The sequence below is a fragment of the Lepidochelys kempii genome, chromosome 3, assembly GCF_965140265.1.
Source record: "Lepidochelys kempii isolate rLepKem1 chromosome 3, rLepKem1.hap2, whole genome shotgun sequence".
Classification (NCBI taxonomy): domain Eukaryota; kingdom Metazoa; phylum Chordata; order Testudines; family Cheloniidae; genus Lepidochelys; species Lepidochelys kempii.
Window position 1 is genome coordinate 119290767 of NC_133258.1, and position 102444 is coordinate 119393210.

General features: G+C 40.4%; 1 protein-coding gene across 6 annotated transcripts; it reads left to right on the forward strand.

Annotated features, from left to right (window-relative positions):
• The first annotated feature begins 2934 nt into the window (after positions 1 to 2934).
• Positions 2935 to 101688, forward strand: SNX9 (sorting nexin 9). 6 transcript variants are annotated; one of them, XM_073337768.1, is made up of 20 exons: positions 2935 to 3121; positions 23469 to 23572; positions 37309 to 37395; positions 41174 to 41248; positions 42132 to 42254; positions 52698 to 52781; positions 57169 to 57343; positions 60013 to 60166; positions 64669 to 64753; positions 66511 to 66636; positions 67038 to 67155; positions 69889 to 70019; positions 71712 to 71815; positions 75267 to 75370; positions 78179 to 78256; positions 85897 to 85973; positions 87849 to 87938; positions 89166 to 89280; positions 90603 to 90694; positions 99785 to 101688. In XM_073337768.1, exons 2-20 carry the CDS (start codon positions 23570 to 23572, stop codon positions 99830 to 99832), a joined length of 1869 nt encoding a protein of 622 aa, XP_073193869.1. In that variant the 5' UTR covers positions 2935 to 3121; positions 23469 to 23569; the 3' UTR covers positions 99833 to 101688. The 6 variants fall into 6 exon arrangements, with proteins under 6 accessions (XP_073193869.1, XP_073193867.1, XP_073193868.1 ...); XM_073337766.1 differs by lacking the exon at positions 23469 to 23572 and having other exon boundaries at positions 2938 to 3121; XM_073337767.1 differs by lacking the exon at positions 23469 to 23572 and having other exon boundaries at positions 2938 to 3121; positions 60016 to 60166.
• Positions 101689 to 102444: the final 756 nt, after the last annotated feature.

Sequence of the window (102444 nt, forward strand, 5' to 3'; positions counted from 1 at the left end):
CTCACCTATGCAAAGGGTTTTAGAAATCACTTTAGGTGTCTCCCCTTGGCAGTCCGTTTGTGCTAAGGCTTTTGTGTTAGCTTATAATGAAGGTTTCAGCTAGGAAGAGAAATGTGATCTGGCAAGGATGTAGAAATAAGCAGCTGTAAGGATGTTCCTATCCACCTGTAAACTTCTCCAGTAAACCTTCTTGTTAGGATCAGCCTGTGGAGGAACATTGTCTAGAAGATCAGAGATTTTAGATGTGTAAAGAGGCCTTCAAATCATTACTTTGTTTCTATGTCTAAGACAGACAAATGTTGTTTAAGTGGCCATCAGTCCTAGAGTATGAAGCCCTTCCTGGTAGTTTTCAGAAGGCAAGATGTTGAGAACAAAGTGGAGAAAGATTGAAGCATTAGGAGGAAAGGTGTGTGTATGAGAGGTTCACTCTCAAGACATGGTCTAAAGAATGAAACAACTAGAATAAACACACCATAGCACATTTGTTTGGATTGTAAAACTAATTGAAAAACCACATCAAAATGGAGTTTGAATGTTTTTCAAATTAATCAGTCCTGACCGTTGTTACAGCAAAAAAATGGTGTGGTTGCTGCTAAACAGCTGCTTTTCAGCTCTGCAGCAGCCACATATATTTTTTATTGCTCCTGTTCAAGATGATAGCTAGAAAACTGCCCAGATATTTCACTTGTTCTACATAAAAGGCGGGGAAAGTTGCAACTTCATTTTCAAGTTAAAAGACTTGTGGGTATGCTGTTTTTCTGTTTTATTAAAGTTGTCTGGCTCAGCAGAAAGAGTTACCAATAGCAAAAGAAGCTTGTAAGCACTTCAGATACGGAAATATGCATGTAAGGCATTATGTTGCTTCATAATATTATACATGATTTTTAGGAATAATAATGTTTGGCTCATTGACAATTTGTACAATTACACTACCTTTTTAAAAACTGGGATTGAAGGTGAGACCTTGCTTGCTACTGATCAAAAACCAAACAAAATACACCCTCAAATAGCTATATTTGCAAACTATGCACATAGATAGTCTATGCAAAATATGTTTGCATTACAGTCATTGTATTCTGTCCCCCTCCATTTGTTTCCCCCTTTTACCTAAGACTGTAAATTGATTGGGATAAGAATTGTCTTTTACTATAAATTTGTATGATGAGACCACAAGCCATGATGTTGACCAGTATTGTCCCTTTGATTTCTTGTCCTTCTGCTTCTGTCTGTATCTTTCTGTGGTGTCTTGTCTTATACTTAGGGTATGTCTACACAAAAAAGCTACAGTGGCAGTTGCAGCTACGCCACTGTAGTGTCATAGAGTAGATACTACAGCGATGGAAGGGGATTTTCCATTGCTGCAGTAAATCAATTGCTCTGAAAGATGGTAGCTAGGTTGACGGAAGAATTCTTCCGTTGACCTAGAGGTATCTGTACTAGGGCTTAGGTCTGCTTGCCTGTGTCTCTCAGGGGCTTGAATTTTCTGCACCCAAGCAACGTAGCTAGGTCAACCTACATTTTAGGTGTAGACCAGATCTTAGTCCCCGCCCCAAAGAGGGTAGTCTGTCTTTTTTGTTCTTAATTTGTACAGCACGTAGCACAATGGGGTCCTAGTCCATGACTGAGATACTGGGGGTATATCCAGACAGCCTGTGGCAGCGAGACACCCAACCTGGGTCAAAAGACTTAGGCTCACACTACCACGCTCAAAATAGCTGTGTAGACATTGTGGCTTGGGTTCTGAAGTCCATCTCCCTCCCTCGGCTTCAGAGCCAGAACTGCAGCTCTAACATCTACACAGCTATTTTTAATGTGCTTTCTGCAACCCCAAGTCTGTGGACCTGGGCAGGGAGGCTTGCTGCCGAGGGCTATGGAGATGTACCTCTAAGCACTAAGGTCTTTTGCGTGTAACTGTAATACTATCAGCTTGCTGAGGCCCAGATGACACACAGATCACAAATGAATTACACATCAAAAGACAGTAATAGAGGAAACTTGATGTGATAGTAGATTCATTTCCTTGAGGTCCAATTTTCTGAAATTACTGTTCCAAGACTGCATGGAAAATACTTTCATAGAAAAAGCAACCCCCCCCCAAAAAAAAACAAACAAAAAACCCCAACAACACACAGACAGTCAAATGTTGTTTTGTCTGCATTTTAAAGAAATATCTGGCAGTGGGAATGGTTGATTACAAATGCATTCACTTTTGCATTAGTGGTATTTTTTTGGTAGGAAGGTAAATATGCCAGTAGCTTCAAGTGAATCTACCAGTGGAGATTCCTCCAGTACATTAATGGCTGAAGCAAAAATAAGTTGAATGAGGATGCTGACCCCTCCTCCCCAAAAAGCGAGATTTCAGATGGCTAGAGAGATTGTACAAACTGCCTAAGAATGTTATTTGCCACTGAATGCATCGGATGAAGTGAGCTGTAGCTCACGAAAACTTATGCATTGGTTACTCTCTAAGGTGCCACAAGTACTCCTTTTCTTTTTGCGAATACAGACTAACACAGCTGCTACTCTGAAACCTAAGAATGTTAATAACCCAAAGGACCTAGTCTTCCAGCAAATGGGCGAGGCGAGCTGAAGCAAGTCTGAATATTCAGGGCTAGATTCTGTCATCAAGTATGCCAGTGTAAATCCGGAGTCACTCCGAATTTACACCTATGTAAGTGAGCAAAATGCGGCTCACCGCCTTTCTGATTCCAATAATCTATCCTCACAAAGAAACAAGGGCTAAACAGTGCAAACAACAGTGTGTGTGCCGGGGGGGTGGTGCGGGGTAGCTGGGGGAAGAAATGTGGGCCGCGGACGAAGCGGGGGTGGGCGAGAAGGGGAAGCGAGCAGGAGGAGAGGAAGGAGAGGAGCGAGCGGGGAGGGGCCGGGACACAGCCTGGCCGCTGCCCGGGTGCTACATTAGCTCCGGCCCGCCCAGCGCGGCGGGTTTCTGCTGAGCAGCCAAACAGCCCCGGCAGCCGGAGGGGGCGGTGGCGGGACTTGTGACTGGGCGGCTCGGAGCAGCCGCGGCCCAGCAGCGGCAGCGGCAGAGCCGGGCCCGTCGCGGGGCAGGGGAGGCGCGCGGCGGGAACCCCGCGCCAGCAGCACCATGGCCACCAAGGTGAGGGGCCGCCGCGGGGCCCGGCCCGGCCCGGGCTAGTGCCCGGAGCCGCGGGGAGGGGAGCGGGGTCGGCCTCCCCCGCCCCCCCCCCGTCGGGGGCGAGTCCCAGGAGACCCGCGGTTGGGGTGGGGGGAGGCTGGTGTTTCTCTGCCCCCGGGCCAGGCCCAGGGGCCGGCGAGGAAGGGGCTGGGGCAGCCCCCGGGGCGTTGTGGGGATGAACCCCCGCCACTTCGGGGCTGGGCTCGGCGGCCGCCCCCCCCCCCCCCCGTGTAACCGCCAGGGCCGGGGGATCCCGGAGACCCTCACCCCCGGGGCCCGTGTGATTGTGCCTCGCTTGGGCCCTGGACCCACCCTCGGGCCAGGCAGGAGGGGAAAGGCGTTTCCAGCGTCACAAAGTTTTACAGTCGTCCCCCCCCCCCCCCCCCGCTCTTCGTGGTGTTTCGCCTGACCCCACATGCTGCAGGATGGTCTCAGCCGCCCCCAACGTCAGGCCAGGGGCACAGTGCCCGGGGTGACTTGTAACCCGCAGATCAGAGGGGACCCCCTGAGTTACAAAACCCAGTGGCACCTCGTTTAAACACCCTCCCCGCCGGATACGCTCAACCGCAGCTTCCGAATCTGTGCTGCTAATAATAGCTGGAAGAATTAAAATGTGTGTCGCTATTTATCATGTGGGCATGGGCATTTTACCCTGTCCGGACGGGGATGATAGATTGGTCAGTTTCACTTTTGCGTCTTGTTTCTCTTTGGTTCTCCCGAGTCCTGATATGGGCAAGAGTGGCATGATTTAGTTGGGAACATTGTGCTTGGATTTAAAAACACTCCCCCTAATGTTCATTGAAATTTCAAAGCAGTGGCATGGACACATTTCTGTTCATGTTAGGTTTTGTAAAACAAAGAAATAAATGTTTGGGGGCTGAAGTACCTTAGGTTGTCCCTTTAATTTCACAGCTGTGCAAGCAAAAAACCTGGGCCTTGGCTTTTCAGAGTTGCTGAACTCCTTGCTGCTCTTGTTGACTTTAGTGGCAGTTGTGACTGACTGGTCAGCGCCCTTGAAAAAGTCCTTACGGAACCAAACTCTAGACATTTCAATGTCATTCAACTTTGCGTTTTGTTCTGTGTTTTTCTATACAGTACTCAGCATTCAAGCAGGAAGGAAAATGACTGTGTTGTTAGGTCTGGCCTACACTTGAGATTTAAGTCTAGCTACATTACTCGGGGTGAGACCCCGAGAGAGACATAGTTAAGGTGACCTAAGACTTGGTTTAGACAAGAAGCACTGCAGTGGTGCAGCTGCAGCACCTTAAGTGTAGACATAGCCTTAGTATTTGATACAATGACTTACATTACAAAAAGATCAGACCCAAGACTCAGTTGCTCAATGGAACTCTGCCTTGTCTGTGGTTATGTATATTTGCCTGGAAGTATTGCTTGTTTTCTGTATATAGCATAGTAGGTTTATACACCTGATAATGGCCAAGTATAGAAGGTGTCTTTTCCGGTCAGTTTGATTGCAGTGGGATAAATTCATTTATTCTCTTCTAGTGATGCATGTGTGTGTGTTCCACTTTATAAAACAAGACTACCACTAATAGATTGGAAAAGGCCACATGTATTCCACAGTTGCTCTTCAAAGAACTGATGCATATTTGTTTTATATAATCTTCTGAATAATGTTCTGTTTTTTGTAGCTCATATTAAAAAACTGTTTTCCTGCTGCCATGTGATTTTTGTAGCATGTGAATTAGCAGTGTTAGGAGTTCTACGGTCTGATTTTGATTTGTAGTAGTGTATTTGGTTTCTAAAAAGTATGAGACTAAATTATTTTGCTTTGTTTCTGAACATTATTAGAAAACTAATGTAGTAATTGGACTTTGCATATCTGAAACCAGTCTAAGTAATCTACAGTATTTATTTGCTAACTTAGCTGAATATAAAAGATTATGCTGTTTTCATTAAAAGGTGTGTTGTCTGACTAGTAGTTTTTTATTTTCTTAACTTTTTAAAGGCCAAACGTACTTATTGTGACGTGTCACAATATTGGAAACAATGCTTTTGGGATACAACTGGTTCCATAAACTAGTTCTGCAGCTTAAAAAGTTCCATTTTGTTACTAGTAGACCCTATCCATAGAGAATAGTGATAGTATATGATTCTGGATGACTTAATATTTGACAAATTCTGTATCTTGTATATATCCAATTTAGTGCATTAATAGTATTGTATAAATAGATGCACATTACTCTTTAGATAAGAAGCCTAAATCCCAAGTCAGATAGGTGCTTTAAAAATTTTACTGTTACACCTAAAATTGGAGTGTATATGCATCAGAGGTTTAGAATGTTGATGTTGGATTTGGCTTGGTTTTAATATTGTTAGTTTGAACTAATTTGCGATAAATGTGTATGCGTGTATGTGTGTGTGTGTGTGCACGGACACACCAGAACACTTCTATTACTTGTGGTAGTTAGAAGGAAAACTGCATTACTTTTGGCATATATGTACTTCTGCAATTGCGGTAATCACTTCAAATGGTGCCTATTTCAATGTGGAATAGGACCTGCACTGTATTGAAAGGAGGATATGAAGGACTACTGTTGATTCTGTGCCTGGAAAGAAGAGTAATTTAATTGTATAAATGTGGAGACTTAAACACTCTGTTTTTCTTTAAATAGCTCCCCAGTTTATAACTTCTTCAGAAACTAAAGACAGATTATGCTATCCCTGATTTAGCTAAAATTATATTGTGGGTAGAAGAGCAGCAATTATTTTTCCTTCTTTATTTCTTAATTTTTGGGGAAAACTGTTGCATATTACTTCCTGATTTTAACCTTCAGTATTTGCAAATTAAAGACTTGTTTTTTTTGTTTTGCTATACTGGTAAGTTAAGTTTCTATTAGAGTGGTGCCAAACTATTAAGTTTTTGTTGTATGGCATGCATATGAGATACAGCTATTTAGGGTTAAATTTGGTAAACTTGTTTAATTGTCAGCTGTGATCCTTGTAGAAGCAAAAAGAAAAGGAGTACTTGTGGCACCTTAGAGACTAACAAATGTAGAAGCAATTGACCTATTATATTTTTCTTTTTAATGGTTGGTGCAAGAAGACTGTTTGAATTTCAATACCCAGTGTTCAGAAAGTTAGCTAAATAATAATTTACCATATAAATGAAATAGGATTGTATTTATTATTTTTAATCCCAACCCTTCTGAAATAGCTGACTCCAATGAGAAACATGCCAAATGTTGGAAATACACATGCAAAAATCTGCAGAACATAATCCTAGAGTAGGGTTGTTGACCTTGGATATTTATTTGTCCTAGTTTAATAACATTTTAACCACTGTATACATAGATTCAAAGGCCAGAAGGGACCATTGTGATCAGCTAGTTTGACCTCCTGCATAACACAGGCAACAGGACTTCCCTGAATTAATTCTTGTTTGAGTTAGAGCATATCTTTTAGAAAAACATCCAATATTGATTTAAAGATTTCCAGTGACGGAAAATCGACCACAAACCTTGAAGTTATTCTAATGGATAAGTACCCTCACTCTTAAAAAATTTGAGTCTGAATTGTCTAGCTTTAACTTCCAACCATTAGATCTTGTTATACCGTAGTCTGCTAGATCGAGGAGCCCTGTATTACCAAATTTCTTTTTCCCTGTGGGTACTTAAACTGTGATCGAATTATCCCTTGACGTTGTCTTTGATATGCGAAATATACTGTATGGAGCTCCTTGAGTCTTTCTCGATAAGGCTTGTTTTCCAATCCATTTATCATTTTTGTGGCTCTCCTCTGAGCCCCCTCAGGCAATTGTCAGCTTCCTACTGAAATAATAGGAAATACAGGAGGAGAGTAAAAAAATCCACATTTTGTGGCTGTGACCTTTTAAGCATCCTTACAAACTGAGTAACCTGTTTAAAGGGAGGAGCTATGGCCCAGGGTTGGGATGCAATACTGATAGAGGACTGGGGTATTCCTGACTCAGCTGTGGATTTTCTTTCTGACTTCGGGCAAGTCATATAGGCCAACATTTTCAGAATTGTTCACTGATTTTTGGGTTCCCCAGTTTTTGGATGCTTAACTTGAGATCAGTAGATCCTGATTTCCATTAAGTTCTGAGGGCCAGCACCTTTCATTGACTTAAATGGAACGGATGGTTACTTAGCACCTCTGAAAATCAGGCTCCTAGGTATATCAGAGCGGGTACTTAACATCTGAGGCATCCAAAATTAGTGGACATTTTAGAAAATGTTGATAACTTCTCTGTTCCTCAGTTCTATGTATAAATGGGGGAGAACACTTCCCTAATTCACAGATGTGCAGGGAGGCTAAATTAATACTTGTAAAGTTTATTTCTATACAAGAGAAAAACACTAGGTTTGCTTCTGTGGTACCCTTTCAGAAAAGACACTTTAGATCAGAGGTGGGCAAACTACATGTTGCGGGCCACATCCAGGGAACTGGCCCCTGAGCTCCTGGCTCGGAAGGCTAGCCCCCAGCCCCTCTCCTGCTTTCCCCCGGCCCCTGCAGCCTCCGCCCACTGCGCCACTGGCACAATGCTCTGGGTGGCCTGACCCAGCGCTCTGTGCTGCGCGGTGGCGTCGCTGGCTCCAGCCGGGCGGCGCGGCTGCCTGTCCTGGTGCTCTGGGTAGCACGGCTGTAGCGCCGCCAGCCACCGGTACTCCAGACAGCGCAGTAAGGGGGCAGGAAGCGGGGGGGTTGGATAGAGGGCAGGGGAGTTTGGGGTGGTGGTCAGGGGGCGAGGGTGTGAGTAGGGTTCAGGGTGGTCAGAGGGCGGGGAACAGGGGGTTGAATGAGGGCAGGAGTCCCGGGGGGGGGCAGTCAGGAAGGAGAGGGGGCATTGGATGGGGCAGGGATTCTGGGCGGGACAGGGAGAAGGGGTGGTTGGATGGGGCAGGGGTTCCAGGGGGACAGTCAGGAATGAAAGGAGGGGTTGGATGGGGCGGTGGTGGGTCTGGGGGCGGTCAGGGCACAGGGAGCGGGGCGGGCGGTGGATGGGGCAGGAGTCCCAGGGGGGTCTTCAGGGGACAGGGGGATTGGATGAGGAAGGAGTCCCAGGGGGGCCGTCAGGGGGCGAGAAGCGGGGGGGTCGGATGGGGGTGGGGGCCAAGCCACACCTGTCTGTTTTGGGAGGCACAGCCTCCCCTAACCGGTCCTCCATACAATTTCAGAAACCCAATATGGTCCTTAGGCCAAAAAGTTTGCCCGCCCCGAGTTAGATTCTTTCTGCATTTGCCTACTTGATTTCTTGGAGGTAATTGACCCAACCATTTTTCTCGTTATTTGCAATGTTGTAATTTCACTTTTATTATGTCATTTGTCACATTTAAGCTTCATTCAGTTGTGGGGTGCTGGAAACACCAAGGAGCTGTATGCTGACTTCTCAAGAATGTGATCTCAGGCTCAACATATTTTTAGAGACATATGTTATTTAATAGATAATTCCTTTCCTTGGGAGGTCTAGTTTGGAATTTGCTAAGTCACTCTTCCAGCAGGAAAAATAAAGACTATAATAAGAGGATCCAGTATGTCAAGTACACTGTGCTTTTGTGGTACTAATGTAAGATCTGGATTTTAACTTGAAATCAATCAGCCTGACTGATTCTCTTGGTCCCATTGGAGTCAATGGGTAAATGGCACTACTTGCGTGAGCAAAGACACTTGTTTTGCAGGATCAGATCCTTAGTTGCCAGTTTTGGGCCCTATTCCTCAGGGAGATCTATACAGGCAGATCTTTACCCAGCATGGAGTCCCATTTTAGTCAATGGGACTCTGTGGGCTAAGGTTCCACATGTGTGGATCTGTTTGCAGGATTGGGCCTTTTTTTCATATGTTGAGGTGTTTTAGGAAGAAACTTTTTAGGACACAGAGTACACTTTGGTTCTTAGAAAAAAGTGTTAACTGGCATATTTTTAATACTTGCAAACAAATAAATGCACTTTTAAGGAGGACAGAGAGAGGATCTCCAAAATTTAGAAGTAAAGCTTTATGCTCCCTATCTGCACCCTTATTTTTTAAAAATTTTAATTCCTTAATTTCCTTTCAGTTTTAGTCTTTTTCACTGTTAGGTTTGCTGAAATGGGTAAGTTTTGAAGTGTTCTCAGCTGTATTCTTAGTGACAAACCAAAGTAGAACTAGTTCTCTTCGCTGTCTTGTGTGCAGAAGTGAACTCCCCTTTGGGTTTGTTGAGATTAATTCAAACCAAAACTGAGAGGCATCTCTAACAAATGAACTAAATTAAGTGTTCTAAAACTGTCTACTCCTTTGTGCAGAAAAAATTAAACCTTTTAAAGACCATCTTAGCTATTGAAATTGATTTCTTATGGAGGAGTATTTAACAAAATATGAATTGTGTCTTAATAGCATTGTTAGGTGGAAGGGAGTTATACAAACCATTTCCTGCTTCTTTCAGCACTCTCCACCCTTTGGGAGTTCAGTGAAGCAACACGTAATACAAGAAATGAGATCACTATGCTGTAAACTGTATTTACAAACAAAGAGCTTGCTCCTGTGCACCCTTATTCAACAAGTAGTCAATTGAAATCAGTGGGTTTACTAATGTGAGTAAGGATTTGCAGGATTAGGCCAAAAGAAAACAAATGCCAAGATGTTAACAGCAATAAAAATGTCAAGCAGGAAGAAGATTTATTGGGTAAGAATGCTTGGTAATGCAAATTTACCCTAAAAAACCACAATCCACCCATAGAATGAGAAAAACAAATGTGGACTTAAACAGGGCCATATAAAAATAAGTTAGTTTGGTGTCATGCCTCAAGTGCATGACCCACTGCTTTCTTAATTTATTTCTAGCTGTTTTTGTTTATAATCTTCATAAACTTCCTGCAGTCAATGGATACGTGGTTTCCCTCACATTTTGGCGATTGCCAACATGAGTTTGTTTTCCTTGTTGCTTTTGTTTTTTAATGGACCTGATCTTATTGTCATTGAAGTCATTAGCAAAACTCCAGTTGACGTACATGGAAGAAAAGATTGGGTCCTGTATGATGATTTGCTCAGATGCTGCTGCTGCCTATATGACTCAGTATTTCTAGGTTATTTTTACCATCTAGAGATTGAGTCATCAGAACATCATTTCCCCAGAGCATATCATTATTTAAAAAATCTCCTGTTTACGATAGCTAAAGGGGAGGAGAAGTCTTACCTATGCAGATTTCATCTTGTTTGAAAACTTGATTCTTAACATTATTAAATGTTTGTAACCAGATAAAATTCATTTCTAGTCTCTCCATATACTGATTTAATTTCTGGAAAAAATAAATAAAAGCCCTTTTAACTTGTGCCTTTGTTTTTGCTTTACCAATTACATGGCTTACCTCAAGACCATTGTGGTTTTTTAAGACGAATTGTAGTACATCTTATGAGTTGTTCAATAGATTTCTATCTGTGAATTTTCAGAGTAGTAGCCGTGTTAGTCTGTATCCGCAAAAAGAAAAGGAGTATTTGTGGCACCTTAAAGACTAACAAATTTATTTGAGCATAAGCTTTCGTGGCATGCATCCGATGAAGCGAGCTGTAGCTCACGAAAGCTTATGCTCAAATAAATTTGTTAGTCTCTAAGGTGCCACAAGTACTCCTTTTCTATCTGTGAATTGTCTGCCAGTCTGTTAAAACATCTAATTTAATGGTCTTTTGAAAATCTTATTTAAAATTACAAGATATGCATAGGTATATTTCTTTTGTTTACGTGACTTTTATCTGACCAGAAACAATTTTGTTGTGACAGGAAGTTGTGTAATTGATCTTAATTACAAAGGGATAGAAGCCATCACCTCTGAAATTTGTCAAACTACTGTGAGAACTGTATTGTTAAATATGCTGGTTCCTTCGTGTCTTATTTTTATAAGCTATTCCAACTTTAGTACTATTGGAATTGTCACCTCATGAACAGGTGACATAATAGGTTTCAGTGTTGTAAAGCAATGGGACTATCTTGTTGCTTTGAACAGCTTTCCACAATATAAAATACCATGAAATTTAGAGAACTAGAACTGTTTAATCAAATTATTTGACTAGTTGTGAATATTTAGTGTCACAGTTAAAAATAAAACTGCTCATTTTACAAGTATATTCCAAAACATAGATGGTAAGATTGCTTTGGACTATTGAGGCACTAAGCTTCATAATTTAAAAAAATACTTCTTTCATTTTGTAAGTGGCAGAAATCTTGGCTCATGTGTTTCTATCTTCGGGTATTAAACCCTGCCAACATAAACAAAATAAAATGTGTATACAGTACCCCAACAAATAAAGCTAATGTGCTACTGGAGAAAAACAGATGTTTTTAACACACTAAATATATGCTTACTCTATATTAGAACCTAAGTTAGACTTGCCCATATTCTTGCCTCACCAGTTCCAAAAGCAGTCTCCCTGTGTTTGGGCTTTGTAAATAATAAATTTCCCCAGTATAGGAAGCAGGCATTAACACCAGAGTCCTCTTCCACTTTGAAGTCCAGCCCAAAGTAATGGATTGTTATGGCTTGCCTGTGATGGGGGGGGTGGGGTGTCCATGATTTATAAGCACCAAGAATGAAACTCCCTATAGAAAGAGTTGAAGTTTCCATATTGTAATTGCACCCAAAAGCAGTGGTGGATTTAGAGTTAGTGGGGCCCTGTGCGCAGCTTCATTTTCGCCATGGCCACCCCCCTTTCCCCCCGATCAGCCAAGAAAAAGAACATTCGCACTTATCTCTCCCCCCCCCCCCGCTTTTCATTCTTTTTTTCTTCCTCCTCCTCCTCCTCCTATATTATAAGAAATGGGAAGTAAATGAAAATAAAGTGAGGTACCTTGATTGGGGCAGGGGTGCAGGAGGGGTTGGGGGGGGGCTTTGTGAGGAAGTTTGGGTGCGGGCTCTGGGCTGGGGAAGGGGGTCGGGGGCAGTGCTTACCTTGGGTGGCACGCCTCCCACAGCGACTGGCACACCCCACCCTCCGGCAGCGGATCCTAGGCGGCGGAGGGAGGGGCCCAGAGGATCTCCCTGCACTGCTGCCCGCAGGCACTGCCCCGCAGCTCCCATTGACCTCAGTTCCCAGCCAATGGGAGCTGCGGAGCCTGCGCTTGGGGCAGGCATAGTGTGTGGAGGCACCCTCCGGAGCTACAGGGACATGCCGGCCGCTTCTGGGAGCAAAGCGGAGCATAGGGAGGGAGGCAGAGCGGGCAGGGAGCGTCCAGAGATGTGCCAGCAGCCAGCTGCTTTCGGGAGTGGCGTGGGGCCACTGGCCATGGCATGCAGACAGCCTGCCTGCTTGAGCCCTGCTGCGCTGCTGGGCGGGTCTTGGGGAAAGGTTGTCAGATATTTGTTCTGTGTTTTGGGGCCTCCCTGTCATTGGGGGCCACTGTGGTTGCTTTCATGGTAAATCTGCTCCTGATCCAAAGAGTCATTATTGTGTGAGTTGAAGAGCTTTCCTTTGTCTGGCAGGTTCATTGATTCGTAGGCCAGTACTCTGGCGCTCCAGCTGGGGCGCTGGGTTGGTCCTGCTCCAGCCGGGGCGCAGGGTCGGGGGCCACACCGCGTGGCTCGGCCCTGCTCTGGCACTCCAGCCAGGGCGCAGGGTCGGGGACCGCTCCATGCGGCTCCCGGAAGCTGCGGCATGGCCCTGCTCTGGCTCCTACGCACTCCAATGGCCCCCTCCAGCACTCCAATGGGAGCTGCAGGGGCGGTACCTGCAGGGACAATATCTGCAGATGGGGCAGTGTGCAGAGCTGCCTAGTCGCGCCTCAGTGTAGGAGCTGGAGAAGGGACATGCCACTTCTTCTGGGAGCTGCTTGAGGTAAGTGCTGCTTGGAGCTTGCACCCCGGAACCTCTCCCCATGCCCCAACCCACTGCCCCAGCCCTCATCCCCCTCCGACCCCCTCGGTCCCATCCCAGAGCACCCTCCTACATCCCAAACTCCTCATCCCCAGCCCCACCTCAGAGCCTGCACCCCCAACCCGAGCCCTTACCCCCTCCCACATACCAACCCCAATTTTGTGAGCATTCATGGCCCACCATACAATTTCTATTCCCGGATGTGGCCCTCAGGCCAAAAAGTTTGCCCACCCATGATTTAGACCATCCTTACAGTTTAAAATCTCCAATGATGGAGATTCCACAACCTCTGTAAGCAATTTATTCCAGTGCTTAACTAGCCTGACAGGAAGTTTTTCCTAATGTCCAACCTAAACTTCCCTTGCTGCAATTTAAGACCATTGCTTCTTGTTGTATCCTCATGTTAAGGAGAACAATTTTTCTCCCTCCTCTCTGTAACAACCTTTTATGTACTTGGAAAAGGTTATCATGTCCCCTCTCAGTCTCCAGTCTAAACAAACCCAATTTTTTCAATATTCCCTCAGAGGTCATGTTTTCTAAACCTTTAATCATTTTTGTTGCTCTTCTATGGACTTCCTCCAATTTGTCCAGATCTTCCCTGAAATGTGGCGCCCAAAACTGTTCCAGTTGAGGCCTAATCAATGTGGAGTAGAGCAGAAGAATTGCTTCTCGTGTCTTGCTTACAACACTCCTGCAAATACATCCCAGAATGTTTGCTTTTTTTGCACCAGTGTTACACTGTTCACTCATATTTAGCTTGTGATCCACTATGACCCCCAGATCCCTTTCTGCAGTACGCTTTCCTAGGCAGTCATTTCCCATTGTTCCTTCATAAGTGGAGTACTTTGCATTTGTCCTTATTGAATTTTGTCCTGTTTACTTCAGACCATTTCTCCAGTTTGTCCAGATCATTTTGAATTTTAATCTAATCCTCCAAAGCACTTGCAACCTCTCCCAGCTTCGTATCATCCGCAAACTTTATAAGTGTACTCTCTATGCCATTATCTGGTTATACAATAACCACTAACAGCTTTTGGTGTAGAATTTGAGTCTTGCTTGCGTAAGAACCAGAGATCTTCATAATAGTCACTAAAAAAAAAAAAAGTGTACCTGTGCAAGGATTAAGCAGTGAGCCACATTATTCTTAGGCTATATGTGTGTGGCTCAGGTGTGCTGAGGATTGATGCCAGTCCTTCAGCCACTGAAGATGTGTCCCAGTTGCTCAGAAATGAACATACTGCTATTCTGATATGTTACCTTAAATTTTAAATGTCACTTAAAAAAAAAATCCTTTAAAAAATCCTTTGAAAGAGTTCAGTATTTAAGTAACAGTTGACGTTTCAAGAAGTCCAGCCACTCCTGAAATATTTTGAGAACGGCTGACTGCAACAGGTGAAAAGTAGCATTTCCCTTTGAAATTGGTCCACCAGCTTAGTTCCCACCTGCCTTCTGAAGCTGTTTTTGCTTGAAAAGGCACATCTGTTCATTCTACTGTCTTAAACTAGTAAATTGTTTTGTCCTAACTTTTAAGTAAAGGATAGCACAGGTATAGCAGTATGCTTTGCCAGATGCAGTGGTTAAAAATTGCTAATATTTTCTATTAGCTGCTGTTAACATATACAAGACAGACTGAATTCTCAATTGCTATGACTACAAGAGCAGGCCTTCAAAGTGAAATGAAATACTAGTTTAAGCCTGTTGGCTTTTGCCAAGTAATGATGTAATAAAACCACAACATTTGAGTACGTTATCTGAAATGAGGCTTTGTTACTTGACTAGTATAAGTTGGATGACTTGATATTTAATAGTAAAAAAAAAAATTGTATTTATTTACAGTTCTTTGCTATTAAAGCGACTACTAGGAGCAGTGCACGATATTTAGTTCTATTCAATATAATCCTAGATCTATATGTATGTGACCTTTTTGAAGTTTTCGCTATCCTTTATTTTATTACTTTGTCTTTATGGACCAACGTCAGCCATTTATCCATGAGCTTGAATTACTCTGTCATTTCTTTGTCTTCAATTTATTTAATACAAATTTTGCACACCTACTTATTCTTTTTTCCAAATGATTAAGCCAGAGAGAGTACAACTGGAGGGTGTGATCCAAGGATCCCTTGGTGCCAATTGACAAAAGGCACAAGGAGTGCATGGGGCTTTACCGGAATCACCTGGATCAGATATATGCGTGATAGTTCACCGAAAGTTGTCATGTGAGGGCTCTACTGAGAGCCAGTAGCCCACTGGTGGTCTTAGTCATTGCGACATATATGGAAGGATAATCTTTAAGGAGTTGTGAATCTATACTGAAAATTGTGTTCTTGTCGCCTTGGCATTAAGGCAGATCTCCAGGTGGTGACATACTTAGGGTGACCAAATGTCCCGATTTTATAGGGACAGTACTGATTTTTGGGTCTTTTTCTTATATAGGCTCTTATTACCCTCCACCCCCTGTCCTGATTTTTCACATTTGCTGTCTGGTCACCCTAGACATACTCCTTGCCTGAAAGGAATATTTCCAAGGTAACAGACGCCTATCTCTGTGTCTGGTTATTTTGCGTATCATTTGCCTCACAAGGTATGCCTGTTTGCATGAGCCACTGGCAAAATAAGAGATTGCAAAATCTACAAGAAAGGAAATCTATAGGATGAAACAAACAATGGGGAGGGGTGTGTGTGTTGGTCCCTGTTTATGAATAAAGACAAAAGATTCTTTTTGTATATCTTGGGGTAACAAGCAACACACGGGCTCTTTCACTGAGGAGAGAAACAGCATGTTTCTCATGAAAAAAGGGTCACAGCGAAACTAGCTGTAAAATGCTTCAGGATTTTGCATGAGGAGTACTTGGTTAGACAGGATAGTATCTTGTTAATTAAGTCTAGACTTTAGAAAGCATGTTATGATTTTATTTTACATTTTAACATTTGTTTCCAATACTTTTACTTGAATCTCTATTCCTTGTTAAATAAACTGACACTTGATTTCACTGTAAACATACCTGTAAGAACAGTGATCTGTGGTAGACCTGGTGAGCTGGGTTATACTGTTTCTCTGGAAGGAGTGAATTTCTGGATAATGTGAGTGTGCAGGGGACCAGTGGCTGTATATTACAGGTTGAAGCTTGGTGGGTTCGAGGCTTGGAGTGTGCCTATTGCTAACCTGTAGAATATCAAAACATGTGTTCCATGTAAGAGTAACTGATTTATTAAATAAATTACATGAATTGAGCTGATTGTTTCTAGTCACTGTGTCCTTCAGGATTTTAGAGTTAGCCAGATCTCCTCTCACACCTCAGTTTTATTCATAGCTTGGAGAGAAAAACAAGGCTTCCTTCTTTTTCAACTCCCAGTTAATTTCTCAGTTTTGAATGAAATGAAATAGTCTTTGAAATGAACTAGTTCAATAGACTGAAATGAAGAAAGTATTTTCTCTGCACCTGCAGAAGAAGCTTACTGCTGTCAAAAGCTGGTTTAGCACTTCAGCAAACACTGGCTCCGGGTGCTTAGCCAGGGACTTCCACCAATTCAGTGGTTGAACTTTCTTTAAAATTTGACAGCAAACATGTACTGATTAAATTAGAAAGTAATATTGAATTGTTTTAATTGATTATAAAATTTATATAGATTAATATTATTAATAATTTAGATTAATAGGCCTTAATATAGATTGTCTTAATAGAAAAATTAGTTTTAATAGGTTGATTTTTGAAATAAAAATATTTAATTTAAATAAAATATTTGATTTAAATAAATTTTAATTTTTTTTCAATCAAGTTTTTTTAATCCACCCAGATTCGTGGGTAAGTTCCTAATCAAGCCCTCAGGCTAAACACTTCCAATTATAAATGGCAAAGTGTGTGTTGAAGTTGGCTTTTGGCAATTGCTACTTTGTACCTGATATTCACTACAAGAAAATAATTGTAGGTTAGGTTCAAGAACTCTACCTGCTGTATACCAGAAGCTAATGTAAACTGAGATTGGTTGCACTATGGTTACAGAAGTCTCCAGTCTTCTCTAGTGCCCTTTGAAATAATTTGACAATTTCTTACAACTAGAGAACAGCTATCCTTGTCTCTGTTTATAGGGGTTATTGTCAAGTACATTGCCATCAGCTTTTTATATCGAATTGTACCCTCTACCATCCCCACACTCGATTCTGGTATCTCAACAAATGAGCTTATACCAAGAACTCTCTAATTAATATTCGCTAGCAGTTCAGTTTTGTGGAGGAATGGAATTTCATCTCCTTTCCTTTCAGTCCTGCAGGTGGGGGGTGTATTCAGAGGCTTCCTTGAAGTGGCTGGAGGCTAGCTTGTAATCACAAATACAGTTTTTTACTTCTTGAACAAATATTAACTTTAAAAGTGTCACTGCAGAGCATTTAAAATAAAGTCCTTCTTTAGGCAGCCTGCTACATCAAAGAGCTGAATATCAACTTGGAGAGTTTTTCCAAAGGAAAGTGAGGAAAATAAGAAAAGGAGTACTTGTGGCACCTTAGAGACTAACCAATTTATTTGAGCATAAGCTTTCATGAGCTACAGCTCACTTCATCGGATGCATACTGTGGAAAGTACAGAAGATCTTTTTATACATACAAAGTGTGAAAAAATTCCTGCTGGTGGGGTGGGAGGAGGTATTTTTTCATGCTTTGTATGTATAAAAAGATCTTCTGTACTTTCCACAGTATGCATCCGATGAAGTGAGCTGTAGCTCATGAAAGCTTATGCTCAAATAAATTGGTTAGTCTCTAAGGTGCCACAAGTACTCCTTTTCTTTTTGCGAATACAGACTAACACGGCTGTTACTCTGAAACCTGAAGAAAATAAGTTGCTGTTTTATAACTTAGTATAGATAAGGCTGTATTTATCATTTTGAAAAGCTGTCAAGTCATTTCCCTTATTTAAAAAAGTCCAAATATAGATATAGTGTTTTGATAATGTAATCTAATTTTAATCAGCAAGATGCCAATGGCATCAGCTAGGGCCTTAGCACTGCCTCATACTCTACCAAGGCTTTTTGAAATGTGTGTTTCAGCAGCCATTTTAGAATCTGTATCAGTGCAGATTAAATTGTTTGAATGCCCAATGCATTTAAGGGGTTCTTACTAAATTTCTGAAACAATAGTTAGAATAACACTATATATGTAGAATCCAACGTTAATATATATTTTTTTAAAAACCTCTGTCTACAATATTTAGACACAACACTCTGGAAAAGAATATTCTCTCATCAGAACTTCATCTACTAGCAGGATAGAATGACTCAAATCTGTTCCCTGGCTTTTTATCAGTATTAGTAGAACCCTTAATATACGTATTTGTATTTAACTATTTAACAACATTCTGTTTTGATTATAATTCACCAGTGGGTGATGAACCAATCAGCAGAATTGAAGATGAGTCATAAAGAGGGAAGGCCTTTCAGCTTCTTGCCAAATGACGAACTTAGACACGACTCTAAAGTTATTAGAGTAGCATGAGTTACACATGAATCCATCAATTACAGATGGAAGAAAATATTATTCACATAATGGCATATAAATATAATGATTTCTATTGAAGGAGTAGTGGTGGAATAGTATATCTGAGTAAATAACACATCAGCACTTGTTAAAATTAAGAACTGGTGAAAGTATTTTAAAACATGTTTTGAAGGAGCATATAATTTTGACAATCTTACAGGAAAATAGATTTTAAAGAAAAATCTAATATAAAAGTGACATTAAGTAAAAATTCATCACATTTTAAAAAAAATAACTGTTAGTTGTCACTCAGATCACCCTAAAATGTAAATCCATCTTGAGAGGAGATTTCAGTTTAATTAGATTTTCAACTTGGTTTTATGCAAATATTGTTTGTATGTGTTGAGCAGATGCAACCATTCTGGTGTATGATCTTGTTGATATACTGCTGTAGAAGCTGTGGGTCTCCTTTCCCATACACTCCCTAAAATAATATGACAGGTGAATAGCTACTGTGTGTGCAGCGGTAAAAATATTAAGTGTATAAATGTGATACATTGTTCCGTCACATTTTGAAAAGGTATGTTTTAAACTTTATCATTTCCATCCAACCACATTCTACCCTCCCACCCTGCATTTCATGGGTTTGCTCTGGGAGAGTAAAGTAGGAACCTTGATGCTGGAATTCATCCTCAGTGCTTTCTTCCTCAAGCTGTCTGTCATCTCTCATTTCAGCTGCTACAACTGCCATGGAATTTTCAGAACCTGACATTCCAACCAGCAGTTCTCCAAACACTGTATTACTCTCTTTAGAACTCCCTAGGTGCTATTCTCTAGGGGAATGTTAAGAGAAGGGGAGGGGCCTTTCTGTCTTCCCTCTTGAGTTCTTTCCCTTGCTCTCACCTGTTTCTGTGCGCTTGTCTAGACTATAAAATTAAGTCAACTTTACATTGGCATACAGATACCACAGTAATTACGTAGCTTATGCATGTCTACATCTTGCTACTTATGCTGGTGGTGCGCGTCCTTACCTGGAACACTGGTATCAATTGTACTGTCAGTGTGGGGCATTGTGGGAAGGCTAGTGAAAATCAGTAACAGTCAACATGAGTAATGCAGTGTCTACACTGCCATTGCATTGACCTGCTACATTGATGTTGGCTCTACTCTGCTCAAGGAGGTGGAGTTAAGATAGTGTAGCTGGGCAGTTACATCGATGGGGAGTGAAATGTAAGTTACTTCTATAGTTAGCTTGACATAAGCTGCCTTGCATCAATCTAACTCTGTAGGTAGACCAGACCTGTCACTTGTTTCTCTCAGGTTGGTTATGGAAAAGGGCATATGTGTCTGGGTGCAGGGATTTCGTAATGTTACCATTTCTTCATGAAATTAGATTCTTCCGATCTTTTTTCTATGCTATATTCACTCTAGCTGTGTTCACACTAGCATTCTTCTTCAAATTTCCTAGTGTCATAGCTCCATCAGTAATAGTAACAATAGGAGAGCCAGTGTGGGGCATTTCATCGTGCCCTGCTCAGAGCTGGTCTGGAGGACACAGTGAATAAAACGCCCATGGCCTATCCACATTGTTGCTTCTGGCATTGTTACAATTTGAAGAAAAATGGTAGTGTAGACATCCCTCGGGTAAACTGGTGTAGTTCTGTTGACTACAGTAGAGCAAATGCGAGTTTGTCACTTGAGGATCCAGCCCTAAAAGTTAACAGTATGCTTTTTGGGATAGTGGTAGAATCTAGGACTGCAAAGACAGACTAGCTTTTTGCTTATAACCATCTAGCATTATGTGTTTTTTTTCTTAATACTGATATTCACTAGACTGATACTTTTTTTTTTTTTATAAAATATCCCAGCATATTATGCCACATCTTCTGTAGTCTTGCAAAACTGCTAACAATTTTTATACCAAACTATCCACACTTAAATTCCACAATAACTACTGTAATCCTTGAGATGCAAAAGTCAAATTCTTCATTATTGAGATGTTTTGACAGACATAATTAAAGTATGCTGCACACTTTTGTTTAGAAATTATTAGGCAGCCAAACTTCTTCAGTTCCTGCCTGATACCACGTGGGGGTCTTACGATAGAATCAGAGAAATGTAGGGTTGGAAGGGACCTTGAAGGGTCATCTAGTCCACCCTCTTGTGCTGAGGCAAGACGAAGTATACCTAAACCTATGTGACAGGTGTTTGTCCAGCCTGTTCTTAAAAACCTCCAATGACTGGGATTCTACAAGCTCCCTTAGAAACCTGTTCCAGAACTTAATTATATTAACCAATTATATTTCCTTAATTAGAATTCTTTTCTTAATATCTAACTTGAATCTCCCTTGCTGCAGATTAAGCTGATTACTTTTTGTGCACCTGCTTTATAGTAATTTCATCTAGACTATATTTCCCTTATTTGCTAATGAGAATGTCATAAAAGACTGCATCAAAAGCTCTAGTGAAATCAGGATGAATCCCATCTACTGCTTCTTCCCATACACTAGGTCAATAACCATGCCAAAGAAGGAAACTAGGTTGGCTTGGCATGATTTGTTCTTGACAAATCCACGTTGACTATTGCTTATTATCCTCTAGGTCAGTGGTGGGCAACCTGCAGCCCGTCAGGGTAATCCGCTGGCAGGCCGCAAGATAGTGTTTACATTGACCGTCTGCAGGCATGGCCGCCCGCAGCTCCCAGTGGCCGCAGTTCGCTGTTCCAGCATGTCCCTGTGGCCCACGCCACTTCCCGCAGCTCCCATTGGCCAGGAACGGCGAGCCGTGGCCACTGGGAGCTGTGGGCAGCCGTTACTGTGGATGGTCAATGTAAACAGTGTCTTGCAGCCCACCAGTGGATTACCCTGATGGGCCACAGGTTGCCCACCACTGCTCTAGGTGCTCACAAATTGGTTGTTTAATAATTTGGTCCAGTAGCTTTCCAGGTATCAGTGAGACTGACAGATCTTTAATTCCTCGGGTCCTCTTTATCTTTAAAAAGGGAAATAGGTTCTCCTTTCTCCAGTCTTCCAGGACTTCACCAGTACTCTCTTAGTTCTTGAAGATAATGGCTAAAAGGTGCTGAGATTGCTTCAGGTAGTTCATTTAAGTACCCTAGGATGAATTTTGTCAGGCTCTGTTGCCTTGAATATATCTAATTTAATTAAAAATTCTTTAACCTGTTCTTTCTCTGTTTTGGCTTGTTTTTCTTTTCCCATGTTAATATGAATTGTGTTAAGCATCTGGTCACAATTAACTTTTTTAGTGAATACTCAAGCAAAATAGGCATTAAGCACTTCAGCCTTAATTAATGCCTTAATTATTAGCTCCCTTTCCCGGCCAAATAGTGGACTTATACTTCCTTTGTCTTTCTCTTGTTCCTAATGTATTTATAGAACCTCTTCTTAGACTTTTATGTCTCTTCCTGTTCTTTTATAGCCCTCCTTATTATTCTTTTATAGCCCTCCTTAGCAATTTGTCTTTGTTTCCACTTTTTGTAGGATTTCTTTTTGATTTTCAAGTCATTAAAGAGCTCCTGATGGAGCCATATTGGCCTCTTGCTATTTTTCCTATCCTATCTTTCCTTCATATTGGGATAGTTTGCTGTTGTGCCTTAAATATTTTCTTTGAGAAACTGCCAGCACTCCTGAACTTCCTTTTCCATTAGAATTTATTCCCACTGGACCCTACTTCACTAATTATCTTGAGTTTAAAACCCTGTTCCTCTGTGTTCCGTTTCTGTTGTTTGTCTTAGAACCACATATGAATTCTGTGACTCATTTTCTAAAAACAAAGCAACACATTTTGAGAATTTATTGCTTTAATATTTATAAATTCAGTTGTAAATAGAAGTGAACACTAACTTTAATTTTTATTTCAATTTAGTTGCATTTTTAACTGCTCTTAATATAATGCACATACAATGTTATCTCTCTTTTATAATGTGACCACAATTTTAAAATTGTGTCTTTACTGCAAAACCTAAGTTTCTGTGTAATCTGGTGTAAATGAGGCACTAATTATTTCTGAACATTTATATCAATGAGGATATCGTGATTAAGAAAAACATACATAGAATGTAAAGGTTATATACTCGGCTCTTGATGGGAATTTGCTTATTTTTGACTTGCTAATGTGTGTTCTACATGAAACTTGGCTGCAAAAGTTTTGAATGCTCACAAAACAAAAAGATTTTCAAAATAATACCAGTGTGATTGGTAGCATACGTATTTTAAAGAGTGAGAACTGCTGTGACAGGATTCAAAGGTTCTCTTTCTAGTTGGGCTTCTAACATACTCATGCTTTGCTGAATTGTGGTTTTAACCTGTTTGACTTTGTTTACCCACTTGATATATATCATAAAATGGTAATGATTTTTTTTTAAAGTGCCCAACTAGATGGATTCCTTCTTGCTTCTCATGGGCATTGTGAAGATGAATGTTTGAAGTGCTTTGAGACGTTTGTCTGAAACGTGTTAGATAAACAAACATAATTATTTATATTTTTTTAATTTTGGGGGTCTGTTAAAGCTGCTCTTCCCTTTCATTTCTGCTTTTCTCCTACCTCCTCTATCTAGGAACTGTATAAGATGTTTAGAGAATATAATAAAACCCAGTCTTGTATAATTCAAAATGAATAAAACAAATTAAGGGGAGAGAGACCCAGATGAACTGTTAACCTGAGTTGTCAGTTTCAAGGGCTCCCATATTACTTGGCCTATTGGAAAATGCTTTTCAGGTTATCTGTATATGTATTATTATTTGCATTTGTAAATTTGTCATCAACTCTAGCATCTGGTTACGTTACAGTTAATTGAATTCCTTGAGAGGGCCAAAGCCCTTTCATTACCCTTTCCTCTGAAAGTTTTTAAAATGGATTTTCTACAAAATTCCAAAATCTTGTTATGCTTATAAGAAGCACACAGGATCTTTTTCAGGGAAAAAGGCAATATGCCGCATTTATTGAGAATACAGCAGTTAGCATATGCTTTTCAGTTTCACACTCACCCCCCTCTCTCTCTGCCAGTTGATGTTACCATCCAGAGACTGGATCAATCTAGTGGCCAGCCAGATTCGTCACAGAGGGGAGCCTGGCTCTGTCGGTCGCGAGCCGATGCTCCTGGAATTATGGCAAGTTGAACCCAAAGCCCCATGGCCAAGCACCCTGTTCTTATAGTCTTTTTTTCTCTGTTGAAGTATATGGGTTTTGCTGTGTCAGTTTGTGACCGGTTACTCCTTAATTGGTGTTATCTTTTGATGTTAACATTCCAAAACACCTCTTAGAGGGTCATCCTGTCCTGGTTTCGATTTAATCAATTGTTTTGTCTTTAGGGGGGCAACCTCCACTTCAGGGTCCTCAACCTGCCCTTCCTTCATTATGGATGCTTGTTGATGGTTTTCTGGTGTCGTTAAGTCTCTTCGCTCCTTCCTTGACCATCTAGCTATAACAGTGGCCTTCACACCTTATCTCTTCCTGATGCATACATTCCTCATTCACACAAATACAGAGACCTTTTACAGAGACCTTCAAAGGTATACAGCAGTTGAGCAAGAAAGGCATTGTAAATTAAACCTTACTAAATCTTGTAATCAAAACAGTTCACATTGTGGCCTGGGCCTTCAACATTCCTCTAATCTCATTAACATAGACACAATACAAGATCCTGTCTCTTACTTACTAAACCTTAAAACAAAGAAATGCATATTTAACTAGAGTGCCTAATTTATAATACATATAGGAAACCATAGTAGACATTATAACTTATCCTAAAACGAAAGGGTGACCATAATCAGTCATAAGGATTGTTCTGGTCTGTCCCTGCCTTAACATCAGTATAGACACTGGCAGTCTGTCAGATGCGTTTCTACCAATGTCCCAGAGGGTCATTCCTTTCTACTATTCAAAAAGGGTGGCTGGCAGGATGATCAAATCGTACATTAATTCTTATAGTACAAATATAAAATCCTGCTCTTACAATCTTACCCATGGCCCAGGCCATCTACTACCTTGGGATATTGCTTGCAATGAGAGAGCTGAGTCTGTGTGCAAAATCAGAACTAATGAAACGGGCAGTAACAAGTGACAGAAAAGCTGCTTACAAGCTCTTTGGGAAGAGCTCAGCTCTAAGGCTCAGGAGTTCTTCCACTCCACTCAAGAACTGACTGCAAAATAAAGGCCAGCACTGACTATAGGAATTTCATGACAATAACACTGTCTCAGTTCAAAGTCACTCTAAGACCTTAAACAATCATTGCCATCTCTCCTGGAGGAACTAACCGCTTTCTTGGTGGTATCAGTTTTCTAACCTCCAACAGATGATTGAAACAGATTAACCCATTTCCTTCCATATGGTCTGGTTTTAATGTGAAAAATACCATTGATCAGTTATGGTTCTACAACGTATTTTTAACTACACTCCTTGCTGTTTGCCTTAGATTAGTGCATACTGTTTTGTAACACCAGACTTTTAAAGGTTTCATAGTGGTAGCTGTGTTAGTCTGTATCAGCAAAAAGATTGAGGAGTGCTTGTGGCACCTTAGAGACTAACAAATTTATTTGGGCATAAGCTTTTGTGAGCTAAAACCCACTTCATCGGATGTGTCAATTCCAGGAGAGGCAAAGCTGCTTTTGTCCAGGAAGATTGAAGTGTCCTGTAGTAGGTGGCTTCTGGGTACCTGTCTCCCCAAGCCCTAAGATGCAACCAAATTTGCTCCAATCCCTCAGACAGAGACAAACACCTACAAGATCTTTATCAAGCATTCTTAAAACTACAATACTCACCTGGGGAAGTGAGGAAACAGATTGACAGAGCGAGATGGGTACCCAGAAGTCACCTACTACAGGACAGGCCCAACAAGGAAAATAACAGAACACCACTGGCCATCACATACAGCCCCCAGTTAAAACCTCTCCAGCACATCATCAACGATCTACAACCTATCCTGGAAAACGATCCCTCACTCTCACAGACCTTAGGAGGCAGGCCAGTCCTCGCTTACAGACAGCACCCCAACCTGAAGCAAATACTCACCAGGAACTACACGCCACACCATTGACACACTAACCCAGGAAGCAATCCCTGTTACAAAGCTCGTTGCCTACTCTGTCCCCATAGCTATTCTAGCGGCACCATCAGAGGACCCAACCACATCAGCCACACCATCAGAGACTCATTCACCTGCACATCTACTAATGTTATATATGCCATCATGTGCTGGCAGTGCTCCTCTGCCATGTACATTGGCCAAACCAGACAGTCTCTATGTAAAAGAATAAATGGACACAAATTGGACATCAGGAATGGTAACATACAAAAGCCAGTAGGAGACCACTTCAGTCTTCCTGGACATTCTATAACAGATTTAAAAGTAGCCATCCTTCAACAAAAAAACTTCAGAAACAGATTTCAAAGAGAAACTGCAGAACTAAAATTCATTTGCAAATTTAACACCATGAATTTGGGCTTGAATGGGGACTGGGAGTGGCTGGCTCACTACAAAAGCAGCTTTGTCTCTCCTAGAATTGACACTTCCTCATCAATTTTTGGACTACATCCACCCTAATCAAATTGGCCCTGTCAACACTGGTTCTCCACTTGTGAGGTAACTCCCTTCTCTTCATGTGTCAGTGTAATAATGCCTGCTTCTGTAATTTTCACTCCATGCATCTGAAGAATTGGGTTTTTTACCCACGAAAGCTTATGCCCAAATAAATCTGTTAGTCTTTAAGGTGCCACCGGACTCCCAGTTGTTTTTGTGGATACAGACTAACATGGCTACCCCCTAATAATTTGGGTAATCTGTCTGTACAACCTATGAATTCTAGCTGATATTAAGAGACTGTTACTATGATGATTGCTGTATCATGGAATGCCTCTAGGTCTGTGTATCCACCATTGCTGGCCAGTCTTTAAGCAAGTCCTTCCTAGAGAAAGAAAAGTAGCCTATTGTTAAGGCTATCAGCATGTGAGCGGCTCTTACCTGCGGAGAACAAAGAGTAACTGCATCCTAGAGGAAGCCAGTTTTCTCCAACATTCTTCATTTGGAGAATGTAAAAATCCCAAAATGTAGGACAAAAAAGCCAAGTTATTGAGGCTAGCCTTTAAAAGCCGCAGAGTGGGAAGACTGAGGGCTTGTCTACACTGGCAAGTTTCTGCGCAGTAAGGCAACTTTTTGCGCTCAAACGGCAGACCTGAACATGCTGCCAAGCCACTTTGTGCACAGAAACTCCTCAGTTGCAGCACTGCAAAAAACCACTTTGACGAGAGTCGTAAGGGTATTTGCACAGAGGCTCCAGAGCTCTATTGCCAGTGTAGACACTTGATTGCTTTCTGCCCTGTAGTTTCTGACAGCGTTTGCATGCTGTGCAGATCTGCTCTGGGACACAAAGCAAACCATTAATGTGGAATGCTCATGCTGTTGAACACAGGGGTGTGTGGGGGTGGGAGAGTGAGGGAGAGTGCTGTGCAGAGAGCCCAGGGAGGGAGGCGGGGCTGATGTCAGGGTTTCCCTCTGCCTCAGGACTAGTTGCTTCCTGCCGCTGTATGAACTTACAAGACAGCATGGTGACACACACTCTGGCCCCCAAAATACTGTCTCTCTCCCCCATTCCACCCACCCACCCACACACACACCCTGTCACACATTCGCCCCACTTCAGTTGAAAAGCAGCTGGCAATGGAGTAGGATGCCCATGGAACAATGGGATTGGGAAACCTGCATCGTGTGCCTGCCCCATGAGGTATTGCAAACCCTTCCCAAAGCACCCAGTGGCCAGTTGCACAGTGGGATAGTTACCACAATGCACTGCTGTCTTTTTGTCATTGCAAGAGCCGCTAATGTGGATGCACTCCAGCATCACAAGGAGCACAGTGTGGACACACAACAGCGGTTTAATTCCAGCTTTTTAATAAAAGTGGTATAACTTGTGGCACAGAAACTTGCCTGTGTGGACATACCCTGAGGGTATGTCTGCACTACAAACCTAGGTCAACCTAATATAGGTCGACTTACAGCTGCTGCAGTAATTACTGTGGTGGTGCATGTCCACACTACCCTCCTTGGGTCAGTGGTGTGTGCCCTCACCAGTGTGGGGAGCTGAGAGCCCAGTCTCTCAAATCTGCTGGCAGGAGCCTGGCTAGATTAGGTCTATGCATCTGTAATTAAAAAGTGATCATTTTGGGAATTGTTCTCAATTGTCTGCCGCTCAATTGTTAGTCCTTCATACTTAATCCCTGTTAGACCACTGTAGTGTATTGGGTAGAAAACGAACACACTAACTTTTAAAAAATAAAATGAATCCATTTTTACATAGCTTGATGGCAAAAGTTAGGATATGTATAGTGAACCATTAAGATGGAAGTTGTCCAAAATCTTGCCTTTTGGAAACAGAGTTTGCATAGGTGTAAGAAGAGAAAATAATACTGTAGACTCTGATGAAATGTGTTTAACTGTCATGTGAATCATTCTTGTCAAAAGTTCCTTATCCATATTTCTGTGCAAAAGACTTGAAGGTACTTAATGTACAAAAGAAAATGTTCTCTTGTTTCACTGCCTGTTAAATCTATAATCTGAGACAAAGGACAGATGATCCTAGAGCTTCAGGGTGATGTTTGCAAAACTCCTGGATGATTTTCTTGTAATACATTCTAATAATTTACAAGCTTGCACTAAAAATTTTAGATGTTTCAAAAATCACTAATCAACTTCCCTTAATGTGTGTTGGAACCATAAGCTTTGAGATACTCAAGCTATGTACACACTACCATTTATGTTGGGTTGTGAATAAGCCACTCTCCCAGAGTGATGTAAGTTACACTGATCTAAGCGCCGGTGTGGACAGCGCTATGTTGGTGGGAGAGCTTCTCCCGCTGACATAGTTACTACTGCTTGCCGGAGGTGGAGTAATTAAGTTGACCAGAGAGCTCTCCCCTGTTGGCTTAGAGCATCTGCACTAACAGTGCTACCAGGGCACAGTGGCAAGCTCTGTAGTGTAGCCATAGCCTCAGTTGTGGTTCTGTAGCCTCAGATCTGCCCACATGTGTTTGATTTCAGTTATATTTTTACATATTGCTGCTAATTTATAATTTTGCAGGAGAAAGTTTGTCTAATTCTAAAATACTTGTGGTATGTAGAAATCAAAATAAGAATTAAAAAGTCATACTACTATATACAAGCAGAAGATTAATAACTTTTATTTCTGTATCATGGTTTTCATTTTGAAGGACCTCAAAATGCTTTACAGGTTAAATATGTTCATATCAGTCACACCAATAAAAGACTTAGTGCGCTATCTTATTACTACATTATAGCTATACCAAGCAAAACTGATGATACTCAGAATTTCTGAAAATGACATCAATTTCATACTACAATTTGACATGCCTGTAAATGAGGAAAGGGTACTCCAGTATTTTTTTTTCCAAATACAGTTTAGGTTGATATCTCCTGATTGCAATGAATAAAATCTAGTGATGATGCCGTGCTGCAGAATGATTGGTGGTGATTTGTTTTTCTTTATTGTGGTACCCAATAGGTCCCAAATCAGGATTAGGTCCCATTGTGCGAGACCCCATACTAACGCATAGGAAGGTCTCTGGTAACTGGCCTGAAGAGCTTGCAGTTGGATTTGGTTGGAAAATTTTGACAGGATGAACCGTTTTCCATTGGAAAGTGCAGTTCTGTTGAAATTGAAACACTTTATGAAATGGTTTGGATTTCACAGCAACTTAATTTTGGAAAAAAACTGGAAATAATATCGGCGGAAAAAATTCCAGCAACATCAAGACATCCTATGTAGACGTTTTTATAATGAAACGGTTAGGGTTTTTTTGTTTTGAAATTACTTCATTTTGAATTTTAAATGTATTATAAGATAAAATGAAAAAAGTCAAAATCATAACATTTTGATTGAGTTGAAACAAATTTTTTAAAATTTTCTGTTGCAGAGAATTTTGAAATTTGTTGGTTTCGTTCTTATTTTGAAATCTCAAAATGCTTTGCCAAAAGGAATTTCTGTCTTCTGTCCAGCTTTATTTGCAGTCTAAGTTAATTCAAGATACAAGAAGTGAATCTAATGATACAAGTTGAGGAGGGGGGAGGATACATAGATTATATGTAAAGGAATTTGAATTTGAAGTTGGTTGAAATAGCCCATAACATGCAAACACCATTTGCGTTTGAAAATGTATTGTTGCTCACTCTTGCTTTTTACCGGGGTGTGTGTGTGTGTGGTGAAAATCAAAGTTTTGTTTTATGTTGGCTTTGTCAAATTTATTATTAGGGATTCAGAACACCGGAGCACCAAGCCGGCGAGTACATAAACCGCCAAAGGTACTTTTCAATAGTGCTGCAAGCTCTGGTGGATCACAAGGGATGTTTCACCAACATCAATGTGGGATGGCCGGGAAAGGTACATGACACTCGCATCTTCAGGAACTCTGGTCTGTTTCAAAAGCTGCAGGAAGGGATTTTATTCCCAGACCAGAAAATAACTGTTGGGGACGTTGAAATGCCTATATGTATCCTTGGGGACCCAGCCTACCCCTTAATGCCATGGCTCATGAAGCCGTACACAGGCAGCCTGGACAGTAGTCAGGAGCTGTTCAACTACAGGCTGAGCAAGTGCAGAATGGTGGTAGAATGTGCATTTGGACGTTTAAAGGCGCGCTAGCGCAGTTTACTGACTCGCTTAGACCTCAGCGAAACCAATATTCCCACTGTTATTACTGCTTGCTGTGTGCTCCACAATATCTGTGAGAGTAAGGGGGAGACGTTTATGGCGGGGTGGGAGGTTGAGGCAAATCGCCTGGCCGCTGGTTACGCGCAGCCAGACACCAGGGCGGTTAGAAGAGCACAGGAGGGCGCGGTATGCATCAGAGAAGCTTTGAAAACCAGTTTCATGACTGGCCAGGCTACGGTGTGAAAGTTCTTTGTTTCTCCTTGATGAAACCCCCCGCCCCTTGGTTCACTCTACTTCCCTGTAAGCTAACCATCCTCCCTTCGATCATTGCTTGCAGAGGCAATAAAGTCATTGTTGCTTCACATTCATGCATTCTTTATTCATTCATCACACAAATAGGGGAATGACTACCAAGGTAGCCCAGGAGGGGTGGTGGAGGAGGGAAGGAAAATGCCACACAGCACTTTAAAAGTTTACAACTTTAAAATTTATTGAATGCCAGCCTTCTTTTTTTTGGGCAGTCCTCTGTGGCGGAGTGGCTGGTTGGCCGGTGGCCGCCCCACCGCGTTCTTGGGCGTCTGGGTGTGGAGGCTATGGAACTTGGGGAGGAGGGCAGTTGGTTACACAGGGGCTGTAGTGGCAGTCTGTGCTCCAGCTGCCTTTGCTGCAGCTCAACCATACACTGGAGCATACTGGTTTGGTCCTCCAGCAGCCTCAGCATTGAATCCTGCCTCCTCTCATCACGCTGCTGCTACATTTGAGCTTCAGCCCTCTCTTCAGCCCGCCACTTACTCTCTTCAGCCCGCCACATCTCCTCCCGGTCATTTTGTGCTTTCCTGCACTCTGACATCATTTGCCTCCACGCATTCGTCTGTGCTCTGTCAGTGTGGGAGGACAGCATGAGCTCAGAGAACATTTTATCATGAGTGCGTTTTTTTTCTTTCTAATCTTCACTAGTCTCTGGGAAGGAGAAGATCCTGTGATCATTGAAACACATGCAGCTGGTGGAGAAAAAAAAAGGGACAGCGGTATTTAAAAAGACACATTTTATAAAACAGTGGCTACACTCTTTCAGGGTAAACCTTGCTGTTAACATTACATACATAGCACAAGCACATGTGCTTTCGTTACAAGGTCGCATTTTGCCTCCCCCCACCGCATGGCTACCCCCTCACACCGCCCCGTGGCTAACAGCGGGGAACACTTTCTGTTCAGCCACAGGCAAACAGCCCAGCAGGAACGGGCTCCTCTGAGTGTACCCTGAAGAAAAGCACTCTATTTCAACCAGGTGACGATGAATGATATCTCACTCTCCTGAGGATAACACAGAGAGATAAAGAATGGATGTTGTTTGAACGCCAGCAAACATACACTGCAATGCTTTGTTGTACAATGATTCCCGAGTACGTGTTACTGGCCTGGAGTGGTAAAGTGTACTACCATGAAGGACGCAATAAGGATGCCCTCCACAGAAACCTTTTGCAAAGGCTTTGGGAGTACATCCAGGAGAGCCGCGAATGCCAGGGCAAAGTAATCCTTTCACATGCTTGCTTTTAAACCATGTATAGTATTTTAAAAGGTACACTCACCGGAGGTCCCTTCTCTGCCTGCCGGGTCCAGGAGGCAGCCTTGGGTGGGTTCAGGGGGTACTGGCTCCAGGTCCAGGGTGAGAAACAGTTCCTGGCTGTCGGGAAAAGCGGTTTCTCTGCTTGCTTGCTGTGAGCTATCTACAACCTCCTCCTCCTCATCATCTTCTTCTTTGTCCCCAAAACCTGCTTCCGTGTTGCCTCCATCTCCATTGAAGGAGTCAAACAACATGGCCGGGGTAGTGGTGGCTGAACCCCCTAAAATGGCATGCAGCTCATCATAGAAGCGGCACGTTTGGGGCTCTGACCCGGAGCGGCCGTTCGCCTCTCTGGTTTTCTGGTAGGCTTGCCTCAGCTCCTTCAGTTTCACGCTGCACTGCTTCGGGTCCCTGTTATGGTCTCTGTCCTTCATGCCCTGGGAGATTTTGACAAAGGTTTTGGCATTTTGAAAACTGGAACGGAGTTCTGATAGCACGGATTCCTCTCCCCATACAGTGATCAGATCCCGTACCTCCCGTTTACTCCATGCTGGAGCTCTTTTGCGATTCTGGGACTCCATCATGGTCACCTCTGCTGATGAGCTCTGCATGGTCACCTGGAGCTTGCCATGCTGGCTAAACAGGAAATGAGATTCAAAAGTTCGCGGTTCTTTTCCTGTCTACCTGGCCAGTGCATCTGAGTTGAGAGTGCTGTCCAGAGCGGTCACAATGGAGCACTCTGGGATAGCTCCCGGAGGCCAATACCGTCAAATTTGTGTCCACAGTACCCCAAATTCAACCCAGCAAGGCTGATTTAAGCGCTAATCCACTTGTCAGGGGTGGAGTAAGGAAATCGATTTTAAGAGCCCTTTAAGTCGAAATAAAGGGCTTTATCGTGTGGACGGGTGCAGGTTTACATCGATTTAACGCTGCTAAATTCAACCTAAAGTCCTAGTGTAGACCAGGGCTTAGGATAGTACAGAAGGGTGATAACTAGGAACAGTGGGTAAAATTAAGGAAAATTCCCTCCCCCAAAGGAATGGGTTACTTAAACAATTTCTGTTAGTGTTGTGTATGGTTAACTATATATTGCATATGATAAATATACAGCTTGTGGTTAAATTTAATTGGATTAATTTGGGGAGTAATTCAGGAATCACTTATTGATTTTATATTATGGCCAGTCCTTCTCTGAATCCATTAAGCAAATGTTTGAGTGCCTAGAAGTTCCTGTAACAGTTGAATTGTTACACTTTTTTTGTTGGGCTCCTCTGAGACCCTCTTCCACTCAGTTACAAAAAACGCAGTTTGACTCTGGAATTTGTCACTCAGTTACCTTTTATTTGGCATACAGAAACACTGTGCCCAAGCTGGCCAGGATCAAACAGGGAGTGGATGCAGGGTACATCACAAATCCAAAATTACACAGCAAATCTTTTTCCTTATATACATCTTTTCTAAGACCTGCATTTCTGGCTATACATTGCATCACTTGCATCTAAGTTAGGCTTGCACAACATAATCTGGATGTGCTGAAAGTCTCCATTCATAGGGGAAAAGTTCCCCGTAGTGTGTAGTAAGTATCAAATTTGCCCAGAACACATGATTTCTTAAGAATGGTGCACTTGATTAAAGCAGAAGAGTATTTAATAGCTTGATGTAATCTTCATGTTATGTAGACATAGGATTAGGTTCAAATCCATATGATGTTTTTTGTTTTCCCATTTTTGCTTCTCTTTAAGCGTAACTACTTAAAACACTAATTTTTATTTTAGACTTTACAGAAACATTTCTATGTGTACTGACACTAACCATGAGAAATTTTACAGCTAAAATGAACCTTCAAATTGAGTTTGGATATGAGAGCAAAATCTGAGGGGATGCTAGCATGCCTCCATAATGACCACAAAGCCATGTGTTACACCAGTATTCTGTGCTGGTGCTCTCTTGCTCTCCTGTCCTCTGCTTTCTGTTTGGAGTCACATTGTGCAGCCTTAGGGTTTGTCTACATGGTGGGGTAATGCGCTCGATAGGGATGTAATTTCTAAAAGCGCTCTCCCCCCACATGGGATCTTAGAGCCTTGGTTCCAGCCCAAGCCCAAACCTTTACACTGCAATTGTATAGACCCACAGCTTGAGCCCAAATCGGCTGACCTGGGCCAGCCACAACGGTTTTATTTCAGTGTAGACATATCCGAACAAAAAAAAAAACACCATCTATTTATTCAGATCTGTAATTGGCTATCAGGAGATGCTATGAGGCAAAGCTCAAGTTGACTTGTTCTCATTTCCTAATGAAGAGTGTCACTTTGTATAACATGTTTACACTAGCCTATTCTGAGGTCTTTTCTTCCCTGCTAAATGGCTATTTTTACCTCAGGATAACAAACACATGAGCTATCCCAAGATTAAAACACACAGTGAAAGACAAGGTATTTAGTTTTTCCAGAAGGTAAAAGTAAAGTGAAGTCTTGAAAGGGGTTGAGGTAAAACTAAGTGAGGTCAACTGTAGGTAGAGTTATAGGGCTGACTGTGCCTAGTTTTATTGCTGTTTTATTTTATTTTATTTTTTTTAACCTTGGGTTAGGTCATATGTTAATTACCCTGCAGTAAAAACAAACAAGCAAAAAAATACCCAACACCTTTTTATAGCAATGAAGACAAGGCATAAATTCTTCTCTCCCAGTATATGGCAGTGTTCATACAGTTTGATGTATGTGATTTTCTAGGAATAACAAAGCTTATATTTTGCATGTTACACATTTGTTACTGTTAAACTTGTAAGAATGGGAGGAATAGGATAGAATCGCTATAAAGACAATACATTGTTTACAGGAGAAGAAACATTCATAGGGACAAGTTTTGTGTTACTGCTGCTCCCCTGCTGTGGACTTCAGGCTCACAGAAGTGGAACTGTTCTCTTCCTACGCATTTTAGGAACCTGGCATAGAAGAATACTTTAGGCATGCAAAAACTTTCATTACTCCATTTTTATCTTTTTTTAAAAGACTGATTTCTCTTTCCATTAAATAAATTCCTACACACAAGATACTAAACCTCTGACTGTTAGAACCTGGGACTAGATGACAGGAGATGAATCACTCAATAAATTGCTCTCTTCCATTCACCTCCTCTGAAGCATCTGGCTCTGGCCAATGTCAGAAGACCGGATACTGAGTAGATGGACCATTGGTCTGACCCAGTATGGCCATTCTTATGTTCTTATGACACAAATAAAACTGGAAGCTGCTGCATGAATAACTTGCTAGTTGCAAAAAGAATATTTCCTCTTGGAAATGGACTGATTATTATATTTATCATTTATATTTTCATAGTACCTTGGAGCCTGTCATGGGCCAGGATCCCACTGTGCTCGGTGCTGTACCAAACAGAGAACAAAAAGATAGTCCCTGCCTCCAAAGAGCTTAGCATCTAAATATAAGACAAGAGACAACAAATGGATACAGACAGACCAACAAGGAAGTACATGGAAACAGAGACACTACTGGTCAGCATGACAGGCAGTGGTCTCAGCACACCAGCCACCTAAGATTTTTTTAACTTTATTTTCCTGTTTTGTTTCAGTTCCACAGGAAAAGACTTTTGTACATGGCTAAAATTTTTTAAACAGCTAAGATATGACATGACACTTACAGTTAACAGTACTAATTTGGACCTTCTAAATTAAATGTTTTAGTATTCTGTGTTTACTGCTGCTTGGCACTTCTACAGTGACATCCACCAGAGCAAATCCTACTTTAATTATCTGTGCACCCCTATGAGCACCATAGGTAGAGAGAGGGAGTGTTTTATAAATGACAGCTTTTTGGTTTAGTGTGGATTGTGGTGGTTTTTTTCCTGTTGGGTTTGTTTTTGTGGGGGAGGAGTGGGAGGTTGGTAGGGGTGAAGAGAAGTTGGGGATGGTAAATAAATATTGGTACTTTTGGTGGGGATAAGGATATGTCAATATATATGGAATATGTATAAATGTAAACTAAAATTTTGATCCTAAACCTCCTTCAAGATGTTATGGGGGTGAGGAGGTGTCCTCAAATTATCTCAACGTCTGTTTCAAAAGTTAGAGAAAAATGAGATTTGATTTATTTTTATATTTCTGCCTTAAATGTAGAGTAAAGATTCAGGAAAGGGAATTTGATGGAAGAAAATTAAAGTAGTAATATAGGTGGAATTCTGTATGACTGTAACGATAATGTGTCTTCAAATATGTTAAGGGCTATTAAAGTAATTGGCTTACTCTGCACCAAGGGGGATTTAGGTTAGCTATGAGGAAGAACTTTCTAACTTTCATTTTCTAGTTAAAAATGGATTAATAACTCCCCTTCTTTATGCAAAATACAGTTTATTTGCTCCAAATTTTGGCACATAATGTAAGTAAAACTGTAATTTTCAGTATTTTCAAATCCTATTAATTGGCTTCCGAGTTCTAAGCAGTTAAAAACTACCTTTAAATAGTTAATTTGGAGTTTTACAAATTTTTTGCCTTAAAAAGACTGTAAAGGGCCAAAAATGTGTACCTAGTGAGATTTTTTTTGTGAGCTATCTTGGTTGGTCTCGTGTGCTGGTGGTAAGTTTGTGGAAGAGTTGTCTGAAGGCTGACATCCCTAGAGGTGGTAGAATTCAGGTTTTGGTGTGATTAATGGTGGTTCCAGTGGTGAGGTGTCCCTCTCTGGTGGAGCAGAGGGGAGGTTCTGTCAGTTAACTTTAAACTCAATCTAACTTTTCATTTCTATGCTTTTGTGGTTGTGCTTGATATGTACAGACCAACCTTAACTCTCTCACCAGAAAATGTTTGTGTATTACTAAATTATAACTTAGATTAATTTGTAAAAAACCAAGTTGAACTACAGTTAGGTAAAGGCTAATGGGTGAGCACTGTCTACATACTTTGGGGATGTGTATTCTATTTAAGTTAAAACTCATATTGTTCAGTATTTATTTCCTTTAACTTACAAGAGGAACAATCACAATAAATGAATTGTAAGATTCATGTTGCTTTATGTATAGCTGTGATTACCTGAACATGTAAAATGACTTCTGTATCCTCTTTTTGAAATGCTCACTTCATAAAAGTCGTCCTACATGAGTCAGAGTAGAAGTGTTTCCTACAGAATAGCACATTAGGGGAACTGATTTTCTTCTGCCTCTAGCACTGAAAGAAGATCTGCTAAAAATCAGAGTATGGGCTCTCACTTTAGTTCTACCAATAGGTCCTGCATGCTGCAGACAGTGGTTCATCTGGCTGCTTGCTGAGATATAATGCTTTGGCTGTAGAATTAGATAATTGCTGTTTGCCTTTTGCAGAGAGCTATACATCGCGGATCCTGATTTGTGGGATATATCACAGATCCTGATTTTGTGGGGGTGGCTTTGTTTTTTGGATGCATTTTAAAGTTTTTGCTGGAAGCAGATTTTGGCATTGACATTGTCAAGTTCAAATGCACATTGTATTAAGATTTGTGTGATATGTCATTTGTGTTGCTCGGCCCACGCCCTTCTTTCCTCCCACCCAACCATTTCTCTTACTGGTTATGAATCATGAAGTTCTGCTGATATTTTCCAGTGTGAATGCTGAATATTTAAATAGCTTCTTTCTGCCCATAGGCTCGGGTGATGTATGACTTCGCTGCTGAACCTGGAAATAATGAGCTGACAGTTAATGAAGGGGAGATCATCATAATTACCAATCCGGTAAGAGAAATCAAATGGAAACCAGGCTACAATGCACTGACCTACTTCTAGGGGTTTGTGCTGAAAAGAGAGGCTGAATGGCATCTAATGGGAAAGCTCTTGCACAGTCTCCCTTCCTCCTTCTAGGGTAAAGGCAAATAAATTAAATGCAAAAGATTATTCCAGTAATGGTAAATTTAAATTAATAAAAGCAAGCTCAGAGCGCAATTAGGCATGACTTTACTTCTCTGTACCTAGGCATGTTAGTGGTCTCTGATCATCAGTATTGTCCTCTCGTACCATCTGTACTTTAGTGCCATGTCACAAGAACATGCTAATGATAGTGACACCATTAAATCTGAATTTATTGTCTTTTTGGGGTTGAGGTAGTTACTCAGCATTTTTATGTAGTCTCTTTTTGCATTGATTATTGTTTGTATCTAAATGGTCATTCTAAAATACTGATGAATTTCAACTTAAAAAACATTTTTCACATTCAAATCTAAATGTTGTCCAAATGCAAGGACACCAATTTATACAGGCTTTAACACAGCAAAACTTCTGTTTCTAATTGATCCTTTTATTGTTAGGGCAGTGTTCATGGAGTGGGAGAGAATATTAAGGCTCTGATCTTGTAAAAGCTTAAGCTTTATGCAAAACTTTGTGCCCTCTGAGTAGGTCCATTAACTTTAATGGGACTATTCAAGTGGTATGAGGCTCTCTACAAGCAAAAGTCTTTGCAGAATCAACAATTTTACTCCTAACTAAATATCAGTCAGATTTTAGGAAAATTTTTAAATCTTCTCTACCAGAATTACTGGTAACACTTGCAAAAATTTTTTTTTTTTTAATTCACACTTTACTATTTATGCTGTATGTATTTTTATGTTTCAGTCATCTTGGCTAGTGAAAGACTATTCTTTTGCTGTTAGGCCATTGTTGTTAGTCCATAGTCTCATAGTAAATCTCTATAATGGGTTGTTGAAACTCTGTAGGAATAGATTTTGCTTCTGTACAAACACTTTGATTGAAATTTGGCATCCATAAAAAGTAATGAGAACACTCTATCAGGTTTTATAGAAAACCTTTTTTTTTGGGATACTGAAGTGTTCAGGTTATAGGCTAAAAGTAAAAAGTTAGAGTATATCTACACTGCAGTGTAAGCCTGTGCTTGGGTCTGGGCTCAAGTCTAACCCCCCTTATGTCTACACTTTAATTGCGCTAACCCAGGGCTTGAACTTGGGGTCCAGGCCCCTAGAGGGTGTGAGCTCGAGTTAAGCTGGGACCCCAGGGTACGAGCCCTATTGCTTTGTGTGTAGATGCAGCCTTGCTTGACTTAAGTTCTGGGAGTCAGCCAGCAGTATCCCACAGTTCCATGAGCCAACTTCCTTAGTCCTCTCTCTCTCTCCCAGCAATCTGCAATTTACTCCATTAAAAATGGAAGCCACCCTCTCTTTGCAAAAGGCAGCAGCTCAGGTCAGTGTTAACCCATTCTCTTCTGATCACCGAGCTGCAAGCGCGCTATCAGAGAGCCCTCTGGGTTTGCAATGGAGAGCAAACCGATCATAACTTTTATAAAGCAAGCTTCTTCCTGATGATAACGTGCAGAATAGGCAGTACAGTTTTCCCACAGTGCACCATGGTCCTAGGGCTAGAGTAGCCAGGTGTGGGGGTGGGCATTAGGGACTCTGGGATATGGTTACTTTGGTCTACTCAGGTCTACAGTGCAGTGTGGACACCAGAGCCCTAGGTTCGAGCATAGGTTAGAAAAGCCTTTACCTAGGTTTAAAATACCATGTAGACGGGGTGGTCAACCTGTGGTTCCAGAGCCACATGTGGCTTTTCAGCAGTTAATATGCAGCTCCTTGTATAGGTACGAACTCCGGGGCTGGAGCTACAGGCGCCAACTTTCCAATGTGCTGGGGGGTGCTCACTGCTCAATGCCTGGCTCTGCCACAGGCCCTGCCCCAACTCCACCCCTCTCCACTCCCTCCCCTGAGCCTGCCATGCACCCGCTCCTTCCTCTCCCCCCCCAGAGCCTCCTGCATGCCACAAAACAGCTGATGGGGAGGGCAGGGGAGGCGCTGATTGGCAGGGCTGCTGGTGGGTGGGAGGTGCTGGGAGCAGGGGGGGAGATGATGGGGGACTGCTGACATATTATTGTGGCTCTTTGGCAATGTATATTGGTAAATTCTGTCTCCTTCTCAGGCTCAGGTTGGCCACCCCGATGTAGACATCCAGGCCAGGGTTCCCTAACACCGGTCAGCTGACTCGAGTCCCACTAACTCAGGGCTTACATTGCAATGTAAACATACCCTTAATGTCCAAGCACCTGTCTTGTGCACCAATCAAAGGTGGCCTTAAGTTTTGGGTTCTGGTTCATCAAAGCACTTCAGCAAAGTATAATTCCTACTGAAGTCATTGGAACTACTATGTACTTAATTTCAAGCACTTGCTTAAATGCTTTGCAGAGTTAGGGCCCTGGTGAAGAATAGGGTGCTGGAGAGCAGCAACAGTAAGTGTTTTCAAAAGATAGTGCAAGACTTTTTAGAACTTCAGGAAACTGCTTATTCAGTGGCTTAGCTTGGTTCACATTGACCAGGCAACCTGTCTGTAAATATTATCAGATCATTCAAACAAACAAAAACCTTCAAAAACTGTTTCAGGGAGTGTTAACTGGGCCTTTGTTTATATATAAATTTCCCTTCAGTCAGATGTAATTGAAGATTTGTCATCAATATAAATCACCATTTATCTGTATATAAACTTCATTTGGTTTTGTTTTTTTCACTTAATATGCTGAAAATGAATATATATTAAAACAGTTGAGATTCAGAAATTTGAAGGCCAACAGAGATCTTTAGCATACACAGGCCTAATTTACCATATATGAATCAGCTCATTGTACAACCGGTGGTTGAGAGACGCTTTGATTTCTAATAGGCCCAGTTTATTCCAGGTCATGTTGTCCTGCTATCAACCCTAGTCAATTTCTTTTATGAAGGCTGCAAAGCCTTAATTATCTTGTTGTTCTTTAGTATACATATTATGCTAGTGTGGAGTGGCTCCACTGAGATCTAGCGCACACACCCCCCACCCCTCCCCCGGTCTTAGGCACTGTACAAATACTTAGCGAGAAACAGTTTCTATCTCTAAGAGCTTACAAACTAGACAGACAAGAAAAAGGGTGGGAGGGACTATTCTCTGAGTTCTTTGGTATGGCATTCACCTGCCATAATGCATGAGACAATCCTTACTCTTCCTGCAGTTCCCTGCCTCCATTCAGTTCCAACATCTGCAGCAAATGAGGTGGAGATCCTACAAACAGTCTCATTGACTATGCAATTCTGATTCATTCCCTGAGCATTGTCTATCCTGTGTGTTGAATGAGGCAGGGGTACTGTACGAAGAGTATGTGATCATGTAATTTAAGTCTTTTATCACCATGCATGTGCACAAGGGGGATGAATTAAGGTTGTGTGTGCAACCTAAATTTTTCACGTTCTTTTGACTTTGCAAGCTAGCTAATGTTCTGTTAACTTAATTTTTTAATTTCCTACAATTTTGAAAACAGTTAAAATTCACATCATCTATGTGAGGGAGGCCTGGTTAATATTATCCTCCTCTTATAATGAGAAAATTGATGCTCTGGAAGGTTTAAATGAATTTGCCCAAGGTCTCAGTCATATCTTTCTCTCAAATCCTATTTTCAAGTATCAACTACAAAACTATAGTAGATGCTGAAGTATGCTTTAATCTAGAGAAAATATTTGTATAATGTTTATTTTTATTTCTTTAGGACATAGGTGGAGGTTGGTTGGAAGGAAAAAACAGCAAAGGAGAGAGGGGACTTGTTCCAACAGATTATGTTGAAGTAAGAGACCACAATATAACAATACAGAAATACTTGGTAAAGCAGAGCTAAGGCAGATTCCATGCTTTTATTTTATTTATTTATTTATTTATTTTAATATTGGAAACCTTCATTTAATTCTCTAGACTGAAGCCGTGATGAAAGATGGCAGTACTTAGTTCCACTAAAAATCATTTTGTATTAATAGTTTAGAAGGTCAGAGTAAACACGTATCTGAATACCATATACAATTACTATTTAAAAAAAAAAGTCAAGTGATCATATCATGTTTACTGCCTATTCTAAGTATAGAGAGGGGATATAGTAACTTCTGGTAAATGCTGACTTTTCAGTGTTGCCTAGTGTACTGTATCTCCTTTAGAGAAAGGAGAAGTTGTACGTAGTGGAGATTGTTTAATCTGTAAAATGTTAATGTCACTGGTAGTTCACAAGAGAACCAAAAATAATACGCACATCCTGTTCCAGAATAATTGAACAAGTACAAGAATGAGGATTTATTTAAAAAAAAAAAAAATCTGATTCTGGTGTAGGCTTTTTTTCCACAAATTATCTAGTGATGCAACTAACATGGCCATACAACAATAGACTTCTTCCTGTCCTCTTCCAGTTCCCATAAAACAATGGGCCATACTTGCTGTTAATACCCAAATTTGATAAATCGTTGAATGCAGGAAGTGTACACAATGCTCTGGATTGTTAGTTTGGAGCTGATTCTATTGTCTGCGGTTAAAGATGGAATTCTATCAATTCATTTTTAAAATCCTTTAATTTCAGTAGTTCTAGTGACCCTGAGAACAATTGAAGTAACAACAGCACATAAAACAATGTAACTTATTTCCTATAAGAATGACAGATGTCTTAAAACAGCTTTGTCTGTTTTCAGATTCTAACGGAAGGTGCAAAAGATGGATTTCCTTGTGGCAATTCAGTAGCTGACCAAGCCTTTTTTGATTCCCTTTCTTCAAGTACAGCTCAGATCAACTCAGCTGCTAAAAACAGTAACCAGGTACATCGTCAGTTTCTTTTTGGCACTGTAAGCATAATAGGCTCTATTGACAATGCTACTTATGCTCTTAAATTGCACTGTACTATATTCGTACAGTAAAACCTCAGTTACGAACACATTGGGAATGACGGTTGTTTGTAACTCTGAAATGTTCATAACTCTGAACAAATTGTTATGGTGGTTCTTTCAGAAGTTTACAACAGAACATTGACTTAATATAGCTTTGAAACTTTACTATGCAGAAGAAAAATGCTACTTTCCCTTTTATTTTTTTAGTAGTTTACATTTAACACACTAGTGTACTGTATTTTCTTTTTCTTTTTTTTTCTGTCTCTGCTGCTGCCTGATTGTGTACTTCCCATTCCAAATGAGGTGTGTGGTTGCCTGGTCAGTTCGTAACTCTGGTGTTCGTAACTGAGTTTCTACTGTAAGTCCTCACAAAAAGCATGGAAAAGGCAATTGTGATGGAAGTATCTAAAATTTTGCTGAAGATTAAAAAAAACAGCTCATTTGTTCATATTGTGTAATTTTAGAAAAGCTGCTCCTGGAAAAGCTAGCGTAATTCTAACATAAATAATTGCTTATTTTCTTATTTCTAATTTTTGTTCTTTTCCTGCATAAAGCAAAATCATAGAAATCTGTGAACTAAACTAAATCTCCTACCTATATTTTCTTCTTTTGTACCCTGATCTTGTCAGAATGTACACCTCCACTAATTTTGGTTATTAGCAGCATCTGCTTGTAGAATTGCAGCTTCTAAGATCTGATATTCTGACCTGTATAAAAGAACTCTACCTTCTGTTCTACTTTTCTGTAGAGTACCATGCAAGTTTGACATTGTAGAAATAATATTATACATTTTTATCAAAATAACTTTTCAGCACTCAGCAATAAAGGTTTTCTTTTTACTTGGCACATCTGGATCTGGTATTTGCTGTTAGTTTACCATGACTTTATAGCAGGTCAGTTCAGGACTCAGCAGCGTGCCATTTTGTGAGTAGGAAACTATCTGGTAAGTGGGGAGTTTAAACCGTCTCTTATGGCTGCAAAATAACCCTCCATAAGTGAACCACTGCAGAGCTGTCTTCCTGAGTCTGTGGACAGATGACTGTGCTTCTGCTGTTAGTGGCAGAGTGAAACTCATAAGACCCTGCTCAGTTTCACTGCTGCTTTTGATAATCCTGTGGACCTCAGTGAAACTGACATTAGTCCTGTTGATTTCACTCATCTGCTGCATGGAAAAACTATGAACAGTGATTATGGAGTTATTTGTGGGAAGATTTCTCAGGATGTGGGGAGGGAGAGGTGGGAAGAGGGGGTCAGCTATTAGTTCCCTTCCTTTCCAAAGTCAGGAGGCTTTCAGGGTGTATGGAGAATGAAAAGAGTAAGATTCTTTCCACATCCCGAGTGGGTGGAGTTTCCAGTTTATTGGGCTACTGCTATCTGGAGGTCAACATTATTATTATTATTATTTTATTATTTATTATTATTATTATTAATAATAATATGTATTACCACAGCACTTAGGAGCTCAAGTCATAGAGACAGAACTAAAGGACTGCATTCAGCAGCATCATTTGCAGCGGTTGAAGGGGGAGGGGCTGATCTTCTTACCTGGGCACTGTCCTCGACCTTACAAGTGGGGCATATCCCCCTCATCATTTGATTAGCCTTTGGCTAGTAAATTTTAGGTACCTGGCTAATATATATCTGGTAATCTCATATGGATCTACAAACTGTATCCTTTCACATGTCGAAATCTCGGTAATAATTCAATTTTTTGAAGTCCAGAGGTCAACAGCCAAATACATTATTCTTTCCAGCAGTGCAGTGCAGTGCAAAGGTCTCACATGTTGGAAAGAAAATAGCTTTCTTATCAAAACAGTTGTAGAGGCACATCCAATTCATGGAACTCTCCAAAAACAGCTGGTAGTTTTCTGAATGTACTTTATTTATTTGCACTGCAAGACTGCGTAAAATGGATGGAGATCTTTCACAACTCTGTGTACTAGGGTTTTGCCCATGAGAGTGAATGCAATTGTTCTTTTGCTTTGTAATATGTATTGGTCTCCCCAGCATTTTCAACTTCTATGTGAAGCCATCGGGTATGTCTACACTTCAGCATAAGCCCAGAATCTGTTGGACTCGAGGCTGCACTCTCAGTGTTTGTGAGTACGGGCTTGAGCATCTACACTGAATATTCATCCTTGGTTTAGAATTTCTGGACTTGTCCGAGCATGGGTGTGAGTCCTGTCTACGCTACACTACACAGACCTGAGTCAATCCAGCCTTTCTCTGGCATCATAGTGCCATCCCCAGCTGTAGCTGTTCTAGTCGTTGGTTCTGGGGGCACTGGGAAAACTTGACTGGTACTTTATAGGAAGTTTGTTGTAGCCTGCCAACGTGTCCTGCCAAGCCGTCTTTTGGGTCTGTGCACACCTAGCAACTGGAGCCAGCAATGTGGAGGAAAACATCCATGAGATGGTAGTGTACGTTTTGGTGGCATTTTCTGTCCTACCAAAGGCACCTGCCAGAGGAAGATGATACAGACGTGGCAGACTCAAACTAGCTGATGCTGCTCACAACTGTTGGTATAGCTACTGATGCTCCCTGTGTAGACTGCTTCTAGAGCATGACCATGAGCACAGACTGGTGGCATCACATCGTCATGCAGACATTGGATGACCAACAGTGGCTCCAGAACTCTCATATGAAGAAAGCTATGTTTCTGGAGTTTTGTGAGTAGCTTACCTTGATCCTCCAGCATCACAACACACACCCGAGGGTGACTATGAAGGTTCGGAAGTGAGTTGCTATAACTGTCTGGAAGCTGGCTACCCCAGATTATTACCGTTGCTAATCAGTTTGGTGTTGGAAAGTCAACAAAGTGGAGACTGAGGTTTTTGAGGCAATTGGATGTGTGATTTACCCAGAGGTGTTGGGCATAAACAATATCCCTGAAATAATTGCTGGTTTTGAGAGAATGGGGTTTCCAGACTGTGGTGGGGCCACTGAGGGGACTCATGTGCCCATAGTTTTCCTTCCTGAAGGAGCACATGAGTACATTAATCACAAAGGGTGTTACTCCATTGATATACAGGCCTTTGTGGACCACAGAAGCTGATTCATAGATGACAACGTGGGCTGCACTGGAAAAGGTTCTGATGCCAGGATTTTCTGCTAAGTGGGAGTCTACCTTCTTGGACGTGGCAGGGGCACTATTCCCATTAAAAGACATTGTCAGAAATGGAGTAACTGTCCCCACTGTTGTTCTAAAGGACCCTGCATACCACATTTTGCCTTGGCTTATGAAACTGCTGTGCTATGGACTTTATTTTATTACTAGTTTTGGTGTTGGTTTATTACTTGTGTTTTCATGTTATAATGGTAGCTTGCCTGTCTAGCAGTGTTTTAATGTGTAAGGCCCTACTTGAATTGCAGGATGATTGTCAAAAAATTGCAACTAAGTTGCGGACAAGCCATGGAAAATTGCAGAAAAGTAATAATGGACCTTATTATTGTAAATAATAAAAGTCCACTATTACTTTTCCGTGTTTCTGCTGTCGACAGCTCAGGGCTGAGAGTGGGGACCTGAGCCTGAGAGCAGCCGCCCAGGGCTCCCATTGTCAGAATTGTAGTGGAAGCATAATATTGTGGAATCTGCAATATTGCAAGTTAAGCAGAGGCTTATTAATATCTCTTTTTTGGTAGTATAGCCATGTTCACAAATAAAGGCTTTTATTTTAAAAGTTTATTACTATCATTGCATCACATCGTATGATGTACATTTTGAAGCATAAAGATAAACATCGTAAGGTGCAATGAGGAAGTTGTATCCAAACAATTTCTCAGTACATCTGTTCAGATCAATCCATAATGAAAACCCAGAATTCATGTCATTAAAAACCACTCCCTCTCCCTTCCATGTTGTATAAGCGATCATCACATCCACAATTGACAGTTCATGACAATCACACAAACACCCCATTCGTAGTGTACAGCGAGTACTTTAGTTACAGTAAAAAGTGATGTGCAAATACATAAACATACTATTCTTCCTCTTCCATTCAGCCATGCAAGTCCACAATGTGAGTGCACAAAGCTCCCTGATTCTGTTGCCTGGGTGCATCCTGCTCCAGCTGTGACAGGTGCACTTTCTGGCTGAGTGTGCCAGTTCAGCAGTCCATTACTGTCAGAGGTACATTTGGGAGAAAATGGCTCCCCTTTTGGATTCCCAAAGATCGTGACGAGCACAGCAAGCCACAATAATGCAGACAGAACTGATGACACTGGCATCCAAATTGTTCCGTAAACTGTGCCAATGGCATTTCAGTCTGCCAAACACACATTCGGCCACCGTTCTCCTCCTATTGAGAGTGTAACTGGACGTTCCTTTCTGAGGACCTCTGAGATCAGCCAAACCCATGCAAGATTTAGTTTGAGTATGCTAATGGGAAGAGGGAAATGCTTCAAAGAACTTGCCTTTTTTTGTAACATTGTCCACTATCTAGGACCTCAGATTATTAAAAGTGTCTATAGCCTTGGAGTTCCTCTTTCAGAGATTTATAGAATTTAAGGCCAGAAAGGACAATTAGATCATCTAGTCTGACTTCCTATATATCATAGACTATTAAATTGTACCTAGTTACCCCATTACTGAGCCCAACCTGATTCAAGCGTATCTTCCAGAAAGGCATCCAGTCTTGATTTGTACGCACTGAGATAAAAAAATCAGTCATTTCCCTTGGTAGTTAGTACTCATAGCTAATCCTTCTCACTTTTATAAATTTGCACTTGATTTTTACTTTGACTTTGTTTGGCTTCAGCTTCCGGCTATTAGTTCTTGTTTTGCTTTTCTCCACTAGATTAAAGAGCCCTGTAGTACTCTGTATTTTCTCCCCACCTCCCACCCCATGAAAGAACAGCAACTCAGCACCTGCTCCGCTCCCCTGTCTGTCTTTCCACATCCTGTGAAAACAGTAGTGTCTTCAGTTGCTTTACACCCTCCTAAAAAAAGAATTAGCACTGCCTAAGCTATTATTCCATTCCTTCCTGTCATCACCCCCAGAGGAGACCTTTAGTGCCCAGAACCCCTTGGTGCTTTCCACACACCACTGTTGCCAACTCATGATTTTATGAATGCATCATGGTATTTGTTTTTCTTTAAAGCCTTAGCTCTGGAAGTCAGTTGACTTGCATGAGAATCTGTTTTCAATTTAAAAAAAAAAAAATTCTAGCTCCCATGTTTGCAGAGAAATGCTTGAAAATGTGAGTCAGATGCAGTCTAAAGGCTCAAAAACCAGAAGGAAAACAAAAAGGTTTCGATTTTTTTTTTAACTCTCTTGATATTTAATTTTTTGGTTTGTTTGATGGCTGACTCATTTTGGAGCTGTTGAGGTTGGTGATACTGAGAGACACAGGAAAACAAAAGCGTCTACCTCAGCTTACCCCGCTCTGATCACTTGCCGGGAACCTTTTGCCTACTTACCCAAAATGACCAGGCAGGTGGGTTTTTAAAGCCCTTCATCTAGATGTGCTTTAACAGACTGAAGTATTCAAATGGGACAGTGCGTGGTCCCATCCTAGGTGTGCCACAGATGTAAAGTGATAACACTTCACACACAAATGTACTTTCTGGTGATGAGAGGTAAAGAAGGAAGTTCTGCATGGAGCCCTGACAATTCTCCCGTCCTTCTTTCCTTCACCAGTCTCTCTAACCACTGGCCTTCCAGTGGCAGATTGGACAAGATCCTCAACTGCACAGCTTCTTAAAGGGACTCTGTCAGTTTAAGTTACACATCTGACTGAAAACTTTTACCATATGATCAATAACACCAATGATTACTGCAACTGAAAGATTAGAGAGAAGAAAACACTTTTTTTCAGTGGTTACTTTGTGCATTAGACAGTACTTCTTGTAGTCCGTTTCATTGTTTCCTCTATCTAGACAGTTTCCCCTTTTGTTCTCTTGTGTATGTGGGGAGGTACCACTCAGCAGGAGGGGAGAGGAAAAAGTCATCAGAAATAGGAAAATGTGATTGTAAAACTACAACAATTGGCAGGAGGCTGTGGGCAGATATTATATCAAACTTCTTTTAACTAGCTTTGTTTTTCTTTAATTAACTAGGTTTCAAGTTGATAACCTTTTAAGTGCCCAAGATCGTGGTTGTTGCATGGTACTTCAGTGAGTGTCTGCCCAACACTCTTCAGCACCTGCAGTCCTAGAGGGGGCCAGAAATCACTGGGGTTTTGCCCCAAGTGGCAGTGCAGACACACTAGCTTTAGACCACTTGGTGGATCAGTCCTAATGGATAAATGCATTGTATCTGCTAATCTTCTTGGAAAGGCTTCAGAATTACATAAATCGATTCAATATTTTATGTGAAAACTATTGGTACTCATTAACACAAAATTTAAAATAACATTATTTACAAGAGGTAGCTAAATTGGTGCACGCTAAACCAGATCTCGAAAAGTATGTTCGAGAGAGATTAGAAACTTGGTGGTCTTCACACCTGCCATACTTTCCCTTGTATACTGAAACAAAAACAATGGAATTTTCTTCAGCTTTGATTTTTGAGTCACTTCCAGGAACTGTAACCACAATGGATTTCCTGTTATGTAAATACTGTACTTTATTTATTCAAGATAGTTTCTGTCTTACGCAACTGTCTTATTGTCTGACTGTCTTACGATATCATTTATTTGCAAGGAATTATGTTGTCGGATCTGGGGCCAATTGTCATGTCCAGTTGTTAGTAGATTTAAAAAATGTGGACTTCATTATTGTTTTAGGTCAATATTTGGTTAGAATACAAAAAACTATCAGTATGATCTTCCCATTTTTTCTGAAAAGGTAATGCCTGCTTCGTAGGATCCTGTTGATCTTTGGGACATTTCAGAATGCATGCTTGAAATATAAGTGTTTATATTTCATTCTGGTTGGCTCTGTTAAGTAATCCTTATGAATTTTTCCTTTTGGTGATGAATAGTAATGTTACTGTAATCAAGGGTCTGCCAACAATTCTAATGAACGTTTCCCAATTTTAGTGTTTGTATTCTAACAGCAGAGTTTGTCAGGTGGAAAACTGGTAGTGAATATAAGATCTCTTTGCATCTCACTGAACAATTATGGGATTGAGATGCTTGTTGTGCATTTATGCACCTTAACTTTTTTTAAAGAATGTAAATAAATATGAGTGTGCTATTTGTTTTTTGTATTTTGAGGGGAAAAAATCACTGAGGTACTTAACTTTTGAAATAAGACCACTGTACATGCGTATTAACAAAATTACAAACCAGTTGGGCCAAACATTCTTAGCAAGACGTGTATTTATTGTTCAGGTTTGGCCATACTACAGTTATGAGCAATCTTGGTAAAACCAATAAATGCATCTCTAAGTTATCAATATGCATGATAGACCATAGTATGTGTGTGGCTACCAAAAAAAGAAGCCATAATGGGTATGTCTCCACATATGGTAGCAACTCTATGGTCTTTGTTATATACCTTTTTTTAAAAAAAGACCAAAAAAAGGACAAAAATAATTGAGTGTATTTTTGCTTGGAATATTTTTAGTGCGTAGCAGGATTTTACCTTAAGTAAAAGCTAGAAACATAGTATGACTAAGATTTATAAGCTTGCTTGCTAGCTACTGCCGGTTAAAACTTAAAGGCTATCCTTCTTTGTGTTTCAGGGCATAAGCTGATCACCAGCTGTCATTGAGGGAAAAGCTCTGCAATGTGGCAGTGACTTTAGAGTATCAAGCATTCAGCTGTATGTTGGTAATGAGGAGTATTTAGATAAGTTGTGCTTTTTAGATTAGTTTTGCTTCCATTTTCTTGACACCACTTCTCTGATGAGGGGCAAAATTATTTCTGTCCCAAAATGACTGTGTGGCTCTCTAGTTCCTGATTAAAATATGTATACTGCAAGTTCAGCTTTTTGTGAATTGGAGGTTTAAGACTCTCTTCCATTCTCCACAGTATGTCCTGGCAGGCACGGTTTCCTCTTTCTAAAAAAATAAATAAGTAAATAAAAAATCTTGGAATGACTCTTTCCATACATTGTTCAAAGAAAGTTTGAGCTAAATAGTATTGTCTGGTTTTGAGTTATGAGTGTGTGGGAAGGGGATGTGGAGGTGGAGGGAAATAGCTTGTATTTTTTTTAGCAATAGGAAATTTGTCACTTGTATAACAAACTCAAACTTGGCATGACAACTGGCCTCAGTGAGGAATGCGAATCAAGGCAAATTTAGGAAAAGATCTTGTATCTTTGAAAGTGAATAGCAGTTAGTTATGTGTTTGTGTGTGCAAACACAACTGTATAATTTGATAATTTGCCTTGGGATAAAAATAGCTAATTTTGTTCCAATTTGGCATAAATTACATACTGTGTATTAGGAGCTGGGAGAAGGTTTGCAGCTGGGGGAACTCTGATCTGTCCATATAGTGGAAGGAAGGATTTGGTCAGCATCTGAACTCTCAATGGGGACAAAGGAAGCGGTTCCACAGTGCTTGGACTCTTTTGCATGTTCAGTGGAGGGTCAGAGGAGCTGCTGGAGTCCTACTGTTCCATGGAAGAACCAGTTGTCTTATCTGTACTCTGCAGTTCTTACAGGAATGATACCAGTGCACAGTTACTCCTAGTTAGTAATATGGTTTCTTAAGAACTGTGTCAATGTCTGAATGTACGTCCGAGAACTTTGCACTGATACTGTTTGATGAAGTTCAGACTTCATTTATTGCCTGGATGCTCGAAGGACTTCTGGAACCCTTCCTCTTTCCACTCCGCTTTATCTTACAAAGACATTTTGTCCTAGCCCCTGTGAAAAATTAAACACATTTCATCAAAATGTTTTTGGGGCAGATCCTCAGCTAGTGAAAATTGCAGGCAGTGGAGTCATGAGAACACCAGTTGAGTCTGCCCTTTTGTGTTTTGGGTAAAGGTTGATAAATGAATAATGTGGAAGGAAATTCTCAGAATGAAATTAATGTCACTGTAGAAACTTTACCATTTTGCATATACTGTGTGGGTGGTGATGTGGTTGGTTGGTTTTTTTTCTTCCATGTACTGTAATTTTAAACTTTTGATGTTCCCTGATACTTATGTAGATACTGTATATTTCATGGTATGCACTTCAGAAAATAACACAATGCCCTTGATCCTACACATTGCTCAGTGCAAGAATCTGTCCATGTGGAGCTATTGCAGGATTAGGGCCTAAAGCATTAATTCACACACTTCACAACACCGATAATCCCTCCCCCCTTTGAAAATATTGCATATGTGCAGTATGCCAGAGTGAAGAGTCCTACAGCAATGTTAATCCATATTTATTGCCCATATGTAGTAGTTTCTGTTAAACAGTTAGTTACCATGAAATGTTCCTTTTGATTGAATGTCACCACAAAATAGACAGGTTGTCCAGTGTGGAAGAGTTAACGCAATTATAGGGACTGTATCTTGTGAAGTGTACTAATTTTTGCTACCTTGGCTTCTCAGGCTTAACTTTTTGCATAAAAGTGAGTGTATAAAGACGTCATACATTCAATATAGTCTAATAAGGTGCATATTATAATTACCAATAATGTAGCATTAAGGGTTGAAATAGTAGTTGTTCAAAAGTCAGAAAATTCCAAAGAGAACCTTAACTTTGCCTCTTCACATGTGCATTAAGTGAGTTATTACATGATCACACAACTAAATAAATAGAAATTCATGAAATATTTCTTTAGAAAATGAATGATTCCACCCTGACATACAAAAGATGCTCTTTTCTCAGAGTTCTCTTTAATGTGGTCCAAGTTGGTGTATCTGACCTCCTGAGAGCAGAACCACCAATGATACTTTGGCATATACATTGAAGTTCTAGAAAGCAAAGTGTCAGCTCTCAGCAGAGTGTGAGATAGGCATGGGTTCTTTGGCTCTTCACCAGATCTTTCATTGTGGCTTTCCACTGTAAACACTACTGTCTTTCAATTCCCCGTTACAAAATGGTTGCACAACTCTATGCTCCATTTGCAGATTTGTTAGAATGGAACAAATACAAAGCAGTCTTAAGACTGGAAACTTAACTGGACTTCTTCCTAAAACAACTAATATTCAGCAGCCTATGCTGATTGCATGCTTTTGTTGTTGTGGGGTTTTACCCTTGCTTTTTCGTTTTCTGTAACATGCCATTGTGATCTGGAACTTTGCCAGGTATATAAAGAATGCTTAGAACCTGGCAGCCATGACAGTCACACTAGCCTTGTATAAAAGTGTTTTGCCTTGCATGCCATGCACGTTTGTGATGCTCTGAGGTTTGTGGCATGCATGAGTTGCACTGATCTGCCTCACTGCAGAAATGAGTTTGCTGCATTGTATTGAAAACTGATATGCAGTCTCTTCTTCCCTCCTGCTTTTGTTTTTCTTGTTCACTGAGCACTTCTTATTTTAAGGTGGACTCTTTGGCACCTGTTGCTCAGACTGGTAATCTGGAAAACCTTAGCCAGTCACCTCCTTCAACTCATCCTACAAGACAGGTAAAAACCAAAACCACCCCCACCCCCAATCCTTTATTACCATGTAAAAATACTTGATCCCTTCCCTCCTCCCCGCCCCCGCAATTTTTCTTTTAATCTTCATCATTACATGAATCTGTATAACTCCACGGACAAGGAAGTGGGAGCAGAACAGAAGGAATCCTGTCCTGCACTGGACTAGCTCAGTTCCCGTCCTATTCGTCCTTTTCCTGCTCATTCTGGAAGTAAGCATACTCTGCCACTTCTGTCTGTCTTCCCAGAAGACTTTCCATCAAATAAATAAAGGAAGGAAGCTCTCAAGAGGGAACCTGTAGCCTGGGACAAGGGCTCAGAATCTCAGTAGCCAGTCCCATTCCCTCACAGGAGTCAACTCAGCTTTTTCCTCCTGCGTTCTCACCTCTTTCTAGCCCTCTGAGTGTGTCACTTTTCAGATCTACCTGAGCTTGTCTCTGCTCCTCACCCTCATCCTTTTTAGTAGGCCACTCTATTTTTCTTTCCTCACTGTTTTGCATCAGAGGTTAGATTTCCTGTGCCATCCACTCACTGGGTTCTTTACTCTCCCTTCCGTCAGTCTTCCCACTACTGAGCTGATCACTACCAATCAGCTGAGCAGTGTACAAGCAAATGAGTATTATGCAAGCAGTTCTTTCCTAGGTGCTGCATACGTAAAATCTCTTGGTGGCTGGTTTTCCCAAATTATTGGTCTCAGTATATGCACTCCCTTTTTAATCAGCATCTCAGATGCTCCATTGTGCCTGGACTATGTGTCCATCCCTGCCTATGCATGTACCAAATAACCAAAGATGCAAGAACAAATTCAGATTCCACAGATTACAGATTATTTCCCTTAGTTTGAATGAGAGCAACAATGTTTCAAATTAGGGCCAAACAGGAACAGGAGGACCCCAGTAACCTAGCAGTTTCTCCGAGACAATTCTTCTCAGATCAATTGTGTCTGTGGGTTTGAAAGTCCTCGTTGGCCATGTCATAAATCTAAAAGGAAGGGTAAACACATTTAAATCCCTCCTGGCCAGAGGAAAAATCCTTTCACCTGTAAAGGGTTAAGAAGCTAAGACAATCTCGCTGGCACCTGACCAAAATGACCAATGAGGAGACAAGATACTTTCAAAGCTGGGGGGCGGGGGAAACAAAGGGTTCTCTCTGTCTGTGTTGTCTTTTGCCGGGACCAGAGCAGGAATGCAGGTCAGAACTCCTGTAAAAAGTCAGTAAGCAATCTAGTTAGATATGCGTTAGATTCTGTTTTGTTTAAATGGATGATAAAATAAGTTGTGCTGAATGGAATGTATATTCCTGTTTTTGTGTCTTTTTGTAACTTAAGGTTTTGCCTAGAGGGATTCTCTGTTTTGAATCTGATTACCCTGTAAGGTATTTACCATCCTGATTTTACAGAGGTGATTCTTTTACTTTTTCTTCTTCTTTTAAGAATCTGATTGCTTTTTCATTGTTCTTAAGATCCAAGGGTTTGGGTCTGTGTTCACCTATGCAAATTGGTGAGGCTTTTTATCAAGCCTTCCCCAGGATAGGGTGTGTAGGGCTTGGGGGGATTTTGGGGGCAAAGACGTTTCCAAGTGGGCTCTTTCCCTGTTATATTTATTTGTTAGATGCTTAGTGTGGCAGCAATAAAGTCCATGGGCAAAAGGTAAAATAGTTTGTACCTTGGGGAAGTTTTAACCTAAGCTGGTAAAAATAAGCTTAGGGGGTTTTTCATGCAGGTCCCCACATCTGTATCCTAGAGTTCAGAGTGGGGAAGGAACCTTGACAGGCGAGAAAAAGCTTATAACCTCAGAAGAGCCCCAGATCCAGCTCTCTGCATGATGCTGGCCTGGCATGGAGGTAAATAGATTTCACTTTTTCTGGCTCAAAGGCAAGTATCTAGTCCTCCTAAGAGGCACATTTCCCCCCCCCCCCCCCCCCGGATAGATTCTTAGCTGGTTACATTGTATGCAAATTGATCCCTACTGATTTGAGGTCTGGTTTCACCATCCAACATTTGCAGAAATTTTATTTAAATGTGTGTGCCTCTCTCTGTAAAGTAGGTACTTACATGGCCCCCATCCTCGGAGGTTCTGAGAACCTCCCAAGTATTGCAATGGTTCCCTAGTGTAGACAGTGTATGTGAAGAAATTTTTAGGGAAAGCTAAAGCCAATAACTGAGTTCTACATTCAGTCCTGAAAGTGGTGAGGTCCATGGTCATTCTTGGCTTTTGTGGGAATGAGTTCCACAGTCTAGGTCCAATTCCTTTCAATCTCCTGCACTTGTAAGCCTCCCTGTGTTGATAGACTGTTTCTTTGTTCTGGTGGATGTTAGGTGTTCTGGGAGGTGCTGGTTGAGGGGAAGAGGTGATATCCTAGGTACTATAACTATTCACAGTTCTCATGGAGGGTTTGAATATCAAAGCAGAGCTCTTTAACTAGACTATGTGCATTAATTGATGGAGCCAGTGCAGAGCTCAGAGCACTGGGTTGAGGTGTTCACAGCCATCTGTGCTGCTAAGTAGACTGGCTACTGCATTTTGTGCCAGCTGGAGCTTTAGGGTGTGTGGCTTTGTTCATATGTATGAGTTGCAGTTAATGGAGTTGGCATGTCATGAATGTGTGGATCACCACCATTGCCAGCTCTGTGTTGGATAGGATGGGGTGCAATCTTGAAAGTGAGCAGTTTTATTAACATGGCTATTTTGGCATCCAGTAACATTGAGCAGTCTAAAAGGACTCCATGGCTGCAGGCTGCATTTCCTCCATGCATGAGATTTGAGGATTAAAACTTTAAAATAATTAAGTTTCTATCAATTTTCTGTTCAGCTGTAACTACACAAATCTTTTTTCCCCTATCAAAGACCCAGATAAGCACATATCATTGAAATAGTCATGGATGAATATAGACTTAAAACTGCCAAATGAAGACGGGGGGAGGATATATTTCCCATGGTATACCATCAGTCATTTTCAGTTATCCCTCCTTAATGGTCCAGTATGGCTGCACTTTGAGGAGAATTTAAACAATTAACATCCCCATACATATGCATTCATCCCATCCTCAGACAAGCTGTGATTCCCCTCCCCCCACACCCTACCAGTGCAGCTATTGAAAAAGTACCAGGCTAACTAGTGAAGTTGTGATGAATGAGAGCCTCATACAAGTTTTAAAAATCTTTCCAGAATCCCCATCCAAAGTGGCCTGCACATAAATCCTCGGGATTAGATGTCTGAAAAGTTTCAAATTCTAAAGTTCAGCTGTTCTGATTTATATTTGTGGACAAAAAATAGTCTTTTGTATTCTTTCCATGCTTGAGATAAAATATTTCAACTTCTCATAACTGAAACAGTGAAGCAGATTTTGCTCAGACCTTTGCACAAGAAGAAACTTATTTTTAAGCTGTGACCAAGCATGGAAGACTTCAGCTGGGAAAAAAAAGGGGTTGGGTGGGGAGAGAAAAGTGTGTATGAGTGTTTAAATATAAAGTTATGATCATGTGAAAAACTCTGCAGTAGGGGTGGGTGGCCAGGAAGAAGTTGACAGTGTTTTGTAAGATCTTAATGAAATCTTACACCATTTGCTAGGGTAGACTGCTGTAGGTAGTCAGTATTGTAGTGTGATAGAAATTCATTGCTCGGGATTGCCCAGTTGGGATGCTACTGTGTGACAGAAGTGTTGCATTCACTGCTTTGCAGAGTCTATGCAAAATGCAAGAATCTCCGGACTAATTCTGAATTGTCTTGTTTTTCTCTTTGTCAGAAAATAAACATGACTGTCAGGTTGTGTTTTGCCCTTTAAATGTAATATCTCTGGTAGAGTGCTCTTCTTTGCACACAAGTAAACATTTACCTATTTTATTAAAGTACAAATCGCAGAGGAAAATTTGTATTGTTCAGCTTTTAAATATTTGATCATTGGTTTAGTGAAATAAAGGTAGCAAACACCCATACAGGAGTTGATGGAATAAAACTTCACATAAAGATGTCAAGACTTGGATTTTTCTTTGATCTGCACATACTTTCAGGGCAACTGCTGTGGATAAAAGTGCTTTAGAAAATTGTTAGAACCGATAATTTATTGACTTAGCTTTAAGTGATTAAAGCAATACTGTTTTCAGTGATGTCCCAATGTCACTATCAGTAGAAAGTTAATCATAATCCATCCAGATATTTATATGGTCCTCAGACCTGTAGTATATGAGCATTTGAGATTTGCCTTGGTTGGGTTACGAAGTCATTGCCAAGTGCTGAACACAGAAAACTTGTAGTCCTTTTTTTTTAATTTAAGGAATTTTGCTCTCTCCAGTGATGAAGATTTAGGATACATTTCCCCTTGTGTTTCTTCAGCAGCTTTTTAAATTTTTTTTTCTTTTTTATTTATATGTTGTAGGTCAACAGTGCCCATGACCCCTGGTCACACTGGAAATCTGGAAATGTGGACAATGCGAATTCTGGTGATGGCTGGGCAACCAAACCTGAAAGTGCAGCGGGGCAGAAAAATACCACTTCAAACAACTGGGAGGGTGCAGCACAATTTGGGCACCCACAGGCCTATCAAGGCCCAGGTCAGCTAAATGCTCCCATGAATGATTTGTTCAGTCTCTAAATAATCTGGACCAGAATGTTGGTATAAATGAGGATCACCTGTACAGTAGTGTCCCTTTTCTATACCATGAAAAGTTTATAAACATAGCAAACCATTCACATGGTAGGAAAGGGTAGGCACATTACTCAATGATGAGGGAAAGACAATTGCAGAAAATGTTGCAATGACCAAAGTGTTAAATACCGTTTTTTCTGTTTCCACCAGAAAGGTTAGCAGTGATGGGACCACTAACATAACAACAACATAACATAGTAGATGCATGGAGTGAAAAATTTTCACTCCATGCATCTGAAGAAGTGGGGTTTTTTTACCCATGAAAGCTCATGCCCAAATAAATGTTAGTCTTTATAGTGCCACTGGACTCCTCGTTGTTTTTGCGGATACAGACTAACTTGGCTACCTATCTGATACTCACTAACATAATGAACATCAGTGTAAATGAGGTAGGGTCTGAGGCTAAAATAGGAAAAGAACAAGTTAGTTAGGTGTCTTTAAGTTGGCAGAGTCTGATGAAATACATCCTAGAATACTTAAGGAACTGGCTGAAGAGATTTCTGAGTCATTAGTGATTATATTGAGAACTCGTGGAGGGCAGGAGAGATCCCGGAGAACTGGAAAAGGGGAAAATATAGTACCCATCTATAAAATGGGAATAAGGACAACACAGGGAATTATAGACCAGTCATCTTAATTTCGGTACCTGTAAAGATAATGGAGCAAATAAAACAATCCATTTGTAAGCATCTAGAAGAAGAAAAGGTGATAACACATCAACATGGATTTGTCCAGAACAAATCACGTCAAACCAACCTAATATCATTCTTCGACAGGGTAAAAAGCCTTGTGAATGGGGAGAAGCAGTAGATATGACGTATCTTGACCATAGTAAGGGTTTTGGTACTGTCTCACATGACCACCTCATAAGCAAACTGGTAAATGTAGCCTAGAGGAACATTCTCTCAGGTGGGTGCACAACTGGTTGGAAAACTTTACTCCGAGAGTAGTCGTCAATGGTTCACAGTTCAGCTGGAAGGGCATATGGGGGGAGGCGGATCTCCGCAGGGATCTGTCCTGGCTTCAGTTCTATTAAATATCTTCATACATTATTTGGATAATGGCATGGAGAGTACACTTAAAGTTTGTGGACAATACCAAGTTGGGAGGGGTTGCAAGTGCTTTGGAGGATAGGATTAAAATTCAAAATGATCATTCAAAATGATCTGGACAAACTGGAGAAATGGTCTGAAATAAAGATGAAATTCAATAAGGACAAAAGCACAGTACTACACGTAAGAAGGAATAATCACTATCCCATATACAAAATGGGAAATGACTGTCTAGGAAGGAGGACTGGAGAAAAAGATCTGGGGGTTATAGTGGATCACAAACTAAATATGAGGAGTCAATGTAATACTGTTGCAAAAAAAAAAGTGAACATCATTCTGGGATGTATTAGCAGGAGTGTTGTAAGCAAGACCCAAGAAGTCATTCTTCCACTCTACTCAACCCTAAGGTCTCAACTGGAGTACTGTGTCCAGTTGTGGGCACCACAGTTTTGGAATGATGTGGACAAATGGGAGAATCTCTAGAGGAGAGCAGCAAAAACGAGTAAAAGTCTAGAAAGCATGAACTACAAGAAAAGATTGAAAAAATGAGTGTGTGTAGTCTGGAGAAGAGAGGACTGAGGGGGGCATGTGATAAGTCTTCAAGTATGTAAAAAGGTTGTTATAAAGAGAAGGATGATAACTTGTCCTCTTTGCCCACTGAGGATAGGAGGACAAGAAGCAATGAGGCTTCAGTTGCAGCAAGGGAGATTTAGGTTAGATATTAGGAAGAACTTCTTAACTGTATGGTAGTTAAGCACTGGAACAAATTACCAAGGGAGGTTGTGGAATATCTGTAATTGGAGGTTGTTAAGAACAGATTAGACAAACACATGTCAGGTATGGTCTAGAATAGATAATACTTAGTCCTGCCTTAGTGCAGGGGACTAGCTAAGATGATGCATCAAGGTCCTTTCCAGTCCTATGATTCTAATTCTATGGAGAAAAGTGGTGGACTCCTAAAATACTTCCTATAAAATGGCAATGATCTACATCAGTGCACCCTTTCAGAACTGCATGAAAAATTAGCAGGTGAGAGCCATGAGTGTTAAGAACAGAATCTTAGACATGTTGTTCAGCTCACATAGCTGGATCTTTGTGGGCAACATAAAACTTTAAATCTGTGTGTTCCTGTTTCTGCCAAGGCATGGTCAGTAATATAAGCCCTCTATTTTAAAGCATTGCAGCCAGTATTTCAAATAACTTTCTAGTCTTTTTAACACTGGAAGTCTGTGTGAAGAGAGAGATTTATATTTGGGACATATTAACTGGGAAAGTGTCAATTAAGTGCCCAATTAAAGAAAATATTGGTGCATTAAGGCAATCTATTTAATAGATTTGTACTGTTTTATTTGGATGTCTAGGTTTTTGGGGATACATTTTAAATGAGGAGACAAAAAACATTGGGCTGAATTAGTTCTTTGATTTTTCGTTGGAATATTGTGGTGGGGGAGAGCAGTCTTTGGCTCAGCAAAATTAGTAATACCTTTTTTCCTATCTCTTTACCCTTCTCCTGCTCCTTCAGCAGCTGCTGATGACGACGATTGGGATGATGACTGGGATGACCCAAAATCAACGGCACCATCTTACCTTGGCTATAAGGAGAGTGAGTCTTCTGAGGCTGGGGGCCCACAGCGTGGAAATACTCGTGCAGCTGCCATGAAATTACCACTTAACAAGTAATGATCAGCAAACTGGGAAAAACAATGTTTGAGATTAGAAGAAATTAAATATGGGGGCAGAGTTAAAATTGTAAAAGTTTATTTGAATAGGAATTCTCCTCTCCGCCCCCCTGCACATGATTCATTTTGTCCTTCCACTTAAATGTGCAGTGTAAGGGGTTGATGTGGAGATGTCACAAATTCAGCATTATCATTTCACAGCAGGAGCATGTAGAGAAAGATAGAGGCTACCTGACAACACATGACATAGGCATGTGTGTCTGGTGTGTTGTTTGTAGCCAATTAACTCATGAGTTTCCAGGATACTTATTGCCTTTCTAAACTTAAGGCCTAGTCTACCCCTAAAACTTTGGTTGACCTAACTCTGTTGTTCAGGGGTGTGACCCCTAAGGGACATAGATAAGCTGGGTTGACAGAAGAATTCTTCCATCAACTAAGCTACTGCCTCTTGAGGGGATGAATTTACCACAGTGATGGAAATACCCTTTGCATCACTACAGCAAGTGTCTGCACTACAAATGCTACAGTGGTGTAGCTGCAGTGTCACAGCTGTGCTAGTATAGTGCTTGTAATGTAGACCTACCCAAAGTCTTTTAATTTAGTGGCATTTAGTTGTGTATTTAGTGATCTTGGTAGGTGAGGTCTCTTATCCACGGAACAGGATGGACTGTGCCTGGTGCTCCAGAGTGTCGTCTTATTGCACTCCAACTCTGATCTGAAAAGACTACCACCAGGGATAGAGGTAGTACAGTCTTTGCAACTGCTGTGACAACTGCCAACTCAGCAAGGGTTCCAGTTGTGGCGATATTGCAGAACTGGTTCATTAGGAACCAGAGTGAAACTAGAAACTCATTCTTGATGCTGTCTGCTGCATGGCCATCAGTTGTTGCTGATATAGGGGCCAGCTTTAACAACCTAGACCTGAAAGGCCGTATTACCCCATAATCTTCTGAGCCTTGCGATCCCCCTCTATTAGTTTTTTCTGTTTAAGATGTGAAATCAAGTACAATCAATTACACTGTACAACTCCCTGAATTTCTTTTCAAGAGCACAGAATTCCCTTCTCCGCCTTCTTTTGATAGATCTTTTCCCCTCCCCATCCATGCTTAACAGAAACTATTGGGGTTCAGCCCTGCAGCCTTCAATAGAGTGAGCCAGATTTTGTTCCCAGTTATGCCAAATTGGCACTGCTTTAACTCCAGTGGAGTCACTGGAATATATCAGTAATTGGTGCAACTCTGTTAACTCCAGTGGAGATGTGCCAAATTGATACCAGAATAACTGGGAGCAGAATTTAGCCTGGCATCGTGTCATAATTTAATAACCCCTTTCAGCTGTGCCTTTGTGGTTTAAATGTGGGAGGAAAAAGAAAATCTAGTCTAAGTTTGCACAGATCTCAATTTTTTAAACAGTCTTTAAATATCTTAATTTTAAAACTTTTGAAAGATATAAACACATTACAGGTTTTAAAGTCTAAGGATGTGTCAACACTGCAATGTAAACCAAGGGTTAGAAACCCTGTTGGTTCCTGGGCCTAGGGTGACCAGATGTCCCAATTTTTATAGGGACATTCCCGATATTCAGGGCTTTTTCTTATATAGGGACTTATTACCTCCCGCCCCATCCCAATTTTTCACACTTGCTATCTAGTCACCCTAAGGTCAGCATGATTTGTATGTAGACTGAAGGGGGGTTAGGCTTGAGCCTGAGTTCGAACCTTAGGATTTCATTACAGTGTAGACACCCTACATGGTGCTGGGGAAGAGGCAAAAAAGACACTTGTAGAATTGTGGCCACTTAGCTTTCAGTTATCACTCCTGTTAATGTAGAAATGGATGTTGCATTATCCTTTAACCTATTTTCTGTGTCACAAGGGATTTTTTTAACTTATTAATTTAAAACATTTTATTTTGTTCTCAGCATCCTGATGTCATTTCCTTGGGAACAGCGGCAACAACAAAGCTCTTATAACTCTTGTGTAATGCAGAGGCTTGAGTGCGTTGTTGTTGTTTTAATAAAAAAAACTGTCTCCTGATCCTCAAAGAAATACTAAATTTTAAAAATGTAGGAACATATTCAAACTAATTATTACTTAATAACTTTTTAATACCCATTGATGTACATGGGAAAAGACTCTCCAGTCCAAACTTGTGTGGTTCTGCTGCATTGCTCTGCAAGTCAGTACTTAACTAGTCTGAAGCCTGATTGATTTTTTTTTTTTATGTTTCTTTTTAAGCTTTCCAAAGATCTTTCATAATGTAATTAACAAAAAAAAAGGTCCAGGGAAAATGCAAAATGCTTGAATAGTATATATTTTTAAATGTAAATTAATAGTATGTTTTAATGTTCTCATCCCTTTGAAAGGTCTTTTTTTAATACAAAGTTACTCATCATTTCCATATCTCTGTTTGGGTCTACGCTATCATGCGTATTTGAGAGTCATTCACTTTAGCAATGAGCACTGCACATCTGTGATACTCTCCTTTTTTAATTTGGTTTTGAATCTAAATAAGACTAGCTTCCTTTAACTTTTAGGCTAATAACCAAAACTTTATAAGGCAGTTTGACCAAATGGCAGCATCATTCTCTAATAGAAAAAGAATAATTGTCTCTTGCTAGCTCTTGATTTTCTTTACATGTTCATAATAGATAAGTTAGAATAGAGAGTTTTTTACAGTGTTTTTTTAAGTAATGTAAGTGCAGTGTCTCGCTTTCAGACACAGTTCCTTCACTTGTCACTTCATTCTTTTTGGACTGAGATTTGGTCACGTTTATCTTTATTATATTTATCCATTATTCCTTATAGCTATAACCAGAATGGTTATTTAAAGTAAATCAGATTGAGCATAAGACTTCTGCAATCAATGACAAAGGTCCCAATCTGGCAAATACAAAATTAACGTTCCTCATATGAGAAGTCCCATTGGTTTCAGTGAGCCTGCTCATGTGCATAAAGCTATGCACTTGTATAAACATTGGTAGGATTGGGGCCTTTGTCACTGTACTGCAAGAGGGATAGTTTATGTTGAATAACTGTTTTGATTCGTTGGATTTGTACCTTTTTGAAAATACTGAGCTTAAATCTACAACCCTTCATGTGAATAATCCTTGCTCAAGCAAGTAGTTTTACTGACTTTAATGAATGAATACTTGCATGAATGTGTGTTGGAGAATTGGGCCTGTTATTACAGGAAGTCTAATTTTATTTACCTTACCCATTTAAAGTTAGTCCACATTTTAAAACAGGATGAAATCTCACCTAAGATCAAATAGAATATTACCCCCGGAATAATAAATAGGTATAAGTGGATAAGCGTCTATCACTGGTTTTGAGTAGCTGTTACGTAGTTACAGTTGAATGTCAGTGGAATAGAAAACGGATGCAGGATAATGGCCCCTGCTATGTAGCTAGTAGTACAAGCCATGCGTTTTTGGGAAACTGACTAGGTAATACAGACACAATGGCTTTTCAAAGCAGGAGGTACTTTTGGTCCTGTCCTGTGACAGTGTTCTTTTACAATGATAAAAGAAAAGGAGGACTTGGGGCACCTTAGAGACTAACCAATTTATTTGAGCATAAGGATGCATCTGATGAAGTGAGCTGTAGCTCACGAAAGCTTATGCTCAAATAAATTGGTTAGACTCTAAGGTGCCCCAAGTACTCCTTTTCTTTTTGCGGATACAGACTAACACGGCTGCTACTCTGTAACCTTTTACAATGATATTATTTCACTGTTGTATACTACAACTTATTTAAAAATCCAGCATCACCACCAACAAAGCCCCCTATTTTAGGGGCATTGCAAACTAATTTAAATCACACTTCATCCGTGTTGTTGCTCCATGCAAACAGCAGCTGCTTAGCAGCACTTCAAGGGGCTAGCTGTTTTTGGTCCAGTCTTTTCATTGAAAAGACTGAGGAAATTGGACTCCTCTGGTTAGTTTTTGTAATGTAAACTTTGATTTGAGGGCACAATAGCTTCACTTATTAATTCTGGTTAGTGGATAAAACATGAGTGTCACACTTATGTCATGTCCAGAACTACTAGATAAAATTATAACATTGTCGTTCATAGTAAATCGTTATTACTGTTTATCAGATGAAACTGATGTGAATTCAAATCATTTTGGCTGATGAGTGATGATGTAATAGAATGGCAGTTGCTGCTAATTATTCCACTGTCATACTTATTCTGATTGGCTTTGAGTACCAGACCTATTGTGCAGTTCAGCCAATCAGAAACAAGCTTAGTATCCTGTACTTTCATGAATAAAGATGATTACTCAATAGCTGAAGCTTTACTGGGTTTTTTTTCCAGTGAATAATTAGCCATCAGAGCAATCTGTGATTAGCACAGATTTCATTTAGTTTAATTAGGCTATCACCTCTCCTTAGCTCATCAGGAATAATGAGTTTTTAAAAACATGGCAGGAAATTGTGAACCTGTCAAAGAAGGGATTATGAAAAAGAAATTCAGTCACTTTATTTCTTTGATTAGATTCCCTGGATTTGCAAAACCTGGAATGGAACAGTATCTGTTGGCAAAGCAGCTAGTAAAACCCAAAGAGAAAATTCCCATAATTGTAAGTTTTTTTTTTTTCCTCATCTGAATTATTTTTAAGACATGTTGAGGCTAAAAGAGGGACTACTGAGGGACACTAATATAAATAAAAGCTTAGAACCTAATGCCTCGTGTACTGCAGACACTGTTTTTTATGTATATTATTTTATTTGGGGAGACTGTGCAGTTAGGGCATGATCCTGCCAAGGGTTGAGAATCTCCAATGCCACCCACCTGCCTCAACAGGTGGGAAACTTGATGGGGCCATTGGTGATTGGGACAGCCCCAGCTAAATGGGGACAAGAGCACCCACTAATAGGATGCAGAGGTTGTCCCTTCCCCTCCAGAGTATCTAGCCATTCATTGGCCATCTGAAGGGAGGAAGGGTGCTGATTGGTTCCTCGCCCTCCACTTTCATTAATTTAAACCCTAGCCTGGGCCATGTGGAGCCTCTTCTTACTCTGTTCCTGCAGCCCATCCTTTGACCCCTTACTGATAGCTTTGGAGATGTGTTTTGAGGATGCTGCAGGTCTGACTGATCACCTGTTCTGGGATCAGGAAGGAATTTTTTCTCCCCGAAGAGACCAAAATGGTATATGCCTTGGGAGTTTTTCGCCTTCCTCACAGCATTGTGGAGGGACAACTAGGTTAATTAGGAATAGGATTTGTTAATTCGTGGTAGTACTTGGTAGGCATGTTAGTTTACTGCAGTTTACACCTAGTTTCCAGGGCAGTTAAAAGGTTAAATAAAAGGAACAGTTCCCAGAATTAAGACATGGGATTTTGCTGATGGGCCTTGTACAGATGGGATGGGGGAGACATTATGGGCTGAGGTCCTCCCCCCCCTTTTAATATCCTCTGTCCCCATGCCGATGTGAGGGGTGGTGGTAGGACTCTGAGTGAGCTGAGTGCTGGGGGTAGGCTGAGGAGAGTCTACCCTGGTGAGAATGAGGGTATTTCTTCACTACCTGCTGGATCGGTGGGCGGGGATCGATTTATTGCATCTAGTCTAGATGCAATAAATTGATCCCCAAGCGCTCTCCCGTCGACTCCTGTACTCCAGCGCCGCAAGAAACACAGGCAGTGTCGACGGGGGAGCGGCAGCAGTCGACTCACCGCGGTGAAGATACCATGGTAAGTCGATCTAAGTATGTCGACTTCAGCTACATTATTCACGTAACTTAGATCGGTCTCCTCCCCCCCCCCCCCCCCGTAATGCTGCTTACAATGTATTCTGCTTGGTTGTGCAATATGTAAATGGGTCTAACATATAGGTAACATAAAGCCCAGTCTGCAAACCCTCACTCGTGCAACTATTGCCATCAGATACAGTGGGAATACTTACATAATGGTTTAGAAGATCAAAAGACCTGCAAATTACTCAGTGGAGAGAGTTGGGAGTTTCTGGTGAAAAGTCATCAAGGGCAACATCTTCCAGTTGTAGCCTTTGTTCATTATCAGCTATTCTAATGCAGGTACATTGTTTGCTACAAGAAAAACACCTTATGCTATTCAAAATTTTAAACAATATTTCTAAAAGACATTTCAGTTACATTATGTACCTCTGATTAGATTTATAAATGAGAGGTAGTGGACTCTGCAAGAGTCTAAGGGCCATGCTTCGAATAGCCCTGAATGCCTCCTGCAAGCTGCTGAGCACCCTCAAATATCAGTATAGTCCCTGGATGCTTAGAATGTCCAACACACGTTTTAATTGTTTTCTTGTTAAGGATGGTCTGTTTACATTTATAAAATTAATATTTTTGAAACTATTTGCAGGTTGGAGATTATGGTCCTATGTGGGTTTATCCTACCTCTACGTTTGACTGTGTGGTGGCAGATCCCAAAAAAGGTTCCAAAATGTATGGCTTGAAGAGCTACATTGAATATCAGCTAACATGTACTGTAAGTGTGTGTGTGACACCGGACTTCCATTCTGTGTGTAAAGTTGGGAAGATGGGGAGTGTGGGGAGATGGGGAACTATGACAGTAAATAATAGCAGATAGTTTAAGGCAAAGTTACTTTTTCCCAATTGGTAACTGTGCTATGGGTTTTAGCCCACGAAAGCTTATGCCCAAATAAATTTGTTAGTCTCTAAGGTGCCACAAGGACTCCTCATTATTTTTGCTGATACAGACTAATATGGCGACCCCTCTGAAACCTGTATTTAAAAAGTAACTATTTTGAGACTTTGTGCTAAAGCTTTACTTGAGCTAGTTAATCACATTAACCATTTGTTGTGACTTTACTTCAGTTTTTTAAAAGATCCATCAAAAGTCAGAATTTTCTTTTGCCTGTTCCACAGAACACTAATCGATCTGTCAACCACAGATATAAACACTTTGATTGGTTATATGAGCGTCTTCTGGTTAAATTTGGATTTGCCATTCCAATCCCGTCTCTTCCTGACAAGCAAGTCACAGGTAAATATTCCAGCTGTGAACTCAAAGAAAAAAATCTCACCTGATAGTGACCTTCTCCTTATTTATCAATGGTTTTGAAAAGTGTTCAGAATAATTCTTCTTTTGGTGATGGTGGCTTGATGATAGTCTAACTCATGGCATATGTCAAGATCTGTTCAAAACTCAGATTTGATCCTTTTGCCACTGGCTGGACAACTAAGCACTACGGAGGAGTGTGCTCAGTCTTGGTAGTGGAGAAGGTGTCATCGTTCTGAAACAACCCCGTGGACAGTTTTGGGAGTGCCATGATTCAGAGAGACCATTATCATGACACGGGCCTTTCAGTTGGAAAGAGAAAAATAATAAAAGTGAAAATTGGTGCGGGGGAGAGGCAGGACCCTCAGACAGAGGGTATGCTGTTGCTTTTCTGTTCATAAGTAAAATGTTACATATGGGGTTTTTAATAGTTTAATTTCACACTTGCCAAAAAAGGTCACATGAAAAGTGTTTTCTATTTATTTAACCCTCTGCCCTGATTAGTGCTACTAAACAATAACGGCTTGACACGAACCCTTTTGAAATCAATGGGAGCCTTGATTTCAATGGATATTGGATTGGACCCTCAGTGATCTCAGCAGCTCAGTCATCATAGTCATGTGTAATCTCAGAATCTGTGCCTTTTGGTAGAATTCTGTGGCACATTAACCAGGAATGTATTTGTTAACAAGTGCAGTGATTTGTGCATTTAGTGGAAAGTGGAGACCTGTGCTGGAAGAAAACATGTAATTTCTGTTTATATTTAATTAATGCTGCTGCTTCCTCTTTTTTCTGGTGAGACTTTCACACACACACGCAGGCATGCAGCCAACCATGTGGCTCTCTGTACCTCTGAAAATGCAATAGCCTCTCAGTGTGTGAAGAAAGTTGAGCATTGATGCAAATGCTGGGATAAATGCCGAGGAAATTGAAAAGTGAGGAAGTGATTTTGTTTTTGCTTAGCTAGCCTTATGCTTAGAATTGCACCAGTATTTTTATTTAAACACGTGCACATGAACTAAAAAGAACCCAGAAGACCTGATGTGTGTCTAGCTTTCATTGTAATCGGATCATAAAAGACTCAAAAGAGAATCTGGCATCTCAGTTAACCTTTTGTCTTTGGTATTCTGTGAGCAAGGGTGATTTTCTCGATTTGTGCCAAGAAAAGGGTATTTATTTCCTTTAGAAATTAGCTTAAATAAAACTTTCTTTTAAAATGGTAAATATCTTTCAGCATGCTCAGGAGGCTTCTTTCAGAGGACGGCTGGACAGAAAAAAAGCTATTCTAGACACTAGTCTTTGGAAAGCCTGCTACTGTGCCAGCTAACTATTACTTTTGTTTAGACAAGAACTAGAACAGGAATTCTGTTTTTGCTGGTTGCTATGGATTATGGATATGATTTGCAAAGGTTCCAAATAGGTTACCATTCGTGTCTCCGTACACTGACTCAGACGCTACTGCAGCTTTAGTGCAGCTGGATGATAAAGCAAGTTATAGTTATGGAATATGTTGTCTCATCTTTCAGTCTTAAATTATTCTGTTAATTGACTAGATGCCATTAAGTGTGGATGTAGTTTCCTATTGTTTTCAATAGCTCTGTGCATGTCTATCATGCTCCGCTCTGTGTTTGTATCTCACCACTTGAGTTTTCTGTGGGGGTTTTAAGCTGCTGCCATGCACCTATGTCAAGTTTATGTATATATTTTTTTAAAAGTGTACTCCTTCAAGGACTGTTATCTACATTGCTATGTGGATCAGAGCGGTTAGTATGCTGTAACAATGCCTTAACCTTTTCAAATGTATACTATTGTGTACTATGTTGGACTCATCAAATGAATGAGGTTTGTTTTTTCCAATTTTAACTATAAAATGATATTGTCTTTTTAATTTTAACAAAACAAAGGTAATTATCAATACACAATGGCAGAAATTACTCTCTAGAAATAGCGTTTCATCAATTACCTACTTTTAAAATGTAATAGTTTCAATGATATGTGCTAAATATCTCTGTAGTTACAAAGAGCTGGCACTTCATAAATGCCAAACTTTGCTATTCTTTGAGCTTCATCTTTTCTAGTTTGTGGGGGAAAACATCTTGGTATGTTGGTGGATACAATATTTATACATTTTGAAGAAGTGAAAAGGTATTTATATGGTGGTGTTGGTGGGTGTTGTCTTTTGTGCATCTGCCTTCCATGTATGAACTTGATGGATGTTGGACCTTTCAAAAGCATTATAAACATGACATATTACCATATTTAACAAATAAATGCTACTCTATCTTGTTTCTACACTTTCTTCAGAAATTCATATCTGTTTCTGTTATCTTCTTGACTGAAGAACTGAATAGATTGCATTAATCAAAGGCCTGCAATTTGAGCACGCCTGTCAATTCTGTGTCTTGGGTCAACTAATTAGCTATGTTCTCTGGAAAACATACAAATGACGTGCCATTATCCTTTTCTGTTTCAAAATCAGACAAAACAAGAGAACTCTCTAAAATGTGTCTTGGCCATTATTTAAAAATAACAATCCTACTCACCAACAGCTGATGCCTATTACTCTACAGTTCTAATTCTCCAAGCTACAGAAATTACATAAAGGTAGCTGTTTCACAATCCACCAAATTTAGGTGAAAAGAGCCTGTTTTTATTTTAAAGATATGTGTGGATGCTGCTAAAGCAGAAATGTAGTAGTTATTATTCAGTATATTGCAGGGCGCTTTGAAGAAGAATTTATCAAAATGCGCATGGAGAGGCTGCAGGGTTGGATGACCAGGATGTGTCGTCATCCGGTTGTTTCAGAAAGCGAAGTTTTTCAGCAGTTCCTCAATTTCCGGGATGAGAAGGTAGGAAAAAATTCAGCCTTGTTACAGTCAGAAAAGAGAGATGAAAGAAAGGGATTTGGACTGATGAGCTCACTTTGTACAGGAGAGTGATGTTAAATTTTGTAGCCTACAGATAGATAATGAATGTTTTGATTTCTGTCTGCCCCCCAGTGGGCAATAGACAAGCTGTAAATTGCCATGTGTTTGGTAGACTTGGTTCATTGCTTAGAAGAGGAATAGGTTTGCCTAAGGAAATATTATTGCCATCTGTCCTAATAGATAGGTATTCTAAGGTAGATTTTTTTCAGAATTAGCAGAATAACCATTTCTAATTCTCCCTCCCCCTTCACTCCTCTCACACATTGTATCTCCAGTTAGTGATATTTCTGGAAGAGAAAAATAGAATGAGTAAAACTCTAATAGTAGCAGTTATCTAAAAATGGGTGAAAAAAAGACAACCCAAGGGAATTTTTGCTTTCTTTAACAAAATAAACTAATGTGCCCTTCCAAAGATTTCTGTGACTATTGGACTTGATCAGATCTGACTCTGCTGAACTCCATTATTGTTGGTTGACTCATCAGTCAGTGCGGTCCTAGTGATCTGTACTGTTCTGCTGCCAGAAACCATTCATTTTGCAGCAGAGCTTAAAGGTATATGGTTGTACTACTGCATTAAAAAAGATAGAAAAAGGGGTTGACCCTGATGGTAACAAGATCAGGCAAATCTGTGGCATGATGATAGAATCATAGAAATGTAAGGCTAGAACGGAGCTTCAGAGGTCATCTAGTCCAGCCCCCTGCACTGAGGTTGGACCAAATATACATAGAACATAAGCTTGCTTCTTCAGTTTCCTTGTTCCTTCTCATTTTGTTTCTTTTTCTCTTGAGGGTAGCCCATTTGCTAAGCTCCAGAACTAGTACCAATCTGGTTATATGTTGACTGCTAGGCCTACATAACTGGCACCCTTTTTTAAAGAAGAATTTTTTTTTAATTTAAAGTATTCATGAGCAATAAAGGCAAAATGGAGTGCATGTGTAGAGTGTACATGTATCCAGAAACTGTTCTGTTAGCTAAGATAGGGTCATGCAGTTGTCCTTCTAGCTTGTCAGCAGTTTCTGTTGCTAAAACCTGTGTGGCTGGCTATTGGCATTCTTATGACTAGTGACATGAAATACAGAGAACTGATGCTGCAACATATCTAGGATTTAAAAAAATAATTCCAACTAAGCATTTTACAGTGGCAGTTGTCAAATCTCTGTCTCCTGCTGCTGCTTTTATTTAAACAAATATGACCAGCTGGGAAAATTATAGTAAAAAAATTAAGTTACTCGGTCCTTTAACCAATTGGATGATGACAATCCAAAGATATCACACATTGCTGTGTGTGTGTATAAGTGGAGTATAATTTTTAAAATGTAAGAATTTAGATATGTGCATAATTTTTCTTTTGTAATTCGGTTATTTGAAAAGTAGTTTGTGTTGTGTATATACTTATGTATTGCACAATGTATAATTCACATTTTCAACTTAGTGCTATGATATAGAAAATTAAATGCATTTTTTAAAAAAATTGCAATTCTGTCCCTATAGAAGAATTGGCAAAACTCCCATTGAAGTTGCATTCATTGCTTAGGATATATGTTACTCTACTATGGGTAAACAGTGATGATCACACTGCACAGTATGCATTGTCCCATTGTTCTTTTTCCAAGGAATGGAAAACTGGGAAGAGGAAGGCAGAAAAAGATGAGATTGTGGGAGTAATGATCTTTTCAACTATGGAACCAGAAGCTCCTGACTTGGACATGATAGAAATGTAAGGTGGCACTCCCTTCTCTTGCACTGATACTACATGTCAGCAGTCATATTACAAAATGTTATCTCCTGATGGAAAACTACAGAACTATCCATATAACACAAATTTAAGCTTGCATGAGTACACATACTGGTGGCATCAAAGGGCTTCTGGCAGTAGGTCACTGAGGTGAAACTGAAAAATGGTAGCTTTCTTATAAAGTGATCTTAATTTAAGATTTGGTGGAGACCTTTCCAAATGTGTTAGAACTCTGACACGATAAAAGGATATTGCACAGAGATCTGCACATGCAGGATCGAAGACCAGATTGAAGGCAGATCCTAAAAGGACTTTTTTGCAACTAACTTGAATCGGAGTTGATGAGCACTGGCAGGATATTGGTGCAGAAGCCTGCCAGCATGGCAGTTAAATGGTCTGTTTTGTTCTTTATTGTGGCAGTTCTGAATCATTCCAAAGCAACTAAATGTATCCAAAAAAATTTAATGTGAGGTAGACAGTCCTGTCAAACAAGACACACAATCCTGTGCATAAAATGAAAAAGATAATGTTTAATTCATTCAGCAACGCATTCTGATGGGAGGGACCAGCAGAAATCTATTACAAATGAGGGAAGAGTGACTTAAATTATCAGACTTTTAAAAACTTTTTAAAAAAGTTATATAAAAAATTGGGCAAATTCTATAGAAGTGTAAAGGAATGTGCGCGCGCACACACAGACTTCTCTTAGCTAACCTTAGGGCGATAAATTGGATTTGCTTTGCAGTTCCTGTCTTTAATTCCCATAATCTTGTTTTAGAAAGACAAATGAGGAGATATGTATGATTTGCTTCCCATCTCCCCACCCCCCCATCTACTGTAGAACATGGGTGTTTACATGGATTTCCATAATGTCTGTACATCTGTGAAAACATTAAATGTTTGTGGATGAGCTGATGTGACGAAATGAAAAGTGTTTATAATAGCAATATCATACTGTACCTACACTTAGAAATATATGAGGCCTATGCTGAGTATTTTGTGGGTAAAGCAACGTCATTGTGGTACATAGCTATTACTCCATCTATATTCAAGGAAACGGTCTTGCCCTAGCACAGAAATGAACTTCTAGGTCTCTTCCATTTCAAAATCAGTTGTTAATCCTCACCCTTAATTATGTGCTTAAATACTATGGTATCAATGTGGTACAAAAACCCTTGGTACTAAATAGATTTCGTGTGTGCATGAGAGAATGATGTGATGATAAAGCTCCAGGAGAATTGGTTTCTAAAAATATTATCAAGAGGCATAACATTTCTCATCTGTCAGGAAAGAGAAATGATGAGGTTGTAAGGTGTTAGGGCCTCTAAGTTAGGAAGCTTATTATTTGTTTTTGTTTGAAGTGCAAGTCTCAATCTATGTACATGCCATTCATAATATATCTTTTAATAATGGGAATAAAAAATAGTAGGTTTGTATGCCTTAATTCATAATATTTCTGTGAATTATCTCCTTTAATAGAAGAAAGCAGGTGGTTATAGGGCAACTTCAAAAATACTTAACAAAAAATGTATTTATTCTGGGGCTTACCACTCTGATTTTTCATTAGCCATTCTTTTCTCAACCATTCTGCCCTATTAATCTCTCTCAACAGACACCGTGGTAGAAAATCTGCCAATCAACAAGGCATCTATTTTAAACTAATTCAATCTAAAGTACTCGTAAACCAACTTAATTGTCCACATAAGGGGCTTGCACTTATAACTTAAACCTATACTTACTTATTTGTAAATTAAATCAGTACAACTTTTGTGTTTAGACAAGACTTAAGTCTTCTGAACATTTATTTCCTGGAAGGGAGTCAGATCACACACTCATGGCATATGGGTTAAATCTCACTTTATAGTTATCCTAATTTCAACATTTTTTTCAGTAGAGTCCATAGGGATGTAAATATATACCCTTCTCTATTGGTTTAGTCTCCTGTCCAAGGAAAAAGTATTGACACTTCATTTCTGCATATTTTATTTTCACTATTATATTGTAAGTCAGTCTTCCCATTAAGTGGTCAAATCATTTAGATCACCTTTCACTGAGGATCCTAAAAACATGTGGCCTAATTCTTGAAACAATTACTTCTATACCTATTCTCATATGTAGTCCTATTATAATTAATTGGGTAGCACATAAACAGGGTAACTTTTTTTTTTTTTTGGAATGCGGGCCTTATTTTTTGTTATCGCATTCTTCAGTGTTTGGGACTTTGCATGAAAATAGGATCTAGGCTTTTTAAGAGTTATGCTGTTTCATTGTTTTTCCTGTTTTAAAGTCACAGAAACTTCCCCAGTTACAAGTTGGGATATTGCAAACAAAGAATTGACATTTCAGGGAGAAACGTCTAGTAAACTAAGCCCAAAGCTGGGATCTAGGAACCTTTTGAGGTCTAGTCTCAGCTCTTCCAATGACCCAGTCTGTGATTTTGACCAAGTCACTTAACCTCTTGCTCTGTCTAAAATAGAGATGATAATAATTACATCATAATGGTCTCATAGGCACTAGATAAAACATGGTATAGTTGCGAAAAATTTTAATGAAAATGTTAGGACATTTATAGAGCTACTCTGTTAATTGCTCAGCGCATTCCTGTGTGTACAGTGCTATACAAATAAGTATGGATATTTTAATGCAGATATCCTTAGTAAAATGAAAGAGAAATACATAAATTGGAATCCAGGCAGATTGTTTTTGAGCACAAAATATTTGCATTTCTTCCATGAGATATCAGCAGCTCTTTATCCTAAATCATTTAGTCATCTTCAGGTTGAGACTATATTTGTATTCTCCCTGAAGAGGTAGTCTAGTTTTGATGCTGATTTGCATATCAGATTCACTCCTTGTAGACTGGTCTGTGTGAGTATCGGATATAGCTGCTGTTTTTGTGTGTACCATCATTTTAAGAAATCAGACTTCCATTGTTTTAATTCTTCACATTTAAATTTTTAAAAAATGTATAGCTAGTGCACTGGGGGTGCATTTTCTTCACAAAATTTAAAATACAAAACAGCAATGATCATATATCCTTTATATGCGAGACTGCCATAAAGGATAATGTTTTGGATTAGCTATGTAAACCTTGTCTTATTCATAAGGATCCAGAGCAAGAATGATAATTCAGTAGCAGACTCCTTTTAAAGGATGGAAAGTATAACGAAGCATCAGGCAAAGGACCTGGAGTGAAATTCTGGCCCCACTGAAGTCAGTGGCAAAATGGCCATTGACTTTGTGGGGCCAGGATTTCACCCTACTCTTTTACTAGTTCTGTGAGACGCTTAACATACTCTTGGGCGTTGTAAAAGTTATTATTTATAATAGTCATGTAGTTGTTCAAAAGTCCATTGCATCAGTTTAAATGCCAATTGTAGCAAATTGGAACAACTCTGTATCTGTCTGTAATGGGATTACCGTTATTCCACAGAGAACAGAAATGTGATGCAGTAGGCAGATTCACCAAATCCATGGATGATGGAGTTAAAGAGTTGCTGACAGTGGGACAAGAACACTGGAAGCGTTGTACTGGACGTAAGTGTCACTTGGAAACTTTACAAGTTTACGTCCTCTCTGCCTTGCTTTTTTATTGCTATTTAGATATATTTGTGTATTTATTATTTAAATTTGAAATGTATTTAAGTCTACTGAATTTGAGAACATCCTAGGTTATGATGAAACCATACACTGAAAATTACTAGTAAGGCATACAATGCTAAAAAAGATAGCACCTTAAAAGCACATTATGTTCTTTCCCTTTTCCCCTCCTTTCCCCACCCCAATGTTACTACACCTTAACTAAATTTCCTGAGTTTATAACACTTGGTTTGGACATAATTGCAAGATCTCTGTATTGTATTTTACCCTAAATTATTAATATATGCTCTCAACAATAACTACATCTTAACATGATTATTTACAGATAAAAACTATTATTTTAAAGCTCCAAAATGCTTATTACTAAAGTTAATCTTATTATACCCAAAAGACAACTACTTTGGATTCCTTGTTTACTACAAAAATATGGGGCAGGGACCTAATACAATGGAGTCCTGGTCTATTGTTACTGCAATATAAAACAATATAATAATAAACTAATAAGTGGCCAGCTGAGAAAATGTTTTAATATTTATGAACAGAAATTATTACAACAGTAGTGGAATATAGTTAATATTTTACCATTGCAGTGAAATTCCGGTTAACAAAGTGTCCATTATATCCCCACCAGTTGCACTGAAGAAGAAACTTAATATCTATAGAATTCAGGAATTGCATAAACTAAAACACACAAACCGCTGCCTTTTTTTTTTCTCCTCCTTCAGTATCTTGGATGGAAGAGGAGACAAGGCATGGAACAGAAGTTCTGGTTCTGTCTCCATGCCTTGTTCTTTTGTTGTTTTAGCAGTCCCCGTCTCCTCTTTTTGCTTGAGTGCAGTGCAGCTCCATTCTTGCAGGGTTGGAGTGCCACAGGAGTTGGAATTTCAGGGATCCCTAGATATCTGAATCCAGCTTATCCAAAAGTTCTTGGCTATCCCTTTAGTCCTTCTTTTTTATATATTCACTTTCATAACACATTTTAAATGACCCATGGTGGTAGAAGGAAATATTGGAAATACAAATTTTCTTTGTTGGAGTGGCCACTTTGTCATAAATTCACACTGCCATTGCTGGGGATTGCATAGGTCTCAAAACTGAATGGCAATGCCTTGGCACACTGAAGAAAATTGAGGATGGAGTGTTGGATTAATGGGGCATACGGAGGGATAGTACTGTGAATGGTACACAATGCATAGGAAATGCCAGTCCCAAGAAATAAAAATTAAAACGTGATGCATCAAATAATTCTTAGCAAGAATTCTACTAACGAAGGTATTCTAAGGATACTAATAGAGAGACCCACTATATGGTGTAAAAAGGCATTTACCTTGGTCTGAACACTAAAATGTCAGAGCAATTGAAAACTACTTAGTTCCTCTTTTATCCACACAATACACTTCTCCAAATACAAATTTAAAAACAAAAATGAAAAAGCAAACATATCTCAACTTCTGACTCTTTCTATAATGGACAGCTCATACAAGCAAAAAATTATTTTCATTTCAGAGATTACATCAGGCCTTTGAGTCTATAGTATATGAATTATGCATGCTGTTTATAATTTTAAAAATTCAGCCATAAACCACAGCAATTCTAACCTCATTGTGAAGAAATAATTTGTGCATGCATGGCTGTGTAGGCATAATAGAACACCAAATTGTATAATACACATACAAGTGCATTTTGTTAGCCTTATAATTGTATGCAGTGTTGTTAGTTCCTACTTTAAGTATTAAATTTTGAAACCTTGATAGCTATCTTTTTAAGAGGGTTCTTTTTTCTTTTCTTTTTTTTTTAAGAATATTATGAAGACCTTTAACATTGCAGCTAATACAATTTCTTAGTATAAAAGGTTGTGTCTTCATGTTACTAACTCCAGGTCAAGGATATATCACTGAAACAAATTTATTTTTAAAAGGCTCACTTAAGAAAAAAATCTCTCTGTACTCCTGGAATGCATTTGTATAGGTTGTATGAATATGAATTTAGAATAAGGTGATGCTCTCCCCAGTTTTGGGGTTCATTTAAACACAAAATATTCTGGTTTCTTCACAGAAGAAATGAAGGAATGCTTTTAAGTTTCCATGGTAGGGGACATTTCACCTGAATCAAGCTTTTTAAACACATTTGTTGCTTTAGATAAGCAAGTATGGACACATATGGTGACCTTTTCAGTTCTTTCCTCAAGATGCAATGGCAAAGTGTTCTTAGAAAAGTGGGGGGTGGGTGGGAGGGGAATAGGAGTGGTGTGTGTGTGTGTGTGTAATCTGTATATGATATTGAGAGAGATATAGACATACACATGCACAATATGTCATGTTCATTATATACATGGAAACAGATACATAGGTTGTATACACAGAGACAGATCCTTATTTGGTGTGTGATTTTTAAAATATGTACTTACACACAGTTATATTTTGAAATAAGTGAAATAAGGTTTTTATCTTCATGAGTTTGGAATGGCCAATTATTCAGGAATGGATGTGCAATACTACCCTTTGTACGAATACTATTGCATCTCTTTGAGCTAACTATAGAAGGACTAAATTAAGACAGTATTTTATCTTTTTAATTAAAGATTCATAAAAGGTAATACATACATATGACTTATGGTGGACTTCTAGAACATTTTCCCCAAAAATAAATGTTTAATATTGAATAGCTGTTTTGTACCAGAAATGCTGTATAATTCAGTGAAAGTGTAAAACAGTATTTACGTTTTTACTTTTTTTTTTTCTTCAGCATTACCTAAGGAATATCAGAAGATAGGAAAAGCCTTACAGAGTCTGGCACTGGTTTTCGGCACCAGTGGTTACCAAGGTACTTTATATATTCATTTGCACTGTTCTTTCATCTTAAGAAATATTATGTCTAAAGTGTCCTATTATATAACATTTTGCTGTCAAAATGTTATATTATTTTGGGACCTTTTAATTTTTAAATCTCAATATAAGTAACATTTTCCTTATCTAGTTGTATTGACTGAGTACCCATATCTTAGAGTTTCAAATGGCATGACATGTTTACAAAAGGAATGCAAATGAGAATTCAGATCCAAACATATCTTACAATAATTTTTGTTTAACTTGAGGTATTTACAGTGGCAGTCTGATCTAATACTAATTTGTAACATTGTCATTGATCTAACTGACAATCTACTGAAGCATGTCTTTTATGACCAATACTTGTGTGTTACATTACAGAAGAAATGTGTGGATATAAAAACATCGGCCATCACAAAAGTATAGGGTGACATTTTAAAACCATTTTTTGTAATTAACTGGATTATGTTCACCTGGTTTGGAGACACTTCGATTTTTTTTTTTTTTCAAAGAGCCCTATCTACACAATTAATAAATGGAGACTGTCATGTTGGGTTGTAGTGAGGAGGAGGGAAAGAGGCATAAGATGAAAACTAATCAGTGGGCACTTCTTTTTGTTGGGAGTGTTTTATGCATTATCCTAATAGAGTATCCATATTTTGGGCCAAACTTAAATTCCACTTTGGCACATTTCTACTAGGCTGATGATCACACTTTGAGGTTTCCAGTTTGCTTGTTCATTATACATACATAACTTGCTGTTTAGAAGCATCAGAGATCAAATCTGTATTTCATAATACACATTTATTAGCACAGTGCTTCTACTCCCCGTTTCTTTCCACAGGACTGGAGCAGAATTGCTGGCTACATTAAATATAGTCACTCAAATTCTGCTAGTGTTTCCGCAAGCAATGTGCAGAAAAAATTCTTCAACATGATGAAGAACCTCATTGGGTCACTCTCCTGTGTGCCCCTTCTTCCCCCCAAATTCTCAGACCAAAATTGGAATCTTTCTCAGATTTCATCCCAAAATGAACCTAAAGATTGGGGTAAAGATTGGGGTCTGTAGAATGTTCTCACTGAGTTTTAAAACTATTACTTTTCTTTCAGATCACTTTATTAACTGGCATTTTACAGACATTCTGAATTTTTTTAGACCTTTGATTTAGTAACTTATTCCAACTGGGATTTTCTGCTTGGTTACTACTAATTAGTTCCTTGCTTTGTATCCTTCTATAAACTCTGCCTGTTAACTCTGATTCCATTTTAACCTGTGATTTGAAATTAGGTTCTTTGCTGTGGGTGTATGTCCTGTATTTTTATGTTCTTCTGTACCATACTTGACGTAGACCTTAAATATGTAAAGTGTCCTGCATACAAATTCGGGCTGGAGCCAAACAAAACCTGTAGCATGAATCTTTGGGAAGAGACTGAAATGTTACTTTGGTAATTATAACACACATTCTTTTACCAGGGTAAAGGGAAAACAAAGAATGTGGCTTTAAAAGCTAGGATGCAAACTTGCAGATCAGCCTTACGAAGGAACCCGGTCATTTGATTTTCAGCATCTTTGAATGGTATGGAAAATAGAGACCATGGTAATTGGGAAGTAGGCAGGGATATTTCCCCTTGCTACTCCCTTAGACATACCTGGTTGCACCCTAGTGTCTTGCTAAGAGAAACTGCTTCCTTCCAGTTGTTTATCCTCTGTCCTGATCCCATATATTTTACTACTTAATACACCTGGTACAACAGTCTGTTTTCCTTAAATTAAGTATATGGGATTCTTCGCTTCAAAATTCACTTCTCAAAAAAAAAAAAAAAAGACCGAACAAGTGGAGTGCACAAATTGCTTTAAATCTCTTCTTCACTACTAGTCATTCAGCTGTCTGCTGTTAGTGTGCAATCTCATGTGATGACTGGTTTGGATGCTGTTATTCTGTGATTGACTGGACATGCAGAAGAATGAGGACATAGACACATGAATCGATTTTAAAGCAGCAGGCTGCTGCTTTAACTTTAATATTAAAGGGGGTGCTGAGACACTCCCCCTCCCATCCACAAAGTTGGTTAAATGGCTTCACACCGTATAGCCGAAGAATCAGGATTGGCTCCCTTACCCAACCCTCCACCACTCAATTCATGAGTCAGCCCGGTGCTGAATCCCATCACCCTCCCCCCTGTGAAGAGGAATGATAGGATAGATGAGTATGTGAAGACTTAACACCTCGTCTGGAGTCCACCAGTCCTTCCTGGGTCCCCTACTCCTGTTTATCCTCAGAGCTCTCCCCTTGCAGCCATTTACAGAGATGCCAGCAAATTGCTTGGTTGCATTCTTCCCCCCTACCCCCCAACTGTCTGGCAGCTAACTCTTGTCAAACCTGGTCTTTCTTTTTGATAGCTCAACCACATACTGGATCCTTTATCAGATAAGTGGACTCTTTTCCCTCCATGGTTAAGGGACATCATTCCTGCTCTCTTTGACCATCATCACAGATCCAAAAGAGGCAGAAAGACTGGCAGCTTCTTGTTTCATGGTTCTCCTGATCAAATCTATTTGTGCATGTCTGCCAGCTCTCTGACACATCTGCCTTGTGAGTGTTTCTGACCAGACCAACCTGGTCCTTGGCCATAGCTATGTAATCCACCCTAAATCCCACTGACTGTTAATTTTCGAATTGAGCCTGGTGCAAGTACTAAGATAAGTCTTCCCTAATGGACTATCGGCATGCTAGGCAATGTGAAATGTCCACAGATCAGTGCAAGAAAGAGAGACAGGAATGTCCCATAACATGCTGCTCTTGCCAAGCGGGTATAGAGACCTTTGGCTCTGAAGCCCAGCTGAGACCAGTCTGCTGATGTAACCACCTGCTTATCAAGCCAGTGTACCATTGAGTACCCACAAATCCAGAGAGCTACATTAATTCTGATTTCCCCTAAAAATGAGAAACAGGATTTAACATATGCTCCCTACTTGCTCTGCTGACTCCTCCATCGCGTAGACATAGGCTCTCTAACATCTTACCTTCAGTAGCCTGAAACATCCAAAAATCCATGCCCATGGAGGCTGCACCAATCCTAAAGAGAGTATATGCTAAATTTACTTTACTGAGCCCTAGATAAGAATCCCTTTCTGATCATACAGCAAATTGAGATCTTGTCAGTTCACTAACACGCCCAAATACACATGCACAAAGCCTGCCTCATGCATATGCAGAGGCAAGCACACCCTCCAAGTTTTCACTGGATACACCCATTCATCCAGGTGTTCCTTTAACACTGTCATGATCCTGTGTGCTGTCTGATCTATTTTGGGAATCGCTGCTATAGGAACACAGACCCTTGTCTGAGCCATGCACCAGCCGGTTCCAGAGTACTCCCGTGGCACAGGGACCACACTGCAGTACTTGTGGCATTCTTCAGTGTAAAGGAAAGGAGGCTTAAATAAAACAGCTTTCCCTCTACAATGGCAAAGTATAGGCAAGGCCCTAACTAAACCAAATCTGAGTGGCTATGGGGGTGCCAAACCTACATGCTGGGTCCTCTCACCCTGGGCAAGTTTCCCTAATAAAACTCCCCACATTATTCTGCAAATCCTGTCAGCTAGCAACAGACGGACTGGCCCCATGGTGGATGCTGCCAACCTGTGGTGCACTAGTCATACCACATATCTCACCACCAGGAGCTTTTGGCAATGGGCCAATCCTGAGCGGATGCCTTTCCTAACTCTGAACTCAAAGAAACCTGCTGTGAAAACCTAGAATGTCTTTGAGTCAATGGAGTTCTCCGCCAGTGTTTAAGGCTGTCAGTAGCTATGGTTCCACAGAGAACAGGGTGTTGGTAACCAGTTTTGACTGGCAAACAGCATTAGTTACCAAAATCTGCCCTTCTGAAATTGAGAGCATTGGCAAAACCAGTATCAATACAAAGAATTTGTCTTGTGGTGAAAAGATATTTAATAACAGTGCAACACACAGGCGCATAACCTCTGCATTAGCTGCACAGACTTTACTAACTGGCAGCTAATGTGTACACCCATTTCAAGTCACCCCTTAGGCCACTTTTGAATACATCAATCCTCTTGATAATGTAAAACTTGAGTTAACACCAAATGTATCTATGTATCTCCAGTTGGCTTGCTAATATGACACTATATTGAACTCCTTCAGGAATTCCCCCCATTTCTCCTGCCCCACCCTCCTCTCATATCTTGTTTGTTACAGTGACAAACAAGGGCTGTTTAACACCTGTGGGGGCAGCTACTAGGTTTTCACAGGATGCCCTGTTGGGCATTTCCACCTTACAGTCAAATTTGGATCCCTTAGGATCATCTGTAACTGTTCTTTAGTGGGTTTGCTGCTTTTAAGAGCTTTTAGTTCCCTGAATCAATACCCATAAGCCCTCTAATTATCCCCAGGGAGGAGGGATCCCTTCTGCTATGTCTAATTCTATGCTAAATATGTCAGTTGTTGCATGTGAATCCTTTTCTCTTTCCTTTATGGTTAAAGGGAACCCCAAACATCCTGCCATCTGCTGAAAGATTCCCTGCCGCTGGACAGACTCACCTGGCCCATATCTCCTCTAGTGAACAGGAAGCTTCAAATAGTAATCAGTTGGGGTAAACACACTGCACAAATAACAGCCCATTCCCGCATTATACAAAACCGTTCAAAAGCTGGGTGTGATATGGACAGCTCCGGGGCAGGGCCATATCTGAGTAATAACAACCCTTACTCTGAAAATCACACAGACTAAAGTCTTAGTTCTACCCTCAGGCAGATTCACCCCTAATTCACCCTTTGTCAGTTGAGCACCCCGGCCACATTTATTTTAACCTTGCACATAAAAGCATTTAATGAGGAGTAGCAGACCAAGCATAATAGAAGATTCACTAAGGAGCCTTGAGTGAATAAAACAGTATTCCTGTGAGGCCCCACCTGTAAAGGGAATAACCAAAGATTTGGCATTGGAACTCCTCCTACTTTCCCACCAACTTCAGCTACAAATTCTTGTTCGTGTTTGGCCCTAACCACATGGTCCAGCCCCCAATTTGGCTTCAATTTCTTGGCCCAAATGTGAACTCTCGCCCAGAATGAGGGATTAAAAACTTGCCCATTAACATCTGACCTGTCTGCCCTATTGGAATAAACCAATGTATCTAATTTAATGGAGATGGGGATTTTTGTAACATTGCCATATCTATCTCCTGGTCCTGCCTTGGACTTGAGGATCCTCCTCCTTTCCCCTGAACTGAGCTTTTCCTCTATCACTGCGTGCTATGGGGGCCTCCACACATTTGCTTAATTTTGCACAATGAATAAAAACATTTCCTTCTCCCTTGTATTTGTGCTTTCCTATCACTGAAAGGATCATGTGAACCAGCTTGGTTGCGATAGAGGCAAGACCTCATGCCCTCTGCTGATGGTAGCCTGTGGAACCCCTTCTGACACCACCTGTACCTTGCCATCTTCCACCCCCTGATTCCTCTCTAAAGAGGTGGGTTGGGATGCCCTATCACCACACTATAGCTATGCTCTGCTCTGCTCCACTCTCCCCAGCTCCAGTCCATGAAGGTTTCTTGAATGCATTATGGACAAGGAAGAGGAAAGTGAGGGGCAGTCCCTGATAACCTTGTCCACCCAATCAGAAACACACATGCATATACCCTCCCTTGCTAAGATGGGAAGGGGCAAATGTTAGCGTTCTGAAAAGCCAATCAACTTGTGATACTCTTCTCTCTCTCCCTCCCCCCCCCCGCCCTCATTAGAAGCAACACCCAGAACTTCCTTTTCTAATTCAACCAGTGCTCCATTCTGTCTCAAATATAGGCACCTTTCTCCTGGGCTAAACAGCAGCTTGTCTTTATGTTCAGAAAGATTCCCTCGTGCAGTTGTGAAATTGCGAAACTAGGAAATTGCAGTCCTTGAAAATTTTCCCTGTAGTTCAAGCCTCTGAAGGGATCGCCTCTGAATTACATATCTTGAAGTCTTTTATTGTGAAGATATCTACCTTCAAAATTATTATTTCAAAACTCCAGGCAGGCAGAAAATGGCATGACTAAACATTTTTAAAACATTGGAGAAAGAGAAACATTTTTCAGACACCATTCTTATCAAAGTCAGAAATTCAGATATTACTCAAGTTCTGCAGCTTATAGCAGTGCACATCTGGGAGCTCTCCAGTTTCTGAAATCACGCTAATGAAACAGTCTGAACATTGGATCTGATTGCTACTCTGTCTTCCTTTATTTCCTCTCCTCCTTTAGGACATACCCTGACTTTAATATCTCTCCCTCTTCTTAACACTGATCAGTTCACACAGGTGAGAAAAAGCACCTGCTAAATTTCAAATTGGTTCTTTTAGTAAAAATATGACTCCTAAATCAGTTTTATTCTGGTGCATCTCTTCAGTTGCCAAACATTAAGCCCTTGCTATTAATAATAGGTTCTGTCTTTAGTAAATAAGATCTTCAGCAAATGGAGAAATACCCCTATATTCAATGTATTTGTATCCATAATAATACTGTCAAACCATTTGTCAGGCCAAAAAAAAGGAGATAGTTAGGATCCCTTTTCATGAGAAGGGGATAGTGTGCAGTTGCTCTTATATAATGCTTACTGGTAGCCTGTCAGATATGCTCCACCAGCTCATTTTCATAACTCTCTGTTGGCCAAGAAAACTTGAACAAGCTCAGGCCAGGATGGAAAATCATTACAATCGTTCTTTGGGAAGACTCAAAAATGCCTTAAGAAGAATTTCATGGTTATTACGCTTTGTTCTGCGTAGTGCTCTGAGTGTTACCAGCTCATACAGTATTTTGGTATTTTTCTTAAAGCCCCAGTTCCGGGAGGCATGCAATCGTGAGAATCTCCACCTTTATTTTAAAAACAAGTCTCTCGTCCTCATGGTTGAAGAGCAAAGTTTGAAAATGTGACTGAAGTGTATCCTAAAGGCTTAGAAACCAGATGGCAAAGAAGAAATAACCCAAAATGTGTGGGGTGGGTTTTTTTGTTTTGTGTTTTTTTGGAAATCTCATGATTTTCCGGTGCCTGATTCATTACTTTTGAATGCTTGGGATTAGCAATACTGCTAGTTAGACCATCAAAGAAAAGTCATTATTTATTAACTGCGAGACACACATCTTTTTAACTATAGGGTTTTGGGTTTTTTTGTTCTCCTAATTTTAATAAAATGCATCTACACAGGTTCTTCCCCTGCTTTAGTCGGCTTATCTTACCCTCTGACAATCCCTATCCTTCCTTGTAAATGCAGTAATTAAATATTTTTAAAATAGGTGTTATATTAAATATTAAAAATATTAAATATTAATAAAAATGTTAAACACAAAGCGCCGGTCACTGTAGTTAACTTATGCAAGTTGAATGCCGAATTTGTAAATATGCCTTTTTATCACGTTAGTAATTTAAAAGCCATCCCCTCGCTAATGATACCAGTATACCAGAATTGAACAATGTTTGCTCCCTTTCTCTTTTGTATATTTTTTGTAAATATATAATAACTACAGCAGCACACAGGCTTTCATTACTCGAGACTAGCCTGATTTTGAAATCCATTTGTTTATTCAGCAACTGTATTTGTGAATTTGTTACTCCACCTTAATTTGAAATATATTTTTAGGAGAATCTGATCTCAATGAAGCAATAACAGAAGCAGGAAAAACATATGAAGAAATTGCCAGTCTCGTGGCAGAACAGGTATGAAAACTCTAATAGAATGCAAGTCAATCCAGTATACATTACATGACAACATACAATGGGATTTGATCACGTTTTCCTTCTGCTCTGACTTTCTTGCAGAGTTACTTAATACATTTTTACATCCATAAGAAAATCAATATTTCAAAATTGCCTTATAATTTAACTTTTTTAATAACTTTACTCCTGGGGACATTCTGTGCAAAAAATTGAAAAATTTCTGTGGATAATATTTTAAAATTCTGCAAACTTTATTTATCAAAATAATAACACCACATAATCACACCGGTTTCAATTATTTTGGTAATTATTTCAAAATACCTGTCAGCAAGTATGTCTGAAACAAAACACACACACACACTCACTCTCTCTCTCTCCCCCCCCCCACCCCAGGAGTAGAGAGTTAAAGAAACTCCTATGATAACCCAGTTTTGTTTCTCTGTCCCTTCTCCCCCCAAGCCGAGCCCAGCTACAGGGCCCCTCCCTGCCCAGATACCCAAAACCCCTCCCCCCCCACAGAGCCCAGGGATCCAGAGGGAGAAACAGTCTGATGCTTGGTCCCAGGCTTGCATGGAATTTCCCTGCACACTGCCATCTCTGTCCCTCAGGGCATGCTGGGAACTGCAGCTGCTAGGAACCCTCTAGCTCCCTCCCTCCCTTTCTCTTCCCTTCCCTTCCCCCCTCCCCCCGCAAACACACACACAGCATCTTCGATGTATAAGCTGGGCTCTGTCAGGTCCACCATCCCCTAGTGGCAGCTAGCAGCACAGCCCATTTCTGCGGGGGAAACCAAATTCTCCACACTCAATGTTAAATTCTGCATTGCGCATTGGCACAGAATTCCCCCAGGAGAAATAACTTGCATTATAAATTATTTCTCTTCTCTATGTCAGCTGAAAGAATGATGCTAGAAAAGGATCTCCTTTGTATCAGACGTCTTGGCCTTCAATAGATCAAATTGATTATCTCCACAACTGATTAAATGCGACTTTGTGGTGTCAGCACAGGCTGTCTACTAGGTCTCACACTGTTACTAATGCCATTAAAGCAATGATGGGAAATTTTTCAAAAACTTTTAGTATAGACAGTGGCTTGGGTCTAGATCATGCTGCCCCTCATATGTATTGTTTTGTCTCATTACTTCATTGGGTTTAACTTTTAAGTCCCTAATTTTAAAAAATGGATCCTGTACCTGCCTCAGTGTTCAGGCCTTAAATTTGGCTTTGTTTAGGACCTGCTGACTGTTCATGTAATGCTTAATCTCCAGAGTCCAAAGTTATTTTCAAATCCATCGTTACATTAGGAAGTGATGTGGTTTTTTTTAAAACACCTTAACTTTTTGAAAGTAACAGCTGGTTGGGTACATTTATCTGCACTGTATTTGTGGATAATGATTTGTTTTGTCACTGCTGAGGTTGGAAAAACTCTTCAGTGGAACCTTGAGATTACTAGCTACAATAATTTAAGTAAAATATGGAACACAAGCTTTTTAAAAGTGGCATTGAGTGTTTACCCTATTGATTTTATGTTCACTGAGGCCCCCGAACTTCTGTTCCCTGATATAGCCTTATATATTAAAAATAATGGGACAATCTTCACTGCCTTTACATGTATTCCAGCTAAAGACTGGACATTAAAGTGTTTTCAAAATCCATAAATTCTTGTCTTTATCTAGACCTAGTGTTCTTTACATTGGGTGGCAGCGAATTTTAAATACAATAATCTTTTTCTCATGTTATAATTTTTTTTCTTTTGCCTCTGGATATTTTTTTGGCCTTACAGCTCTTGTTCAATATGTGTAACTTTCTATTCAATTCTGACATTAATATGACATAAATATTTCTTTCTTAATAATTGCTGAATTCTCTTTATTAGCCAAGGAAAGATCTCCATTTTCTGATGGAAACTAATCATGAATACAAGGGATTTCTTGGTTGCTTCCCTGACATTATAGGAGCTCACAAGGTAACTGTTTTTGGGGGTGGAGTATGGATGGGAGAGGAGTTCACAGGACAGATGAAGTTGGGGGCATAGTGGGGAGTAAAAGGGAGGGATGTGCATGTATAAAATCAATACTTTGCCTGTCCTGCACTCAGATATTTAATTTGCCCATACCCCTAATGTCCATATTGCTGGAAACCTGTAGGAAGATAGCAATGGAATCTTTGCAAATGAGAAATTCTCAGGGGAGGAGGGGATTTTTTTTTTTTGAAGGCCTTTTTCAAAACTATTGTTCTTTTAGCAATAATCATGAAATTTCTAGCTTTTCATCAGCATTTATTCAACCTTAAAAGTAGTTTATAGTGGTGGAGGCTCGTAATGTCCTTTACCTTTATACAACTAATGAAGCTAATGTGACCATCTGATATAAGAATAGACCAATATTAATACAAAAAAAATTATAGTATAAAGAATTGTATGAGCACAAAAAAGGGGCTCATTCTAAGTAGCTGATTTGCCAGGCACACCTTAATTCTCCCACAAATAAAGTACAAATGACTAAATATTCCTACTAGTCAAAGGCTACATAAACGTCATTAAGTCACTGATAGTAAATGGGTCCTTTTGGGAAATAAGTTGTCTTGAAGCAGTTTACATTGCACAAATCTTGGATGATTAGATAATAGGTCCTAGAAGCATTTGGAAGCTGGAAGTGTTTAGATATGGTCCATCTAGAACTCCATTATATTTTGGAAGCTTGGCCTATTATCACCTCCTATAAATATGCATGTTAACTTTTGTGTATCAAACCCTGTTTCAGTGTGCTTGTAATCAGTGCTCATGTCTTCTGCCGTTTCCCCCCACTGGCATAATCAGAAGATATCTAAAATTAAACAACACATTTTGGGGGAAAGTACTGAAAGGCAAAATCAGATTTGTACACATGCTATGGGTCTGTCGAGTTGTTGTTTTAAGCCGATGGTTCTCAAACTTTTATACTGGTGACCCCTTTCACATAGCAAGCCTCTGAGTGCGACCCCCCCCCCCTTATAAATTAAAAACACTTCTTAATACATTTAACACAATTCTAAATGCTTGCGGCAAAGCAAGGTTTGGGGTGGGGGCTAACGTGTAATAATCTTGCAACCCCCGAGGAGTCCTGACCCCCAGTTTGAGAACCCCTGTTTTAAGCTAATATGATAACCTTTAATTGGTTGTTGTTTTAATCATCCTGCATTTTGGTCTTAACAGGGAGCAATAGAAAAAGTGAAGGAAAGCGATAAATTAGTCGCAACCAGTAAAATAACACCACAGGATAAGCAGAACATGGTGAAGCGTGTAAGCACCATGGCTTATGCATTACAAGGTAAAACAAACTTGAAGTTCAGTGACAATGTTACAGACTCTGAAACACTAGTTAAGAGGAAAATTTTAAAGGGAAATCCTGTGCTGCACTAGGAATAAGAATATGTAGCACTTTTCATCCATAGATCTCAAAGAGCTTTACAAATTAGGTCAGCACCGTCACCTTTTACAGATGGGTAAACTGAGGTAGAATGGGACAGTGACTTGCCCAAGGTCATCAGCAGGTAGTGGCAGAGTCAGGAGTAGGATCCAGGCCTCCTGAGTCTCAGTCCAGGACTCTAGCCACTAGGCAATGCTGCCTCCCTAGGAGGTTTGCTAGTAGAATTTACTTCTACGTAATGTCCCCAACTGCATTTGCTATTGAGAATTCGAGTCTGAAAAACAGCAAATGGTATTTTACTTCGTACCAAAGTGCTTGTTTTTTACAGCCAAAGTTTTAGAGTTGGTGCAAGTACATTTTAGTTTCAAAGAACAGGAGTAGCTGGAGTCCTTTATGGGAGAGAGCTGTACTCGGAAAACTTTCCAGCCCAAACAAAATCTTTTAAGTGCTTGCCTGCATCAGGATATAAAACTAATGAAGGCCATTGATTGTTTCTTGATGGTAGATCTTATCTGCTGGGTATTGATTGTGTTCTGTAGAATTACTTCCATACCTAGCCACAAGCCAAACTGCTACATTCTGTGATTCTATCAGATCTTGCAAGTTAAATAGGCAGGCTGGGTCAGTATTTGAATGAGAGACCAAGATGCTGCAATTCAAGATGTTGAGGATTCGATAAGTGATGCTCTTTCCTCAGAGTCAACACTGAACCAATGTTTCCATACAGTATTGGGTGACCGTGCTTGACAGCAGCAATCTTTGCACTAATTAATAAAAATTACCACTTTTCACTTTTCATAAGAATGTGGATGTTAACCCCAACATCCTTGCCAAATTCCAGTTTAAGTAATTCCATTTTTGCCTACAGTTTTTAGATTGGATACAATATCCTTTTTATTTCATTTAGTAAACTCTGTTGCTGTGTATTATTATATAACTGTTGATCGACACCAAACGTGGCTGCATTTCAGTGACTGATGAATCCCTATAGTGTGACTTAATTTGTTTGTAAAGTAATGTAAGCTCCATGGAGAAAAGATACTATAAAAGTGCAAAGTAATAGTATTCCCAAAGTAATTGCACTGACTGCATTTGGTGCTGAATTGGGTTAAAAAAAAAAGACTGCACTCCTAGTTAACACAGTAACTAATCCGAACTAATGAAACTGCTCTTGTTGATGAGCATTTTTCTAAATTAATTTGTATCCTGTGTTTTGACTACAGCGGAGATGAATCATTTCCACAGTAACCGGATTTATGACTACAATAACGTGATCCGCCTCTACCTGGAACAGCAGGCACAGTTTTATGAAACGGTAAGTTGCAGCATATCAATGCTGGTTTCTCGTGCATGCTGTGAGGCCACTTATTTTATCTGTCAGAAACGCTAGCTGTGTATTAATCATTCTGCATGTGCACATCTCTTTGAAAGCAGTTGCTTGAAAGGCAATTTTACATTTAATTTAACAAAAAAGTACAGGAACAAAGGATGAACTGAAAGAACATTTTCTGTAGAGACTTCCAAAACCAAAACTTTGCAGCACATGGAACTTAACATATAATATATTACACTCAGATTGACTTCTTTAAAATAACATTATTAAAGCTGCTAAGTCAAGCACTGGAAGTTAGGAAATGCTTATGCTCACCTAATGAGCAGTTTTTTGATATTTTTACTCCTGGGGAAATTCTGCGCAACTGCAATGCAGCAGAAAATTGCCCCCTGCAGAATCCCTTTGCTTCCTTGCAGGAAATGGTTTCTGTGGGGAACCAAAGAGAAACTGCACCAGTGCTCACTCACCCCTCATGGCAGCTCAGACACGTCTGTTCAAGCAGCTCGGGGAAGAGGGGTCTGGTGATGTCCTGGCCACCCAGGGATCTTAATCCCAGTTTAGGGAGGGGGGGGGGGGGAGATGGAGTTGCACCTCCTCCTTCCCTGCATGGAGCAGCCAGAGCTGGGTCAGATCAAGCCCCAGAAACTTCCCCTGGCTGATGGAAGCTCTGCACCTTGGGGGGAGGATGTGCCTGTGTGGGGGTGAGGCTTGGGGGGAGAGTTCCAGGTGCAGAGTGGGGGTGGCGGGGAAGCTCCCTGTACAGTGACCCCTCCCCCCACCCATGCACCTGGAACCCCCACACCAAGCTTCCTCCATTTCAGGAGTTCCCTGCACCCAGAACTCCTTCCCCAACCCCACTGAGCCTCATCCGCTGCATCAGGAGACCCCAGACCCCCACCCCACTGAGCCCCAATTAGCTGCACCCTGAACCCCAACCCCACCAAGTTCCAGTCCCCACCCCTACTGAGCCCTAACCACCTTCACCTCGTGCCCCCCCCCCGAGTCTCATTCCCCCTGCACCCAGAACTTCACACCAAGCCCCTGTGCACCCAGATTCCCCCCTGCACCCAGACGGCCCACTGAGCTGCCCACACCCAGACTGCACCACACAGAACCCTGGTACTTTTGAGGGAATTCTGCACTGAAAAATTTAAATTTCTGCAAGATTCTGCATATTTTATTTGTCAAAATAACCCAATATAATCACACCATTTTCAATTATTTTGGTAATTTATTTCAAAATATTTGTCAGCAAATAATTTGAAAATGGTGTTGTTTTGACAAATATACAGAATTTTGCAGAATTGTAAAATATTGTGCGCGGAATATTTTTTTGGTGCAGAATTCCCTCAGGAGTAAATTTTGTTTTCTCTTTATTCAGTATGGGGCCACGCGCCTTATTTACTGCACGCTCTTCAAACCCTGTTTTGAAGACAGACTTATTACTTGCCTCATGGACCTTTCTATGGTGCTCAACTGAAGTCATTGGGAGCTATGCTTTGAACGTATAAAGTGCTATATTATGCTAACTACTCTGAAAAATCAAGTCCAAGGCATCTCAAATAAAGTACCTAAAATTTGTGGCTACTTTTGACCTTCATCTCTCTGTGTGTCATCTTTCTGTCTGTAAATGGGAATAATACCCCTCGCTCATCACACAGACATTGTGAAAATAGATTAATTAGTGTTTGACTAGTGTACAGTAAATAAGTCCTAGAAACATACATTGACCAACAAGGAGAAAAACTAAATATTGAATAGTTGTTCATTAAGTGAGTACCATCCATCCAGTGCATTGAATGGGGGGGAGGATCCTGTGGGAAAAACTAGTATGTGATCATGTAATCAAAGACTGTACAATGGTGCATACACACAAAAGGTCTTGCTAAGTTTGCACAGGCAACTTTAATTCTGGCTTTTTCTAACTTTTGAATGCTTCACTTAACAAATCTGATGTAGTATTTGTACATAATTGATTAGGGTTTTTCAAAATGCAAACTGATAAGACAGAAATTTCGTCATGTGGCATCTTATTGAAACCCCCCCCCCATGAGTCATCAGTAGAATAGGAGCCTTTTATATTCACAGCACATAGACTATTGCCACTTGAACTAATGGAGTAACTAATAGCAATAATAAATTGTCATTTTCTGTGGGGACCAGCACTAAAAGGTGAAGAGAAACGCACTTTGCCAGTGGATTTCATGGATATTTCCTGACAGTAGAAGAATGGTTAGTCTCAAGAAACCTGGGTTTCTCTTCAGGCTCTGAAGGGGGAGTGTTAGTGGAACATTCTTCTGCCTGTTCCACACCCCTGGCTCCTTGTCCCAGTCCTATTCTTCTTGCCTATCCAGTCCCAGTCTCCATTCTTCGGGCTTCTTGTTCCAGGCCCATTTTCCCTGTCTTCCCAGTCTGCTTGTCCTAGTTCCAGTCTGCTTGCCCAGACAGTCCCAGTTCCTTTCTCCTGCCCCCACCCCCTCCGAGCTCCCAGTCCCACTCAGCCTCCTGCCCAGGCTCCTCATCAGATCTGTCTTCTCCTCACTGCCCATTTCCCTCATCTGAGTCTGCACCCCATCTGCTTGTCAAATCTGTCGTCCTTTTCCTCTGCCCCTCCTCCGCCTATTGGTTTACAGTCTGTCTCCCCTATCTCCGAATCTGATTTTAGAGACCACTCCCCTGCCAACTGGTTCCTGGCTTTGACCCCCATAATTTCCACACCATCTCCCAGCCTCTTCCCATCCCCCAGTCAGAGTTTCTCTCCTCCCCGCCAGCCCAGTTTTCCGAGACTCTTTTTGTCCTAAACTATTACTGTCCTACTTTCCCTCTCCCAGTCCAGCTTTTCCCCCCCCTGTATTCATATCAGACCACTTCCTCCTCCCTATTGCCTGGGTGCCAGTAGGGTCATCATTGGGAGCACAAGAGACCGGCCCCCTGCTCTGTTCTGGTGTCTGGACCAGAGCAGCAGGGAGGAGCAGCTATTACAGATTTTGCCCTGATGGCTGGAGCAAGCTCAGTTGCCCTGTAAGGATGGTGATGCAGTCAGGGGAGCACTAGGAGATAGGAGGGATTGAACATACACATTGAAGACTGAATCTTTAGAGAGTTTAGCTGTTAAACTTTTACATTTCTAGTGGGCATGTGTGAACTGCAACTTCAAAGGCTTAGTTTTACCAAATTTGGTTGGATTTTCATGGGGACAGCACAAGGCCCATTCCTGATACAAGATACAAAACACCAAACACTGCCTAATTTTAAGTCTCCGTTCCAAAGCATGAGCTCTTAAAAGAAAAGGTTGCTAGAATTTTTTAACATGTGCATAACAATGTATTTTTATGTCAGCTCATTCCTAGAAATCGCTAAACCATTTTCACTGAAATTTTCAAAAAGATTCAGCCTGTGCCAGAAACCCAGCCTGGGAAATTTCAGCCCAAGTGGTTAAAGTTCGGCATACAACTGAAAAACAGGGTCTTACAGTGTTGGGCAACTTCAATAGGTAGTGCTACCAGATTTTACAGCTGTCTGACAGAATCACACAGAGAAAGGTGGTGATAATGATCCCCTATCTGCCAGCAAGGTGATTTCACTCTCTGGTGCAGCTGCAGTTAGCATTACCCCTGCTCTCTCCAGAGTAAATGTGGCCAAAACTGCAAATTAAGCGCCACCCCATACTGCCAGGCTGGTGTAAAATAGATTTAGCGTAAATGAGAATTGGGTCCTACAAGTTTAATGGCAAGTGGCCAGACTAACTATTAATACTATGAATAACACATGAGAACATGCAATAATGGTATGTTCTTGAGTAAAATAATAACTGGCAGCTAAGTGACCCCCTCAGAAACACCTAACTGATTGAAATTATTGTCCAGACATTACGGTCGTGTGTGTGTGTGTGTTTGGAAAAACCACCCAGTGTGCATGACAGATCACACCTAGCCAGTCTGTTAAATCCAAGCATGAATGGGTTTATGTGTATGGCCCCCTTTTTGATATTAGTTCAAGAATTCTCATCCACCAAGTAGTAATGTAAGTTGCATCCACATTTGCTGGCAGGAACTCAAGACCTTCTTAGCCTAAAGAGTTAAGCTTTAACGGGTGAGATTTTTTTTTTAATCAAAGTTGCATCACTGCCTGAGCAAATGACAATTGTCCAAATACTGAAGAAACAATACACTGTTATGGTTTGGAGCTTTATCTATTAGGATTAAAGTTAAACGTTTTATTGCTGAATTTCAGCAGGGCATTAATTGGCTGTTAGTTCCTATAACTACCCTTCAAATTCCTTTAGGTGATCAACATGAAATTCTAAAACCAGAACTTAATAGATTACTGAAAGGAAAGCAAATGGTCTTGAATTAAGTGTGTATCTAGCTTGCGTTGATATTCCCATTGTCAAGCTGTCTCGAGTGGCTCAGGATCGTGAGTACCAACCAGCCTCAGAGCAGACCGTTACAAACCAGGGCACAAACCCTGGAATTGGCGGCTGTGATTGCAGAGCCATTGGCCATTATCTTTGAAAACTCGTGGCGAACCGGGGAAGTCCCGGATGACTGGAAAAAGGCTAAGGTAGTGCCAATCTTTAAAAAAGGGAAGAAGGAGGATCCTGGGAACTACAGGCCAGTCAGCCTCACCTCAGTCCCTAGAAAAATCATGGAGCAGGTCCTCAAAGAATCAATTCTGAAGCACTTGCATGAGACGAAGGTGATCAGGAACAGCCAGCATGGATTCACCAAGGGAAGGTCTTGCCTGACTAATCTAATCGCCTTTTATGATTACTGGTTCTGTGGATGAAGGGAAAGCAGCGGATGGATTGTTTCTTGACTTTAGCAAAGCTTTTGACACGGTCTCCCACAGTATTCTTGTCAGCAAGTTAAGGAAGTATGGGCTGGATGAATGCACTATAAGGTGGGTAGAAAGCTGGCTAGATTGTCGGGCTCAACGGGCAGTGATCAATGGCTCCATGTCTAGTTGGCAGCCGGTATCAAGTGGAGTGCCCCAAGGGTCGGTCCTGGGGCCGGTTTTGTTCAATATCTTCATAAATGATCTGGAGGATGGTGTGGATTGCACTCTCAGCAAATTTGCGGATGATACTAAACTGGGAGGAGTGGTAGATACGCTGGAGGGGAGGGATAGGAGACAGAAGGACCTAGACAAATTGGAGGATTGGGCCAAAAGAAATCTGATGAGGTTCAATAAGGATAAGTGCAGGGTCCTGCACTTAGGACGGAAGAACCCAATGCACCGCTACAGACTAGGGACCAAATGGCTAGGCAGCAGTTCTGCGGAAAAGGACCTAGGGGTGACAGTGGACGAGAAGCTGGATATGAGTCAGCAGTGTGCCCTTGTTGCCAAGAAGGCCAATGGCATTTTGGGATGTATAAGTAGGGGCATAGCGAGCAGATCGAGGGACGTGATCATTCCCCTGTATTCGACATTGGTGAGGCCTCATCTGGAGTACTGTGTCCAGTTTTGGGCCCCACACTTCAAGAAGGATGTGGATAAATTGGAGAGAGTCCAGCGAAGGGCAACAAAAATGATTAGGGGACTGGAACACATGACTTATGAGGAGAGGCTGAGGGAGCTGGGATTGTTTAGCCTGCAGAAGAGAAGAATGAGGGGGGATTTGATAGCTGCTTTCAACTACCTGAAAGGGGGTTCCAAAGAGGATGGCTCTAGACTGTTCTCAATGGTAGCAGATGACAGAATGAGGAGTAATGGTCTCAAGTTGCAGTGGGGGAGGTTTAGATTGGATATTAGGAAAAACTTTTTCACTAAGAGGGTGGTGAAACACTGGAATGCGTTACCTAGGGAGGTGGTAGAATCTCCTTCCTTAGAGGTATTTAAGGTCAGGCTTGACAAAGCCCTGGCTGGGATGATTTAACTGGGAATTGGTCCTGCTTCGAGCAGGGGGTTGGACTAGATGACCTTCAGGGGTCCCTTCCAACCCTGATATTCTATGATTCTATGAAACCTCAAACTGGTTGTACGTTCTATACTTAGATTTCACGAGTATTAAGTGTCCACTCCTTAAGCACTGTCAGAGCTGTAACATGGAGTTAGACTGGAGTACCCAAGAGGACTGTCTATCTTGCCACCTAGTTAAGCCTGCCTTTGTGATAGATGGTGCCTTACACCTGAAATCACAGCAATATTCAGGTTGCTCAGAGTCCCAAAAAAGTCACTTACCCCAAGTCAGTTGTACCCTACATCTCTCACAAAAGACAACTAAGAAAAGAAAAGAAATTAGTTATTTACAAGATTAAAGTAGGTAAATATACATACACAAGAGTTAGCCTAATGATCCAAAAGGGTAACAGAAGATGCTGTAATATGCAAGCTCATATGTCCTTCAGGGCTAACCCAGGCCAAGCCCTGGGGAGCTCTTGTTTATGCTTAGAAATCTTCACCCCTCAGAATTCAAGCAGCATAGAGATACAGTTCCTTCCATCAGGGATATTTTACTCCTGGGGGAATTCTGCGCCAAAAAATTAAAAATTCTGCACACTATTTTAAAATTCTGCAAATTGTATTTGTCAAACACTACATAATCATGCCAGTTTCAATTTGGTAATTTATTTCAAAATACCTGTAACAATAAAGACACTCATTCACTCTGTACTCCTTGGGGGGGAAGAGAGTGAGTTAAAGAAACGCCTAGGACAACCCAGTTCCTGTTTCTTTTCCACCCCTCCAAGCCCAGCTGGGGAACCAGACACCCACAACCCCTCCCTCTGAGTCCAGCCATGGGGCCCCTCTCCCAGCCAATATACCTGAACCTCTGCCCAGCCCCCTCCCTCCCAGAACCCAGCTGCAGGGCCAACCCAGTGCACACACTTCCTCCCAGAACCCAGCTTTGCCCCTCTCCCCCCAGCCCAGACACCCTTCCCCCTACTGCCCAGGGATCCAGAAGAGGACCCATGCTTCTGGGTCCTATGCTTGTTTGGAGTTTCCTGCGCACCACTGTCTCCTTCCCTCAGGGCATGTTGGGAACTGCAGGTGCCAGGAATCCTCCCGCTCCTCCTCCCCCTCCCCCTCCCCACCCTGCAATGTCTTCTATGTATGACCTGGGCTCTGCTGGGTCCAGAAGCTCCTAGTGGTGGCCAGCAGCACTGCAGCCCATTTCTGTGGGAGAAAGGAAATTATGCGCAAAAAACATTCATTTCTGCAAAATTCTGCATTGTGCAGTGGCATTGGATTCCGCCAGGAGCAATTTACTCTCTCCCTTCAGAATTCAAACTGATGGGATGAGTCCACCTACATCTCTTCATGGTGTGTGTGTGTGTGGTGTGGGGGGCAATCAACAAAGTCTTTGTTCTTTGAGGTTTTACAATGGCTGATTTTGTTTCAGTGGGCCTTCTTGGTGGGCAGGACCAACACCTTCTGTTTCTACATAGCTGTTTGACGACTTACACAATTACAGAGCATTACAATGTAAATACTTAATATAACCTTATAACATCTGTACTGCATGTTATAAGATGAAATGATTGTAGGATGCTGTATGTATTAAAGTCTAAACACCAAACACATTCTTATAAATCTAATACATATTTTAACACTAACATACTGGTGAGCGAGACCGGTTTTTGGCTATGCATTTGTCATTTTTCAGTGAGGCCTAGGGGCATTGGCATGAGCTGGCACCTGGTCTGCCAGCGTCACACCCATCAAAATGAAAATTCTCTCCAGTTTAAATGTAAAAACAAATGTGTGCAAATCATTGCAAGTGACAGTATCTCAAAGTACATCTGAGGTCAAATCACAGATCCAAATATCTGTAAACAGAAAGTGGTAGGAGTCTAATCTCCCCACAAATCAACAGTGACTGATAGTATGTTGGGATATTATGTGTGGAATAAGTTTATGATTTTAGTCCCTACAAAGGACTTAAGAAGAAAACACTAGCACCACAGTATAGGGTTGGATTTTAGGGGATTTCCAGAAAAGTTCTTTCCTGGTTGTGTGTGTGTTGCCTTCTACACTGGAAAGGAAAATGACGTGCCAGCAACATGGGAAAGTAGAATAAAGGAAATATGACTTCTTTACTTTGGTTCCCGGTAGCTGTATAACTTTAAGTAGCTGAAAGAAAGAGTTTATATGCTTAGTCTCCACTAGCCTTTTTCCCTTAGTCTCAGACTCCTAGACCTACTTCAGACTTGCATATTTGTAAGTGGTTTCAAAATGATGTGATTTACATTTTGAGGCGCCAGAAGATGATGTGGCTTAAAGTATAAGTAAGCTTACTCTAATTTACACACTCTTAACTCCCTTTTCTTGCTGCTCTTGGCCCACTTCTTTCAGTCCTTCAGTGTATCACTAGTAGTATAGGTGGATGGGACCTTGAATGGGTTTTATTTGGCGTAACATACATGTTGTGAGAGCGTCTTGAAGTTGTAAGTTTTGAACTGAGACTCCTATGCTCAGATGCCCCTCTGAATTTATACCAGAATATTTGTGGTTAAAGCCACTTAAGAGTCTAAAAAATTATTTTTAGTTACAAAAGAGAGAGGAACTGAACAGCTCAAAGGCTTGGTAATGGAATATGAAACCTTTTGCCCCTGGGTGAGCAGAAATGGTTGTTGCTATTAGGTGGATCTTCAGTCTAATTGTTTGTCTCACTGCAGTTGCTACTGGATATATCACAAAAAGCATCCCATCAAATTGCGCTAATTGGCAACTATGGGGTCTCTGCAGAAAAGCACCGAATGGGCCTTAAGAATTATCGAACCTCTTGCCACTGAAGTGTCCCTCCAAGTCAGGGCTAAGGCACATTGGTACAACAGTGTAGGAACCTTGCACTGGCCATCTTGTGTTCTGTCACTAGCTAGAGGTATGGAGAGTCCAGAGCTGTCAATCCGATATCTTTCATGAACACTATAAATACACAGAATCGTTAACTGGGGTAGGAAAGCACTGCATCCACTAATACTGTTTTCCTAAGTTGAACATTTAATATTTGAGGAATGAATCAACTGAAATTTTCTTGGCAGAGAGCTCTAAGATGAGCATGAAAGCTATGTAATTTAAATATGTAAAGTAGTCATGCTATTCATGTGTTCTTTTTGTTTGTTCCAGATTGCACAAAAACTGAGGCAGGCACTTGGCCGCTTTCCGGTGATGTAGAAATAAACTGGGATGGATAACGAAGAACAACTCCGAAGTGCTTTTCTGATTCGGGGGCAATGCGACTAAAAAGTTTTAGTGTTTGCCATCCAAGAAACCAAAAAACACCACACCAAAAGGAAAAAAATCTGAATTGCAAAAAACAGTTAAAATAATTTAAGATGTTTACTGTTCTCCGCATTAGTCTTTGCCAGCCAAAAAAACAAAATCTGAATTGCAGAAAGAGTGAAACTAATTTGATGTTTACTTCTTCAGTCTAAATGCACCAGTTATTTAGGTATATATATTTATCTTGAACACTCTCCCTCCATATCTATCTTTTAAACAAAAGCTGTCTCTTGCTAGAAAGTGCTCTCAGTTGTAGGGCTCGAAATTGTCAAACTAGTCTGCATTTCCATGGATTACAAACAGATTCATGGTTTGTCATTTCTTCCGGATCTTAACTAGTGTCAGATCATGAGGTATTTTTTTCATTTAAAAAAAGTGACTAAGCCAGAAAAAGATGGTTTTTATTTTTTTTATTTTCCTTATATACCATTCAGCCTTTTGTTGAAATTCCTTTCAGCAGTCATGTAAAGTTTGTGTATGTTTCAGTTGCACACTCAAGATAATCTCTTAAGATTGTTGTTTTGTTGATCATTTTGCTCTATATGGTTATGCTTTCCAACATGTACTTCCAGCACAGTCTCCATAACATGATGGCTGGCAAATTGTTCACTTTTTTCCATAATTACTTAATATTCCGTTCTTGTGGAACAAAGCCTTAGAGCTTGTGTGCGTTGGGCTCTCCCTCCCTTCCTGGCCATGCACTGTGCAAAGAAGAGACATTAACCAAGGAAAGAGCCATTCCAGGAAACTGGAAAAATATTCTTTCACACCAGCAGTCTGACTCCATTAAATATTATTCAGCCATGGGCTACCTCTGATAGGGTACTCAGTGCTGTGTCCTGGCCATCATCTTCCCCTTTGCCATACAGAAGTCAGAGTATCTGCAGAGATGACACTTCCAGTCACTTTTGACCCCAAGTGACAGGAGTCCCCAGATTACTACCCAACTCAGGTTTTCACATAGTACTACAACATGCTACTGGCTCCCATTCAGCTTAAAAAAAAATGAATCTACAGCCACTAAAAGGAAGAGGGGGGGGAAAATTCTAGTACAAACTGAAGCATGACCTCTGAGGTGTTGAATGAAATCCAGGATGTGTGGCAAATAAGTTATTAAAAATAATACTGTAGGTGCAAATGAGGTATGGTGTTCACCGCACATGAATGGCACAATTATTGTCTTTACTAACGAAGTGCCACTAAACAACTACACTTTAGGCAAACTTCTGATAGTTACCGTCCAGTATTTCACTTAATGCCACAAGCAAGCCAGGATGCCAAACTGCAGCTTTTGCTAGAATCTTCCTTCAAATATAAACAACTTAAGGAATAATTTATTTTACTCACAAAGCCATGATAAGTGACGGGTACATTTTGTTGATTCTATTGTTGCCTTACTATGTTGTGTATTGCTGTTATTTTTGTGAAATATTTTTACAATAAAAGAAAAATCTGGATCTGCCTGAATAACATGAAAACAAAAAATCACTAAGCCTGAGTCCAGATGCTCTTTAGTAGCACAGGTTTTGTTCATATTTTATAAATACTTTGTTTTCCCTCAATTTAGTTTTCTTCCAAATTCCATAGAGCAGTGTTTGATACAGCCATTTAAATATATGTAAAAATTGTAAAGAATGTGTATAAATGTTTTACACCAAATGTAAGATCTTTCCTGCATGTAGAAGCAACCTATAAAATAAATTGTTACGACGTGTACAGTAAATTCTGAAAGCACCTCTTCAAACCAACATTTTTTCAGCCTTTGTATATTCATTTTTCTGTGATGAAAGTTCTTTGTAACTGGTTCTTAGCTGGGGGGAATTCTTTTACCAAGCTTTGAGCTGACCCTGATGCACAAGTTGCAGGTTGTGCATCTTTTAGTGGAGATGGTTTGGGAATCTAAGCATAAGGTGTGCATTTCCAGTGTGGGGAAGCTGTGTTTGTAACACCTATGTCAGACATATAAAACTATTTAAAACAAGCAAATCTGTTTAAGTCCTAGAAAATAAATTCCTTAGACTAATATATATTTATGTATACCCATAAGACTGTTTTCTTGAGAAGATCATACAGCTTCTTAACTTGAAGATGTAGCGTGAGGTGCAAATGTGTCCTACATTGCTTTGCTTCATCAGGTTATGCAACCTGGGCAGCAGAAGAATGAAAAAGCATCCTCACTTTTTCCATAAAGAATGTAGGAGAGAAGGCAAATACCAGACTACTCAGTTTTGCTGCCTGCGAGTTAAAAAACAGTCAAGCAGTACGTTGGTATTGCTAGAGGAAGATGGGTCCATGAGAAGGAAGTGGTCTACTGAATGAAAATGTCGGCAGGTTCTCGGCTTAATTATTTAAATGGGAAACGAGGGGATCATTCAGTTAGTTAGCACCAGAGATTTGGAGAGCACAGCAGTGCAAGACTTTCCTAGTGTTAGTACTACAGCTCACCATGCCCACCTGTAAGCAATAAAATGTGAGAAGAGTACACTGCTGTGCAATCACTGCAC

Excerpts from the sequence above, each read along its gene's own strand:
- SNX9 (XM_073337766.1), top strand. Across the intron at positions 37,396-41,173 it reads TCATCATAATTACCAATCCG|GACATAGGTGGAGGTTGGTT; the intron begins GTAAGAGAAATC and ends TTATTTCTTTAG. Across the intron at positions 60,167-64,668 it reads ATGAAATTACCACTTAACAA|ATTCCCTGGATTTGCAAAAC; the intron begins GTAATGATCAGC and ends TTCTTTGATTAG.